The sequence below is a fragment of the Panthera leo genome, chromosome B3, assembly GCF_018350215.1.
Source record: "Panthera leo isolate Ple1 chromosome B3, P.leo_Ple1_pat1.1, whole genome shotgun sequence".
In the NCBI taxonomy this organism is placed as follows: Eukaryota; Metazoa; Chordata; class Mammalia; order Carnivora; family Felidae; genus Panthera; species Panthera leo.
The window spans coordinates 145,450,588-145,582,927 of NC_056684.1; the positions used below are offsets into that span (position 1 = coordinate 145,450,588).

The window sequence follows — 132,340 nt, forward strand, 5'->3', positions numbered from 1 at the left end:
GGAGCCAGGCCTGGGACAGGCCCCTGGGCTCTCGACCCCTCTCGGCCTGCATCTCCTACATATGACCTCAGATGGTCCGTGGGGTCTCCCCCCAACTTACCGGGTCCCGCAGCCCTGAGATCGAGGCCAGGCTGGACGGCCAGCCTCTCCCAGCCCCCCTCGGACCGGAGTCCAGTCTCACTCAGCCCTGCCCTTTCCAACGGGGGGGCGGTGGGCATGTGACCGTGCTTCTCTGGGTGCCTCCCCCGTTCCTGTCCCGTCAGGTGGGCGCGGTGGGGGGCTGGAGGGCTGTGGCATCCCCGGGCGCGAGGCGTGACGGTACTGCCGCGCTCTGGTCCTCGGGCTCCCTCTCGGCAGCCCCGTGCTGTCCTTCTCAGGCTCTAAATATAAAACCTGAGCCATACATGGTCGCGGAGAGCCTGGGCTGCCCCTGACTTTTGAGGCCAGTCCCCAGAGGCCACGGTCCGGGACGGCGTCACCACCGAGGGGCCGGAGGAGGGGGGCTTGCCGGGGGTGGCGAGGGCGGAGGCACAGCCCGTCCTCTTTAGGGGAAAGGTGTGTGTGAGGGGACATCCGGTGCTCCGTCCACATTGGTTGGCAAACGCAGGGCCGCGGAAGCCAGGGCCTGGCAGGCTGCTTCCCCGCAGGGAGGGCCCGCGATTGGGGGAGCACCGGGCATGACCCTCCAGTCAGCCCCTTCCCCGGCACACGCCTGAGGCCTGGAATTGCCCCGCTGTCCCTATCTGACCCTGTCCACTGGGCAGGGGAAGTGCCCCGGGACAAGATAAGGGAGCCCTGGAGACGCCACTTTTGTTGCATCATCACCGCTGGGTCAGTGGTATTCCTGCCGGTGTAGCCGCCTCGACAGGGTGGGCGGGGCGGGGGGGGGGGTGGCGCTGCTGTCAGCCCAGCCGCTGTGGCCAGGAGCGCCTGGCACGGAGGAAGCCCCGGGGGTGGTGGCAGCTCAGACGGGACGAGGGTCTGCCCGCAGCATCCCCCCCCCCCCGCCCCCGCAGGGCAAACCCGGCGGGCGGGTGGGGATACTGAGGCAGGGGACCCCCGCCCGCACCCGCCCTGGCCTCTCCAGCGGTGGGGCACCCGGGGGGCGGAGCTGGGCTCAGGACTCACGCCCCCCTCCCTCCGGCCCTGCAGTTCGGCAAGATGTCGGTGAAGGAGGGCGCGCAGCGCAAGTGGGCGGCGCTGAAAGAGAAGCTGGGGGCGCAGGACTCGGACCCCACGGAGGCCAACCTGGAGAGCGCCGACCCCGAGCTGTGCATCCGGCTGCTGCAGATGCCATCCGTGGTCAACTACTCGGGGCTGCGCAAGCGTCTGGAGAGCAGCGACGGCGGCTGGATGGTGCAGTTCCTGGAGCAGAGCGGCCTGGACCTGCTGCTCGAGGCCCTGGCGCGCCTGTCCGGCCGCGGGGTGGCCCGCATCGCCGACGCCCTCCTGCAGCTCACCTGCATCAGCTGCGTGCGCGCCGTCCTGAACTCGCAGCGGGGCATCGAGTACATCCTCAGCAACCAGGCCTACGTGCGCCAGCTCTCCCTGGGTGAGCCGCGGGCTGCCGGGAGGCCAGGCCGGCACAGACGGCCAGCCCCTTGGTAACTCTGCGTGAGGCCCCAGGCCCTGGAGGGCGGCAGGAGGGCTGGGGTCGCAGGAGAGAGCTCGGCTGGGCAGGCAGGGAGGGCTTCCCGGAGGAGGAACCGGGTTCGCATCGGCCCCAGGTCCGGGACGTCCAGGTGACCTTGGAGCCCTGGTCCTCCACCACCGGCCGCACCTGGCTGCCCGGTCTGTTCTGTGACCCTGCCCGGCCTTTCCGCCCAGCCCTGCGCTTGTTGGGGCCCCACCCTCTCCCCCCGGGCTCTGCCTACACCACTCCCACCACCCGCCACCCAGGTCCGGGCCCTGGCGGCTGGAGTCCCGCTTGCCTTCCACCTGGCTCCGAGCCCTTTGAGCCTAGCCGGAACCCCGGCCCTTGCCGATGGCCTCTTCCTCCACCTTCCCCCACGCCCCTGCCCCTGCCCATTCTGTGCCGTCTCCAACCACATGGGGCTTCACCTCCAGCTCAGGCTGCTCTCTGCCTTTGTGTGCCTGCTGATTCCTTAAGTTCTTTTTTTTTATTTTTTTTAATGTTTATTGATTTTTGACGGGGAGAGAGAGAGAGAGAGAGCGAGCGAGCATGGGTGGGGGAGGGGCAGAGACAGAGGGAGACACAGAATCTGAAGCAGGCTCCGGGCTCTGAGCTGTCAGCACAGAGCCGGACGCGGGGCTCGAACCCACGAACCGCGAGATCATGACCCGAGCTGAAGTCGGACGCTTCACCGACTGAGCCACCCAGGCGCCCCTGACTCCTTAAGTTCTGACTCCCGCTCCCCTCCTCCAGGAAGTCTCCCAAGGCTGCGCCCAGGGTTAGTCTTCCACCCTTGAGAGCAACCTCAGGTGGCCCTTAGTGAGCAGGGATCACTGTGTGTCCCTTGCCTGCCAGGCTGTGCTGCTCCGTGGCAGCACCCGGGCCCCACGATGCTTGGGGCTCCAGGAGGGGCCAGTGACGGGTGAGTCGACCCGTGGGGTGGGCGAGTGCCCGTGTGGGTGAACAAGCCACAGGCCACCTCGTTCCTGCCCTACCCAGCCTGGGCTTGGCTGTGCCCCCTGTGCCAGCTCGGGGGATAAGGTGGGAGGCAGGGGGCCACGAGGACGAGGGGGCATCCCAGGCTGTCAAGCACAGTCGGTACTGAGTTTGATGGAAGCATGGGCTCGGCCCAGGGCCATGTGCCAGCGTGGCCCTCGGCAGATCCAACAGGGACCCCTCTCAGAACTGAGGCCCAGTCCAAGTGGACCCCCGCCTGTGAGCCCGTGCCTGTGGGGTCTGCCTCTCTGGTCCCGGAGGCGGGTCTGGGCACCTGGGGAGGCCAGCCCGGGAGGTGGCCGGTGTGCCGGTGCAGGGCGCCCTCTGGTGTCCACCTGCGGAAGTGTGAGTTCAGCTCAGGCCCAGGTGGGGACCAGCCTCCAGGAGGGGAGAGGGGGAGCCGGGCCTGGGGTCCTGGGCCCCCGCTGAGACTCCCCCACAATCCCCCGCCCCTCGGCAGCTCTGGACACATCCAACGTGATGGTCAAGAAGCAGGTGTTTGAGCTGCTGGCTGCCTTGTGCATCTACTCGCCCGAAGGCCACATGCTGACCCTGGACGCCCTGGACCACTACAAGGTGAGCCTCGGGGGACCCTGGGGCCTCGGTGGGCCCGGGGCACGTGCTGACCCCTGCCTGCCCTGCAGACCGTGTGCAGCCAACAGTACCGCTTCAGCGTCATCATGAATGAGCTCTCGGACAGCGACAACGTGCCCTATGTCGTCACCCTGCTCAGTGTGATCAATGCCATCATCCTGGGCCCCGAGGACCTCCGCACCCGCACCCAGCTGCGCGGGGAGTTCACCGGTAACCGCCCGCAGCCCGCCCCAGGACCCCAGAGGAAGGCTCTGGGAAGCCGGCCCCCACCTGCCCCCCTCGGGGGACTCGGGGCCTCTCGGTGTTGACGCCCATCCCCAGCTCCGGTCCTACCAGTTGTGGGATGACCCCTTAGGGGGTGCGACCACGTGTCCCTCCAGAGTGTTCCTGGTGCCTTAGGAATGGCACCACCTTCCAGGGGGTGGGAATAAGCCCAGGGGGAGACCAGAGGAGAGGCATCAGAGGTGCAAGCGACCTGGGTCGGGGTGGGGGGGGCCGGTGGCAGCAGCCTCTGAGGCCTGCTGACTCCTCCTGTCCCTTCCCAGGGCTGCAGCTGCTGGACATTCTGACACGTCTGCGGTGAGTCCCCTGCACCGTCCCCCAAAGCCAGGCTCGCCTTCCCCTGGGCCCCACACAGCACCTCCAGAGGGGCAGGAGAGGGCTTCTGCCGCTGGACCCAGGCCGGTTGACAACGCAGTGCGCCACGCTGCGGGGTCTCCCTGCCTGGGGCCTTGGAGCTGCCCCTGGAGGCTAGGGTTGCCTCATGCAGTGCAGGACCCCTAGCTGAATAGGAGGGCTCCTTCCGTGTAAGTATATCCCAGATGTCGTATAGGATATACTTATGCCAAAGGTCACTGGTCGTTTATCTGAAATTCAAACTTATTTGGGTGCCGGGGAATCCACGTAGCAGAGAACCCCCATCCTGGGCCTTCTCAGGACCACTCTCCTGGGTGGGACCCCAGCCCCGGGGATGCCAGCTGGGGAGTGGGGAGCCAGGGGGAGGAGCCCGGGCCTGTGGCTCTGCTGCTGAGCTGGCCTCAGGCTGAGGTTTGGCCACATGCGAAGCGTGGGCCACTCTGAGGGTCGTCCGTGCGTCTGTCCAGGGTCGGGGGAGGCTGGGGGGTGGGGGGCAGCGGCCTCAGCCCATCCGGCCCCCTCGCCCCAGGGATCTGGAGGACGCCGACCTGCTGATCCAGTTGGAGGCCTTCGAGGAGGCTAAGGCCGAGGATGCGGAGGAGCTTCTGCGCATTTGCGGCGGCGTCGACATGAACAACCATCAGGAAGTCTTCACTTCTGTGTTCCACAAGGTGACGACCCCCGGGACTGTGGCCTGGGCGCCGGGGCTCGGACACGGCTGCCTTCCCGGCCCTGGTAGGCCCCACCCCCAGCGGAGCCGTGGGCCAGATGTGGAGATGCGAGGGAGCAGTGAGGGGTCAGGGGGCTGGAGAGGGGAGAGCCTGGCGCCTGGCGGTAGGTCCGGGCTGTCATAGGCACAGAGCCAGGGCCCCAGGACCCAGGAGGACAGCATCACAAAGGCCTGGGCTGCCCAGAGGGAGCTGGACTGTCCTGGGCCCCAGCTGGCTGGCTACCGCCAAATGGCCCGAGGGGCCCCAGGACCAGCAAGAGGCCAGGAGGCTGATCTCTGGTCCAGCTCAGGCCCTCCCTGTCTGGGACCTTCTGTCCTTCAAAGAACCCGTGGCTCTCATCCAGGCGCGAGCGTCCCCAGGGGGCATCCAGAAACATCCAGAGACATGAAGGTTGCCACAGTGGGGCAGAGGGCACTATTGGCTTCACGGGGGCCGGGACCAGCCCACAATGCACAAGGAAGCCCCCGCACAGAGAGCGGCCTCACCCCAAATGTCACCGGTGCGACGGTCAGGGAACCGTGAACCCAGCTCATCACCCGGGCCCTGCAAGCCGCAGAGTGCTGAGGGGGTGGACGTTCCCGGCAAGCTGAGGTGCTCCCGCTGACCCAGCCTCCGCCCCCCCCTGCCCCCCAGGTGAGCTGCTCCCCGGCGTCTGCCCAGCTGCTGTCCGTGCTGCAGGGCCTGCTGTACCTGGAGCCCACCCTGCCCTCCAGCCAGCTGCTCTGGGAGGCTCTGGAGAACCTGGTGAACCGGGCCGTGCTCCTGGCCAGTGACGGTGAGCAGGTGGGGCCCAGCGGGCACGGTGCCCACAGCCCTCACCCACCTCCCGCCCTGACCCCTCGCCCGATGCACGGCCAGCAGGGTCTCAGACCACTGCCGGAGGGTAGCCGCCCCCTGCCTGAGGGCAGTGGCCACGCCTGTCCCACCTCCCCCTACCCACCTCCTCTGGCCCTCGGCCCTGACCCCGGCACCCCCTCCCCAGTCCAGGAATGCACCCTGGAGGAGATGATGGAGCGGCTTCTGTCCGTCAAGGGGCGGCCACGCCCCAGCACCCTGACCAAGGCCCACAAGAGTGTCCAGGCTGACCTAGGCCAGGGTCGGAGGGGCAGCGTGCCCCAAAACAGCGGCGCCCCCAAGGCGGGGGTGGGGGGCCCGAGGCCCGAGGCGGACCTCAGCAGCCTGCACGCTGTCGAGGACCTGGTTGCTCCGCAGCTGAAGGCCCCAGCCCCCCCACCTGCACCTCCACTCCCTGGTCCCACCACGGGGCCCCCTCCCCCGCCCCCCCCACCTCCTCCTCCCCCCCCTCCCCCACTGCCAGGCCTGGGAGCCCCAGCGCCCCCACCCGCACCCCCACTCCCTGGCTCCACCGCCGGGCCCCCTCCTCCTCCCCCCCCTCCCCCACTGCCAGGCCTGGGGGCCCCACCCCCCCCACCCCCTCCACCACCCCCCCTGCCTGTCTCTGGCGGGGCCTTACCTCCTCCACCTCCACCGCTCCCGGGCACAGGGTGCCCGCCCCCACCCCCGCCGCCTGGCCTGGACGGGGGCCCCCCTCCACCCCCACCCCTGCCGGGTACCTCTGGCCCCTCTGCGGCGGGTGGCGTGGAGGAGGTCATCGTGGCCCACGTGGGCCCCAGCCTGGGCTCCTCCGCCTGGGTCCCAAGCCACCGGTGCGTGCACGCGCCCACTGTGCGCATGAAGAAACTCAACTGGCAGAAGCTGCCGTCCAATGTGGCCCAAGGTGAGCCCCCGCCCGGCTCTGATGCGGCGCGAGGTGAGGGCCCCCCAGGCTCCGTGAGTGGCTTCCTGCCCGAGCGGGGGGTGCCGGGCCCTGCTGGCCTGCGATACCGACTGGTAGTATATGTGCTCACACCTGGGCCCCTGTGTCTCCCCCGCCCCCCCCCCCCCCCCCCCACCAAGTGTGGGCCAGGGCCATTTGATCTCTGCTCTGGACTCAGCTCCTGGGAGGTCTGGGCAGGGCGGGGCGGGAGCGGGTCACAGGTCACCTGTGGAGGGCCTCTCTTCCCACGCGCACCCTCGCAAGCCGATGGGTGGCTCCGATGCCACAGCCCCACAGCGCCCAGGCCCCTGGGTGCCAATGCCCAGAGAAGGTCAAGGCCGGGGCCTCCTGCCAGCCGGGTCACGGGCACGTATGCGTCCGCATGCATACGGTGTGACAGCAACGGGGCGGCGGGGTGGGGGGGCCTCCCCTCCCCGCCCCGCCCCGCCCCTCCCCCTCCGTCCGTCAAGCCGCTGGGTAGGTGGGCGCGAACCCGACCGGGGGCCCCTCCTCCACAGAGCACAGTTCCATGTGGGCCTCGCTGAGCAGCCTGGGGGCCGAGGTCGTGGAGCCGGACTTCTCCAGCATCGAGCGGCTCTTCTGCTTCCCCGAGGCCAAGCCCAAGGAGCAAGTGGCAGCCCCGGCCAGGAAGGAGCCCAAGGAGGTGGGGCCGGGCTGGGGCTCAGCCAGGGGCCTCTGCTGCTCCCCGGGCACCAACACCAGGGCGGGGGTGTTTTCCAGATCACTTTCCTGGACTCCAAGAAGAGCCTGAACCTCAACATCTTCCTGAAGCAGTTTCGATGGTGAGCGGCACGGGCGGCACGGCCTCGCCCCTGCCCCGCCCCCTCGCCCGCACCTCCCGCTGGGCTCTGCGGCGCCCTCTGCAGGCCGCTCTGGGAACTGCACGTTCCGTCCTCGAGACCCAGACATCCGCGGGGAACCCCTCTGGTGGCTCCGGCTACGGAGCTCCCTGGGGTGCCTGAGCCAGACGGCCCCTGTCGCGAGCAGCCCCCTGGAAGGGGGAGGCGGAGGGTGCTCTGGCAGACAAGGAGTGTGGTAGTCGGCCCCAGGCCTCCTTACTGTGCAGCTGAGGCAGGTGGTTTGCCTTCTCTGTGCCCCGGGTGTGACCAGCGGAGATGTCACAGGCCGAGGGCAGTCCCCGACTGGCAGGGTCCCCAGGAGCCCACATGAGGCCCCTCTCCTCCCATCCCAACCACCCCCTCTCACCTGCAGCTCCAACGAGGACGTCACTGCGATGATCCGGGCTGGGGACACCACGAAATTTGACGTGGAGGTCCTCAAGCAACTCCTCAAGCTCCTCCCTGAGAAGCACGAGGTGAGTCAAGGAAAGAGACTTGCTAGTCCTGCCGGGGGCGGGGTGGGGGCAGCACGGGGGGGGGGGGGGGGGGGTGGAGGGCTCCCGGCTCGCAGAGTGTGCCGGATGGGAGGGGCGCCAGCGTGAGCGGCCCGGTGAGCGGGTCCACACAGGTGCAGGCAGGGCAGGGGGCTTCCTGGGAGGGCCGGGATCCGGAACCCCAGGAGTGGTCTCCTGTCTGCAGGTTGAAAACCTGCGCGCATTCTCGGAGGATCGGACCAAGCTGGCCAACGCCGACCAGTTCTACCTCCTCCTGCTGGGCATTCCCTGGTGAGCGAGTGGGGGAGGGGGAGAGGGGAGGGGAGAGGGGCTGTGCAGGCCGTTCCCTCAGGACTCCGTGAGGAGCGCCACACGGGTCACTCGTGCAGCCGCCCGCTCTGAGAGCCAGGGGTGCCCCGCAGGGAGGCGGCCGCCCTCCGGTGCAGCAGAGCTGGTCCAAAGTGCCATCCCTGGGCCCTGCCCCAGTCCTGCTGAGGCCCAGGAGCGCGTGTTGGAGCGCCAGGCCGTGGGACCCCTCCCCGAGCTCTGTGCCTCAGCCCCCGGCCGCTGCCCACCCGCAGGTGGGGGGCCCCGTCCCTGATCTCCCGCTCTGTCCCCAGCTACCAGCTGCGGGTGGAGTGCATGTTGCTGTGTGAGGGCACGGCCGTCGTGCTGGACGTGGTGCAGCCCAAGGCCCAGCTGGTGCTGGCCGCCTGCGACAGTGAGTGGGGGCGGGGCGCTCGGCACCAGGAGAGGGAGCGGTCGCCCGCCAGAGACGCACGCAGTCGTGCGCACAGACACAGGCACGCGTGCGTTTGCGGGTACACACGTATGTGTTTATGTATACACGCACGCACACGTGCAGAGGCACACACGTGTGCAGAGACTCGCCGCGTTCTCCAGATGAGGGATCAGCGGGAATACACCACAGCCACAGGGCAGAGACACGCGCGGTGGCCCCCCACTCCCTTCTTGGCCACGGGGCCAGAAGGGCCACCCTCCCCGACGCCCCAAGGGACAGTTAGCCGAGAACCAGGGAGGTCACAGCTACAACCTTCTAGAAGGTTCCTCTAGAACCTCATCCACAGAAGGGGGCAGGGGTCATCTGCCCCAGGGTCGTGAGGGTTCAGTGAGTGTCAACGCTGGCAGACCTGCTCCCCGAGTCCCGGAGGCCGTCCGCGCTGGGACTGCAGCCCGGGAGGGAGCGTGGGGGAGGGGACCGAGGGGTGCTGCCCCCACGCCGCAGCCTCAGACGCCTCGCAGCACCCGCCCCTCCCTCTGCCCTGGCGCCCTCCCGCAGGCCTGCTCACCAGCCACCAGCTGCCCGTCTTCTGCCAGCTGATCCTGAAGATAGGAAACTTCCTCAACTATGTAAGTGCGCCGCGCCCCCGGCCGCACCCCCAGCCCCAGGAGGCAGGACGCTCACTCCCCACCCCCGTAGGGCAGCCACACGGGGGACGCCGACGGCTTCAAGATCAGCACGCTGCTGAAGCTCACGGAGACCAAGTCCCAGCAGAGCCGCGTGACGCTGCTGCACCACGTGCTGGAGGTGTGCCCGCGGGGCGGCCCCTGGGGCCCGGGCATCCCCGGGGCCCGGGCGGGGCCACGGCGGCGCTCACCGGACACGTTCTGTTGCAGGAGGTGGAGAAAAACCACCCAGACCTCCTGCAGCTTCCGAGGGACCTGGAGCGGCCCTCCCAGGCAGCGGGGTACATGCCCCCCACCCGCCTCGCCCACGCCGGGACCCCCACCCCTGGTCCTGACCAGTAAGGCGGCCGGACCAGGCCGGGCCCCCAGATGCCCGTGGGACCCTCGCTTTCGGCCTGGGATAGGACCTCGGGTCCATCATGGCCTGATGGCCTGTCCCCAGATGATTTACGGGAGGAAGCTGAGGCCACGAAAGGGAGGGAGTGACCTGGTCGTGGGCATACCAGGGGCTAGTGTGACACCACCCTTCATAAGGTTGACCCTCACAGCAGCCCGTGAGCAAGGCCCATTGCACAGATGGCAAAAACCGAGGCCCGGGGAAGTGGGGCTGCATCCACGTGGGTCACTCGGCCCAGAGGGGCAGCCCTGGGGAGCGTGGCCCGGGCCTTCCAACACCAGGCACACGCTGCTATGGGAGGTCGTCAGGTCCCAGAGCTGCAGAACCTTTCTCGGAGGGTCACACTAGGAGGATGGGCCGAGGCTTTGGGGTCGCTGTCCTGACACATCCCCCCAGCACCGCTTGGCCCTTCCCAGAGCCCTGATGTGCTTCCAGAAGCCTGTGGGCGTACGCGGTGAGGGCCCCCAGTGACCCCGCGGGCGTGCAGGGTGAGGCCCCCACCGACTCCACGAGACTGGACCTCAGCTGTCACCTGACCCCAGCGCACTCTCGCGTACTTTTCAGGATCAACCTTGAGCTCATCCGCTCGGAGTCCAGCACCAACCTGAAGAAGCTTCTGGAAATGGAGAGGAAGGTGTCCTCCTGCATCCCTGAGGTGCAGGAGCAGTACGCCCAGCGCCTCCAGGCGAGCGGGGCTGGGCTCGGGGAGCAGTGGCCCGGTGGTGTCCAGGGGCGGGCCCCTCCAGCCAGTGGGCCAGTCAGTCCGGGAGGGTGGAACGGGCAGGGCCGGGTGAGTGTGGGGGAGGACGGGGCCAGGGCGAGGGGCCCCGCGGCAGGGCGGCGCTGCTGTCCCTGGTCCCGAGGCAGCTCCTTTCCCCGGGGGCCGCGGTACCCAGTTGTCTGGTCCCACTGAGAGACCACTGCCCGTGGGGGCCCGTGCCGGCAGCCATCACCCTCCCGGGCTGTGTCCCTGTGACGGCAGGTGCCCCCCCCGCAAGGTGTCCTCCCAGGGCCGTGACCGTGCGCCCACGCCCCCAGGCCAGCATCGAGGCCTCCCGGGCGCTGGACGAGGTGTTCCAGGCCATCGAGCAGAAGAAGCTGCAGCTGGCCAGCTACCTGTGTGAGGACGCTCAGCAGCTCTCCCTGGAAGACACGTTCAGCACCATGAAGACCTTCCGGAACCTCTTCCTCCGCGCCCTGAAGGTGGGCCCGCAGCCCCTTGCGGACCTCAGGCGGGACGGCTGCCGAGGGCTGGGGTCACGGGGCTCCGTGTCGGTCCCGCGCAGGACAACAAGGACCGGAAGGAGCAGGCGGCCAAGGCGGAGAGGAGGAAGCAGCAGCTGGCCGAGGAGGAGGCGTGCAGGCCGCGGGGCGAGGATGGGAAGCCCGGTGAGGCCAGGCGCCGGCCGGGGGCCCGGGGAGCCCCCGCGGGGCCGCGCCTGCATCTGGCCCACGCTCCTCCCTGCCCTGGAGACCCGGCGGCACCTCCCACGCCTCCAGGCTCCAGGTCCCCTGGGCGGGCTCGGGGGGCCCCACAAGCCGCGTCTCTGAGGGTCCCTGGGGCTTCTCAGTCAGGAGGGGAGTCGGGAAGCAGGAGGACGTGTGTGTCATCGATGCCCTGCTGGCCGACATCAGGAAGGGTTTCCAGCTGCGCAAGACGGCCCGTGGCCGAGGGGACGCGGAGGGGGGCAGCAAGGCGGCTGCCGGAGACCCCCTGAGGGACAAGGCGCCTGGTGAGACCCTCTCCCACCTCTTCATCGCCATTTCCCACCCTCCTCGCTGCCCGGAGCCTCCCCTCCTGCAGGAAGCCCTCATCTCCCTTGCCGTGGGAGGTGGGGCCAGAGGAGCGGCTCACCCTTCTGGTGCTGGGGTGTCTCTGCCACGACAGAGAGCTCCCCGCGGGTGTGACAGCCCCCAGGCGGGCGGGAGAGATGGGCCAGCGGGCCTTTGACATCCGTCCCTGGGGCTCAGGGGTGCTGAGGGGGGCGGGGCGGGGCGCTGCACTCCATTCTGCGTGGCTGCCACAGGGGCTGAGGGACAGGGGTGAAGTAGGCCCACACCCCGGGGCGGACAGTGGATGCCGAGGGCTGTTCTCTGGGAACCCCCACCTGGAGGCCGCCAGGGACGCCTCCTGGGGCAGCGGGTGCTGCGGAACGGGGACGTTCCGGTAGAAGCAGATACGGAGGGAGGCCCCCCGCTCCAGCACACCCTAAGTGGGGGCGCCATCGGGCTGGCCTGGGAGTTGGGCCCCACCCTCAGCTGCCCTGTCCTGTGTCCACAGTGGCCACCAGAGACCCTGCAGGAGACACCAGCCACCCCACCTCTGAGCCCCACGGCAGGGACCGCGTGGATGCCACGGCCCCCGGCCCGCAGCCCACTGCTGACCCATCGGAGGAGGAGGGGCCCGGGCCCCTGGAGAGGCGTTCTTCCTGGTACACCGACGCCAGCGATTTCCTGGCCGCAGAGGACCCCCAGGCCCCCCAGCCCTCTGCGGGGGCCTGGCCGGTGGTGCTGGGAGGGGCTCAGGCCCTAAAGCCTCTCAGGCTCTCTGGTGACAAGCCCCCCGGGGCCACGGGGTCGAGCCAAGATGCTGAAGACGCCGCAGGCCCTCGGGACGCCTGCCTGGCCGAGGCCGACAGCACCGTCCGCAGGCCGGAGGCTACAGGCACGCGTGGCCACGGTGCCACAGGCCCCGGCGTGGCTGGGGACGGGGACGGGGACGGGGACCAGGAGGACACAGCCCCGGATTCTGCACTGGACACGTCCTTGGACAGATCCTTCTCGGAGGACGCAGCGATGGATTCCTCAGGGTCTGGCACCCTCCCCAGGACCCGGGAGCGAGCCTCGAAGGGGACGGGCAAGCGAAGGAAGAAGCGCCCCTCGAGGAACCAGGAAGGTAACTTGGGGCTCCCCTCCCATCATCCTTTGTGCCCCGGAAGCAGGGCACCTGGGCGGGCAGGTCACACAGGGCCTGGGGGCACTGGCACGGGGTCAGAGCTCATCCGTCCCACGCCAGAGCCCTGAGTCTCTCTCTGCAGCGGGCGAGTGGCCCTCTTCCCCCCCCCACCCCCCCCCAGAGCGTCCCCACGGCCTGGGGGAAAGAGGCCACGGCCCCACCTTCCGCGGGCGGGAAGGGCGACTGTGGGGCCGCTGCCGAGTGGCCGTGCCCCTGGCCCACTGGCAACCACTTCTCGCGACCTCAGGCAGGGAGTAGCAGGTGGGGCCGTCAGCCAGGGGCCGCCTGAGGCCCGGCCGTGTTTGGCTCGGCATCCAGCTCCCAGCTCAGGGTGGGTCAGGAATAAGCCGTTGAGTGCGTTTCTCTTATTTGGAAGCAGAGGTTGCCCCTGACTCTGACGATAATAAAACAAAAAGACTCTGTGTGATTCAGTGAGGTACGTACCCCGCCTGGTGCCTGCACTAACGGTGAGCAGAGGCGGGGCCTGGGCCCTGCCGCTCCTGGACGCTAACCCGCTCCCTGCAGCCCCCCCGCCCCCGCCCCCCCCCCCAGGCCTGACAGCAAGCCCCCCTGCCTCCTCTGCCGCTGGTGGTGGGACCTGCCAGCCCTCCGCCTCGCCCCCCCTCTCGGGAAGGGCGGGAGCCATGCCTCGCTTAGCTGGTGTCCCCGCTGCGGCCGGGTGCGACCTCAGAGCTGTGCGCCCAGCAGAGGGGCCTCAAGAGGGCGGGGTGGACGAGACCAAGTCGGGTGCCCTCCGGGGAGCAGGGCCGCTGGGTCCCTGTCCCGACCAGCCTAGCTGACCATGGGGTTTACTGACTCCCAGCCTCCGGGTGAGACCCTCCACAGGGCACACCCCAGCCCTCCTCCGGCCCTGGTCTGGCCACACGTCCTCCTGGGGGGCAGTGAGTGACGGGCTCTCTCCAGGGAGCGGGCGGGCCTCCCCTCCCTGGCCAGGTCCTGGAGGCCATGAATGGGTCGATAGGCACCTCCTGGGTCGACAGCACCAGGACCCCCGGGTACGGGCAGGACCGTCCGTGTCTCTGATGTGGCCCAGCAGGCTCACAGACGCAGACGGACAGGCCTGGGGTCCCCGCTGCGCTCTGGACTGTGTCAGTGGGTGCCGGTCTTGTGTGCCACGATAGGGGGGGGCCGTCTGGTTCTCCCCACACCTGTAGCCTTGCTGGGGCCGGCTCAGCTCCCAGCTCTGGGGCTTAGGCCTCAGCTGGCGCCCAGAGGAAGCAAGGGCAGGAGTGAAGTCAGGGGCTCCCGTCTTTACGGTTTATCCTCACTGTCGGGGACAGCCTTCTGCCTGTCTCCTCCCAGGGTTACTTTCTGAGCTGGGCTGGCGTGTCCTTTACGAGCCGGGTCCGCCCCCGCTGCCGGCCCCAGGTGTAGGGGACAAGTGGGCCGTGTGGTCCGTGGGTTGGGGGCCTGCGGCCACATGTGCCCACTGCCCAGTGAAAGGCCAGGGTGCTCCCTCTGCTGCCACACAGCCCTCCACAGGTCCCCCCGTCCCCGGGGGGGGGGGGGGGGGGGGGCGGGGACAGGAGGCAGGAATCCCAGCCTCCTCATCTCCTCGAGATTTTATTTGCAAAAACGTCAACCCGACAGGAAGTTTGCAAGATCATAATGAACACCGCCCACCCTTCACCCCGAAATGGCAAAATCTTGCAAAAAATAGCAAAGTTATCAGCATTTGCTGCCAACTTTGAGCATTGCTCTCAACTTTATGAAACAATTTGAAAGTTCTAGACTTTCAAACGCTTGGCCCCTGAACCTGACCTCAGGGGTCTCCTGAGAGCAAGGCTCTTCTCCCCACCCCCCCACCCCCCCCAGGACGAGTCAGGGTCTGTCCTGTGCAGCCCCAGGCAGGTGTCCCCAGGCAGGCCTGTCACACTGTTCACAGTTATTTGGACTTTTTGGAAATGAGGTCCTACCCAGGACCAGGCATCCAGCCTCGGTCTGTCTTGTGTGGCTCTGGGATTGTGGTTGTGGAAGACACCTTCACTCCAGGTGTTTCCCCTTGCCCCCAGCCCACCTGGTTCCCGATGGTGTTTGGGCAGGAATTCTGCACACGGGACGTGGGTCCCCACGCCGACCCCCAGCACCCCAGGAGAGCTCGGGGCCATTTGCCCTGTGGTCAGTGACCTTCACATCAATTATCTGGTTAAGGTGGTGATTTTGAGAGACCCCTGCTGTGCGGTGCCAGGGGCGCCCCCTGCCCCTGGCCCTGTGTCCTGGCACCCCGCAGTGGGGCTGGGATAGAAACCATGCTCTGAATGACTTTTTTCTTAAGATTTTTTTTTTAACTTTTTAATGTTTATTTTTGAGAGAGAGAGAGAGAGCGTGAGCGACTGGGGGAGGGGCAGAGAGAGAGGGAGACCCAGAATCCGAAGCAGGCGCCCGGCTCCGAGCTGTCGGCACAGAGCCCGGTGTGGGGCTCGAACCCACGAGCTGTCAGAGCGTGACCTGAGCTGAAGTCGGGCCCTTAACCGGCTGAGCCGCCCGGGCGCCCCTTTCTTGAGATTATTTTTTTAATGTTTATTATTGAGCCAGAGAGAGAGAGAGAGCGCTCGCGTGCGTGCATGGGAGAGGAGCAGAGGGAGAGAGGGAGAGAGGATCCCAAGCAGGCTCTGAGCTGTCATAACAGATCATGACCTGAGCCCAAATCAACAGTCGGACTCCTGAGCCGCCCAGGCGCTCCACTTTGAATGACTTCCGACCTTTCTGCCCCGTCTTTCTCCAGCATGCTCCCCAAACCCAAGTCTGCTGCAGACGCTCGGGGGGCCTGGGACGGGCCTGGCTCTGGTGTGGCCGGGGTGGGGGGAGGGGAGTCGGGCAGGGTGCCACGAGAGGGCCCCTGGACCAGAGGGCTTTAGTGGGCCGGGGACCTTGCAGGGCCAGTTGGGGGGGCATGCAGGTGGCAGGAACTGTCCAGGTGGGGACAGCGTAAGGGAGCAGGAGGGACACCGCTGGGGAAGCGCCGGGAGAGACAGCGGTGCCGGGGATCGGTGAGGGCCGACCGTGTGCTACGGGCCCAGATCCGGCCTGGACGGGTGGGCAGGAGCCAGCTGGCTGGGGGGCATCCCAGCATCTTGCACCCGGAAGAGTCCTGCTGTGCAGGGGCGAGGGCCCAGGGTCAGAGCGGACCCAGAGACAGTAGGCCCACCGGGCAGTGGTGATGGGACAGCAGGAGCCTGGGGACCCCGACGCAGGTGCCTCGGCGCTGTCCCCGGCAGGTCTGCTCCTAATGATGCTTTCCTCTCGCCCCCCACAGGCCTCGGCCGTAAGCCCAAAGCCAAGTGAGCGTGCCCGCTGCCGGCCTCCACACAGCCGTGGGCCGCCGGACGTGCGGTTGAGCGGGGCTCCTCCGGGGCCAGGCTGGGACTGGGCCCCTGGGAAACCAAAACTCTGTGCCTTACCCTCCGGGGCCGTGGGCCTCCCGGAGCTTCCTGGGGCTGTTCTGGCCGAGACCCCAGCAGGCACCAGAGCCCAGCCCCCCGCACGCCCCAGCTCCCTCGTGGTCTGCTTGCCGAATGCCGATGCCCACGCCGGCGCCCGCATGCTCCCCAGCACCCGCCCGCAGGGGTGAGGGGCAGTGGCTGTGTCCCCAGGGCACCTTGAAGCTTGCGCCCTGCCCTCCGGCCACCTGGTGCCCAGATGCTTCTGGAGACAGGCCCTGGCGGACCTCTCCCTGCAGAGCCGTGGGAGCCCCCGCCCCCGCCCGCTGCCTCCTTACCGAGCCTCGGTCCCCCGCTCCCCGCTCTGCCCCCCCAACCTGCTTCGCCAGGCCGGAGCAGAGAGTGTTTTTTCACTGAAATAGGGTTGTTCATGCATTCCTGCTGTCCTGCGGTAGCTGAGTTGGGTACAGGTGGGTGGGAGGACCCTGGGGCCTCGGGTAGGGGCAGGCTGGCCAGCATTGCCACAGATACGCCATGGTGCCCCTACTCGGCAGACAGGATCCACACCGGGCACACCCAGCCCTGGGGGCGGGAGGGCATCTGTTCTCGCCGCCCCCGCCAAGCCCTCGCCACCCTGTCGACAGAGTGACCCAGCCTGCAGCCGCTGCTGCCTCCGGCGGGGTCGGGCACGCCCTCCAGCGGGGTCGGGCACGCCCCCCGCCGGCCGAGAGGAGACCAGGGCCCACCCCGGGAGGGCCAGCCTGCCCGCGCCCCCACACCCGCCCCAGGTGTGCCCTGCCACCCAGGCTGGCATCTGGAGAGCCTCAGACCAATAAACAATAAAGAGCAGAGCCAGCCCATCGAGGGCCACGTGGTTTCAAGAAGCTGCGGGAGAACGTGCAGGGGCTGGACGGTGCCCGGAGGGGTCTGCCCTCCAGCAGCTGTGATGCGCTGGGGGGAGGGGGGGGGTGGGCGGGCCGGCGTCCACAGGGCACCCAGAGTGGCCCGAGCAGATGGTAAACACCACTGAGGGCGGGTGAGGCGAGCAGGGCTCTTGGGGGCAGAATTCATGTACACATGGCTCACCCGCTGTGGGTGTGTAATTCAGTGACTTTTCAGCAGATGCACGAGACGTTCAAGCACCAAGATCCTATTCTAGAATATTCCACCATCCCCCAAAAGTTCTCTTAGCGCTCACTCCGCATCCCCCCTCTCCCAGCCCCCAAATCTGCTTTCTGTCTCGTGGATTTGCTTTCTGTGGACCATTCGTATGAACGGAATCCCAATACGTGGCCTTCTGTGACTGCTACGCTCCACATGGCGTGCTCTCGAGACTTCTCCGTGTCGTAGCGTGTGTTGGGACAACACCCCTTTTTCTGGCTGAGTAACACCCCGCCGTCTGGGGGGGCCTCGCCCTGCTCCCCCTTCGTGTGCACGACCCCGCGTTCCGGCGCGAAGCGTTTGCGCGTATCCGCACGCCTGTGTTTGCGCCTACGCGCGCGCTCGTTAGGCTGGGGCTACGTGTCCGACGTTTTAGGAAACTGCGGCCCGCCCTCTTCGCCCCTGCCGCATACTGTCTTCACCCCTGCCGTGCAGTCTTGCGCTCAAGGGTACAAGCGTCCTGCAGGCATCTGTGCTGTCTGCGTCCTGGACCACCGTGTATGATGTGGTTCCAGGGTGCCGTGTGGCCCCCGGATGATGGAAACCCCATGTGGCTGAGCCCGAGGTCACACGGTGAGGCCCCCGAGCTTGCTGACTTGTTCCTCCACCACCCTGGTGACAGGCCCACTGTGCACAGGCCACGGCAGAGGGGATGTGTTCTAATTCAGGCAGGGCCGTGTGACCGGCAGGGCCCCAGCTGTTGGGCCAGGACAGGGCTGTTTATAGAAAAGCCCAACCCCGCCCCCTCCCACCAGGCCCTCTGGCTATTTATAGACCGGGCTTGGGGGAGTCGGTGCCCCTGCCGGACAGGGTTTGGCCCTGCAGACCCCGTGTGAGCCCCCACGCTGTCCCCACTGAGCCCCAGTCTCCCCCAGGAAGGGCTCCAAGCTAGCACCCCCCTTCAGCAGAGAGAAACATCCCCATCTGATGAGACTCGCACATCCCCCTCCCCTCCGTGGCTCCTGTGGCCGTTGGGAAGGCTGGGCTCCTTCTGCAAATGCAAACAACCCTTCCTGCCTTCTGGGTCCCTTCTACTACAACCATGCCTTTCCGACTTTTCCGTGTCTACACAGCCAATTCCCCTCCCAGCCCCCACTCCCAGAAACACCCAAGCCCCCTGCCACAGCCCCTCCAGGCTGCCCGAGGCCTTGGGCCCCACCCTCAGCCTGCTCTGCCTGGCCTTCCAGAAGGCAGCCCGCCTGCCCCTGCGCTGCCAGCCGGGGCAGAGGGGGGCTGTCGCCCAGGGGGGCCAAGGACGGGAGGCCTGCCCCTCGCACCCCACTTGTACCTGCACCCTGGTGTTTGCCCCACAGCAACTCCGGGAGGAGGAACCGCCGGTGTCCCCGTGTGAGAGAAGAGGGTCTGGGCCGCGGAGGGATCCCAGCCAGGACCCCAGCAGGGGGTGGGCCGAGGAGGGGACAAACGAGGGGCAGGTTGGCAGTGCAGTCGTGAGCTGGGACTCTCTGTGAGTGACTGTGTGGCAGCCAGAGTCTGCTCTCTCTTCCTCCATGGGAGCTCTGGTCCCCCCGCCAGAATCCACGGAGCCCGGCGCTCCCTGAGCCCTGGCCACAGGTTAGTTGCTGGGCTCTGGGGGCCTCTGTACTGAGACTGCCCCCCCCCCCCCCCCCGCCGCCCCCAGAGGGAACAGGGTGAGAGGCTAACAGCGTGCTCCTGCCCCCCCCTCCCAGGGTGCATCCCTGGCCCCATCTCCCACTGGGGTGAGCCATGCCCAAACCCGAGTCCACTCAGGATGTGGCGCGTTCCCGGGAGGCCACGTAGGGCACCCAGCTGGGAGCGCGGGAGCCCAGCAATGGGATGCAAATCCCGTCTGGAAACCCAGTCCCTGCACAGGCTGGGCCAGGAAAGGTGTCTCGAGTGGAGCCTCTCGGAGACCCTGGCCGTGTGGGGGTTGGCCAGCATCCCTGGCTGTTTCTCGGCTGGCCAGGTGACCCTACCATCGCGGGTCCTGTGTCCCTGGACTCTCGGGCCCTGCGGACCAGAGGCAGCACAGCCCGAGTGGGGCCTGTCTGCCCCGTGCTGGACGCCAAGCCCCTGAGAGCATGCGTGGGTGTGCTGGGGGAGGGGACAGCCGCGCGCTCTCTCTTTGGCCACCAGAGTGCGCGCTTGGGTCCAGGGACCCAGGTTCACCTCAGGGCAGGTGCGCTGCAAGCCCCCAAGATGCAGCCCCCCCCCCAGGTGCGGTGTGAGGACACGGCTCCCCTTTTACAAGCCGCACCCCCACCCTGGAGAGGGCCCCCCAGAGTCGCTAAAGCCCTGAGGTCGGAGGCTGGTGGGGAGCCGGTGGGAGGGCTCCCCAGGCCCCGCTCGGAGCCGGGAGCGCAGATGTCCCCATCCGCCTTCCCGAGGGAGAAACCAGGACCGCGCAGCGCTCTCGCGGTCGTTGTGCCCCCACCTCCATGAGTAAGCGTCCGCGGCCCAACTCGGCTCCCCGGTGGTGGCTGGGCGGGCGGGGGGCGGGACCCGGCGGCCTGGAGGTCACCGAGAGGCGCCGCCGCCCCGGCCAGGCCCGCCCCCGGCCCGCCCCCTGCCCCGGGCCGGCTCCTTTTAATGGTGCGGCGGCCGGGCCCTCCCGTGGCCCAGCGCAGCCGAGGACCGCACCAGCATGTCGGGAACCCGAGCCTCCTCCAATGACCGGCCCCCCGGCTCGGGCGGCGTCAAGCGGGGGCGGCTGCAGCAGGAGGCGGCAGCCACCGGCTCCCGGGTGACCGTGGTGCTGGGCGCGCAGTGGGGGGACGAGGGCAAAGGCAAGGTGGTGGACCTGCTGGCCACGGACGCCGACATCATCAGCCGCTGCCAGGTGCGGGCCCCCCCCCCCCCCAGCACACCTCCCCCCCCACGCCCGGGGACCCTCTCCTCCCGCGCCCTGACCTGGCCACGCCTCCTAGATACCTTCCCTTCCTGGACACCCCGACCCTCGCACACGCACACACTCCCCCCCCCCCCGCCCCCTCCCCCAGGGACCGCCTCCCCCGCCCAGCCCCACCCCTTAAGGCCGGGGCCAGGGCAGAGCTATAAATACAAGTGCTGAGTTGGGGACACACGATCCTCATGGGGTGGGGTGGGGTGGCGCCCCCAGCTTCTGTCTGGTTTGAGACACCCTCCCTTCTCATCCCGTCTGGGTCTGGCACAGGGCCGGCCAGCGGGGTGGCCCTGGGGCATCAGCCAAGAGGAGGCAGAGGCAAGGGCGGGACAGGGGGCCAGGACCTGGAGGAAGAGGGACCAGGGGCAAGGAGGGTCCCGGCCAGACTCAGGGGGAAAGGGAGGGGCCACGGACGGCTGGCCAGGGTGACCCAGGGGCTGGCGGCGCCACCGGGAAGCCAGACACGGGCTCTGTCCCCAAGGGCCCCGGGTGGCCACTGCCAGCTATGGGCTCCCTCCGGGCCGCTCCCTCGGAGCCACTGCCCCTGTACCAGAGCGAGAGCCACGCTGCTGACCGGATAACTTAGAGCTCAGGGCACAGACGGGTGGGCTTTACGCTTCGTGCTTTGGCTCTGCTGCGGTTTGGAGCCATGCCCAGAAATGCTGCTCCATGTGGGGAGGGGACACCCCTGAGCTCCTCTGCCTGGTCCGTAGCCTTATCCCCTGGCCCCTGCCGGGAGGGCTCAGGCTGGGGCATGCCCCCGGGGAAAGGGTGAGCCCGACGCTTGGCTCTCGGCACACGCCAGCCGCTCTCTGTGCCCACTCCTGTGCCCTCCGGGCAGTGGGTTCCCGGAAGGTGCTTCCTGGGATCGTGAGAGGCCCCCACCCTCCGTGCCCTGAGCCTGGCCAGCGAACCCATTCCTGTCCCCCTGCTCCTGGGCACATGGCGCCACGGCCCTCCGTGTAACCTGCCGGCCCCAGTGAGCCTCACGCGTCTGTCTGTGGCCCGTCTCCCTCCTGAGGAGACTGGGGGCCTTTGTGGGCTCTCCTCGTCCTGGAAATGGTTCTGGAGTGGGGCCTCCCTGCTCTGCCACCTGGGTCAGCAGGCCAGGCCCTGCCCTCTCCCGTCCATCACTAGTAAGAGTCCCGGACGGGACCAGCCACGGGCAGAGCAGGCTGGCCCCCATCTGACTTCTCACACAGAGATCACCCGCGTCTCTGCCTGTAGGAGCCCCAGCGCCCCCACCCCACCCCCCTCCAGCCTCCTGACAAGCTGGGAAAGTGAGGCCCGGAGAAGTTGAGGAACGGGAATAAGCAGCACGCGTGGGCCCCCGCGTGTGCCACACACCCGTGGAGACGGCCCTGGCGTCCGGCTGCATGCTGAGGCACCAGCCTCTGCCCTGGGGAAGGCTGCCTCTCACTCAGGGTGCGAACGCATGAAGCCCAAAGTCACGGCCACCGGGTGCACAGAGCCACACGGAGCCGTGACCCCGGGAGCCAGGCAGCACGTGGGAGCGAGGGGCCCGGGGAAGCGGGCGGCGGGCACGTGCAGCGGGCAGAGCGGGCCGGGCCAGGAGTCCCGTCTGGGTGGCTGCCTGGAAGGGCTGAAGCCGGCCAGCCCCAGTGACCAGAAGGGTCACCTGGCCTGTCACTTGGGCCCGGGGCCGTCTTGCGGGGGGGCTGCTGACTGGCGCCACCCTGCCTCTGCTCGGCCGGGAAGCCCTCTGCGGCCCTCGTGGTCTGAGGCCGCCTGCACCCCCACCGCTGTCCTGTTTCTCTCCCACCCGTCGTGTGGGGCCCGTGGTCGGCGCCCCAGGACTCCCCCACGACCTTCCTTACTGTCCGGGGTCTCAGGCTTGGCTTCCTCCCGCGGCTGTTTTCCGTGCCACTTGAACGCTGAACAGACGCCTCGCGCCCGCCTCTGTGCCCTCCCAGCCTTCACGCCCCGGCCCCCGCAGTGCCTGGTCCGCGCCCAGCGTTCTGGGCTGGGGGTGCTGCTTTGGGTCCCCCGGGGCCTCCCTTTGCTCTTGGCGGGGCGGGCTCCCTCTGGACCGAGTGACAACAGCCCCGGGGGCCTCTGCTCTCTGTAGCAAGTTCACGTGTTCCCCCTGTGAGCTCTGCTGGCCCCTCCTACGAGCCCCCACACCTCCTCGAGACCTCCTCCGGGGTCCCTCTTTCAGCGTCCTTCCTGCTGCTTGATCCCACCCCCAGCCTGGACTCGGCCCCAGGCCCACAGAGCCAGGGGCTCCCGCTCAACCCTCCCTCCACCTCCCAAGTTACTTTGGTCAGAAGGCTGTGGGGCCCCCTGCCCAGGACCGCCAAGGTCAGGATTTAAAATTCCCTCCTTCCAGCTTCGGTGTAAACGGGGCTCCGTGTGTGACGTGCTCAGTACGAGCGAGGGTGCTGTGCTGGGTCTCTCGGTTTCCACTGGTCCGGCCAGTCACTTCCTGGGAAGGGCCGGGGGCCTCGAGCGGTGGTGGAAGGTCTGGTGTTGCACACGGTGGCCTCAGTGGTTGAGGGGCCACGCCCTGCGGCTTGTTGGTGCTCGGGGACCCCTCTCCCCGGGGGGGGTATCAGGAGACACCTCACCTCGAACCCCAGGCGGGCCAGGGCCCTCCCCAGGGACGGGGGCCGGGAGCGCCCGGGGTTGCTTCCAGAAGCGGGCCTCCCCTGCAAGTCTGCATCCTCTGACGGCACTGACCACCCAGCGGCGGCTCTGGAGGGCCACCCCCCCAGGTTACACAGCCCCCTCTGGCCCCGGCAGGTGAGGCCTGCCTACCCACCTGGAGCCCAGGACCTCCCTCCTCCCAGCCCCCACCCGGAGCCTCACTGAGCAGAGGGCGACTCTTTGTTCGGGTTGAATGAGTGAACGAGTGAAGGAGCTTGCCTGCGGCAGGCAGACAGAGACGGGGTGAAGCTGCGCACAGGAGGGTGAACCGGGTTTCTCCCCCACGGGCGGGGCTGCGGCCGCCAGCGTCTCCCCCTGAGGGCCGGCCCCTTGCCATGTGTCATGCAGGAGCCTGATAAAACCTGGCTCTGCAGCCCAGGACCCAGACCCACACCCAAGCGGACCCCAAGCACTCTGGGGGCAGGCCGGGAGGGGCCCCGCAGCCTCTGAGGAGCTGCCCCCACCCCCACCCGCCCCTGCTCACCTCCCTGCTCACTCCCTCCCTTTGTCCACTTGTCGGGCACCTGGACCAGGGCTGGGGACCGACAGGGGCGGAGCCCGTCCAGAGTGAGCCGGACTGGGAGGCAGGCTCTGGCTGCAGGGATGGGGGCGAGGCTGTGTGAGAAACACAATGAGGGACGTCGGCAGGGAGAAGAGGCCTGGGGCCCTCAATGCTGATGATGGCGGGGGCCGGGAGGAGGGGGCTGCATCGCAGGGCAGACGGCCAGGCTGGTGCCTCCCCAGGAACCGGGGCTGAGGGGTCACTGTGGCCAAACGAGCCGTCCAGAGCAGCGTGGGGACCCGGGTAGCTGGGGGTTCAGAGAGAACGGGAGGAGTGGTGGCTGAGCAGGTCGTAGGGGTCGGGCCCTGGCAGGTCAGAGGTCAGCGGGGTGCTGGGGCCAAGGGCTGGCGAAAGGGGGCAGGGATGGGGACGGATGCTGGACGGCAGCGGTACACGTGTGGGTGACAAGTCCCCCTCCATAGGGCGGCCACGCGGAGCCCCGTGGGTGTGGACTGTCGCGGCCAGGAGGGGTGCGGAGAGGCACCGGCGGCCGGGCAGGGGTGGTGTGGGAGAAGGAGCAGCCACAGCGCCGGGGGTGGGGGTGACGTCCCAGGAGCATCCTCTCCCCTTCACACTGCCCCCCCCCGTACGCTCCCAGCCCCCCCCCCCCCCGTTGCCTCCGAGGAGGTGACATCCCTGAACAGCAGATGGTCCCTCTGATCCGGCAGAGCCCGCCCCTCAGCGTTCCCAAGGCCCGGGGGCGCCAGACCAGACTTGGGCACCGGGGCCTGCTCTTCAAAGGGCACGGCTGCCCGCCCAGGGGAGCTGCAGAGGCAGGTCCGTCAGGCCCGGAAATGGCCCCCAGGGGGGCTCAGGGGGTCAGCGGGGGCCTCCTGGAGGGAGGGGCCGAGGGCGCCAGGAAAATGGCTCCCACGGGCTCTCTGTCCCCCAGGTTCGGGGGCCTGGTGGGGACCCGGTGCGGGCTCTCAGGGCTGCACAGCCTTGAGATGCCAAGGAGGGTGGCGGAGGGCACACGGGGCGGGGCCCGCTCTCTAGATGGGGCAGGAGAGGGGTCTGCGCTGTACGGCCCACGGCCGCCACTCGCACTCTAAGCCCAGGCGGCCCCGTGGAGAGGCTCCCTGCGGGGCCTGGGCCCCGCCTTTGCTGGGCTCCTGCAGGGATGGGAAGGTCAGATCTGGCCAGACTCCCTAGCGGGCCAGCCGTGGCCTTGGTTCTGCTCCTGTGTCCAGGAGTGAGAAAGCCCCCCTTTCTTAGATCTCTTCCTCCAGGGAGGCAGCTGGCAGGGGTGTCCAGGAGTGACCAGACAGGCTGGGCGGGGGCAGTGGGACCGGAGCTCTGCCCGACCTGAGGCTCGAGCACAGAGGGAGGACCCGGAGGCAGGCAGAGCCCCCTAAGGCCGCCCCGAGCCCTGCCTCTGTGCCCAGCTCCCACCTGACTGGCCAGCCCCCCAGGGGCACAAGGAAGGGTGAGGCCAGCTTCAGGCAGTGGAGTCGAGGTCTGGGAATCCCACCCCCCACCCCGGCCACCCTGAGGTTCGGAGTGGTCCTCGCTCACCCCCCCAGGGCAGAACCTGCCCCCTGGGACAGGGAGGCCGAGAGGGGCCGCCCAAGAGGCAGTCCCCACGGAGGCGGCCAGGCCGGCCACGTGTCCTCACTCGTCTCGCTGGACCCTAGACAAGCTCCTCCCTCCAAGCGGTTTTCCAAACCCGGCCGTAGTGTGTGGGGCTGCACCCTCAGCCCGACGGCCCCCTGGCCCACCCATCCTGGGGCCTGCGGACTACAGACGGCGCCTGGGCCACCACCTGAGGAGGGCAGGTGGGGTGTTCCTGCCCCGACCTCACCAGCGGCCTGCATGTGACCTGGGGGAGGACAGACCGGGGCAGCTCTGGGACAGTCCCCCTGGAGCTCTCAGAAACAGGCCCCGGGCGCGGCCTCCTGGGGCTAGCTTCTGCCCCCGGGAGAGGACTATGGCCTGACGCCTGGGCCCTGCAGCTGGCAGCAGTCACCTGACGCCCACTGGCCCACGACGGCCTGTGCCTGTTCCTAGGTACCCGTGTTTACCGCAAACAAAGGTGGGGGTGTGCGTGAGGAGCTTCTGTGTGTGTGTGTGTGTGTGTGTGTGTGTGTGTGTGTGTGTGTGTGTCCTGGGGCCAGCTGACCCTGGTGCTGGGCACGGGGAGAGTGGGGAGGGAGGGGGGGTGTCTGGGCCCAGCTGGGGCAGGCAGGAAGCGGCCACGGGGGGGCAGGCGTCTGCAGAGAGGCAGTGGGGCCTGCGTCCAGCCCAGCCTGGATCCTGCTGCGGTCACTTCTCTGGGGACCTCAGTGGCCCCATCTGCCAGTGGAGACCACACCCCCGGGCGCCCCTCCTGTGGCGGCAGTTGTGACGGGGCATGAACGTCCAGTGCGCGTAGACGTGTGCAGGGGCCTGTGTGAGGGGTCGGTGCCGAGGCCGGGGCAGAGCAAGGACGGCGTGTGCCTCTGGGGCCAAGCCCTCCGCCCCCGCGCCCCTCCCCCACCACCAGCCCGCCAGCATCTGCTGTCTTCATGCCCCTTCCCTGTCTCCTCTGGAGCAGCCCACCCGGGTCACCTCCCAGCACCGTGTCTGTCCTGAGCCCCCTGCGGCCTGGTGTTGTCCTCCTGCCCTTGCGCCTGGGACACCCCCCTGGGCTCCCAGGCCCCCACCGCCCCTTCACCCTTCTTGTCTGCTCCCCACAGGGCAGCCCATCCCTTTCCACCATCATTTGCCGGGAGCCTGCGGTCCGTTCCCACAGCCACCGGCCTTCAAGTCCCAGGGCAGCTCGGCCCCTGCCGGCCTCAGAGCACCTGGGGACACGGCCCGGTCCTGGGTCGTGGTGACCCCAGGGGTCTGTTAGAGAGGGTCCTCCACACCGTGTCCGGGCAGCAGCAGACCCAGAAAGACTGTCCACATGCACTAAATAAGCGGGGTGCTGGGGAGCCGGGGGGGCCCCACGTGGAACTGCTTTCTCGCAGGGCCGTGTGGGACAGTCGGTACAGCTCACAGGGGTGAGTGGGGGTGGAGGGCGCGTGGGAGTCCGGGAGATGCGCTAGGGCACTGATGCATGATGGGAGGCGCAGGAGGGAAAGCTTCTGGCCTGGGGGGTCTCCAGTGTCTGCCCCTCGCTGCCCCCAGGCTCCCGGCCGTGCCCCCCACCCCCCACCCTGGGCTGTGTGTGGAGGGACTGGAAGGAGCAGGTACTCTTGGTAGGCAGGTGGGGGGAGGGGGCTGCTGGCATCCAGACCCGCCTGGGGCGGGCAAGACCATGGCCCCCGCCCCCCCCCCCCTTCGCAAGGCTGGAGCACAGCGGGCCGGCAGGGAGAGGCCCGATGGATAAGCCTGTGTTTCTGTGGAGATTAGGGCAGGAAGGCGGGTAAGGCGGGGCACCGGCCAGCAGGCTTCCCGCCCCAGGGGCCGCCGGGGTGCCCACAGTGCCCTCTGCTGGTGGGAACAGGAGGCTGGGCCTCCCTCCTGGGGCTTGGCCTCCCCTGGCTTGGCCACCCACCCCAGCCAGTCCGAGCCCACCGTCACCTGGGTGTCCCCAGAACGGGGCTGGCCTCGGAATTGTTTTTTCCTTTTCATTCTTCGATGGGAGGCACAGGCCGAAAGGGCGGGAAGGGAGGGGCCCCTGCTAAGGGGGTGGGAGCAGTGGCCCTGCTGACCAATGACTGCACCTGTGCCTCACCCAGCCCCGGAGGTGGGCACCAGGGTCCGCCACCGCAGAGCTCGACTGTGGGGGCCTGTCTGGGTTTGCGCTTCCTGGGAGGGTTGGCCCCTCATTCCCGCATCAGAGGAGGGACCCCCAGAGAGGGTCACAGGTGGGGCGGAGTTATAAGCACCTCTGGGCGACCTCTGCCAAGCCAGCTGGCAGGCCCTCCCAGGGAAGGGCCAAGCCCTGAGGCTCCCGCACATTCAGCCGGGTCTCTGTTCCCAGGGCGGAAACAACGCGGGCCACACGGTGGTGGTGGACGGCAGGGAGTACGACTTCCACCTGCTGCCCAGCGGCATCATCAACACCAAGGCCGTGTCCTTCATCGGTGAGTGTCCGCCGTGCCCAGCCGCCAGCCTGGGGTCCCGAGTGTGCCGGCAAGATGGGCCCGGGGTGCCACGTGGGGCTGGGCCAGACGGAGAGGGGGTGACGGGAGGCCCGTCCGGGCCGCAGGGACCAGCACGTTTGCGACTGTGGGCGTGAACGTGAGCGTCTGCACGCCTGCACGTGTGTGAGTGTGAGAGCAAGTGTGCCGTGTGGATGGGGACGTGCACGTGTGCAGGCAAGCGTGTGTGCGCGTTCGTGGAGGCCCAGCCTCCTCACCACCCGTTCCCCACAGCACGGCTCGCCCTCAGGGCCGGGACCTTCGCGGCCCTTCCAGGACTGTGGGGTCTCCCGCTCTGTGTCTCTTTGTCTCTGTGTGCCTCTCTTTCTCTCCCCGCCCTCCCGGCCACTGGGCTGGACTGCCTGTCCTGCCCTCAGCTCTTAGCCTGAGCCCCCCTGCCCCGGCCAGGCCCCCCGGGACGCCCTCCCACGGTGTCCAGGACTTTTCCTCCGGCTCCTTCCATGACTTAGCAGGACCTCACTGGTGACGTATCCGCCCCTCCCCGGTTGGGAAGTGAAGTCTGCAGCTGCGTGTGAGCCCAGTGAGGGCACAGTGTCGGGGAAAAGAAGGAACGTGTGGGCTGAGGGGCTGTGTGTGGTCAGGCGAGGCTGGGCAGAGGAGAGGGCTGCAGGACTGCCGACTCGGGTGCCCTGCAGGGGCCGAGGACAGCCCGGGGACAACCCGCAGGCTGAGGCCCTGCTGCAGCCAGGCCCCGGGCCCCACTTGGCGGGAAGCAAGGCCAAGGAGGCACTGCTTCATCGGAGGAGCTCTGCCTGCCGCAGAGGAGCTGGGGCGGGCGGGGGCCAGCAGCCGGAGCCCAGGCTGGGTGGTCACCGGGCAGCACGGCAGGGCTCAGCCCAGCCACCGGCGTGCTTCGGCAGGGGCAGAACGTGCCAGAGCTCACACAGCTGCCCCTCAGCTTGCGACATTGCCTGGGCCCCTGCCACGCGGTCATCTCAGGACGCCGTGGCATTTAGGTGACCTTTTGTACCGGGCACGGACCGCATAGTCTCGGAGCCACTCCCATCTGGACCTGTGTCCCGTCTCCCTTGGCCGAGCCCGTGCCACCGCCAGCCCTGGCGGGGACCGGGGCAGGAGGGGTTCCTCATGGGAAGGCAGCAGGTGCCCCAGCCCCACTGCCTCTGGTCTAAGAGGAAAGGGCTTGCGTTTCACGTCGGACCCCACACCAACGCGCCATGTGACCTGGGGCCAGCCACCTTCCTACTCTGGGCCTCGGTCCCTGCCCGTGTAAAGCATGTATGTGGATCCCACTCCAGCGTCGTATGGCTAGGGAAGGCTCGGCTCCCCGGAGGCCCCGGTCGGGTCCGGGCACGGTTGGGGCTGCATTTCTCCCGCTTTTCCGCTGCTCAAATCAACCCTGGCAGCTTTACTGAAGTGTAATCTACGTGCTGTGAAATTCACCACAGTTGCGCAGCCCACCACAACTCAGCCCTAGGACGCTGTCATCACTCCAAGAGGCTCCCTCACGCCCCTGGCTGGAGCCCTGCCCCCGCCACAGCCACCACTAAACGCTGTCCGTCCCTGTAAACGCTCCGTGCTGGCTTTTGTCTTGCTCGGGCCCTGTTGTCTCTACCGTGATAAATACGTAGAACGTAAGCTTCCCCTCTTGGCCACCTTCAGGCACAGGGCTCAGCGCACGAAGCACGTGTACACTGTAGCGCACCCACCGCCATGGTCCGTTTCCAGAACTTTCCATCTTCCCAGCCTGAGGCTCTGTCCCCATTAAACATTCACCCCCAGCCCCTGGCACCCCCTTTTACTTTCTGTCTCTGCGAATCTGACTCCTCTGGGGACGTCGTGTGAGTGGCCACACTGTGTGGGTCCTTTGGGGACTGGGCTGTTGCACTCGGCGTCGTGTCCCCGCGGTCCGCGTGCGTAGCAGGTCCGAACGTCCTCCCTTCGTACGGCTGCGCAGGCTCCCAGCGCGGCCAGAGCCCGGCTTCGCGAACACGGCCGCTGGGAGCGTGAGCGCGCACGCTTGATGACGCTCTCACCCCACTTGCCGTGAGCGCGCACGCTTGATGACGCTCTCACCGAATTCGCCAGGGTCTGCCATTCAATCCAGTCTCCTGTCGTGTGTTGCAGGCAATGGGGTGGTCGTCCACTTACCCGGCTTGTTTGAAGAAGCAGAAAAGAATGAGAAGAAAGGTGGGTCCGCGTCCCCACGCGCTCACCCTGGCCCGGCTCTGGGGTGGGGGGCTCCCCGACCCGGCCGGGCCCCCACCCGCCTCCTGCTGGCCTTGCACCTGCAGAAAGCCGGACTTCGCTCCAGGACGCACAGAGCAGGGCGGCCTAAGGCCCCAAATTGGCTGTGGGCCCCAGTGTTTGTAAGGTGCTTTCACGACACGGGGGACAGGTGGCCCTGGAGCGTCACATCCAGGAAGTCAGGGAAGGGCCCTGGGACCTGGAGTTTGCTGGAGCCCCCCAGCCAGGACTGGGGACCGCTGGGCCCGCCACGCCTGCAGGCAAGGATGTGGTTTCCGGAGGCAGGAGGCAGAGAGGGGCTAGAGCGAGGCCACCGGCCAGGTGTCTGGGCAACTGCGCCCCGTGACTGTTGTCTAGAGGCCGCAGCCCTGAGACCCTGATGGGGTCCGAGGAGGAAGCGTGCCTCGGCCTCAGGGCTCGAGTTCAGGGCAGGAGCCAGAAGAGTCAACGGGAACCTGACCCTGGGCCGTGAGCAGCAAGAAGTGACAGGACGGAGGCCCCGCAGGGAGATGTGGGGGGCGTCCCGGGTGGGGCGGGAGATTCCGGGGCCCTCGGCGGGGAGAGAGGCCAGGAGGGGAGGGCACACCCTTGGTGACCTCTGTGGACTCGCCCTGGGAGGGAGCTGGGCCAGCTGCCCCTGAGGGCTGACCGCCTGCCCGGTGGCCGCAGGTCTGAAGGACTGGGAGAAAAGGCTCATCATCTCTGACCGCGCCCACCTGGGTAAGCTCCACCCACCTGCCACGTGAGCGATGACGCGGCCGCGGCCCTCCTCCCCGGGACGCTGGGCCCCGTAGCTCCACGGGGCCTTCTCGAAAACTTGAAGGTGGGCAGTGGGTGGGGGTCACTGTTCCCATTGACAGATGGGGAAGCTGAGGCCCGAGGGACTCACGGTGACGCGTGAGTCTGGGCGGCGGCCAGATCCTAGTATGTCCCCTTTCAAACTGGACCACCTGTCCCGGGCGGCTGGGCTTGCGCAGGCGAGGCCCTTAACCCTGTGTCTGTCTCCCCCTGGGGACCCTGGCCTGGCCGGGCAGTGTTTGACTTTCACCAGGCGGTGGACGGGCTGCAGGAAGTACAGCGACAGGCGCAGGAGGGGAAGAAGTGAGTGTCTCCGGGGGGCTTTCGAGTCTGGGGGCCCTGGGGTGTGCGGAGAGGGGGCCGAGGTCCACTGGAAGCCACCGGGACCGCTGGTGCCCCGGCCCCGCCACACACACACACACACACACACACACACACACACACACGGGCCACCACTTCACAGCGGCGCCCAAACCCTCGCCCCACCAGCACCAACGGCTGTCTCCCTGGCCTCCAAAGATCCTCGCGAGAGTGTGCCAGCGGCTGGCTCTCAAAGTCAGGACGGGGTGAGGCAGTGGCCGTCCTGCCTCGTCACGTGGCATGCTCACTTGCCGCACGTGTGCACGCAGGTACGCGCACGCCTACCGCGCGCGCTCACACGCAGGTACAGCAGGTGGCAGTGCTGAGCGTCCCGTCGGCCGAGCCCGGGGCGGACACGCAGGGCAGCAGCCTCAGTGCCCCGCAAGAGGGAAGCCGGGGCCGAACGCAGACAGGATGTCTTAGAGCCAAGGCCTGGGACGAGGGGAGGGCTAGGGCTGGCCCGGGACCACCTCCCAGGGCCCCAGCCCCTCCCCACACCCCCATCCTGGAGAGGCGGCCCCAGACTCCAGGTGCTACTGCTGGGAAGCGCCCCTGCCAGCTCTACCCTTTTTGTAGGGGTGCAAACCGGGGTCTAGGGGTGCCGGCCCGGGGCCCTGAGCGTCCGGGCTTCTCCGGGGCCCCCAGCAGCCTGCGGGGCCGGGCTCCCTGTGTTCACGGCCGCCCCATCTTCCAGTATCGGCACCACCAGGAAGGGGATCGGACCTGCCTACTCCTCCAAAGCGGCCCGCACGGGCCTCCGCATCTGTGACCTCCTGTCGGACTTTGATGAATTTTCCGCCAGGTACCCAGCCGTCCGCAGCCCAAGGGGGGGACCGTGGCTAGTGAGGAGGGGCGCGGACACCCAGGCGGGGCGAGGGGTCGCAGTCACTGTCACCCCTGCAGATTCAAGAACCTGGCTCACCAGCACCGGTCCATGTTCCCCACCCTGGAAGTGGATGTTGAAGGTCAACTCAAAAGGCTCAAGGTAGAGCAGGGACCCCTGGCACGGCGGGCAGCCTGCCAGAGGCGCGACGCCCTGTCTGACGTTCACGGAACGCTCGCAGGGCACGCCGTCACAGGGCATTCTTATGGGGCGGCTGGCCTTCTTAGGGACCTCGGGCCAGCCAGGTCAGGAGGGTCCCCTCGGGAGGCCGGGGGATGCTTGGGCCCCTCGCTTTCCCACAGGGCAAGTTTCCCAGGATGCACTGGAGAAAGAGGCTGTCCCCGTCCTATTTGGGGCATGAGGTATAGGGGGCCTTGCTGACTCACAGAGGGGCAGCATGGGGTCAGGGACAGGACGAGGAGAGCACAGAGCCCTTCCAGAAGTTTCCAAGGCTGGGATCTTGGCTCCTTCCAGTCCTTGCTGGAGGCTGTGAATGAGGACAGGGACAAACCGATGAGGATGCCAGTCACGTTGGATTAGGGCCCACCACAGTGACCTCAACGTAATCTCCTCTTTAGAGGCCTGTTTCCAAACGCAGTCACATTCCGAGGGGCCGGGGGCCAGGACTCGGACAGATTAACTGGGGGGACACAGTTCAGCCCATGACAGCAGGAAGAGGCTTGTGAGAGTCACAGATAAGACTCAGGTGGGGCCAGGGGCTGTTCCAGATCTGGGGACAGGTTGGCAGGTCAGGACCCTCGCGGGAAAGGAATGTACTGGAAGGATCAGGCTGTCAGACGGGGCTGGAGCTGGACGGACGTGGCCTGGTCCCCTGCAGCCTCCCTCTGCCTCCCCCCACAGGGCTTTGCTGAGCGGATCCGACCCATGGTCCGAGACGGCGTCTACTTTATGTACGAGGCACTCCACGGCACCCCCAAAAAGATCCTCGTGGAAGGTGCCAACGCAGCCCTCCTTGACATTGATTTCGGTAGGTCCCCAGCCCAGCTGCTCCCCGCGGACCTCCTTTCGTGCCTGCTGGGGACCAGGCTGGCCACTGACGGGACGGGGCGGGGCTCCCCTTGAGGATGATCACGCTGCACCCCCCGCCCCAGTCTTCCTGCTTCAGCTGGGAGGGGGGAAGAGGGAGAGACGATCTAGAAGGAAGGGAGAGTGTCCGGAGCTGGGCCCAGGGCTCCCCGCAAGGCTGGGTACAGCCGGTGCTTCCGGCCGTGTGGGCCCTTGTACATCCTGTCCCGACCCCGTGGCCGCACCCGAGCCAAGGCCACCTGGTACAGCAGGGGAGGCCCCCCACCATCCAAGCTGGGAGCAGCCTTCTTCCTCTGTTCACCCCCAGACTCCTACTTGAGCCACAGCGGCCTGACTCACAGTGCCCTTGCAGGCAGCTCCCCCAGGTTGGTCCCTGAGACCACTGGCCCTGGAGACCCCGCCAAGGGGACTTAGGGGAGGCCGAACCGCCCGCTGTCCTCTGCCAAGAGGCAGCCCCGGGCCGGGGTGATCTGCAGGGGCGGTGGACACCCCCCGTCCGGTTCTGTCTTGCAGGGACCTACCCTTTTGTGACATCATCCAACTGCACCGTGGGCGGCGTGTGCACGGGCCTGGGCATCCCGCCACAGAACATAGGCGAGGTCTACGGCGTGGTGAAGGCCTACACCACACGCGTGGGCATCGGCGCCTTCCCCACCGAGCAGATCAACGTGAGTCCCCAGCCCCCGCGGGGCCTCAGCAGGGGGACACAGAGGCGGTGCGGGGCGCTCCGCGGCGGGGCGGGCAGGGATGTGCAGGGCAAGGGCAGAGGCAGGCAGAGACGAGCGCACAGAAGGTTGCACGCTATAGCGGCCTCGCACCGCGGAAGCTCGTGTCCCCGGGACACACTGCAAGCGCGCGGGGGGCCTCAGCCCCCTCAGGGCGCCCCGTGTGGTGCAGCTCAGGGACCGTCAGGAAAACACTGGCCTTTTCTCAGCATGGCCCTGTGCCCTTGGCAGCGAGGGCACAGGCTCTTGTCCCGAGCAGGTGCGTGTGAAGACCGGCGTGGGGAGGGAAGGCTGCCACGTCCAGGAGCAGCCAGGGCTCTCACGGGGCCGGGGGAGCAGGGACAGGGATGGGGATCTTGCCCAGAAATAAACCTTGCCCCTGGCGCAAAGCTATAGGGCCAGCTCCCCCTCTGTCCTCGCGGGCCATCGGGGGGGACAAGAGGCTGCCATGCTCCCCACCCGTGTGTTCAGGAGGCATTGAGAACACAACCCCACTGGTCGGCAAGGCCCGATCGGGGAGCCTTAGCTGCAGACACACCTGCCGGGGATGTGAGAACGTGGGAACAACGGGAGAAGCCAGGTGTGAGGAAGGGTTTGTCAGGGGGTGTAATTTCAAGCATTCCCCTGAGGGAAGAGGGAGGGGAGGAGGGAGAGAGGAGGAGGGAGAAAGGGGAGGAAGAAGAGGAGGGAGAGAGATGGGAGAGGAGGAGGGAGAGGAGGGGAGAGAGGAGGGAGAGGAAGGAGGGGGGAGGAGGGAGGAGAAGGGAAAGAGAAGGAGGGAGAGGGAAGAGAGAGAGAGGAAGAGGGAGAGGAGAGGGAGAGGAGGGAGAAAGGAGAGGGAGAGGAGGGAGAAAGGAGAGGGAGAGGAGGGAGAAAGGAGAGGGAGAGGAGGGAGAGGAAGGAGGGGAAGGAGGAGGGAAAGAGAAGGAGGGAGAGGGAGGAGGGAGAGAGGAAGAGGGAGAGGAGAGGGAGAGGAGGGAAGAAGGAGGGAGAAGAGGGGGAGGAGGAGGGAGAGAGGAGGAGAGAGGAAGAAGAGGAGGGAGAGAGATGGGAGAGGAGGAGGGAGAGAGGAGGGGAGAGAGAAGGGAGAGAGGAGGGAGAGGAAGGAGGGGAAGGAGGAGGGAAAGAGAAGGAGGGAGAGGGAGAGAGAGAAAGAGGGAGAGAAGAGGGAGAGGAGGGAGAAGAGGGAGAGGAGGAGGGAGAAGGAAGAAGAGGAGGGGAGAAGAGGGGAGGAGGCGGCAGCAGAGAGAGGTGTTGAGCACAGAGGCAGCCAAGTGCGGGCTCCCTTTAGTGGCGCCATGGACCCGCTCTGTTCTCACGCAGGAAATCGGGGACCTGCTACAGAGCCGTGGCCACGAGTGGGGGGTGACCACGGGCAGGAAGAGGCGCTGTGGCTGGTTGGACCTGATGATTCTGCGATACGCGCACATGGTCAACGGCTTTACCGCGTGAGCAGCCCTTCCCGCCTGTTTGTTGCCACAGGGTCTCCCCTTCCCCACGGTGAGGCCGCAGTGGGGGTGACAGGGAGGTCCCCCTGGGAGGCCCCCCTCCCCGAGCACGTCAGAGCCGGCTGAGCACGTGCGCAGCAGGTTACGCCGGCGCACAGGGGCGCACGCGGCCGTCCTCACGGGCACAGTAGGGGCCGGCCTGGGCCTGGCTGGACCCGAGTCAGCGCCTCCGTTAGGTCTGTAGGTTTGGGTCGGGCCGTGGGAGGGGGCCACCGTCCCCAAGTAGGACCTAGTGCCAAAGTGGCTGCGCTCTGCGCGCCGAGGGCTGAGACACAGAAGCGTGGAAGACGGGGTGTCCGCGCCGGGCACAGAGGCCACCACGGACTCACAAGCACGGGGAGACCCACTGCGAGCCTTCTCGGCCCGGTCCGTGAGGGAGGGAGGAGGGAAACACGGAGGAAACAGGATGGAGCCCGGGGCCCGGGGCCCGGGGCCCGTGCCGGAAAGAGCTGGCACCCGGGGAGGCCGCCAGTCCCTGGGGTCATGGGGCAGCTGCCCGCAGAGGAGCACTTAGGCGGAGCCATGACGGAGGGCAAATAGGGCAAGAGCCGCCAGGACGGGGTCCCGGTGGGGGGGCCCTCGAGGTGAGCAGAGCGAGGACGGGCACAAGCCCCACTCCCTAGCCTGTCTGCACCGCGTTTTCCTGGGACCCCCTCATCTTTGTAGAGAAGCAAGGGGCACGGACGAACGGAACAGCTTCTCCAGCGTGCCTCGGTCTGTTGGCTTTTGGACAGGCTGGCCTTAACAAAGCTGGACATCCTGGATGCCCTGGACGAGGTCAAAGTCGGTGTGTCGTACAAGCTGAACGGGAAGAGGATCCCCTATTTCCCAGGTACCGGAAAGACCCGAGGTGGGAAGAGGCTGGAGCAGGGGAGGGTCTGCACGTCAAACGTGCAGAGCGAGCGCCTGTCTCCGGAGCCGGCCAGTCCTGGGCGGGCAGCTGCCAGTCACAGGTTCTCACCCCTGGGGAGGCCTGGCCCCAGGAGAGGGTTGACAGGTGGGAGCCATCCCCGCTGGCCCCAGCCCCCGGGGACACTGAGGCACTGGCTGCCGAGGCCCAGCTCCCGGGAGCACCGGAAGCTCCCGAGCGGCCCGTGTGGCCGACTCTGTGCAAACACGAAGCGGACTATTCTACCCAGGAAAACACGGTTTTCAGTCAGACCGTTTAACACCTGATGGGTTTCTGCTTCCGTGCATCCGTTCTTTTAAAAATCTTTTAAAAAGTACAAAGGCTCATGTTTTCTTGGATCTGTCACTTACGCACCTGGCCGCGCCCCTGCCAGCGACTTCCCGCCTTCAGCTGGGGGTGGGGGGAGTGGCCCTCCCTCGCCCGTGCGCGCGCGCAGACCCGCCACCCACCAGTGCCGCTTGGCTGCGGGGGCTGCGGGTGTCCTCTCGGCCTGTGTGCCCTGGCCCTACTGGTCTCCGACCTTTGAGAGGGCACAGCAGGAGTGTGGTGTGAGTCCAGGGATCCAGGGCCCAGGGGAGCATGTGAAGGAGGACCCTTGCAGTAGACGGCGTGTTCCAGCGCCTTCCGTCAATAAGGGGTGGTCGGCATCTACTGTGAGCCACGTGCCAGGAACCACACAGCTAGAGCGGGGCCCTCGCCCCGGGAACGGGACCCAAGAGTTTTTCAGGAACCCTTCATGCCTCAGGACCCTTAGAATTTCCGAGTGGGGTCCGTGAAGTTCCTTAGCTGAGTCACCAGTGTACGTTCTATCAGAGCACTTAGCAAACCCACGTCTGGGTGGATGTGTCCCCCCTGGTCTGGAAGGGTTACAGCCAGTGCCCTAAAACCACCCTGCAACTCTGAGAACAAACAGGGCTGCCTGCCTTCCTCGCGGCTCAGCCCCACGGCAAGCAGGCCCCTGAATGGGCAGCCTGAGACACCAGCATCTTCGGGACATGGGTCAGCCCCTACCCTTTGTTTCCCCAGCTAACCAGGAGATACTGCAGAAGGTCGAGGTCGAATATGAAACACTGCCTGGGTGGAAGGCGGACACCACGGGCGCCAGGAAGTGGGAGGACCTCCCCCCGCAGGCCCAGAACTACATCCGGTTCGTGGAGAATCACGTCGGAGTGGCAGGTGGGTGCCCGAGCCCCGGCCACCACCCCGCCCTCTCCCTGCCCCAAAACCCTGGGGCTGAGCGACCCTTTTCCCTTTCAGTGAAATGGGTTGGTGTCGGCAAATCAAGAGATTCCATGATCCAGCTGTTTTAGACAAGCAGAGCTGACCCCGGCAGGCCGCAGCGTCCCATCCGGCATCATCAGCCACAAAATCAGCGCCGTAAACTAAGAGTTAGGGAAACAATTTTCTGTACTTTTATATTTCTCTCCAAGCCTTCAGCTCAACCACTGATGTCTACAGTGACTCAAACATCTGACAGCCAGGGCTGTGGACAGTTGTTGTTTGTTTTTTTTTTAAATCCTGCTATTTAAAATGAGCCCAAGTACTCAAAACAGAGAACTTTTATGGCACGTTAATTGTCACATGGCTGTATGGCCGGTTGGAGCTCAGCAATAAACAAATCTAGTAGCCACTGAATGGTAGTGGTCGGTACATGTCTTGTTCTGTCTCTTCGTTTTGACTTTTAAACTCTAAAAGGTGCTGCTAATGCTTTGCTGTGACGACAGCCTGGGGGGGGGGCGGGGCGCAAGTCTCCGATATCATGAAGCCAAGCTGTTTGCTTGCTTAGACGGCAAACTGGAGGGAGCCCGTGTAGGAGAGCCTGCAGCCATTCGATGTTTCGCTAACGGGGGCAGTTAAAGGAGCATCCCCTTGGTCTGGGAGCCCTCCCTGCCCGGGCGGAGGGAGGCTACCAGCAGGCCCCTCTTCATGTCACTTGCAACCACCTGCCCCCATCCCTCGAAACGTCAGTGGAATAAGTCGCTTTTTAAGTTGATTTGTTTTGAGACAGTGCGAGTGACCAGGGGAGGGGCAGAGAAAGAGAGAGAATCCCAGGCAGGTTCCGACATGGGGCTCGATTCCACAGACCGTGAGATCGTGACCTGAGCCGAAATCACGAGTCAGACGCTTAACTGACTGCGTTGCCCAGGCGCCCCGAGTAAGTCACTTCCTCACTGGCCAGAGCGGGAACCAGCTCACTGTGGTCTCCGTTGGAGGCTGAGTAGCGTCCTCAAACAACTCTCCAGAATTGGGGGTAAATTCAGGAAAATAACCGCCCTTTCAATATCACTTTGGAGAGAAGGAATTCAGTGGGGAGACCCATCATCGGTCAGGGTCAAATCCTGGCTCTGCCACACTGGCACTGTCATCTGGGCTCACCGAAATGGGCCAAGTGCCCATGGTGCTTGCTTCCCAGGGACCACACTGGTCCAGGAAGGGGCCGCGGGCTGCAGTGTGGCTGGCTCGCCCCTCAGAGATGCTAACCGTGTGGCGGCATCTTCAGTGCGCCCGTTCTGAGACTCCTGCGGTTTCAGGCACGCTCGCAGACCGCTCCACACGGTGTCCAGAGCAGTGTCCAGTGATCTGAAAGAAAGCCAGGAAAACGGGTTCCGACCAGCTTCCCTGGGCCTCCAGTCCCCAAGCAGCACAGCCGCTTGAAGGCAGAGGTGAGGAACACAGCAGAAACTGCTCTTTGAGTTTCCTGAGAATCATCTCCTTCCATGATGCAGCAAGAAGGACCAAAGAAGAGCCCGGAGGCAGGGGTGGGTTCTTCGGGGAAGTGGAGCCACCCTCTCAGCCACGCTGGACCCCGCACTCCTCCCTGCCCCCTGGGAGCACGCTTCTCCACGTGAGGTGACCGTCCGGCAGCATTTTGCCGCAACAGAGAAATGCATGCCCTTGTCAGTCAAGCGGAGTAGACATTTTTCAGAAGAGAAATCATTTCATTCTACACGAAAAGCTCCAAGCCTGGCTTCGGAAGGTTAACCAGCAATTTATAATAGCTGCAAAAATGTTTTCAAATCTCCGTCTTGTAGTGGCTGCTAAATCCTTCGCTTGGACACAAACCGTTGTTGGTTTTCTTTCATCTCTGGCCAAAATCTCAAAGAGGCAGCCTCAGGCAACGTCCTCGGGTGTCTGTGGAGTTTTACAGGCTGAAAAGACCAACTTCCAGGGGCAGTGGTCCTTTCCTGGCACTGACTTCCTCACTCTCACGGCCCAGGGGCAGGAGGCTCTGAGGGATGGGTTGGTACTCACAGCCCCCTTTTTCCAGCATCAGGTGTTTTGAGGGCCTGAGTAATTATAAGGTGCTCTACTTTGCACCAATGACACAGCCCCAGAGTGGAGGAGGGGGCTCACAGTGGCCTCAGCTCGATACGGGAGTAAAAGACAAATCGGTAACTGATCGTGACTGATGTGCTCTTCCAAGCACTTTGAAAAGCTGCCGACTCTCTAACCTGCCACCCAGCCATTCCATGCCTGCTGACCACAATAAATGAAGAATGTTCAGAAAAAGCCTTACAGAAGGATATCCAGAGAAGCCACCTTTGTCACAGCCCAGACCTGGCATCAGCCCAGGTGGCCGTGGACGGGTAAACAGACTGGCCCGTCCACACACGGGATACAACAGTAACAAAGACGGTCTCAAAGGCAGCGTGCTGAGGAGCCCGACACAAACGCACCCACGCACCGGCATCTGCAGAACGAGTCTGCACGTGTCAGGTTCTAGGACTGCAACACTACCCACGGGGACAGAAAGCGGGGCCGTGGTCTCTCCAGGTCCCCCGGGCACTCGGGTTTGTTGTGACGGATGGAACTGGGCATCTATCATCTGGGTGTTCCATGCAACTTCCCCCTAAGTAAATAAATTAGCCTCCAACCTAAGTTACTGAGAGTAATACAACCACACTACCCAGCTTCGGACAGCTGAGATGACAACTCACAATCTTGAGGCCCTGAGGCAGCCCTGATTAGACACTTGAATGAGTACAATTCCTGCCCGCCTGTCCTCTCTGGCAGGTATGCTGCCCTCCTCATGGGAAAACAGAAAGCGTGTTCCTTCCTCAACGCAATTCTGGAACATCCATTTCCAGAATGTCAACTAAAGTCCTAAAGGTGGGGTGGTGAGAGAATTGGAAAGCAGGGAGCTAAGACTCTCCAGGAGCCGAAGCATCGGTCCTCTGGCTCAAGCCTCTTTTATTTTTGCCAATTGTCTGGTAACAGCAGGCACGTCCAACATAGTACTTGGCATCTTGACAGGTCCGGCACCTGCAGTGTGTTCCACACTGGGTCCTGAGTACATCTGGCGCCAGAGAAAATGTTCTTATCCCAGGCCTGGCGCCCGTATGATGTCCTCTGGAGAGAACGAGCAGTCCCGGCGGCCTTCCGTGCTGGGGATGAAACGGCTCTCGGTTTCTTGCTGCTCCGTCCCTTTCCTTCGGGACATGCTCACAGTGCTTCCGGCTTCTCGTTCTCCAACATCCAACTTTAAGCTTATGCCATTCAGCAAAGGCTTCACATGAGCCCTGCTCCTGGCCAGCTGGGTTTCCTGGGGCATTCTGACCTCGGCAGGGCAGGTGTGCTTACCTTTGCCTCCACGGCCCCCCATGATTCCCCTGTCGTGACATCTGCCCCACCGGGGAGGCACCCGGCTGGTTGTACTCAACGGCACTCCAAGAGCCTAGTGCAGAGCGTGGCATGTGTTATAAGCTGGGCTGCATCGCCCCAAAATTCCTATGTCCGATTCCCGGTCCCTCGAAAGGTGACTGTGTTGGAGACGAGGTCTTCAGGGAAGTAATTTTTCCCCAGCATTGAGATATAACTGACATATGACACATTCTTCACCCCATGTGGCCGTTGCGGTTGCTCCGGTGAGAACACTGAAGATGGACATCACAGTACCGTTGGCTCGTCACCACGCTGCAGGGCAGACCCACCTCTGACCCACAGCTTCCGCCCCCCACCCCCCACCCCCCACCCCCACCCCCCACCCCCAAGCATGGCAACCACCATCGCTCTGTTTCTGGTAGTTTGAGGACTTTAGGCTCCTCGTATTAGTGAGATCATAGGGTATGTGTCTTTCCCTGTGCGCAGTACCCTCCGGGCCATGCGCGGTACTGCAGGTGTCCTTCTCATCTTCTTCATCCACTCGTCTGTGAGGTCGCACAGGCTGCAGCCAGGTCGCGGAAGTAGCGAACAGGGGTGCGCGCGTCTCGCCCCCGCAGTGACCACAGGTCCTCACGGACTCAGGAGTGGGGGCTGCTGGACCTCCAGGTGCTGGAGGCAGCGGTGGCAGTGCCGGCCCCGCGACGGGAGCCAGGACGCGGTAGCCCACCCAGGGCGGAGGCCACCCCGCCTCGCGGACCCGCAGCCTTGCCGGTGGCAGCGCGTCACCCCGTCAGGGGGTGCCGCCGGCAGGTGCACACGCGGCCTCCTGGGCCTCCGCGACACGCCCTTAGCCACGCTAGACAGCTCCTGTGTCTTCAGAGGACCCGAAGCAGCTTTAAACCCGAACACAAAGACTCTAGAAAACGGTCCAACACTCGCAAGATTAAAGCCAGCGCCCCGGAGTTCCCGCGTTTCAAGCACCACAGTCCCAGCGGCTCACACTACCCCTCTTCCGCGCTCGCGTGCCGACGGCCGGAAGTGGCGTCAGCTGCTCCGGGAACGCGGAGGGCGGCGATTTCCTTGCGTCCAGGGAGTCCGTACGCCACTGGCCACTTCCGTGAGGACTAGGCATTGCTCCCACTTAAAAGTTAGGACGACGTGAATCGTCCTCCAACTTTGATGACTTCAACAAGGAAATATAACCACTCTCAACAGTTGTGTTGGGACGACCACCCAGAAGACACCCGAGACACGCCACCCCTTCCGCGCGGCCACGCCGAGGCCGGACCCCAGAGCACCCTCCGCCTATCCTGCGGCGCGCCTCACACAAGACCCGCCCCTGCCCCAGTACCGACCACAACCTACGCTCGACCTATCACGCGCTGTGTCCACTCTAGCCCCGCCCCCGCCCTCTCCCCCGGCCTATCCCGCGCCACGCTCGAGCCCCGCCCCCGACCTCGCCCCCGACCTATCCTGCGGCGGGCTCGAGCCCCGCCCCCGCCCTCACCCCCGGCATTTCGCGCGCAGCTGGGTCCCGCCCCCGCCCTCGCCCCGAGCCTATCCCGCGCCGTTCCGCTTTCGAGCCCCGCCCCGCCCATGCCTCTATCCTATCCCGCGCCGCGCTGCGTTGGCGCGCGGCTGTGACGACACGGGTCGCGGCTAGGCGCGCGGCTGAGCTGCGCAGCCCCGGGCCCGCGGCCATGCCCAAGCGGGGCTGTACTTTCGCGGACGCGGCCCCGCTGCAGCTGAAGGTCCGCGTTGGCCAGAGGGAGCTGAGCCGCGGCGTATGCGCCGAGCGGTACTCGCGGGAGATCTTCGGTGAGTGCCGGGTGGGCTTCCCGCACGCGGGAGCCTGGGAGGTGGTCTCTGCAGGCCGCGCCCCCCGGGAGCTGCGAGACTGCGGGACCAGCAGTCCAGCCGGCCTTTGGGAGCGGTGAGCGGGGCATGAAGGGTCGCACGCTCACCTGCGCCGACCCCAGGCCGCAGGAGGCGTGCCTGCCCCTCCCTCCCTGCCTCCCCTAACGGGCGGCCTGCGGGCGGTGCTGCCTCGGGGCTCTGTCCTCCCGGGAGACCCCGGGTTGGGCCAGTAACTAACCCCGGCCGGGTTAACCCCCGCGTCTCTCGGGCCCAGCGGGAGGTGGGGAGGTGCCCTGACCCGGGTGGGGTAAGCAGGCGTGAGTGCGCATCCTAACCCGAGAGCTGTCTGTGGAGCGCGCCGCCCCTGCCCTCGGCCGCGCGGGAGACCCCGCGGAGCTTCCCGGCCCAGTGTGGGGAGGACTCTCCGGGGGTGATTTGGGCGGGCACCGGTCGCTGCAGGACCAGCTGCAGGGGTGTCCGAGGGCTCGTGCGGGGTGGGTGGGAGCTAGGTAGGCGGAGAGGAAGGGGAAAGGAATTCCAGGCAGAGGGACACACGTGCAAAGGCCAGGAAGCAGGAGCGTGCTGGAATCCAGGTCCCGGTGAGGTGTGAGGCGAGCTGTAGGCCTTCTTATCTGGCTTCCTCCTGCATGGTTCTTGGTGCATTGACACGATGGCTCTTCAGTTTGGGGCGGTTAATACCCTGAGGCCGCTCCAGAGTGGAGCTCACCTCACCTAGTGGTGGGGGCTCAGAGATTATACCCTTAGAGCAGTGAGGGTTTGCAACCAAGCAGAGCCGCTGTGCCTGAGGGATGTGGGGGAGAGCCCACCTGGGAGACGTGGTTCCTGTCCTCCTACCACCACCCCAGCCACCACCCTGCTGTCAGCAGTCGTTCTGCCGTTTCCTTTGTGCACACTCGGGTGGCGAACGAAACTGCTTTCTGAGGCCAAGTCAGTCTGGCTTACTCTCTCCCTCGACCCCCCGGGGCCTTCCATAATTAAGGACCAGGCGCCCAGTTTGAATTCATGTGCAGCAAATTCCAGCTGAGACTGTCGCCCTGACCTCTACCTTGAATGAACCACAAGCCTTAGAAAACCGGTCACCTCCTGACACTCCCCCTTTCCCCAGGATAAGGCGAGGCAGGGGCTGTAGGAGGAGGAGCTGGGTGTGGCAGGGGTCATCTGAGTTACCTGGCAATTGTCCTCCCATCAGTACCACGTAGAGCCAACAGCTTCCAGCATCTCCACCCTGGCTCTGTTGGGACAAGGCAGAAAACCTCAGATAAGGCGTTTTGGGGGCTGGAGGTGGGCGTCTGCTCTCGTGCAAGCCCCTGGATGACCGATGTGCGGCCTGAGGCAAAGCCACTGCTGCGGAGCTGACCACCTACTTTGGCTCCAGGGGCGGGGTTTCCAGGGCCCACGGAGGTCTGGGAAGTCCTGGGGCGCCTGTGTCAGAGCTGCCGGCGGCTCCACGGTAGGTGGAGGGGGGCACACTGGCCAGGGCTGTGAATTAGTGACCTGAGGGGCAGGGCTTCCTCTGTGCCATATACCGCCGGCTCGCGGGGTGCTTGCGGGGTCTGGAGGGGAGAAACCGCGGTGATGCGAGGCCACACGTCAGGAGAGCCATGTGGAAGATCAGGAGAGGGAGCCTGGGTAGGGCTGCATGGTCCAGGACCTTCCTGGAGGAGGTGGCCCCGGAGCTCGGGTAAGGAAGGGCCAGCAGTGAGCAGCATGGGCCGGGGGCGACCGGATGACAGGACACAGAGGAGGCCTGGCCACAGCCGGCTCGGAGGACAGGGTGTCCGGGCCAGGGTTTCCACGCCACAGGGGTGTGGACGCTGGGACTGATTTGTCTTCCCCAGAGAAAACCAAGCAGCTCCTTTTTCGAGGGGCCCAGGCCTATATGGACCACTTGTGGGAGGAAGGCTGTGCCATCGTTGACCTGCCAGAGTCCCCGAAGCCTGGCCCCACAGAGGCCCTTGGGACCCCCCGTGGGCAGATGCTGATCGGACCGGATGGCCGACTGACCAGGAGCCGAGCCCAGGCCTCCGAAGCTGGTGAGTGAGGCCAGCAGCTGGCACTTCCGGCCCCGCGCGGAGGATGGATGTGGAGGTGTGTTGTCCTTCATTCCTGATGCCGTCTGCCGGGGAGCTCTTCCGTTCCTGGGCAGGTGGGAGCTGGGGAGCCCAGAAGGCTCCTGACGTCAGGAGGCTCTGCCCTCCCCCAACCCCTGACATCCAAGCCCTGGGTTTTGAAGCAGCCTCTGGCTGGGGGGTCAGGAGAGGAGTGGAAACCCTCTTGGCGTCCTGCCTGCTTTCCGTCTGGGCGGGAGCAGCTCAGACCACCACCCTCATTGCGGGGCAGATACCACAGTCCTTGTCCCGCCCCCCCGCCCCCAGGCCCGGAGCACAGCCTTTGCTAAGCAGTGGTGCACGGGCCACGCTTTGGGACACCGGGGCTAGTATCACGAGACGAAGGCCACGAGAGTTCTGATACGAGCCACCAGGGGGAGAACTGCTCCTTCCCGCTCTGACTTGGAGATGGCAGAACGGACGGGGACGGGGACGGGGTCGCGGAAGCCGGCCTCTCACGTGCCCCTGGGCTCCTGGGGTCTTCCGAGTGAGCGAGGGTCCGTGGGCCGTGCTTTCTTGTAGGTGGTCAGGAGGACCCCTGGTAGGGGGCAGGTCAGGTGCAGGGAGTCAGGTCAGCCCTCTGTCCACGGGTCGGGGAGGCGGGGCCCCGCAGCCGCTGCAGGGCTGACGGCGGCGTCTCTTCCTCACAGACCCGTCCGGGGCAGCGACCAGGGCCTGCTCCTCGTGCGTGCGAGCCGTGGACGGGAAGGCGGCGTGTGGCCAGTGTGAGCGCGCCCTGTGTGGGCGGTGCGTGCGAATCTGCTGCAGCTGCGGGGCTGTGGCCTGCGCGCTGTGCACCCTTGTGGAGTAAGTGACCGACCGCGGGGGCGCCGAGCAGGTGCCAGGGGCCGGAGCGTCCCGGTCCAGCTGGGGGGGCGGGCAGCGGGAGGGGCCCCGCGTGGCCTTGCTTCTCGGGATGCCGCGGTGCCCACGGATGCCTCACCACTTTCACCTTTTTCTGAAGACTGATCTTTTCCCGAGGAAACCCAGGTCACGTCGGCCGCCAGTCCCGCCCTTTGCTCTGGGTCTGCTGTCTCAGTCACTTCGTGATTTGATCTTTCGAGGTCTGGTGTCGGGACTGTCGGCGTGGTTTTTCCCGGCAGGGTGCTCGCCGTCGGTGGAGGCGGGTGGGGGCGGGCGCAGGTCCGTTCGCGGGTCTGCGCGTGGCTGGTTGCGGGCTGCCGGAGCCCCAGCGGAACGTTTGCTCCGTGCGCTACTTGAGCGTGCGTCTGCCTCCGCTCGCTGGATCCCGTGCGGGCTTGGGCAGCGCTGGGTCCCAGTCCCACCCCCGCGCCACTGTTGGCTGGCCGGGCGGGGGTGAACGGGGCCCTGTAAGAAAGACGAGGCCCCCGCACAGACCCGGAGCCGGTCGTATCTTCCTCCAACCAGCTTAGTCCCGACAGTCTTTAGAACCAACCACGGGAAGCAGACACCCAGCTCTGGTGGGCCCGCCGGCGAGCCCTGGCGAGCCCTGGAGAGCGGGGGCAGGGGTGCGGCCCGGAGTGAGGGTGGGGGACTGGGAGCTCTGTGCCGTCCAGTTTGGGCACATTGTGCACGTGGTATGTCTTTGTTTTTGCCGGTTTCTTCTCTTCGTATTCACGGGCAGACCGAGGGGGGCCAGGCCCTTCCGGTGTCCCCCCCCCCTTACCTCCTCACCTGCGGGGGGGGCTGAGCACAGAAGGGCAGGCGAGGGAGAGAGAGAGTTGCCGGGAGCCCTCCTCCCTGCAGCCCCGTGTGCAGGAACCTTCTTCCTGCCCGACAGCATCATCCTGGCCTTTACTTCCTGCTCTTCCCCCCACCCCCACCCCGCCCCTTACCTACAGAAGTCACCTGTGATGGGGGCGGCCACACGCCCATCTCTGAGCCCGAACGGGGTGGGTTCCTGCCCCATTGTACAAGTGACTTGCCCCGGGTCACAAGGCCAAAGCGGCATCCCCAGGTTTAGAAGCCAGGCCGTGGCCTCGTAGCCCCTCCCCTTCAGGTGCCCCCCCTCCCCTGCAGGTGCCCTGCTCCCCTGAAGGTGCCCCCCCCCCCACAGGTGTCCCCTCCCCCCAAGGTGGGTTCTGTGCCAAGGCTCTGCTCTCACTAAAATGCAGCCCGGTGGGCCACGCATGGCCACCTTGGGGCCCACGGCTCCTGGCTGTCCCGTGGGCCACGGGCTCACCGTCCTCCCCGCCAGCGGCTGGGCAGCTCCGACTTCTTGCATCTCCGTCGAAAACGGGTTTCCTTGGGCGTTCTGTAACGTGCTGCCAATTCCTTGTCCTTTTGGCGTCTCTCCTGATGACTTTCCCCTGCGATTCATTGAGCCACTGTGGTCCAGTAAACCCTGCCTGGAGACTGGGAGATCTCTGGGGTGGGGCGGGGGCCGCAGATGGGCCCGTCAGCAGTTCTCACGCCCCGTTGGCCGGAGGTCCGAGGTCGGGCGTCGGCGGGACTGCCTCTTCCTGAGGCTCAGGAAGGCCGGTTCCAGGCCCCCTCTGGGCCCCCCACCCCCCCCGGTGGCTGTGGGCGCACTTCGGGGTTCCCCTGTGGCCTCACGTGGTCTTCCTCCGGGGATGCCGGCCGTGCGGGGTGAGGGACCTCGTGTTAAGTACTTCTGTAGGCGGCTCACGGCCCTGTGTCCAGATGAGGTCGAGGGACTCGGGGGGGTCAGCCTGGGGACTCAGCTCGGCCCCTCAAAACGGTTCTCCTCTCTTCCCCGTGATGCTGCAGCTGTGGTGACGTTCAGGAGACGGTGCTCTGTGGCAGCTGTGCCACGTTCGAGGCCTGAGGGCCGGGAGCGGACGACAGCCTTCCTGGACGGCCGCGCCGGTGGCGACGCCGAGGGACCCTGGGGGGCGGGGGTGTCTATTTTATATTTTGTACTGAGAGCGGAAGCGAATAAACCCCTTTGTATTTGGACCAGAGGCCTCGCTGAACAGTTCTGGGGTGTGGCCTTCTGGAGACCTCTGTGCCTGCTCCCCCATCTTGTACGTGGGAAACGGGCGTCCAGGGTCTGCGGTTTCCAGCCCTTGCAGCCAGCAGTGGTGAGAGAGGACAGACTCTACAGTTCGTGGCCACGGTGCCAGAGTGGCTCAGCGTTGGTGTCCCAGACTGTCCCTCACGTGTCCCCATCTGGGTGCCCGCGTGGTCGCGGCTCCCGGTGACCTGACAGTCCCTGCTGTCTGGGAGTGACGGCCGGGCAGTCCTCACGTCGGGGGCAGCCGATAGGAGCGGCGGGGCGGCTGGACCGGCAGGCCGTGGGTCTCCGTCACCTGGAGCCTCCACCCTGGTCCCCACACGCGAGGCTCCCCTGCCGTCAGACTCCGCATCCTAGACGGAGCCTAGGGGGTGGACGGGGGTGGGGAGGGTGGGCAGGGGACGGCGGGGTGGCGGGCTGGAGCCGGGCCCGGGGTGTGGTTCGCTGTGTCGGGGCATCATAGAAGCCGCTGAAGCGGAGACAGGGAGGCCGCCTGGAGGGGGGTTGCAGGCGCCCGGGGCCTTCCCGAACCCATACTCTTCCAAGGCCTTCCGGCTCAGGGGCCTGGGGCTCTGGCTAACCGGCAGGCTGCGCCCTGAGCAGCAGACACGGCCATCCTCGCTCCACCTGGGACCTCCTCGCGTCCAGCTTCCTGCTGGGGCTGCAGGCCGTGACCCCAGTAAGCAGGACATCGCGCTGGTCATTTGGGGAATGCAGATCAAAACCACCTCACGCCTGTCGGGACGGCCGTTATCAAGACAAAAAGCAAGTGTTGGCGAGGATGTGGAGACAATGGGTCCCCGTGCACCGTACGGGAGCGTAAGGTGGCGTGGCCGTTGCGGAAACGGCCCGCGGCCCCTCGGAAAGTCAGAGTCAGCCGCCGTGTGGTGAGCAGCCCCACTGCTGGGTGACGGCAAAAGAAGTGAAGGAAGGAACCTGCAGGCGCCGGCACGTCCCCCTGCTCCCCACGGCACGGCCCACGGGATCCAGAGGGAGGCCACCCGCGTGCTCCCCGACCGTTGGGCGGATGGACACTGCAGCCCGTCCGCGTGACAGGGTCCTTGGAGGCGGGGGGGGTGTCCTGCCCCTGCCGCGGCGTGGACAGACCGTGAGGACACGGTGCTCAGTGACGTCAGCCGGCCCTGAGAGGGCAGATCGCTTACGACCCCTCTCGTGCCGTCCGTACACACAGTGGGATGGGGGCCCCAGGGGCCGTCGGGGGGAAGGGGTGTCCGTGTTTCATGGGGGCGGAGTTTCAGTTGTGAAGATGGGTGGGGGGTGGTGGGTGCACGACGCCGTGGGCCCACGTGGTGCCATTGACGGTGCTCCAGAGTGGTGACAAGTGTGTGTGCTACCACTAGGAAGACCATAAAGCCTTGGTTGGCGAGCATAATTCGTTCTGGAAACATGCTTGTTATCCAAAGCACTTGCATCGCAAAGCGAATTTCCCCAAAAGAAATACCGGAAACTCAGATGACTCGTCGTACAACCCAAATATATTCATATAAAAATGGTTACGGTGCTGTAATACGACATAAGAAAATGCAGATTACAAAGCTAAATTAACCTGCCCTTTGAAAACCCTCCTGGCTGGTGTGAGGGGCACAAGAGAGGAGGGTTGCTGTGTAGGATGACTTTTATCACTGACGGAATCACTGCTCTCTGTTGGCTCCATGGAATCTTTCCTTTCGTGCAACTTCAACAAGGAACCTGTCCGATGACCTAGAATGAAGCAAAGCATTCCCGAGCTCCCTCTTGGATGGAAAAGCAAAGGGCGGTCCAGAGGCGCTTTGAAGTCACAAAAATACACAAGTGCCAGTTGTGGGCACCTTCCAACGTCCTGAAAAATCACTGATTTCTTCCAAACACCGCGGCCTGAGACCGAGCGTCTGAGCATGGGAGATGATCACCCACAGTCCCACAGCGAGTGAGCGAGAGAGAGAGAGAACTATTGGCTAGTTGTGATCATGTGACATCTGGCGGCACGTACGGCTCATATCGCAGGACGCCGCTCGTGTGTCAAGTTAAAATTTATCAGAGGGACGCCTGCGTGGCTCAGGTGGTTGAGTGTCCGACTTTGGCTCAGGTCATGATCTCACGGCTCGTGAGTTTGGGCCCCGCGTCGGGCTCTGTGCTGACAGCTCGGAGCCTGGAGCCTGGTTGGGGTTCTGCGTCTCCCTCTCTCTCTCTCTGCCCCTCCCCTGCTTGTGCTCTCTGTCTCAAAAGTAAATAAACATTAAATTTTTTTTTTTAATTTATCAGAAATGTTTGCTCGTCTTGTGTTAGACACCGAATGAGCTTCTTGCAGTCCAAGGTGTTTCTGTGTTTACAATGTCCAAGCCCTCGACTGCCGAAAGCAGAAGTCACAGCAGGTTTGTGGACGTGGCACGGGACGGCCGCACAGGGCTGGGAGACACCGCCCTGTCCCCATGCCAGGGGTGCTCTGGCAGCACTGAAGGCGGACCGGCAAGTTGTCGGTGTGCGCGGCCCATGTGCACATCGGTCCTTGAGCAGCCGGGCCGTGGCACGACGTGCCACTTGGTATCGTGGGCTGGATCCGCGGCGGAAAGGGAACGTTAAAGAAAACTGGAAAAACAAGCCACTGACGGAGATAAAATGGATGTTAACACGAGTCCTTTAATCCAAAATAAGGTGGGGAAAGACGGAGGAGGGAACACAGGAAAAGGGCAAGAGGGTTTGTAAGCCCAGCCCGCTGACAGCGGTCTGTGTGTGAGCACTGGGCAGGCCTCAGTCAAGGCCAGACGTGGTCAGGTTGTCCAGCACACGACCGGGCAGCAAGACGCCGGCCTGCCGCCTGCAGACACTCCCTCTGAGCGTAAAGACGGGGAAGCGAAAGGAGCAAGAGAGATGCCGTGTCTGAGCACGCATCCCTGCTGGCAGCTCCTGGAGGGCCGCCCCCCCTGCCCCGCCCAAGTCTGCAGGGCAGGCCGTGGAGGCAGACCCCAGGTCGCCAGCCGCTGCCAGCCAGGCCTGCGGCCGACTTAGCTCGTTCCACACGGTGGCCAGGACGTGGGCCATCGAGGTACGGGGTACTGGTTTCCATCCCGTCCCTCGCCAGCCACCCAGCAGTGGCAAGAGCAGCTGTGGGGACACGGGACACGAGAGGGCATCGTGCCTCCTGCCCTCCGTCCTAGGTGTCCGTCCCCGCGTGTCCCCCACTCCCCCCCTGCCCCCGCAAGTTCAGGATGTCCGTTCATCCCTCGGCCCCACCCACCCAGGATGCTATGTCCATGCCCGTGACCTTGAAGCCCCTCCTGGGACCAGAGGCACCCACAGCGCCCGTGGGGAGGGCGGGCCCGCCTGATGACCACGCTGTACTGATTCCAGGCGCTTCCTGCGCTCCCCACCACGGCCGTCACCTGCGGCCATGCGGTCACTGCACCGCTGGCTCAGGGTTTGAGGAGAACAGAAGGGCGTCCCTGTATTTTCTGGTTTCTACGACGGAGAGTTTTTTCCTTGTGTTAAGATCTATGTAAAATTTAACCATCTTAAGCATTAAGTGTGCAGTTCAGTGGTAGGAAATACGCTCGCGTTGTTGTGGGCCCTCACCACCACCTGTCCTGTAAATCTCCCCCCGCCCCCAGCCCCGGGCACCCCCTTCTACTTTGTCCCTGTGAATCTGACTCCTCTGGGGACCTCGTGTGAGTGGCCACACTGTGTGGGTCCTTTCGGGGACTGGGCTGTTGTGCTCGGCGACACGTCCTCGAGGCCCGTCCGTGCTGTGGCAGGAGCCAAGATGCCCTTAAGGCTGAGTAATACTCCTGTGCACGGACAGACCACGCTTCGCTTCCCCGTGTCCACAGACGGACACTCGGGTTCCGTGACGGTCTGGCTACTGCACATGATGCAGTGAACACGGGTGAAAGTACCTGTGTTCAGTCCTTTCGGGGACGGACCCGGAGGCGGGGTTGCCGGGCCCGATCTCTTGAGCCGCCGTGCTGTTCTCAGCAGCCCCGTCCTCGTACATCCCCACCAGCAGCGCCCCGGACTCTGGTCTGACGCACGTGTCCATACGCACACCAGCTGCATGTCTCTTACCGCTTAGGACGTGATGTCTGGTGTGTGTGTGGGTCCCCAGACAAGCCGTTGCGTTGTGCCCCGCGGCCTGCGCAGACGGAGGTGGTGAGGCATTACTGGGGGCTGCTCCAGACGTGCCCCCGGCAGAAGGGGACGGCCGCCCCGCCGGGGTCACCGTGGACTCCGGACAGGGAGGTGCTCTCTCCCCCTTCGCCAGGCCCACGCACCAGGACCTACACGTGTCCCGGCGGCCCGGCCACACCCGCAGGCTTGAATCCACGGGAGATGAGGCCGAGGACCCCAGGCGTCCGGCAGCCCTGCCCTGTTCCGTTCCTTGCCGGGCAGCCGGCTCCTCGGCTGGGAGCTGGCGGCCACCGGGGGCCGCCCGCGCCCCTCGACCCGGGGATCCCAGATGTGCTGTGAGGGGGTGAAGCGGCTGGGGATGTGGATTCCCTGCCCCGGAGGTCCCGCAGGGAGGGGGAGCCGGGGCGGGGGCGGCGGGGAGGAGGCTGGGTGCTCCCCACACACACGTGGGCCAGCCCACACGCTCTGCCGCCCGCCACCCACCAGAACAAGCCACAAAGTTGAAAAGCAGTGTTTATTGAAGAATTTGGAGGGAAAGTCTCATAATAGTAAAAATAGTAAAGTTGAATGTAAAAAGCGCCCCCGTGCAGCGCGGAGTCCGGCCCGGAGGCACAGAGGGCGCGCTGAAGGCCCCTCCAGAGGGCGTGGGGCGTGTGGCGGGACAGTGAAGCTTCTCGACAGAAGAGTGCTACCTGGGGACACCGTTGAGGTGCCCCAGAGGGAAAAGAGGGCGGGAGGGAGGGGCTCTCTTGTCACTAAGATGAAAAAACCCCAAATGCATGTGATAGCGTATTACACAGCAACAGATCGCAACCTCGTTCTCAGCCTCCGGCTGAGCCCTGCCTGCCCCTGCCCCTGCCCCTGCCCCTGCCCCCACCCCGGCCCCACTCAAGAGCAGCTCCCCGCCAGGACGCCGAGGGAACCGGGCCAGCGCGTCACCGCCGGGCGCTTCTGGGGTCCCGGGGGCTGGGCCGAGACAGGTGGCAGCCAGGGACCGCTGGCTGGAGGGACGGAGGGGCCGGGGACAGAGCCCTCCCGGGCCCCCAATTGCACGTGGCTGCAGAAGTCCTCGACCATTTCCTACGTGAATCTAATTGTTCTGAAGGCCAAGGCCACGTCTGGAGAGCTAGACGAAATAAATTAGAAAGACCCGCAGGACCCCTTCCCTCCCAGGCGGGCCGCCCCTCCCGCAGCACGAAGGCCTTCCCACCGCGCTCCGAGGCGGCTCCCCTCGGACACAACACGAACTAGGGATCGGATTGTCCGCGAGGCTTCCTCCCCGTCCCCTGAAGCCGGCGTCGGGAGTCCGCTGCTGGCCTCCTCAGGCCGTGCCGCTGGCGGAGTAGGAGAACTGTGGGAAGTGGGGCCTCCGCTCGCTGTCCTCGCCCTCCACGCTGTCGCCTGTGGGCGGGTGGGCGGCACGCTCAGACCCCAGGGCCGGGATCGCGGCCACCATGCGCTGGGGAAAAGGACCCTCTTGATGCCAGGAACAGGGACGGTGCCCTCCCGCCCCCATCGCCACCCTCCAGAGGGACCTGTCCGGTGAACCCTGTGGGCCTCTCTGCCAGGGGCAGCCTCTAACTTCTTCGGTTTGAAGAGAAGGGAGAAAACAGACTTGGGGGTTGGCGGGGGGTGGGGCATCCCTCACCTTGGTCGGGGGGCGTGATGGTGATCATCTGGGCCGTGAACTCCTCATCAAAATACCTGGTGTCCGTCTCTGAGGTGACCTGGGGCTTGAAGGGCGGACTGAGCTGCGGGGGGCAAGGGGAGGGGAGGCAAGTTACAGACCCCGTTCTGCACTGCCCCCCAGGGGCCGCCCCCAGGAAGGGTTTCGTGTCTCCAGGCAGCGCGAGACCGAGGACGGGGCTGCAGCAAGGAGCCACGGGGGAGGGCGGTGGCCCGGGCCCTGCGGACCTGCCTCCCCCACAAGGGCAGGCCGGGCCCTGTTCACAGCAGGCCCCGGCAGGTGACCAGTTCTGCGGGACCCTAGTACCCCCAGGTGGAAGGAGACAAGTCCGGTTTTCTTCTCTTTTTGTAGCTTTCTTCGGACGCGGGAAGGGGGTGAACAAGGACACCATGGAACACCGGTGGGCTCCCAGCCCCAGAGCCCCATCCCCAGGGGCCACACCCACCCCTTCCTGACCATGGCCATGGGGCCCAGCTGCCCGCGGCCCCACTCTGATCGTTCCTGATAGAGGGACAATCCCGGCCCCCCCATCGCTGGAGCCCCCTGGGCCAGCGGGTAGTATTCCCGCGCAGTGGTCCAAAGAGCCCACCGCAGCCCTGGGAGGGAACCCAGGGCGCAGCCAGGCAGCGCCACGTGCCCGTGCCAGCCCCAGCCAGGTGCCCCGGGGCACAAAGTGAACTTGACCTGCCCCCAAACCCAGAGGGCTCCCAGGACCCTCCCTGCCCAACTTCCCACCAGGAGCTGAGGCCAGGCCTTCCTGCGCACGTCCCTGCTGGGGCCTTGCCCTCCAGGCTTCCCACCTGAGCGCGGGGCCTGGCTGGCCTCACGTGCGCTCCAGGCCACAGTGCAGCTGGCTAAGTCGGGCTGCAGAGAGGCCTCCCCGAGACAGAGGACGCACAGGTAACTGTAGGGGGTGTGCGTGTGGGAGGAGGGCCCTGCAGGCCAGCACCCACCCCCCCAGGACACCGGGGCTGGCCCTCATGAGCTAGCAGGGTCCCTGCTCGTGGCAGGGCGTGTGGCCTGTGACGGGCCTACAGGGGAGGGTGCGATGGAAACCAGCGGGAAGTGTGTTCGGAGACAGGGCGCCCAGCACGCCCTAGCATGGCCTTCTTGAGCCTGCCGGGCCACCCCGCCGGCCTGGGCCAGGGCCCGGCGCTCCCAAGTCCCTGGGGGCGGGGGACAGAGGGATGTGTGCAGGAAGCAGTTGCCTGGCTCCCGGGAGACCTCCCATGTGCCACACGGGCCTGTGTTTCCCCCCAGTTTGCATGCTCAGAGGGTGGGTAGGGCTCTCCCTGCAGCAGGAGAGTCTGAGGTCAGATAACTGGGGGCACTGGCAGAGCAAAGGCCAGCCTTTAGCGGCGGGGCTGGAAAAGGCCTGGTGCCCCCACCTGACGGGGCACCGTGTTCCAGGAGTCCGTGCACACGGCTCCTTCCAGGGGACCAGGAGGGGGACCTGAACAGTGTTCAGGAGGAAATCCCGCGGCGCAGACCCTGCGAGCCTGGGGAGGGGGCGCGGGGATGGGGGCCGTGCGCCAGGCCCCCACACACCTTCTTCTCGTACACGTCCTGCCACACGATGCTGGCGAAAAAGCGGTGCTGCATGATCTCCTTGGCGTCCTCGGCGCCCCCTCCCAGCCTGCGGAGGAGACCGGTCAGTGCCTCACGCTGCCCGCTGGCACGGGGCCCCTCCTCCTGCTGGGTGAGGCTGGGATGCCTGACTGTACTGGACACTGGGGTCCCTGGGGGTCGGGGGACAGTACAGGAGGGTCGGCGTGATCCTGGGAGGGGTGGGGGGGGGGGGGCACAGCGAGTGGGACGGCCTGGTCCCGGGTGGTGGGGGATGGTGGGGGGTGGGGCAGCACGGTCTCAAGGGAGCAGGGAGATCGTGTGAGGGGGACAGCTCGATCCCGGGGGTGGGCTGGGGGGACAGTGCCAGCTGACGGCGCAGCCCCGGGGCGGTGGGGCCGGAGGAAGAGGGAGGTGCAGCACACCGGGTGGGGTCTTCCTGAGCACGTGTGGAGGCTGCGCGGTCCGGGCGCAGGTGCCCGTCCGGCCCCGGCCAGCCCCGGTGGAGGACGCTGCAGGTCAGCCACGTGGCCCGGGGGGCGCCCAGCTGCTCCTAGGGGAAGCAGGGGGATGGGGCGGCTCGCCGGCACCCTGCCGGCCCGGGGCCGGGGGCTCACCTCTGCTTAGGGTCCTTCTTGAGCAGCCCCGACAGCAGGGACTTGGCCTCGGGGCTGAGCGTGCGCGGGAAGCGGAGCTCCTCCATGAGGATGAGCTCGAAGAGCTTCTCGTGGTCCTGGTTGTAGAAGGGCAGGCGGCCGCACAGCATCTCGTACATGACCACGCCCAGCCCCCACCAGTCGACCGCGCGGCCGTAGTCGTTGTCCTCCAGCACCTGGGGGGCGCAGGGCACAGGGTCACGGGCCGCCCAGGGGTCCTGGGTCACCGGGGCGCGGGGGGCGGGCGCGGCGGGTGCGCACCTCGGGGGCCAGGTACTCGGGCGTCCCACAGAAGGTCTTCATGGTGGCACCGTCCTTGATGCCCTCCTTGCACAGGCCGAAGTCGGTGATCTTGATGTGCCCGTCCTTGTCCAGCATGAGGTTCTCCAGCTGCGGGGCGGCCTCCGGGTCAGCGCCAGCCCTGCCCCCACCGCGGCCCCGCCTGCTCACACCCACCCACCTTGAGGTCACGGTAGACCACGTTCTTCTCGGAGTGCAGGTAGTCCAGGGCGGACACGATCTCGGCGCCGTAGAAGCGCGCACGGTCCTCGGGGAAGACCCGCTCCCGGGACAGGTGGAAGAAGAGCTGGGGGACGAGGGCCGCAGTCAGGGTCCCAGAGCGAGACCGCAGTGCTCGGGGCCGGGGGCGGGGGGCACCGTCCACGGGGCAAGACCCCGACACACGGAGGGGGGTGGGGGGGGGTGCTGGGACTGGGGGGAGGCAGGGCACCGTCCCTGTGCCGGGGAAGGTGGCCCAAGGCTCACGGAAGGCCGGCCTACCTCGCCCCCGTTGGCATACTCCATGACGAAGCAGAGACGGTCGTGGGTCTGGAAGGAGTACTTCAGGGCCTACGGGGAAGGCAGAGCTGGTACCGTGGCCCTGCGGGACCCCTGACGCCCACCAGCCGTGCTTGAAGAAGGCGCGGGCTCCGGGTCGGATCTCGGGCAGGGTAGGGGCCAGCAGGTTCCGGTGCACATGTGGAGGCCTCCCTACAGGGCCGTGGGGCTCCAGGCCACGAACATGGGAAGCAGGACGGTGGCGGAGAGGCTCCTCCCCACCACCCTGGCACCCCCTTCCTGCCTTGCTTATTTTGTTTTAATTTTTTTAATGCTTTTTAATTTATTTTTGAGACAGAGAGAGACAGAGCATGAGCAGGGGAGGGGCAGAGAGAGGGAGACACAGAAGCCGAAACAGGCTCCAGGCTCCGAGCCATCAGCACAGAGCCCTATGCAGGGCTCGAACCCACAAACCATGATATCATGACCTGAGCCAAAGTCAGACGCCAAACTGAGCCACCCAGGCGCCCCTCCTGCCTTGCTTTAAAAGGAAAGGCCTGGAGGACCAAGTCTTCCCCACGAGGGACAGACCCTGGGTCTCACCCGGCGGCCAGGGATGAGCCCCGTTCACAGGAAACACAGGCCAGGAGACCAGCTCCAGACCTTGTGCCACGAGGCCACTGTCCCCAACTCTCCAGGTCCCAAGCCCTATCCCGTGGGGAGCCCGCAGGAGGGGAGCCAGTGTGCGTGGCCTGAGTTCCGTCACCTGTGACAAGGGGCATGCAGAGTAGGGGGAGGGCAGTGCACAAAGCCTGGGGAAGGGGAAGAGCGGCAAGCGAGACGAGGTAAGACCCCCACAGGGGCCGGCCGGTCACGCCTCACAAGGAAACGTTTGAAGGAGCACGAACTGGAGGGAAGGGGCTTCTCTGCTTTGCCGCCGCTTTGGGTCAGGCAGCGCCTGGGCTGGGGACGCCGTGCTGGGCGGAGGGTGACCGGGCCTGGGGGGGTCCCCAGAAGAGCCCGAGTGGTGCCTGGCCCGGTCCCGACCCCCCAGGCGAACGGCAGCCTGTCCGTCCACTGCACTGCTGACCAGCTCGCCCACACCTTCCTGGGTGGCTCGGCCAGGAAACAACTTCTAGTTCATTCTTGATGCTCTCTAAGAGCTTCCATACACCCTTCCTGGGCCAAGAACCTCCCCGGGGACAGAGACCCTCCTGACCGGAGCCTCAAAGGGGAAACAGCTAGAAGGTTGTGTGCAGGAGGGTCAGCATGTGGGGGGGGGGGGGGCCTCCCGGGGCCTCAGGCAGAGCAGAGGGAAGACAGGGTCACCCACCCTGTTGTGCACAGCAGGGGCGGCAAACAGCACCTCCCCCCCCGCCCCCACGGGCCTGAATCCTGAAGCACAGAAGCCCGGGGTCTGTGGGGAGAAAGGTACGAGGGTCCCTCAGGCCGGGGGCGGGGGACTCCACGCAGACAGCTCGCGCCTCCGGGGCTCACCGTAAGGAAAGGGTGCCGAGAGTTCTGGAGAACGCGGTTCTCCGTGAGCGTGTGGGCCACCTCATCCTGGAAGACAGGGCCAGGTGAGCCGCCCGCCCGCCGCCCGCCCCCAGGCCACCCGGCCCTGCGCCCTACCTTGGCCACGATGACCTCCTTCTTGAGGATCTTCATGGCGTAGTAGCGACCCGTGGCCTTCTCCTTCACCAGGATCACCTTCCCGAACGTGCCTTTCCCCAGCAGCTTCAGGTACTCAAACTCGTTCATGGTCTGCGGGGCGGCGGGCCGGTGCCCGGGGTCAGGGGCCGCACGGGGGCCCGGCCCTCCGGGGGTCCTGCGTCCCTGCCCCTCACCGCCCCCCGCCGTGCTGCCCGTGGGGGGGGGGGGGGGTGCCTCACCACGCGGTGCTTGGGCTTGGCCAGGGACACCTCCATCTCCTCGGCCCCCGAGTTGTCGCTGGGCGAGCCCGACCGGAAGTCCATCATTTCCTCCTCCTGCCTCTTGAGCCCGTCGGCCACCGTCTGGATGGCGGTGGTCCACTCCTCCCTGCAGGGCGGCCGGGTGAGGCCCCGTGCTCCAGGCCCAGATGCTGGGGGACACCGAGGCCTGGCCCCCCGCAGGCTGGCGCATCCACCCCACCAGGGGCCCCCCCCGCCCCCGCGTGTCCGTCCCGCACCGCTCCTCGGGGGTCTCCACGTGGAAGGTACGCTCGATGACCGTGGTCCACTGCAGGCAGCGGATGATGAAGGTGTTGGGCCTGGGCCGCTCCGTCTTCATCAGCTGACACTCTGGGGGCGGGGCTGGCACGTGAGTGTCCCTCTGCACACCCCCCGCCCCACACAGCCCCCCTGCCCCCCCCCCCCCCCCCCGCACCGGGTCCTGGGAAGTCCCGTCCCATCCCCGCTCCATGCTCTGGCTTCCCCGACCGCAAAACGGAGCCGGGACCCCTGTCCCAGCCCAGACGCCGCGCTCCCGCCGGGAGACGCGCCCCTGCGGGGCGGGCTGAGGCTGGGTCTCCTCAGCCCCGGGCCGTCTCCCCTGGCCGTTTGGTCGCCGAGCCCGTGTGGTGCGCCAGGACACCACTTGACTGGACAGAGGGTGGGGAGTATGTCCCCGGGAGGGCAGGCAGCTGGCCTCGGAGCAGGAACCTCCCGCCGTTTCCCAGCCGTGACTGCCGGCCCCCTGCCCCTCCAAGCGGGGCCAACCCCAGGGCGGAGGCCGGTGCCCACTCACCCTTCAGGGGCCGCCTGTCCCGGCGGATGACCCTCCCTGGAGGCTGCTCGGACCGTACCCAGCCACCGGACAGTGGCGACACCCCACCACCACCCCCCGGAGGGATCCCGGACGCACACCGGGAGCACCCAGACCTACACCTGGGGCACGCGCACACCGGGAGCAGAGGGGCTGTGGGGATGCACCAAGCCCCCAGAGGGGTGGGAACCAGTAGGGGGTGCCGAGAAATCCCAGGCCATGCCAGCTCCGTCTGTGGGAGTGGAGACGGGTTTCGGGGCCCGTGAAGGGGCTTCCGACATGCCGGTGCCTGTGCCCCGGCGGCCTCGAGGGCCCCTGGTTGGGCTCAGCAGAATGTAAGCAAGAGGTGAACCAGGGCCGGGTGCCAGGAGGGGCTTGGGGCCAGCCTCGTGGGGACGGTGGCCTGTGTTGACACAGGGGTGGGGGCTGGAAAATCCCGTGGCGGTCTCCTCGGTGCTGACGCCCACCCCCCACTCGCCCCTCGGAGACCACCGGTCTCCCCAGCCCCGGAACCCCTCCCCAAGGATAAGCCCCTGTCCCGTGCGGCTCTGCTCCTTGGCTGGCGCTCCAGCTGGACCGCGGCCCGGTTTCGAGGCCCCGGTACCTCCCGCTCTGCTCAGGCAGCCCTCTGGAGGGTGCCCACCTCCCGTGCGCCTCTGCAGAGTCCCCCTCAATCCCCCCACGCTCCGCCTGTACAGAACATTCCTTGGGGCCCCTCATGCCCCTGCCAGCACGGTGGCACCCGGCCCCACCCCAGCCAGGCCTCCTTCCTGAAGCCCCACCTGGCCCCAAACAAGGAGGCGCTGGGGGCAGCCCAGAGGCACTGCAGTAAGGTCCCCTGCATGGCCACCAGGCCGCAGGGGACAGCGGCGCCTGCCTCCCTGGTCTCCCTTCACCCCAGGGCTCCTACTCTCGCAGCCGCTTTGTGGAGCCTGAGGATGGAGAGGCGGGACTCGCCGGACCCAGGTCGTGGTAAAGCCCCCCCTGGGAGACCCCCAGGCTGGAGGACGGAAAGGCAGCGACTGCCCGACAGAAGCCCTGGGGGTGGGGTGTGCTGGCCACGCCCCTTGTCCCTGCGGCACAGGGCCGGGCACCCCGGAAGGTGGGCAGGACAGCCAAGGTGCCAGGACACCCCCTCCCCGCCGCCATACCCACAGGCACGGAAGCCACGAGTCCCTCCCCATCAGCCTGTGCTTCCTCCTCCTGAGACCCCAGACCAGAACCTGCACCAGGCGACGTGGGGCAGCCCCAGGCTCCCAGGCTGAATGAAGACAGAGCCGGCCAGAGACGGGGTATATGAAGAAGCCCGGGGGAGGGGGGCAGACCCCTCGGTGGGCACTGCACTCAGTACCCCTGATGGCGTCCCAAGAGGAACCCAGGAGGTCGGCCGGTTGATGAGCCCATCCCTCATTTCCCAGCCCCCCACCCGGCCTGGGTCCTGGGTTGGCCCCAAGGCAGAGCCAGGTTCCAGGGTGGAAACAGAGACCCCACAGGAAGGCCTGCCTGGCTCAGCAGCCCCTCTCCAGGCCCAGGTCTCCCCCTCACAGGTGCGGGATGAGGCCTCGGCCACACGGTTCGAAGAGGTCCCAGTTCGTCCAGCTCTGCCAGACGCCGCGGCCGGCTGTGCTGTGCCTGCCGACCCCACCCCTGCTGAGGGTGGAAGGAAACCACTGCGGGGCCCAGGCCTCTGAGGGCTCTTTCTAGGGGTGACAGAGGCTCCCGGAAGCTAAGGGTCCCCACCCAGAGGCTTTGTGGAGAGACCCTGGTGAGCGCCAGCTGGCCTCCAGCCAGCCGGCTGTCCCGGGCGGGGCTCTGTCCCCCAGAGCCAGAGTGCCCCAAACAGGTCTGGGGTCTCCAGCCTTGGGCCGCCGCACGAAGACCTCCCGGCAGCCGGAAGCATCCACTAACCAGTTCCCAAGGTGATGCAAAGCCAGCACCGCCCAGCCTGGCCCCTGGCAGCTGCTGGTCCCAAACGCAGAGGCCCAGGGGACCCGAGCCTGGGGGCTGCTGGGCACTGTCCCGCCCTCCCCGGTTCCACCCCAGGGTGGCCGCGGGCACACTCACGCGCCACAGAGAAGTTGTTGAGCGGGGACTCTCTCTGCTCCACGTCCTGTGGCCGCTCCTTGTAGCCGATGAAGGTGCCGTCGTTCTTGAGGAGGAAGTACCGGGGCCGCCAGGTCTTGATGTATTCCCCTGCGGACGTGTGCTCGGTGAGGGCCGAGGCCGCTGGGCCCCGTCCCCAGGCCCCCCCGGAGCCCCGTCCCTGTGGCAGGCTCGCAGCTGGTTGTGCCAGAACAGGTGCACCCGGGACGCCGTGACTCGGGGACATGACCGAGAGCCGGCCCCCATGTCGGAAAGGGGACCTGGACGTGGGGGAAGGGGCACAGCTAACGAGAGGCCGGCCCGATCCAGGGGGCCTTTCTGGAGGAGGCGCTGCCAGGCCAGGAGGTCCCCAGCACACACAGCTACAGCCACCCACCAGCGCTTCAGGGCTAAGAGCTCCCCCCACCCGCTCGGTCCCGCCAGGTGTCGGCCACACTGTTACTGCCATCACAACGGCAAGTGGACCGCCCGCCAGAGCCGGCCCCTCCCTGGCCCACGGGAAGGAGCCTGGCACCCAGCATTCAGGGGACAGCAAGTGGGACCAAGGGCCCTTATGCAGCACGGCCCCCGCAGCCCCTCACCGCCCACGTGACCACGTGCCCTGCCCAGGGGCCCAGAGCACAGTCTTGGGCACCACGGGGAAGCCGGACCCAGGAGGCGTCCGTGCGGTCCGCAGGCTGAGACCCGCCACCCTCGACCGCGTCCCACCCGTGGGCCACCCAGGTGCTCGGGGAAGTTTCCCCCCAAGCTTTGCCACATCAGCCATAAGCAGGCAACCGCACTTAAGAGCCAAAGCAGATGTCCTCTGTGCCATTCTAGCGACTGTCATTTTTCATTCTGACACCCAGAAAAAAGAGCGTTTCATTTACATTTTGCCGAGCAAGGAGTTTGAACGACGATAGAAAACTTACTAATTAGACAATGGCTTTGTCAGAAGGGCCACTAGGCAGCAGGTGGGGAGGGGGCTGGGGTCCCCAAGCTCTGGGCCCCAGGGGAGGGGGACGGGCAAAGGCCCCACCCAGGACCCGGCAGCTCCCAGTGTGCTCCTCCCCCATCCCCGCTGCCCAGCCGCCTCCGCAGGCCAGGGGCCTCCGGGTGTGACCCAGCCCTCACTCCGCTGCACACGACGGGGAGGGGGGGCGGGGGGGGGGTGTCACCTCCAGGCCCGCCCCCACCGTCAGGGCGAGGACCCCCGTGAGGGCCAGCGGCCCGCCCTCTGCCCCAACCGCATCCGGTTCTGCGGAGCCCCCGCCTGGGGCCGTGGAAGGCTGGGGTCGGCCCCCTTCGGACCCGCTGCGTCCGACCGACCGGCCGCCGGGGACCCCGCCCGCCCACGCGGCTCTGCCGGGCCTCCCGCCGGGGCAGCGGGTGGGCATGAGCAGACGGGGCGCCGGGGGCTGTGCGCAGCCCCCCACCCGCGCCGTCCCGGGCCGCTCGCTCCCACCCGCCTGCGTGCCAGGCTGGAGCTGTCGGCCCCTGATGGAGTGTCGCTCATCCCGCCAGCTGCCGCTCCCCGGGACGCTAACTGAGCGGGGAGAGTGATGAGCGCCTCGCCCGCGCAGCCCCGAAAATCCATCTTGATTCACCAACTGCTGCCAGCCCCCACCGCGCCCGGCCCCGCACCCTGTGCACGCGGTCGGCACGTGCACACCTGCTCGGCAGCGCCCACACGCCAGGCTGGGCCTCAGTTTCCCCACCGGGCCGCAGGATTCCCGGAACAGGGGGTGCCACCGGGACTCACCCCGGCCACCTGACCCTGCACCTGGTCCACTCCGGGCCCAGGAAGGTTCTACAATCCAGCACTGGGGCGCGGGGCGGGGGGGTGGGGGGGGGCGGCAAGGGAGCGGCCCTGGCGGGGAAGAGGCTGAGGGACAGGCCCCCAGTCTGCATGAGCCCTGGGCGGGGGCCCAGGAGAACAGGCAGTGGTTCCACCGGACCCTCCAGCAGCCCCCTGACCCAGGGCGCTGAGGGGGGGGCCACGGTCGGCCCCCAGCTGCTCCCCTGCCGCGCCCCACGTGGCTGAGCCCTAGAGCCACAGGACACATGGGTGGGACGGGAGGGCCAGGGAAGGCGGCTTCGCTTGGCCCCTCGCCTGGGCAGCCCTGCCCACAGAGCCCTTGGGGAGGCAGGGGAGGCTGGGGCCAAGGCTCTGAGACACACGGACCCTTCTCTGCCCGGCCGCGTGCAGCCAGGCGGTCACCTGGGGGCCGAGGCAGTGCTGACTTCGTCCTGGGCTGTGGCCTGCATCCGGGTGAGTTCAGCCCACACAGGATTCGGGCCAGACGACCGGCCCAGGCGGATGGGGGGCCGGAGCCCTGCTCACTCCCGAGGAGGCTGGGGTGACACAGGATGTAACGAAGGGGGAACACAGCCACCCCCGTCCTCAGCCACAGGACTAGGGCCACGGGGGCTGGGGTGGGGACAGACACTCGCCGGCTGCTGCTGGCGGTGGGAACCTAGGAGCCTTCACTCCGGGCACAGGCACGGGCGGGTGACGAACAGGGAGGCCTGAGTCTGCCCTTCAGGTCACTGCTCCCTAAATGGGGGTCCCCACCACTGCCCCGGGGACAAATGCCGGCCCACAGCCAGGGTGACCTCCGGGAAGCCGTGCAGCGCACCGCTGGTCCTCGCCACTCACGGCCACAGCCCGGGTCTCCCGGAGGGGCTCCCCACCCACCCACCCCACTGCAGGCAGACACGTGACCAAGGCCCACGTGGGGCGTCCTCAGGGTCCCCTCCGCACAGCTGGGCAGCCTGGCCATGAGGGCCCCCACCCCTGCAGCCAGGAAACAGGAGCCATGGCAAAATTGGGAGGCAGGTGGGACGGGCAGGGTTCTCTCAGAAGCCCAGCTCTGGGCTGGGGTGGGGGAGAGACCCACACTGGCCCTCAGAGACCCCGCCCCGCCTGCCACCAGAGAAGGGGACCCATGCTCCCCCCAGCCCTTCACTCGCGGCCGGTCCACCCCCAGGGAGGGCCCTAGGCGTCCTGGCTGGGGTGGTGGGGGGAGGGGGACACGCAGTCTCAGCCAGGCTCCCCCACCTCCTCCTGTGCCTCTAAGGGACCCTCAGCTCCTGGCACCGGCCGCCGTGGTGTCCCCGTGCGTCCTCCACTAGGAGGGCCCTTCTAATAGCCCTGCTCATCTTGGGGCCGGCTCATCTCCAGGAAGATGCCGGAAGATCCTGACCTCCTGTAGCCCAAGTCACCCCACCGGGGCCATACCGCCAGGAGCTGGAGACGAGGTGGGTAGAGGCTGAGGGCCTGTCCCCTCCGTGCTTCCCAGCCGTGGGTCCTGAGCCACGTCACGATCGGGGCGCCCCAGGCAGCGGACCTGGGGGCTGGGACCCACGCTGTGGGCACGCGGGGAGTCACGGCGCAGCCCGGGCCTGGCGCCCCAGAGCTCCCCCCGCCCCACCGTGCTGCCAGGCCCCGGCCCGCTCAGCCACCACGCCCGAGCCCCGCGAACCTTCCCTCCAAGCCTCCGGTTCTCGGGGAAACTGCCGGATAAACACTTTGCTGCGGGGGCGGCGGCGGCTGGCAGGGCGCCAGGCGGCACCGGGCTGCTTCTCCACAGCAAAGCGAGCCCCAGCAGGCCCGGGGAGCGGGCGCCAGCTGACAGCGGCGACCGTGCGGTCCCCTGCCGCCAGCACATCCATCGCAGGCCGACAGCTGCCGGGCGTCCATTTACCTTCTCCAGCACAGTGAGCAAACAGCCCTGCTGACGGCGGCCCATCCGTCGCCGCCCACCAGGAAGGGGGCAGGCAGCGGGCGGGCACCCGGCGTGGGTCATCTAGCGGGGGGGGCGGGGGGGACGGGGGGGGGGCCGGCCTGCCAGGCCTCTGCCTGTGCACAAGCTGCGGTCCCCGCGTCCCTGTCCCACCAGCAGGATGCTAGGCCACAGGCTGACCCTGAGGGTCCGGGAGCCCCCAGGAAGGAGCGCCAGGGCCGGGCAGTGTCACACCCTCGCTCAGGCGGGGCCGCGGGGCACCGACCTGCTTCCTGAGACTGAGCCTTGCCCAGCATTCACGGGGTCCGGCCAGGGGCACGGCTGAATGAGAGGAGGCATCCGCCCCCCGCCCAGCAGAGGGGTGACACGTGGAGGGCAGACGCCCCCCCCCCCCATGGCCCCTGAGCCTCGCCGGGCCCTCCCCCACGATCCCACCCAGCCCTCCCAGAAGGCCCACCTGGCAGGCAGGGAGGGCAGGGAGTGATGTGCCCGCTAGCTCCCAGGGCCCCCGAGGCCCGAGGAAGGTCACAGACGGTGAACGGAGACCCCGGTCCTGCGGCCCAGGCTAGGCTCGCTGCATGACACCTGCCGACCTCCCCACAGGTCTCTGGTTCTGCCATCAAGCAGGCAGGTCCCAAAGTCACGGCCCAGTGCACACAGGTCGACGCAGAACACGGGGGACGGTGCCGGGGGCTGCTCGGGCCCTGCCTGCCGCGTCAATACAGCGCCCGGGACGGCGCCCCTCACCGACCAGCACATCCCACCCCACCCCAGGTGCAGCCGCCTGCCGACCATCTCAGCCCAGACGTCATCGTCCTTGCAAACCCCACCTCCTCCTTGGGCACCGAGCACCCACCCCCACGCAGGCCAGAGGGGCCGCCCCTTAGTCCCAGCTTGCCCGCCACACGTCCCAGCTCCCCCTGGGACGTCTCCACGTGGCTTAGTCCCCACGACCCCTGCCCTGGTCCGGGGGCCCCCTGCCCACACCCACTGTCTCGCTTCTGGTCTCCTGTCCCAGGCAGCCCAGAGACCCTGGCCCAGAGACCCCTGGGTGCTTATTCAGCGCCCCCAGATAAGGCCACAGCCCCACTGCCCAGGCGCCATCTGCCATGGCCCTGCTCACTCCCGGCTCCAGCCTGGGGCTGCGTGGGCTTCCCCACCGCCTATTCTCAGTCTCCCTCCACGAGCCGGCGGCTGGTCACCTGCCTCACCTGCCCGCTCCGTCCGACGTGCGCCTGGCCTCACCACAGTGGGGTTCGGGGAGGCTGGGCTTCAGACACCTGGTTGGGTGAGGGTGAGGGGGCAGCCACAGCCCCGCCTCCATGAACAAGCATCCCAGGGGGCTGGACGGTCCAGGGGGCAGCCCCCCACCCATCAGTCCACCAGCTTCACTCCTATCTGCTGGCACCTTGGGTCGCAGGCCTGGGGAGAGAGGCCTGCGGTCTTGGGGCCCACCTGGGGATCTGTGGACCCGAATCCAGAGCCCGGAGATCTAGGTCAAGCACCCGGGGTTATCAGAAGGAACCCCTCCCAAACCCGGCCGTCGACTGCAACACCCCCGAAATACGGGTCTAGTATTTCTTATGGTTAAAGAAACACACCTGAAGGCAGGAGAGAGGAGGCGAGGGCTCGGCCAGGCAGGGCTCCCGGGTCTGGCCCGTGGCTCACCCGACCGGCCCACCCCAGCCTGGAACCCCAGGAACCTCTGCCGGCCTGTCCGGGGCCAGATCTGGCCGGGGGGCCGCCAAGCAGGGACCGGGCACGTCGAGTGGGCAGGAACAGTGGGCATGTGCCCACCGTGGGGTGGCCCTGGGGAGCAGGCACGGAGCCACAGCCACGGGCTCCAGTTACGGGAGGGCCCGCGGGGAGGGCGCTGGCCCCGAGCCCGGCTGGGTGTGCCTGGGCAGGAGGGACGCCAGCGGTGGCCGGGCCAGCTCCCACCCCGCGCCAGCCCACAGCACTTCTAGGAACCCGGCCTGATGCAACCGAGCCTGGCCTCTGCGGAGAGCCGCTGGCCGGTGGGGGTCTGGGCAGGGGGCTCGGGACCCTCTCCCCTGCACAACGTGCTACCCAGGGCCGGCTGGAGGGAGCAGAGCCTACCCTGTGGCCCCTCACCCCTCCCCGGCTCGTGACTCCCACGTCCTCCGCCCCTGCCCGGCGCCTGGCTCACCATGGGACAGCCATCCGCTGGGGCCACCAGCAAGGGCCAAGGGACCCAGGGCCAGGAGGGCAGTGACCCCTCACCCCCCATGCATCGCCCCAGCTTCCTCTTCTGCTGTTTGTTCTACAGGGAGAACCCAACACGCTCACAAAACAGGAAACAGCCCCACCGATGGCGGCCACGGCCACGGCCACACGCCAGGCCCAGCGGCCCTGGAGCACACCTCGGGGCCCTCCCTCCTAGGCACCTGCCCTCGCCCCCAGGCCCGGCCACCCTGCCCTGACCTGTCCCAGGGGCAGTTCCGGACCCTCACAGACACAAGGCATTGCGCGGTCGGCCTCGCGGACCAAGGGGCTGCTGGGACGGAAGCCATAGCCACATCGGTGTGACCTGTACAGGAACTGGGGCCGCCCTTCACCTGACGGACAGGGAAACTGAGGCCCAGGAGGCCCAGGGCGGCCCTGCCCTCTAGCCCGAGGCACAGGGTAAGGGGAGTGACACCCACCGTTGGCGGTCCTGCTGAGCCCCTTGCCCTGGTGGCACCCGTGTGCAGGCAACAGTACGGGGCCTTCACAGGAAACCCGAGGTCTGCGCTCAGAAGTGCGTTCAGCAGGCCCACAGGCCGGTCCCCTGGTGTCTGCCTAGCAAAGCCGCTGCCTCCTTCAAAGGGGAGCCCCCCAGGGGCACCCCAGGACCAGCGATGGGGTAGGGGACTGTGTCAGCAAGGGGAAACCATGGTCTCCTCATCAGAGCCACACGTGAGACACGGGGAACGGCCATGGCCACGGTGGGAGACAGGACCTAGTTGCCACCGAGGGAGAGGAGGTGGGAGAAACCACCGGCCCAGGAGCCCACCTCCACCAGGACGCCTCGGACCACCTCGGCCTGGAAACAGGGCCGGATCCCTGCTGGGAAAGGGCTCAGGGCTGGGGCACAGCAGGGCGGGAGACGGGCAGGGACCAGACCTGCTAAGCTCCGCGAACTCGGGGCCCCGGCCGGCACCATCCCTGGGGGCGAGAGGGCAGGGAGACACGACCGCACCCCGTGCGCTGGGCACATGTGCTCGCAGACCTCAGGGCCGGCTCTCCTCATCCCACCCCTCCACCCCCGGGGGCCAGGCTGTGCTCCGCTGAGGACTGCCGAGCACGCTTCTGGGCCAGACCCTCCTGGCCAGGAGCCGGCCTGTGTGAGCAGAAGGGTCCCCAGGGCCGCCCACCCCGGCCCAGAGCCCCCTCCTGCCTCCGTGGCCCAGCTCCTCACTGCCTTCCTCCCCTCTCCTGGTCCAGCTGGCCTGCCTGTGGGTCAGGGACACCCAGGAAAACAACCACAAGCCTGGCCGGGTAGACAGAGCCCACAGCTTGGGCTCCAAGAGTGAGGCCACCGGGCAGGGATGTCCCAAAACAGCTGCACAGACAGGCCGTGGCCTCAGCACAGAGCGGTCTGAAGACAAAACCAGAGGCCACAGGCCAAGCTCAGCCAGACCTACATCCTGGAGCAGGCCTCGTTTTCAAAAACCGTCAGCCTTTAAGAATCAAGAGAGTGCACAAGTTTTTGAGCGGTGCTCAGCCCAGCTCCAGCCATCAGCGCTGGGGGCTCGTGGGCTCAGCTGCCCACTGCTTGGGGGCTCCACCTAGAGCTGGGGTGTCTGCTTATCTCTCGGGCTGTCCGCACGTCCAGATGTCCAGCTCTCGGTCGGGAAGCCACCCGTTTCTGGGGCCGCCCGTCTGCCCACCATCCCTGCCGGCCCAGCCTGCCTCCCAGCCACCCTCTGAGCCGTCAGCAGCTTGAACTCAGTCTCCCGGGGACGGGCTCCCCACTGGACACACTGGGACCCTGAGGCCTGGAGGGCTCGCCTGGACCCCAGAACAGGTCAGCGCAGGGCTGGAACTCAAACCCGGGCATCCCCACGCAGGCTGGACTCCCCACTGTCCTCTGTGGCTTCTCTGCCCAGAGTACACAGTATGAGGACACCCAGGAAACAGCCCAGAGGTCACTCCCCCCAGCAGGATGCCCACCTCCCGGAGGGAGCACGGACCCTCTCTCCCAGTGAGGCTGCTGAGGCTGGCTGTGCCCAGACTGGGGGCCCCCTAGAGTCCACCAGGCCGTTCCCTGCCACCGTTCCCGTCACATACGTGAGAAACCGAGGGCCGAAGAGCTCAACAGATCTGCCCCTGGAGAGGGACACAGCGACAAAGCAGCCGGGTCAGATCCAAACCCAGCCTTCCGGACGGCCACCCCCCCCCCCCACCCCGGCCCGATACCGCAGCCTCCCGCCCCTTCAGAAGGCACGTGCCCTGAGGGGCAACCTGAAATTCACCCAGGGGTCAGAGAGGCGCCCCTGCTCCAGCCCGGCTGGGGGACGTCCCAGCAACAGGGCCAGGAGCATCTTAATCTAACAGTCAGTCAACAACTGTTCGCTGCTGGTTCAGGTAGGGGACCGTGTTCCCGTGCTGCGGCCAGGCGCGGAGGAAAGAAAGGCCCGGGGCCGGTGAAGGGTGAAGGACGGGGCTGTCAGGTGAGGCAGACGGAGCCCGGCCTGGTGACGGGGCTCCAGGCACAGGACACAGGGAGCAGGCCGGGGATGGCAGCAGGTGAGCACTGGGGGCGGGGACGGAGAAGGCAGGCGCGTGCGGGGGGTTCTTGGGAGAAGCCAGGCGGAAGGGCTCCCCACGGACCACGGGGCCCGGGGGCCTCCTGGCCTCCGTCTCGAGGCCCAGGGTGCCGTCCTCCCCGCAGCCACCGAAGCCAGCCCTGACCGCACACGGCTGACCACATCCTGGACCCTGTGCTTCGAGCCCCTCCGCGGCCCCTGACCCCCGTTCTCTGCTGCTCCAGGCCCCGCTGCTTCCCAGCCTGCTCTCCTGGGGGCTCCCGCGCATCCCACGAAACCCAGCCTGCGGCCGGGCGCCTTAGCATACCTCCCCGTCTGCTCCCCGTGGCCGAGGCTCCCCCTGCCAACAGCCTGTGGGATCCTGGGGCGGGGAGGGGGAACCCTCACGCCATCGGCCGGCCGGAGGGCACCCGTGAGGGGAGGCTAACCAGCTAGCGGGGCTCACCAAAGCCTTGGGAGGGAACAAGTCTAGAGGAAGAGGAAGGGGGCGGCTGCTAATCCCCGCCCTGGGGCAGGAGGGAGTGACTCCCCGGGGGACACCTAAACATGAAGCCTGTCCACGCCCCACGCCCCACCCCCGAGTCCCAGAGGGCTGCGGGGCAGGGGGCTGCGGGCGAGGGGCCAAGGCCACACGTCCCGTCACACCGGGACCCGCCAAGCCCCTCCCTGGGCGCAGGGCCCTGAGCACGCGGACAGCAGAGGCGGGACGGGCGCTGGGCTCGGACGGCTCACGGGCCCAGCCCAAACACACCGGGGCCGGGCCCCTGGTTGGTGCGGAGCCCCCCATCCCCCACCCCCACCCCACCCCACAGCCCAGGCCTGAGGCGGGCACTGGGCCAGGCCAAGTAACACTGCCCTGCCCTCAGGAGCCCTCGGGCAGCGCCCCGGGCCGCCAGCGAGCCAGGCCTTGGACGGGCCCCAGTGTCCTCACTGCCTTCCAGGAAAGCAGGGAGGGAGGCGGCGGTGCCTCTCCCGCCTGAGGGACCCAGCCAGGCAGCCACCGTGCTGGCCGGCCCACACGGGCTCCACGCCACCCGAGGGACCCCTGCCCCAGGCCCAGCCCCCGAGGGCACTGACCTCTCTTGTGCAGCCAACCCTCCTTCACGATGGCCACGTCGTTCATGGTGCCCTGATCCGGTAGGGCCGGGCCAGCCGGGGCGCCGCTCACCGTCCCCTCTCAGCAGGGTCTCCCCGAGCCCAGCCAGTGCACCCAGCCTCTGGAAGAGTCAAAGGGAAGTGTGTGAGGTTGTGTCCGGCCCGGGCCCACTCCTCCAACCCCACAGTGAGGCCAGGGAGCCCGCCGCACCTAGGGTCCCAGTCGGGGCCCACCCTCCCATGTGGCCTGCCCCCCGTCATGGCCTTCTGAGCCACTGCCGCATCCCCCCCCGCCACCCCCCCGGCGCATGGTTCTGCCACGACACCAGACAGGCGCCCAGTCCCCTGGGGCCGGGCCTCCCCTCCGCCTGGGCTGCAATCCCCCTGGTACCTGAGCCCAGGCCCTCGGAGCTTGATGCCCCGGCCTCACCCCGGCCCCCAAAAGGCACTCCTGGCATATTCCAGCCTCCCGAAGCTGCCAACACAGCAGAGGCCGCCTCCTCCAGGCAGGCCCTCTGACTGCTCTGCTCTAAGCTGCTTGGCCTCCCCAAGCCCCTGGCGAGGGCGCCCCTGTTCCCACCCATAGGGCCCCCCGGGCTCCTCCTTCTTGCCCCAGCCTAGGAGAGAAAAGAAATTCAAGTGTGAAGAAAGTAGGGCCAGGAGACCAGGCGGCTGGCGCAAATGAGAACCCAGAGCCCTCCGAGGCGACATAAGAAAAACCTCCCCTCAAGAAACCCCAGGCCCTCCTAAACCACAGCACCCCTGCTGGTCTGAATCTGGTTCATTCATTCGGCCAACATGTACTAGGCATCCCTGGTTTTGCCAGGCTCGGCGCTGGGGACAAAGAGAGGTTCAGATGGGTCCTGTCTGTGAGAAGCACCCAGTCCAGGGTGGTTACAGACCCATAATTACAGCATTCAGGAGGTAACAGACGGGGGTGCCTGCACAAACGCAGAGGCCCTGGCGCCCGCAGTGGCCACCAGCAGCCTTCTCTTGGACATACTTCGGCCACTGAACCCGAGCGACCATCCCCATCACTCCCGGCTGGACGAGCTCCTAGGCATCCCTCAAAACCCAGCTCACACATCAATCTGAGCATCCTGGGAAAGAGCAGTCTTCCCATGAGCAGTCCTGGGCTAGCCCTCCAGAGGGCAGGCCCAGAGACACTCCTCTCTGGGACCCCCAGGCCAGGAAGACCCCTGAGGACCTCCGGAATGGAGCCCAGCATGGGTTCACCTACAGCTGCATAGACATTCTCCCTCGACCTTACTGGCCTCCTGAGGCAGGGGACTGGGACCCAGAGAAGGTTGCCTGGCACTGACAGTCTCAGGCTAAATTTAGAAGAACTGGAAGACCCCCCTGCCTGCGTCTAATGCCAGGCCAGGGAAGACACACGGTGCCCAACGTGCGCAACAGGGCACCGGCAGCGACAGGAAGCAAGACTGAAGATACCCCCAAGGACAGGGTTCTGAGCCCCTGCACAGCACTCCTGACGGTGGGGGGGGCGGGGACCCCTCTGGTGACACAAGTGGGTGTGGCCTGGAGGCAGAGGGCTGGACCCAAAGACCTCTGGATGTCCCCCGCCCCCACCCTGGCCTAATCAGGGCCTGCTGCTGACAGAGTCAGACAGCTGTCGAGCCCCGTGTGTAAAAATATATCTGTGCACACACAGGGGCTGTGCATCTGCACGGAAACGTACACACCAAGCCGGCGCCTGGGCTGTCTCCGGGTGCAGGGCCGTTCCCCACCGGGCCGTGAGCGCCTTTACCGTAAAAGTGTGTCACTGCTGGTATTATTTAAGTCACAACTAACCAAAACATTGCCGTGCTCTTAAAGGGCCCCCTCACTCTCTCTCCAAACACCGGTCTATGAACCAAACGTTCAGTTGGGGGAGGCAGAACCAAGCCCCACGGGTGCACCCCGCCCTGCACTCGGGCCAGGGGCTCAGAGCAGTCAAGGCTAGCGGGGAGCCGGGCTGCGGGGCCCTGTGGTGACCTGCCCACCAGGTCGGTCCTCAGGAACCCGGCCTGCTCACCGACCACTTCACCAGCTACCCCACCTTCCCCCAATCTGGGGGCCCAGCCCCAGGCGCCCACCGGGGCCCCGGCCAGGGAGGGTGGGCAGCACCTCCAAAGCCCACCCAGGTCAGAAAGCAGCTGCGGGGCCCAGGAGGGCCGGCCCGGGCACCTCGCCATCGCGTACAACTTTTCGTCTCGGGGCAAACGAGGTCTCCTTCCCAAGGCCCACCCACAAACTTGAACGAGGGCTGGAGCGAGCCTTTCCGAGCGGCCCCTGAGGACCTCCTGGGCACCGCGGCCGGCCGGCCGGCCGGCCTCGCCTCCCCTCCCCGCGCGCCGGCCCCGGCCCCGGCCGCTTCCCCAAGGTCATGAGGGAGGCCGGGGCCGCGGCCCGCACCCCCGCCGCCGCCGCCGGCCGGGCCCGCGCCCTCCCCGCCCAGGCCGCGCTCGGCCACTTCCTGCTCCGCTCCTCCACCCCGGCCGCGCGCGGCCCGCGCCCCGGGCCCCGCCGGCCGGGAACAAAGCGCCGGGCCGCGGGAGGAAATCCGGGCCCCGGCGGCGGGCGGCGCGCGCGCGCGCGGGGCGGGGGGCGGGGGGACTCACCGGGCGCCGCGTCCGGGCCGAGCGCGGGCCTAGCCGGGCCGGGGCCTCCGGCGCCCGCCGCTCGGCATCCCCGCGCGCGCGCCGGGCGGGGCCGGGCTGGAGGCGGCGGCGGGCGGGCGCTGCTGGGCGGGCCTCGTGCGCCGCCGGGCCCGGAGCTCGTGGCGGCCGCCGGCTCGCGTCCTCCGGCTGCGCTGCTGCGCTGGCTGCGCTGGGCCGGCCGCCCGCCCGCCGCGCTCGGTCCCGCCGCCGCCGCCGCCGCCGCCGCCGCCGCCGCCGCCGGCCCGCCCTCTCCCCGCCCCGCGCCGCCCCGCCCGGCCGCCCGCCCACATCCGCCTCCGCCGCCCGGGGCGCCCCCGGCGCGGCCGGGGCGAGGGCGCGGCGCCGGGAGCGCGCGGCGCGGGGCGGGCCGCCCGCCGTCCCCCGGCCGCGTGCTCCCCGGCCTCGGTTTCCCGGCGAGTCCGGCGCGCCCTCGCTTCCCGGCCCGGTTCCACCCCGAGCGCGCGGGGAGGGCCGGTCCGGGACGAACCCCGCGCTTCTGCCTCCGTGGCGTGGGGGCGGGGCAGGTTAGTGTCCCTTTCAAAACGTGCCCCCAGCCCCACCCCCACCCCCACCCCTGGTGGGCAGCTCCGAGCTGGGGGCCGGGGAGGGAGCAGCCCGGGTGACCCTAAAAGGCGTGATCCGAGGAGCCTGGCAAGCTAGCGGTCCCCTGCAGGTGGGGGCGGGGCGCTGCTTGCGGGAGGCTGGTGGGGGTCAGCTTTGAGGGGTCCTGGAGGGCAGGCTGGAAGGCAGACAGGAGAGGGAAGGCTAGGGAGACGGGGGTCATCGATCCCTGTGCCGAAGGACTCCCTTGGCCCCGGGCAGGGCCCTCCATTTCTGGAGAGGGGGCTCACTAGGGCCTTGACCGGAATGCAGACAGACACTGACCGCTTGGCTACAAAAGCAGGCGGGAGACTTCCCAGGGCCACAGAGGGAGACCACGGCGCCAGGGACCTGTGGAGGGGCATCCACCTGGCGGGAGCCGCCTGCCCTGAGCCGGACACAGACACCCAGAGTGGGGGGCTGGGTGGGGGTCAGACTCCAGAGAAGGGCTGTCACAGCAGAGCGGCCCCGGGCCCTCCCTGCTGTCCCAATCAATGGGTCCTAGGCTCCCACAGTCCACTGGGGACTCCCCCCACCCCCGACCCCGCCCACCTGCAGATTCCTGGGATACTGCAGAGGACTTCCAACCCCTGACCCCTCCCTGGGCCCTGTGCTCAGCTAGAGCCACAAGTTTCTCCAACAGCTGCCCCTCCCCCCATCCCGAGGTCTCCAAGTTGATAGGAATCCTTTGGCAAAAGGGAGACTCTAGTGAGCTACCCTCCTGGAGTTGGTATGTATTTTGTGGGGGAGGGGGGCATTTTTGTTCTTCATCCAGGGTCAGGGTTCAGCCTGGGAGGTTTTACCTGGGTCAGAGGCAGGTGCAGCCCAGCCGAACGTCCAGCAAAGCGTCTACACCCAAAACGGGGGGCTCCTGCCGGACTTCTTGGGGCTGAGGCAGAGACTTATACTCCTCAGGGAAGGACTGTCCCTGATCAGGGGATACTCGAACCTCGGGGAGATGACTGCCGGACCCTGGCCTCTCCCCGCTGCCCCTGTGCCCCTCTCCCCAACCCAGCCCAGCACTCCGGCTCTCACTGAAAACCCCCAGGTGGGGCCTTGCCTCCAGGGGGCCGAGTGAGAGGCCTGGACCAGTCTTCCATGCTTCTGGGACCCTGGGACCCGACAGCTGTCCTGAGGGTCACCCCCGGATGTCCCCCGTCTGTCCATCCCGTACCTTGCAAACCTTCCCTCTGGGCCCCTGGGCCCCTCTGGGACTGTGCCACCTGCCCACTGCTCTCCCAGGAAGGGGGTCCGCGCCCACCCCCATCTTGGGCTGGCAGTGCTACGGAGAAGGCCGAGGACAAGAAGAGAGCGGGGTGGGTGGGGTCAGGCAGCCCCTGGGGGTCTGGGAGGGCGCCCTCTCGTGGAAGATGTGGTGGCTCCCCAAGCCTGTCTGGAGCCCGATGGCCATTTGAGTAAAGGCGTCTCGGCCGGGAGGCTGCGTCCCGGTGGTCCAAAAGCCGCTGCCGTATTGGCCCCCGGCCCATCTCCAGGAGGCCTCCCTCCCTGCTCTGCACGGAGCTCTGGGGCCCGCCGAGGGCCCGAGACCTGTGTGAGCCCCAAGCAAGCCCCACTCGGGCAGCACCCAGTCCCGGCTGCAGGCGGGGCCCTCCCCCGGAGGAAGGCGGAGCTGCTGCCCCCAAGAAGCCCCCTGTGCGGCCCAGTTAGATGAAGACCCAGTCCTGTCAGCCAGCCCTGGCCCGTGCTGGGGCCCCTGGGGAGCCCCTCGCCAGATGTTCCCCACAAAAACTGCTGTGGCAGCCCCGAGGACGAGGACGGTGGCTGCCTGCCGCCTTCGGAGCTCAGGGGCCTCGGGCCCCGTCACCTTCTGCTGCCGCCAGCCATCCGGCAGGACTCGCGCCCCGGCTGCCCGGTCTCAGCAGCAGCTGTAGGGCGGGGCCTGAGGGTGGCTCCCAGGCCAGGTGGCCGCCCGGCCAGCTGCATCCAGGGGTCTCCGCCTGCCGTGGCCTCCTGTCATCCCTGTGCACGAGACGTCTCCTCTCCAGGCTGGAGAGGGGATCCGAGGGCTGGGGTGGCCAGCGGGGGCAGCCTCTCCTGGGAGTGGGGGGTGGGACAGGAGGACCTGAGTCAGACCTTCCCACCCAAGAGGTACGGGGGAGGGGGCCTGCGCTCCCTCACAGAGGGGACACCCCGTCTTCCGTGGCTCATCCCTACCTGGGCTGGCCTCCCCGGCTCCCATAGGCAGTGTCCCAACCTGCTTCGGCCTCTCTCTACACCCACAGCCTCTGTCAGGGCCCCAAGGAGCGCTTTGTCCCTACAGCCTGGCAGGGCAGGGCAGGGCACCCTGCCGGCCCCGGGGCCTCCCTCGGGCCTGGCTGGGGAGCTGTCCGCAGCAGGACGGCCAGCCCTGCCTCCGTGGCCTCAGGGGCCAGACCTGGGGAAGCAACGCGGGACAGGTAGGCGCCACGGAGCACTCGGGATTCGGTTGGACATTCCTCAAAGCCACCGCATGCGTTCAAGAGACATTTACTGAACCCCCTGTGTCGGGCCCAGCCAACTTCCTGGCCTCGTGAGGTAGTGTGGTCACATGACATGGGGAGCACTCTGGAAAAGGCTAAGGCCCAGAAAGGAGAAGATGGCCTGGGGGAGCTCTTAGCCGGGGTGCTCAGGGGAGACCACTCTAGAGGGGGGGGGGGAGGGGCGGGGGTTAGGCAGAGACAAGTGGGGGAGGAGCTGGGGAAGAAGGGCTCTGGGAGGGGAGGTCTTGCTGTGGGCCTGGCGGGTAGGTGAGACTCCACACTGCAGATGACAGTGTTAAGGCTCAAGGAGGTGAATGGCTGTGCCCGAGGTTGGCGGGGGGCAGGCGGTAGGCTGTAAGCCCAAGACCCCAGGGGCAGTCCTGTCCGGGTTCTCTCTGACCTGCCTTGAATTCCCTTCCTCCTGGGGGGGCCTGGGCTGGGGGTGCCAGGAGGAGGGGGGCGTGCTTGAGGAGGGGCCCCCAGAGTGGATGGAGCTTGGGAGCCAGGGGCAGTCTCCGTGGCTGAGTACAGGGTGAGCTCAGGGTTCCAAGGTTTCCAAGGGTTCCAAAGGGTTGCAAGGGTTCCAAACCTTGCCCGGTTTGGGGAATAAAAATAAAAATCCAGTCAGATTTGAGTTGCAAATGAATAAGGAATAAGTGTTTAGTATAGAAATGTGGCTCCTGGGTGGCTCAGTCGGTTGAGCGTCCGACTTCGGCTCAGGTCATGATCTCACGGTTCGTGGGTTTGAGCCCCACATCATCGGGCTCTGTGCTGACAGCTCGGGGCCCGGAGCCTGCTGTGGATTCTGTGTCTCCCTCTGTCAAGGCCGCTTCCCCGCTCATGCTCTCTCTCTGTCTCAAAAATAAATAACACATTAAATTTTTTTAAAAATAAATAAAAATGTGGCTTTCCTGGGGCGCCTGGGTAGGTTAAGCGTCTGACTCTTGATCTCAGCTCAGGTCATGATCTCACAGTTTGTGAGTTCCAGCCCCGAGTTGGGCTCAGCACTGATGGCACACAGCCTGCTTGGGTTCTCTCTCTCCTTCTCTCTGCCCCTCCCCTGCTTGCGTGTCTCTCTCAACTTAAAAATAAATAAACTTGAAAAAAAAATGTGGCCTTCCTTCCCACAGGCTTTAGATACCAGCTGTGCTGGCCTAGTCCTCAGGTCTCCAACCTAAGGACTTGAATAGGACCCCCCTGGGGGCTACTCACTCGCATCTCACAGGCCTCTGGCGACTGGCGCTGGAGGTCCCTTCCTTTGTAGTCCAGCCCCTCCCCAGCAGCCCGCCGCCCCCCCCCCCCACCCCATCAGGCCCCTGGTTGAGACTCCTCCTCCCCAGCCCCACCTCCACTCCTGGGCAGCCGGGCAGTGCCGGTGGGAATTCAGGAGACTGTTCGGTTCAAATCCTGGTTCAGGGACTTAATGCCTGCTGTGTGGCCCTGGGCCCCTTACCTAAAAACCTCCCCCATCAAGCGGGTGTAATAATATGAGTGCCCAAGTAACGGGTTCCTGTGAAGGTGAGCCAAGCAGTGGTCAGTGCCTCAACCCTGCTCAATTAAGGACAGCCCCTTTAGACCATTGCCCCAGGGAGACTCCCAGCCAACAGTACCCCCACCCCCGCCCCTGGGGCCCCAACTGCTCCAAAATCATCGCTTTCTATTTCTTTTTAACTTATTTTTAATTTGTATTTATTTTTGAGACAGAGCGCGTGCATGGGGGAGGAGGAGGGGCAGAGAGCGAGGGAGACACAGAATCCCAAGCAGGCTCCAGGCTCCTAGCAGACAGCTCTAACGCGGGGCTCGAACTCACAAGTTGTGAGATCATGACCTGAGCCAAAGTCGGAGGCTTTAACCCACCAAGCCTCCCAGGCGCCCGCATCGCTCTGTTGCACTCAGGCTACTTCCGTCTCCCAGCAGCCCCTCCGGCTCTTGCACCGGGCCCCCAGGATGCCAACTCCTCCCCTCCACAGGGTCTCCCCGTCCCTAAACACTTTTCCTCTGGACTCTGGGGCGCCTGGGCCTCCCTCTCTCCGACGAGGCGTTTGTGGCCCTATCCACCGTGTCTGCGGAGGCGCGCCCTGTCCGTGAGGCTCTGGGACACCCAGCTCGGGACTCCGGGCCCCCAGCACGGGTTGTACCGAGCTCCGCTGAGCGGGTGGGACCCCCCCGCCTCCCCCCGCCCACCCCCGTCTCCCCCCGCCCACCCCCCCCCCCCGTCCCAGACTCCGCGGTCAACAAGGTTCTGCTTGAGTGTTTGGAAGAGGGTACCAGCCAAATTCACTGCAACCTCAGAAAGAGGCTTTCCACGAAGAAGGGGTGTCATCTTTTCAAAATTTACGACCCCCTCCGCGTGTCCCCTGCTTCGTCCCAGGGCCAGCGCCCCGCGAGGTGCGCCCTCGGGTGACAGCCCCACGCGGGGCCGGAGGGGATCCGGTCTTCGGAAGGGGTTCCTCAGCCGAGGGGCGCAGTGGGGACCCCACCGTGGGGGGGGGGGAGAGGATTGGGGACACGGAGGCGTAGGCGGCAAATATCGCGAGAGAGCCCCCTCCCCCGCCGCGCCCCTCATCCCCTCCCACCCCGGTGCCCCAGCTGGCGGCGCGCCGGGGGCCCGGCTGGGCGAGGCGGGGCGGGCCGGGAAGGGGCGGCGAGGGTGACCTCAGCGGTTCCGCCGCTCCGGGAAGTCGCCTCGGCCCGCCCCCTCCAGCCCCCGCCCCGAGTTTCGCTCTCTCCGGGGCGGGGCGACGGCGGCCGCTGCCTGGCCGGCCAAGTTGGAGCGCGCCCCGCCCGGCGCCCTCCCCGCCGGGGCACGCCGCCCGGAGCCCCGCGCACCGGGGCCGCACCGGGGAGGGCGCGCGGCGCGGGCGGCGGCCGGAGAGCGGCGCGGGGCGGCGGAGGTGAGCGCGGGGGGCGGGCGCCGGCTCCGCCCGCCCCGCCCGCCGGCCCGCTCCCCACGGCCGCGCTGCCATAAATGGGGCCCGCGGCGGCGGCGGCGGCGGCGGCGGCGGCGGCGGAGGGCCGGGCGGCGGGCGGGGACGTGGGCGTCGGGGGACGCGGCGCCCCGCGGAGAAGTTCGGGGGCGGCCCGGCCGGGACGCGCGCAGGTTCGCGCCCCGAGACCCGCCCCGCGGCCGGCGGCTTCTGTTTTACTCGCGGGCGAGCCGGTCCCGCCCGGGGCAGGTGCGGGGGCGCGCGGGGGCGCCCCGTCTGCGCCCACGGAGGCCGGCGGCCGCATGGAGTTCCCGGAGCACGGCGCGCGGCTGCTGGGCCGCCTGCGGCAGCAGCGGGAGCAGGGCTTCCTGTGCGACTGCACCGTGCTGGTGGGCGCCGCGCGCTTCCCGGCCCACCGCGCCGTGCTGGCCGCCTGCAGCGTCTACTTCCATCTCTTCTACAGGGACCGGCCCGCGGGCGGCCGCGACGCCGTGCGGCTCAACGGCGACGTGGTCACGGCGCCCGCCTTCGGCCGCCTGCTGGACTTCATGTACGGGGGCCGCCTGGACCTGCGCAGCCTGCCGGTGGAGGACGTGCTGGCCGCCGCCAGCTACCTGCACATGTACGACGTCGTCAAGGTCTGCAAGGGCAGGCTGAGGGACAGGGGCCGCGCGCTGCCCCGGGGGCCCCCCGCCGCCCGGGCAGAGCCGCTCGGGCCGCCGCCGCGCACCCAGCCCGCCCGGGCCCCGGAGAAGGCCGGGCCGCCCCGCTCCGGGCTCCGCGCGCCCCCCCCGCGAGCCCCGGGGCCCCCTCCCTGGCAGGCCCCAGGAGACGCCGAGCGGGCCCTGGACCTGTCGCTGAAGCCGGGCCGCAGGCGGGAGCCAGCGCACGCACCGCGTGTCCTTCACACAGCCCCCCGCGTCCAGACGCAACAAGGCGCGCAGCCACCAGTGCGGGACTCGCGGGACTCGCCGTCGGAACGGGACGGCGGCGCCCACGGCCCCCCGCAGCCACCCTGCGCCCCTGCAGCCGAGCCGTCGGCGGGAGGCCGGGAGCCGGAGCCGGAGCCGGAGCCGGAGCCGGACGCGGAGCTGGGGGCCCGCGGGGACGAGCTGGGCCCCGGCGCGCGCCCGTGCGTGTGCCCGCTGTGCGGCAAGCTGTTCCCCGGGGCCCACGTGCTGCAGCTGCACCTGAGCGCCCACTTCCGGGAGCGGGACGGCGGCCGGGCGCGCCTCTCGCCCGACGGCACGGTGCCCACCTGCCCGCTCTGCGGGAAGACCTTCTCGTGCACGTACACGCTGAAGAGGCACGAGCGGACCCACTCGGGCGAGAAGCCCTACACGTGCGCGCAGTGCGGCAAGAGCTTCCAGTACTCGCACAACCTGAGCCGCCACGCGGTGGTGCACACGCGCGAGAAGCCGCACGCCTGCCGCTGGTGCGAGCGCCGCTTCACGCAGTCGGGGGACCTCTACCGCCACGTCCGAAAATTCCACTGTGGGCTGGTCAAGTCCCTGCTGGTGTGACTCGTGTTTGTGCGGCGCGAGGGGGTGGGGGTGGGCTGGAAAAGGGAGGGGAGGGACCTCCCGGCTGGGACACTGGGATGGAGCTGCGACGGGGTTGGGGGGAGCCCCGGGGGTCAGAGCTCCCCGCGGTGGAAGACCACTGCTGCCCCTGGCGGGGACCTCAGACTGGGGGTGACTCAGGGTGGCTTGGGCAGCCCTCTTCCACGCCCGGCCCCTGCTCCCTTCCTCCGACTCCCGTCTGCCCCCAGCCCGTGCCCTGATCTTAAACACTGTCTTGCCCTCCTTTCCCCTCCAGCCAGTGTCTCCTTTGCCCCGACCTCCGGCCCAGGCTCCTTGGCTCCAGGAGGCACGTGTGTCCCCCTCCAAGGGCTTTCCTGACACCCGCACTGGCGCGCTGGCAGAGCGTGTCCCAAAGCGCGTCAGAAGCTGTCAGCGTGTCCCAAAAAGGGCACTTGGACGGAACAGGCCGCCCCGGCGGGTGGCAGTGGGAGCTTCTTCGGGAGGCCCCGGGCACAGGGAGCGCGGGCAGGGGAAATCAGGGTTCTGCAGAACCTGCCAGAAGCTGAGTGGCTCCGGGGTTCCAGGTGCCGGGGTGGGAGGTGGGTCCCCCAGAGCTCGTGATCCCGACCACACGGGAACTCCGGCGGAGGGAGGGAATCGGAACTTGGAAAGGATTCTCTTTAGACGCAGAAGGAGCCTCCCTGAGGCTGCCAGCTGTCTTCCCGTGGGCGATGGGCCGTGCTCTTCCCTGCCTGAGCACAGGGTCCAGGGTGCCTCTGCGCATCCCTCGGGTGGGGCCGGGAAGGGCCTGGGAAGGGAGCCGCCCACCGGCGTGGCCGCAGGTTGCCCCCGGGCTGCTGTGGGCCTCGCCCTGAGGTCACTGCCTGCTCAGGGTCTCCCTGGAGCTGCCGGTCATTTCCAGAGCCGTGATCTGGGGGCCCGAAGCTGCTCTCTCTGATCGGGGGCAATGTTTGCAGGCCTTCCGTTCCCTCCAGTGGGGCCTGGGCGAAAGTTCCATCGGACAGAGAGGGCACGGGGTGGGGGGGCAAGCCCCTGATGGGCTGGGGTCACAGCCCCCACTGTCGTCCACGGCTCCTAGAATGGGCAGACCTCTGAGTGTGCGTTTGGAGGGGTCACCACCCCGCCTAGCCCGCCTACTCACTCAGCAAATCTTGCTGCCGGAATGTCCTCGCTGACGGCAAGGAGAGAGGCCAGAGGGAGGCCTGCCACAGCTCCCGGGGGCCCTGCAGGTGGCAGACCCCCGGGACTCCAGGTTCCCACTGACTGGAGGCACTGAGGACAGAGTCCAGCCAAGTTTAAGTTATTCTCCCGTCTCCTGGCAACACTTGATGTCCTATTTATTCATCTGTCTGGTCTGGAGTGACATGACCGGTGACCTTCACAGCAGGTGGACCGAAGGGGCCGTCTCCCCCCACAGGCTCCCGGCTCTCCTGGTGTGTGTGCCGCCCACCGTGCGGTGCGGGGGGGCCCCCTCCCCATTGGTGCTTGGGGTTCAGAGGCCCTGGACTGGCTGCAGACTGAGAGAGAGCTGGGGGAAGGGGAAGGGGACCCCCTGCTTGTGGGTATCCCGGAAGGGCTGGTGGTACCTCACACTCAATGTCCTGTACCGAGTCAGGGTTCCGTGTGTGTGTGTGTGTGTGTGTGTGTGTGTCTGTGTCCCCAAGCCACGCCCACAGCCCAGTGGGCAGCAGGGAGAATGGGTTCTCCCCAGGGGTTTCCACGGGGAAGAAACTGACTTTCCTCCCCTGAGTTCTCAACACTGGATTCATCGTCTTCTGCAAACAGTTACTGTGAAGTTAATGTAAAGAGAGGTGGTGAGTTTATTTGTTAACCAACGCGGTTCCGACGAAATCTCTATATATTTAACGCCCTGATTGTGCGGGAACGTGTATTAGAGGCGCGAGCAGGTGCACTTCGAGGGGAGCCTGCCGGGTGGGGTCCTCGCAGGCTGGTCCAGCCTCCTCCTCACGGCCTCGTGCTGCTCTGCCCCTGGGGTGACGGCTCCCGGTGACCCAGAGGACAGTTGTTTGTGCTTAGCGTTTGGCGGGAGGTTTCCTTTGCAGGCACCCGCCTGCCACGACAGTCTGGAAACCGGCGCTGTCTTCCTGTGTTCACATGATCGTCTTGATGATGACCGTGGTAATAAAGTCCGCCCCAGGCGGAGATGGGCAGGATTATTCCTGGGGACCGGGGTGTGCGCGTCTCCGGGTGTGTGTGTGAGGTGTGGGCGCTGCTGGTCTGGGTGGGGGGGGGGGGTAGGGAGGGCCCCGGTGGGCAGCGGCCACTCTGGGGGGCCCTGTCTCAGGTGGCATCACCTGCTGTGCCCCGTGGGGGGCGTGGGCCAGGGCAGGGCTGTGGATGGGTCGCCTCCACTGCTCTGAGTGAGGGGAACAGGATGCAGCCTGGGACCCGGTCAGAGGCCTCAAACTTCTTCGGGGGGAGGGGGTGTCAAAGGGGGCCCCTGCTGGGCAGCCACAGGCCCTGGAGCTTGGATCTGAAGCTCCTCCCGACGCTCTGGTCTTGGGTCTTCCCGTCCACCCGCCTTTCAGAGGCCACCCCAACTCCCGTGTGCCCCCCCACATGCCCTTTGCCCTCTGTCCTCCCACCGTAACTCGGGTGCCTCCCACCTCCCTCAGGGTGGGGCTGGGCCCTCAGAGGCCTGGATCTGGGCAGTGCTGGTGGGCCTGGCCCCAGGGGTGGAGGGGGCTGGGGGAGCTCTGGAGCCCTGAGCCAGATCAGAGCTGGCAGGTGGGCTCGGGTGGGTGCCCCAGCCCTTGCCCGGCCCTCGCGTGGGAGCAGGAAGCTGGAGGCTCTCAGCACGTCCCTGGGCCCGGGGCAGAGGAGCACACGGCCTCACGTGCGGGCCAAGCCTCGCTCTGGCCAAAGTGTCCTTCAGGAAGAGCGGAAGCAGACAGACCCAGGGGCAGGGCAGGGACCAAGGGGTCCCCAGAGGTGGTGCTCAGCTGAGCTGGTGCTGAAAAGCCTGCTGTGTTTGTGGCTAGACTTTGAGGCCCGGCCCGCCCCGGTCCCAACCGCAGCTGGTCGCCTCTCGGAGGTGGTGCCTGGTGCCTCCCCTCCCCCATGCAGCCTGCCTCCCACTGAGCCTTCCTCCTGGACCGGAGCCACTGTCCTGCAGGGGGACCCTGTCATGTTCCCAGTTGGGCCCGTGACTCAGCGGCCCTCTCAGCACCAGGGAGGAGGCTGTTGCCATGCTAACCAGGCAGGGGAGGAGGGTGGGGGAGGGGCCGACCAGGGCCCAGGCTTCCAGGGTCCTTCCCGCCGGCCCAGCGCTGCCAAGCTGTGTCCACACCCAGCCCGCTGCCCGGTCTGTCACCCAGGCTGCCAGCTCCGTTCCTCGCAGGCTGGAGCCACCCGGCCTGACCCACTGGCTGGATGGTAAACCGAGGCACGTGGAAGGGTCTGGCGCCTCCACCTCCAGCTCCTCCTCCATCGTCACCTCCAGCAGATCCCCACAGAAACGGACCCCTGAAGTCTGGACCAACTTCCAAGCGGAGGGCGCAGTGCTGGCCATCTGCACGCTGGCGACCTGTAGCAGACGGGGGCGAGCTCCGGTCCCTGTCCCTCCTTTCCCTGCAGCCCTCACTTCCAGGCTGTTCCCCGGGTCCCGCCGCACCCCCTCTGTCCGTACTTGGGGCAGAACGGGTCTGTGCATCTCCCGACCACCCCACCTGACCTCCCCCACGGCAGCAGGGAAGGCAGCCCTCTGCCTGTCAGAGTCCTTCCGGGCAGGGCCACCGGCCCTCATCCTTGTCCCCAGGGCTCTTCTGCCCGGCTGCTCAGTGCACAATGGGAACAAGGGCGGGGCGCACAGCTTTGGAGGGGAAAAGGGGGTCAGGCCCGGCAGGCGCACGGACAGCGGCCACCAAGTGCGGGCCGCCTCCCTGGGGCGGTGCCCAGGTCAGAAGGCACCCAGGACAGAGGGCACCGCAGAGCCGGCCGAGCTGTGCCGGGTTGCAGGTGACAGCAGTTTGCAGTTTAGGACCGGCGCTGTGGGCCCCGAGCCTTGTCACGGAGCCACCCGCCCCCGGCCCTCACTCTCCCTGCTGCGTGCCCCTGCAGCTGTCCCTGGCGGAGCCCCCAGGCCGTGGGAGGAGGATGGGGACAGCCGTCTGGGGCCTGGGGCGGCTCCAGGCTGCGGGCCTGGTTGCTGATCTGCTCCGGGCCCGAGGCGGGCAGGCGGGCAGGAGGCAGCTCCGGGAGCAGACCAGCCGAGCTCACGGCGCCCAGGCGCCCACCCAGCCCAGCCCCAGCCTTGCTGGCAGCTGGCCCTGCAGAGACGTCAGTGGATCTGGGGCATCCCCGGAAATCTCGGGGGGGGGGGGGCAGGGACTCACCTCCCTGATCGGGACCAGATGACGTTTCCAGCAATTTGAACAAAAGCCTGTGTGCAGAGACCCAGCCGTGCCTTCCTGTCGCTGGCTTGTCCGCCGCTGCATGGCGAGCTCAGGCCACCCGAACACAGCAGTGCTCACCCGGCGGTTCCGAGGGCACTCATTTATCTCCTCGGAGTTCTGGGGGCTGGAAGTGTGAGATCAGCTGTCACAGGGCCGGTGGCTCTCGAGGCCTCTGCCCTGGGCGTGTAGGTGCGTCCTCTCCCCGTGCCCTCACGAGGCCACCCCTCTGTGCGTGCCTGTGTCCTGATGGCCTCTTCGAAGGGCATCGGTACAATTGCTCTGGGGTCACCCCGGGAACCTCGTTGTAACCTGAACGCCTTTGTAAAGAGCCCATTTCCAAATACCGCCACCTTCTGAGGGGCCAGGCGTTCGGGTTTTTGGAGAGGCATTTTGGAGCGACGCGATTCAACCCCTAGCCAGCAGTGTTCCAGAAGAGTGCGGAGGCCCCGTCTGAGCGAGCCGCTGCCGTGCTCCCGTAGGTTTGCCGAGGTCCCATTCTGTCCTCCGATGTGCCGGGCACCCCATGGGCTCTGACCCCACCCTGCCCACGGGCCGTGGGGCACAGCTGCCTGCCTCTGCTCGGCGTTCAGGGCCTCAGCTCGGGGAGGACCCCGCCCTGCCCACAGCCTCCACACCTGAGCCTCACCCCGCGCCGGCTGCGGCCCAGGGCTCGGCCCCTCGGCCGCAGCCGGCTGTCCTCCAGACTCTGTCCCCTGCAGAGTGTCGGGTACACCCAGTTTCTTCCATCTGCCCCCCAGCCGGGGCCAGGAAGGGAGGCGGGGGCGTCTGTGCCCCCGCCCCGCCTCTCCCAAGACCCCACCCTCTCTCTGCTGGGCTCCGCACCCGAGGTCCCTGTGTTCACAGGGGGCTCTAGCTCCACACGCCGCTCCGTCTCCGCGGCCCGTCTCCGAGGCCAAGGCTTTCGGCGTCCAACGGCCTGTGGCCAAACGCATCCAGCACCCTTCGCTGCGCTCGGCGGCCTCTTCCCCTGCCCCCGCGCCCCGACTTGCCCAACAGCAGCGCCCCCTCTGGAACCTCGAGTCCAGATCCCCCAGCACAGCACCAGCCGCGTCCCCGTCCGACCAAGCAGCTTCTGCGACACGGAACACTGCCGTGGCCACCTCCTCACCGTCTGCCCCCCGCCTTCCTTCAGCTCCCCGGTCCTCACCGGGAGCCTCTGCCTGTCTCCTTCTGTCCTGGTCCTTGGCAGGCCCAGATGCACGCAGCCCTCCCCTCACTGCACAGCCCGCAGAGGGGAGGCTCAGGAGGGCTGCTGACCCCGTTCCGACAGCGTCCTGAACGGGCTGCAGGGGGGCCTGGGGGGCTCAGTCGGTTGAGCGTCCGACTCTTCAACTCGGCTCAGGTCATGATCTCACGGGTCGTGGGGTCGAGCCCCACGTGGGGCTCTGTGAGCCTGCTTGGGATTCTGTCTCTCACTCTCTGCCCCTCCGCCACCCATGTTCTCTCTCTCTCCCTCTCTCAAAATAAATAAATTAACATTAAAAAAAAAAAAAAAAAGGGACTGCAGAACCAGTGGCTCCCAGGGGCCAGTGAGGCCCGGCTTGGCTGGGCCAAGCCCCCACCACAGAGGACGAGACATTCTGGACAAGAGCATCCGCGTTTCAGAAGACGACTTGAAGGCGCCGGGGGGCGAGGCAGGCGGCAGCACGCGGACAGGTGTCCACACGAGAAGCGCCCGGTGCGGCCGGGAGGTGTGTGCGGCAGCGGGCCGGGCGGACATTTCTCGAAAGAACTTAGCACGTTCGCGGAAGGGTGCTCAGCGCCACTCATCACGGGGCGGGGGTGTCGATGAAAACCACAGCGAGATCCCAGAACGCCTGTCCGCAGCCCGAAGGCGACACCAGCCCCGGGGAGGCGGGGGGCGGGGGGACAGCCGGCCCCTCGGCAGGGGAGGGCCAGCCCCTCAGGAGGTCAGCCGTGCACCTGCCACTTGACCCGGCGCTTCTGCCTTGGGGACCATCCAGCGGGAATGAAACACGTGTCCCCCAGAGGGACCTTCCTCAAGTGTTCGCAGCACCAAAGGCCAGAAGCCACCCGAAAGCCCATCCCCCACAGACCGGGCAGACCACTTGCACGGTCCTCTCCCCGAGGGACAGCTCGTAGCAATGAGGAGGGGTGGCTGGCAGGCCACCACGGCGTGGGCCAGTGTCCCTGTTCTGAGGGAGAGAAGGCGGGCAGGAAGGGCGCCTGCCCTACAGTCTCCTTGGCGTGAGTTTCTAGAGCAAAGTCACGTCCAGCAGAGCAGTCAGACTTTAGCCTCCGTGGGGGGGACGAGCATCGGCCGGGGGCACCTGCGAGCTTTTCTGGGGTGATGGGCCGTTCTTGAGTTTTACAGGGCGGAGTGCTATGTAGCTGTCAGAGTGGGGAAGATTTACAGTGAAGACTGGCGCATTCTGAAGCATGCACGTTTAAAAAAATGATAAAAATAGTTGCGAAAGGGCAAGAACAGAGGCGTAGAAGCAGCTAGAAAGCGGGAAGAGGGCAGCTGTTGAGACGGATGACACAGGCAGGGGGATTACTGTACCTCAAACACTTGCATGCGCGAGGCGCCCCGGGGGCTCGGCTCGTTAAGGCTCCGACTTCAGCTCAAGTCACGATCTCAGGGTTCATGGGTTCAAGCCCTGCATCGGTCTGTGTGCTGACGGCTCAGAGCCCGGAGCCTGCTTCGGATTCTGTGTGTGTGTGTGTGTGTGTGTGTGTGTGTGTCTCTCTGCCCCCTCCCTGCTCACGCTCTGTCTCTGTCTCTGTCTCTCAAAAAATAAATACTCTCTTAAAAAACTTGCCTTAACAAAATGCTTAGAAACACTAGGGGCGCCTGGGTGGCCCAGTCGGTTAAGTGTCCGACTTCAGCTCAGGTCATGATCGCATGGTTCCCGGGTTCAAGCCCCCCCGTGGGGCTCTGTGCCGACGGCTCGGAGTCTGGAGCCTGCCTCGGATTCTGTGCCTCCCTCTCTCCGTCCCTCCCCAACTCATGCCCTTGTCCTTCTCTCAAAAATAAACATTTAAAAAAGTTCAAACCAAACCAAATGCTTAGAGACACCGTTTGGCATCAGACTGGCGATGACGACGGCTCCGTCACCTTGGTCCCTGGTGGGGCTGCGGGGCAGGGGCGCTGTGACAGACGCCTGGCAGGCGCGAAGTCGGCTAACACCTGATTCCGGGCCGAGTTCGGAGCTGCTGCCCACATCACGGCGACGCGAGCGCTTCGACCCCGGAGTTCTGGGGATCTGTCTTCAGATAAGCTCGGACGTGTGCAGAACGGCGTGCGAGGCCGGGTGGCGGAGCCCTGTTCCACCCGGCCGGGCATCGCCGAAGGCTGGAGCACCGTCGGCAGGGGACCCGCCAAGCCGCGGTATTAAACGGGACACCACGGCCGCAAAGGTGCCTGCGTGGCACCGCACGGCCTCCAGAAGCCCCCACCGAGTGGGAGTCACAGAGCACACGGGTGGCAGCGTGCCACCCTCCCGCCACGGAGAGCGGAACTTGTAAGCACGTGAACATGCGTTTGCACAGTTAACAAGATATTCTTGGAAAGATGTTGAAGAGAATAATCGGTAACTCGGGAATTCTGGTCCCTCATGGGGAGGGGACTTGGTCCCTGCAGGACGGGGAGAAGTGGGGAGACCTGGCTTTATTTTGGATCGGGTTACTGGGCATTAGTTGCCAACCTACGTGAATTAGGTTCCACCTGAAACCCCGCCCTTTACCCCTCACCCCTCCCTCCTCTGCTCCTGCTCAGGGACGGCTTAATTCTGTGTGCGGGTTCCTTCCTTCCTTCCCTAAGTGTTGCGTTTTCATCTTCATTCTGGCATTAAAACGGACACAGTGGACCTGCTCCCTCTGGCTCGGGCCCCCTCCCACCCCGTTTGTCCCTGCCTTTGGGCTCCCACTAGGACTCGTTTCTTGGGGATTCTCCAATGTTCCCGTAAATGCGGATATTCTTTGTCCCCAGTGTCACCCAAAAAAGCTGCTGCACCATTCTGCAGCAGGGTAGCTGCTCATTCCTGCCTTTTCGGTTTGGGTTTTTTTCCTTTACTATTTTTGCTTATTCGTGTTTCAGGTGAACTCTAGAACCGGTTCCTCTAGTTCAGAGGGAAAAGCTGTTTACTCCGCAATCCCCGCCAATACAGCCCCTTCCCCACGACTCCCCCCACACCGCTCGCGAAACCAGCCACCTCCACGCTGCCTTCCCGTCACGTGGCCTCCGTCTCAACAGCATCTTGCTCCGCTAACCACTCCCCGCTTCACTCGCTGCTCTCCCAGGTCCTTTCTACCCCACTGGCTTCGTCCACCTCCGTCTCCGCACACGCCGGCACTCGGCCCCCCGCCGGGCTTCTCCACCAGCGCCCGTTCCTTAGGGAGCCTCGCCCTTTCCGTTTCGACAGATGCCATCTCCTGTTGGTGCCCCCTGAGCGGGCATTGCCTGCCGCCAGCTCCCCTCTGCGTCCAGTCACAGATGCGACGCCTACACACGCCTCCTGAGTGCCTTCCAGGAGCGCGGGATGAAGCCCGGATCCCCCCACAAACCGGTTCTCTCCCAGCTGCCCCCCTTCCAGCAAATGAGAGCCCCGATGAGCTCCTCCTTCAAGCTGGGAGCTCCTTCTTCTTACTCCCCAGGTTCCACAGAAAGTTCTGGGCTCCTGTCTGCACAACCTATCTTGGGCCTGTCCGCCCCCACTGGCAACACCCTAGTCCAAATCACAATCGTGGTCCACGGATACCGCGGCGGTCTTCCGAGGCACCCCCGAGATCAGGTGCGGGTGTGGAATCCCCGCGGGTGTGCGCTCCTCGTCCCGCCCGCAAGGAGATCCTGCCCCTTCTTTCCCTCCGACCTCGCCTCCCAGCACCCTGTCCTGGGCCTTTTCTAAGGTTTGGGGTCACCAGCCGCGGACCCCGTCCCACAGCGCGCTGTGTGCTTTCCTGCCCAGCCTGGTGAGGGGCGGCCGGAGGTCTGGGGCCCCCGCCAGAGGCCCGGGGGCACCGGGGGGTCCGGGGAGTCTGGCGGCCGAGGGTCCGGGGTCCGAGAGGCCGGGACTCCAGCTCCTCGCCCCTCCGGTCCCAGGTTACACGCCTCCTCCTCACTCTATTCCCACCGGCCGCCGGTCTTTGATGCCGCCCGGGGAGGTTCTCGAGGGGACAATCGTCACGCCCCGCCCTCCCCGAGCTGGCGGGTGGCGAGGAGAGCGGCCGAGGGGCGCGGGGCGCAGAGCCACCGACACGGACGGCTCGACCCTCGACCCGCAGCCCCCAGCCCGCCCGGAAGTGGCGGCCGGACCGCGCATGCTCGCCCCGCCTCCCGCGCGCTCCCCCGTCACGTGGGACGGCGCGCCTGCGCTCCCGGAAGGCCCCCGGGAAACGCGAGCCGCGGGGCCTCGGGTTCCGCCCGGCGGCGCCGCGCGGGGCTGAGTCCGCCGACGGGTGCGCTCGCGGAGGACGGGGCGCGCGGGGACGACGCCGGACGCGTGGGCAGGGGGACGGGGACCCCGCGTCGTCCTCGCTGCGCCGGCGGGACCTGGCCGAGGGGCCCCGGGCGCCTGGGGAGAGACGCAGAGCGCGCACCCGCGCGCGGCTACCGGCTGGCCGTGTTCGGGCCTCAGCCCCTGCCGAGCCCTCCGGCTTCTCCCGTGCGGCCGCAGCCCTGCAGACGGGTGGCCGCCGCGGGGCCTGGGCCTTGCTGGCGCTGGGTGGGAGGGCCAGGGGTGCTCAGGGTCCGATCCTCCGCGCTGCCCAAGGCAGCCTGCCTTTCCTGCCGAGCGCCTGCAAACCTCTCGGTGGGGACTCTCCGCGGCCCGGCTGGGCCCGGCTTTGGGAGGACGATCCTGGTCTTGCCCCTGGCCGGGCCCCGGCCGGGCGGGACGACGCGCACGCAGCCGGGTGGCGTGCAGATCAGGTGGAGGAAAGGTTTGGAGCCAGCCGTGGAATGGAGAATTCCCACCCCGTGTGCAGAGGCCGAGATCCGGAGCTCTGCTACCCTGGAGGGCGCTAGTGCAGGTGCCGTCCTCGCCGGACAGCTGGTTTGCTGCAAATCTGGGAGTCCTCAGAGGCTTTCCCCAAGCCTACCTCCGACAGTGCGCCACCTTCCACAGATGACTTCGGAATAAACTCCATCCCCACCCCCGCCTCTGCCTCCAGGCGGTCTGTGTGCCTCTCTTTTCTCCCAGCCTTTGTAAAAGCAAGCTTAATTTACTGCGGAAACTTCCTGAAGTTTAAACGGACGCCACTCATTTGCTTAAAAGCTTTGCTAACCTGGGGCGCCTGAGTGGCCTAGTGGGTTAAACATCCGACTTCGGCTCAGGTCGTGATCTCACAGTTTGTGGGTTCAAGCCCCACGTCAGGACCCTGCTTTAGATTCCGTGTCTCCCTCTCTCTCTCTCTCTCTCTCTGCCCTCCCCCCGCTTGTTCTCTTCTCTCTCTCAAAAATAAATTGGGGGAAAAAAAAAAAAAAGCTTTCTTAACCTTAGCTTGGATGGAGGGATGGTCGGATGAATGGATCACTGCTGTATGAATTGATGCATTTTTGGCTTCAAGTAACAGAAATACTGACAACTGCAGTCATTTGAACCACTGGGGCTTTGTTTTTCTCCCATAACGGGAAGCCTGGAGGCAGGAAGGCTTCTGTGAGTTCAGCAGCCCACAGGTGAACTATCTCTGTAATCCTGTTGGCCTTTTCCTCATGGTCACAGAGGGTTGCCATAGCTCCATGTTCCGGGCGGGAGGAAGGCGGAAAAGGATAGCGACAGAGATGTCTGTCTCTTTTATCATGGAAACAGTTCCCAGATGCTCCCCGGTAGGCTTCTGGCTACGGCACTGGCCAGAACTGTGTCACATGACAATACTCCTGCAGCACAGTTGGGGACTGTTCATAGTAAAAGAGAAGAGAGTGGGGTTAGTGGCTGGGGGGGGGGGGGGGACATCTGTCACCGTGGCTGTCCAGTGTCTTTGATGGCTCCCACATTGTGAGTCCCGTCTTCCTTCCCGCTCAGAATTCGGAGCTCCCCCTTCCCCCGGGGTATGCATCCCCTTGTCCCCTTGCCACTAGGGGCAGATGTCCGACTTGGCGTTTGTGGGTGGGGGGGCTGCTTCCTGCTGCTGCTGGACCCCGCAGTTCTGGCAGTTCTGGGCTCAGTGGAGGCAGCAGATCCCTTACGCAGACCGGCTCTGGCGGTGGGTCCGTGCTCTGTTCTTGGAAGCTTAGCCTGATCCTCAAGCCACCTTACGGCTCCTTCTAAATCCGTACCTGCTTAACAAGTGGGTTCTGGGGCCTGCACCCGTGTCCCCTCAAACGTGATGTTGAAGTCCTAATCCCCAGGACCTGTGAATGTGACTTCATTTGGAAACGGTCTTCACAGACGTAATCAGCTGAGAAGAGGTGATCAGGGTGGGCCTTAATCCAACATGACCCGTGTGTCTGCAGGAAGAGGGACACTTGGATGCAGACACAGGAGGGGAGAGGTGGACTCGAGTGGTGCAGCTGTGAGCCCCGGAGGGCCAGGACTGACGGCCACACCAGCAGCTAGGAGGGTGGCGGGGAGGCTCCGGAGGGAGCACCGTCCTGCCGACTCCTGGATTCCGGACCCGGCCTCCAGAAAGTGAGAGGGGAAACTTCTGCTGTTCTAGGCCCCCCAGTGTGTGGTCTCTAGTTCCGGCAGCCCAGCGAACTCCCGCAGCAACCAAGAACCCAGCGGCCCCTCAAACCACAGTGTCACGGGCAGGAGTGGGGGAAGGGAATGGTGGGGCGGGTGGACGGGTAACCAAGTGCCAGGGGGTGGAGTTTGCTTAGTGATGAGGCTCCCGCACCCTTAACTCCCAGTGATTGGCCCAGAGTTTTCTGCCTGTGCTTTCAAAGGAGCAACAGAACTCCCCTACCTGGCAGCTGCCCTCAGGCACCCTCCCCCCACTGTCCTGCCTACCTGTGCAAAGGGGCGGGGAGGAGGGGAGGCCGGGGGGAGTCCTTGGCCTCACGGGAGCACCGTGTTCACAGCGGGATGGGTGGATTCCACCGCCCAGCCCCCTGGGAGCCAGGTGACGGAGGGCTCCACTCCAAGAAAGAGGGTCTGAAACACCTGTGGGCTGGGAATCCCACCCCCCAGCCTTCCTGGAGGGACCCTCGTCCTTGGTCCCCGGGGGCTGGATTCACCCTCCCTGAGTTGGGCTGCACACTCTCCCCGGGGGGCTTCCCTGTGGGAGGCACGGGTGCTGAGAGGTGCCCAGTGTCGTGGCTTGGAGGGGGAGGGCCTCTCAGAGGAAGACCTGGGTGAGGGGGCGTTTAGGGTGTTTACAGAGGGGCGGGGAGGGCGTGGGGCTCCCGCCGTCAGGTCAGGGGCAGGGGTGCTGATGCTGGCTGAGCGGCAGCTTAGGGGCCTACCCCCATCAGCCCTTCCCGGGCCCTGGGCGGTGGGGGGACCCCAGAAGTGCCTGCACATAGTCACGTTTTTTTGAAAATGTGTAACAGTTGTACAGAAGATAAAACATAAAATATGAGCACATGAAGGTATAGAAATATATGAAAGTGTGATGTGCGTGCACATGTGCATATATGTACACATGTATATACACATACACACGCACATACACACGCGTCGGCCGCCAAAACAGCGCTATAGACTGTGTCTCTGTGCGTGTCTGCGTCCCAATCTCCTTTTCTTTTTTTTTTTTTTTTTTTGTTAGAAATTTCTTTATTATTACCTATTCTTATTAAGCACCAGCTTAATAACACAGAAAATTTCAAATCACCCTTCGACAACCCATTCTTCTCCCCACCACCCTAATTCTTGATAAAGAGCTCTTCAAGTGAAGACATGCTCTCTTCTCTCTTCCGTATAAAACTTTATCAAATAAAGGCAAAGAACTGTGTACATCTTGCTGTAAAATGCTGCCCGTGGCTGTGGGAAGTGTCTGCCCAGGCTCCTTTTACTGTCCAGGTCCTGAAAGACTCTTGTTCATGAACTGTCTCTTCACAAAGCAAGTCCACCACTTGCTAGGTTTATCATTCTGAGGGTCAAAAACTTTCTCACAAAGTCTCAGTCCAGTCTCTTGTCTCAGCTGCTGTAAGTAGGCCCTCATCACCTCATCTTCCTGTTTGTTTGCAGGTTTGGCATAAATTGCATTAAGTGGAAAACCAGGCTCTCCAGGAATGGGAAAATTAGTGATTCCCAGGGTATACATTTCTTTCTCACCTTGGCTTTTGGAATTGCACTTTTGGAGTTTCTTCAGACACTCAGAAATATAGAGAGTTATATATATCAAGGTTCTATCAGCTTCATTCTTAATCTCATAGTTTTTGAAGAAAACATTGGCCTTGAAGTAATAGATGGCTTCATCCACAATATCTGTGTCTTTTGTCTCTCTAGGGGCGGGTCCTTTGAACTGACTTCTGATAGGCAACAGTGCCATGTTTCCAATGAGTTTGGTATCAGGGTCCATGAGAGAAGAGTGGTAAGCCGGCATCTTGGCGGCACCCGGTTTCAAGCTAGACCAGGAGGTTGGGGTTCAATCTCCTTTTCTTTTAAGGACACCAGTCACACTGGGTCAGGGCCCACCCTGATGACCTCATCTCAACTTGATCACCTTTGTGAAGACCCTATTTCCAAGTGAGATCACAGCCTAAGGTGCTGGGGACTAAGGCTTCCACAGTAAAAAAAAAATTAAGTTTCTGTATCTATTTTGAGAGAGAGAGAGAGAGAATGCAAGCGTGGGGGAGGGGGGGCAGAGAGGGAGGGGCCCAGAGAGGGGGAGGGGCAGAGAGAGGGAGAGAATCCCAAGCAGCTTCTGCGCCGTCAGCACAGAGCCCGACCTGGGGCTGGATTCCACGAGCGGCAAGATCGGGACCTGAGCCGAAATCAGGAGTCAGACGCTTACGGGACTGAGCCACCCAGGTGCCCTCCCAACAATAAATTTTTAAACTCCAGGAGCACACGATTCAGCTCATGCCTATAACTATGTGTACACTAGGTATATGTGTGACTGTCTGTGAATAGATATGTAAATACAGATCCGTATGTGTGTAAGCTTTTCATTTATTTTCTCCTTGAAGAGGAGGAGCTCCCAAGTGTGTATTTCAGGCCTGACGAACCTGCAGTTGCCCGTGTCTGGACCCCAGGGGGCGCTAAACCCTGGAGCGCTGCAGGTGTGGGGATTTGGCTGTGGGGGGCGCGCCAGGGCAGGGATGGGGGTGGGGGGCAAGGACTGCCCCAAACGTCTTCCCGCCCCCTCCCAGGCTCCTGCCAGTGGCTCCCACTCCCTGTGGGAACCCAGCTGGCCAGGGAGCCAGAGGATGTGTCGTTCTGAGCCGGTGGCCTGGGGGCGGGGGTTGGGGGAGAACAGACCAGTACAGCTCACACCTTGCGGCTCGGCGTCCACACCTGTCCTTCACTTGCGTGTAACCCTCATACCCAAGAAGAAAGAAATGAAGTCACAGAGGAAAGTCAGCGTGGCCATACTTCCAACCCAGCTCTGTCCTGTGGTGGCAGCCACTACTAATCCTCTTTGTAGGAAGCAGAGGGAAGGAGAGGGTCCGAACAAACCAAAAAAGGCCGGGTTCAGTGAACCTTAGAAACGCGTCGCCGCTACCACACTCACCCTAGCATTGGCTGAGCGCTGGACTAGGGCACGAATGGAAGTGCCCACACTGCCCGGCCCATGCTGGACCCTCCTGCACCCTGAGCCAAGAGGGCACAAGACCCGGGAGAAGGAGGTAAAGGCTCATCCCAGAGGCAGCCCCCACCGCGCTCCTTCCCAGTCCCAGGTGCTGAGCGAATGAGCGGACCGCACCCCTGCCACAACTTAGGCCCCTTGAGTCACAGGTATGGCCAGCGATGAGGGATTAGCAGAGGATGATGGTGCTTACACTGGCTATGAGATGAGTATTTTTAACGAACCAGGTTATTCTGAGGCCTGACCGTGTGGACTCTGCCTGAGCCTGAGAGGTAATCACAGGGGGGACAGGTGGGGCTGGACAGAGCACCAGGGGTTTACCCCTGAATGAGCCGAGATGCTTCCAAACGACAGGTACCGGTGGATGGCGGGATGGCTTGAGAACGGATGGCGGATGGGTGGTGGGTGACTGGATGGGTCAAGATCGGATGGACAGATGGGCGGACAAGGAAAGGACGGATCCGTGGATAGACGTTTGGGGCTGGACGCACAGACAGGTGATCAGCGGTGGCGCGTGGACAGCGGCTCGGGTGTGGATGCATAGAAGATGATTGGACGGACGGGGGATCAGCAGGGATGTGGCCTGAGAACTGCAGATGGTTTGGAAACGGATCACGTCCTGCAGTGGATTGCTTTGCCATGACGTCTGCCCTGCCGACCCTGTGCCTGTGGCAGCGACAACCTGACCCAGTGCCCCGTTGTGTGTGCTCAGAATGCAGGAGTGGGGAAGCATTTTTCCTGGCCGAGGTCGGGGGCAGTGGCCGATGTGGGGCAGAGGTGTGGAGGCACAGGTGGGAACGGGGTGCAGGTATGCTCTGGGGCATGGTCTGGGGGCTGCTGGAGAAGCTCACCTGGGGACTCCAGATGATGCTAGAAGGCCCCAGGGCCCTTCTGGGTGTGATTAACAGCAGGCAGCAGATTCCTGTGGCCCCACATGCAAATGGGAAAGTAAATACTGGGGACGCCAGATGCTGACGGGGGTGAGGTGGTGGCAGTGATGGCCTGGCTGGCTGGGGCAGAGGCTGGAGAGGATCCAGACAGGGCTCGCTGGCGCCCGGGAGGGCAGCCAGTCTGGAGCTGAAGGAGGGAGGGTAGAGGGGACAGGGAGAGCACAGGTCTGTGGCCATTGTAGAGACTGACTTTCTTTCACCTTGAGTGAGTGGGAACCCCTGGGGGGTTGGATCCCCCGAGCGACGGGGTCAGACTTGGATTCTGACGGCATCTTCCTGGCTGCCGCGTGTCGAGCACACACGCAAAAGCCGAAGGATCCGGAAGGTCGGGCGGTGCCGCAACTGTGCAAGAGAGTAGTGCAGGGGGAGGGCTGGGGGGAGGCTGGGAGGACTGGGGTCCCGCTGAGGCGGGGGGACCTTGGTCCTTATGCTCAGGCTGGGGGGGGGGGGCACTGCCCCTGGGACGGTGGACCACAGCTCGCTCAGCCGGGCCCCCGGGGGAAATCGAGCACTTTAAAGTTCCCAGATGAGGGCTCGAGGGGGAAAGGTTTGGTCCATCTGGGAAGCTCTGCGGGCTGGGACGTGGGGGAGGGGTGGGGGACAGGGGTCCCACAGAGGCGAGCCCCGGACTCTTGCTCTGCAGCAGCTTGAAACCAGGTGTCTGCATGGAAAGGCCCTCTTCCTCCTGGAGTTCAGGGGTGCTGGGCCTCCCGGATGTTCTTAGCAAACTGGGGCACCCAGCCCTGGGGGCTCTTTGCATGCGGAGGAAGGGGGCTTTGGGCATCGAGGGGCGCTCGGTATCCCGAGGGACCCTCTCAGCATCCCAAGGGTCCTCAGCATAGGGGGTCTCCGCACGGGGCGGGGGCTCTCAGCATCCGCTCAGCGTGGGGGGGAGCGCTCAGCACCCTGGGGACCTCTCTGGAGGCCTCGTCCCCGCGATCAGCGCGCCACCTGGCGGCCCTGCGCCGCCAAGCACCCCGCGCAGGACCCTCCTCTCTTGGGGCCGCGCCGGGGGCTCCTCGGGGCAGACCCCCCGCGCACCCCGAGCGCGGGGCTGCGGGAAGGTGCCGCCCCTGAGTGCAGCCGGAGCGGGTGGAATCTGGGGTCCCGCCGGGGGGTGGGGAGCGAAGACCTGGGAGACCCTCCCGGAGCGCGCGCGGGCCAGGGGGTGTGTGCGGGGCGGGGTCGCGGCGGCGGCCCTGGGGGACCCGGGGGAGCGGCGGAGGGGAGCGAGGGCTGGTCGCGGGGGCTCCCAGGAGAAGGGGGGACGCACGGGGGCCGCGTGCGGAGAGGAGGGGGCGAGGACCAGGTAAGCGGGAAAGGCCTCGCTGGCGGCCGGGTGTGGAGGGAGGGGCGGCGTGGCAGGTGCCCAGGGCCGGGATCTGCCGGACGGGGAGGGCTGGGGGGCGCCGGGAGGGGGACCCCAGGTCTGGTACCGGGGTCGGAGAACACGGGGGTGGGGGTGGGGGGCTGGAGAGGTAGCCGCGGTCCCTGCGGGGACGGGGCGGAGGGCAGGCAGCGTTCAGGTGGGGACCCAGCAGAGGTCTCTGGGCAGTTTGGGGCCAGCATGGTGGGGGGAAGGGCTGGAGGCGCTCCTGTACCCCCAGGACTGACGGGGGGGGGGTCCCTCAAGGAAGACGCCGGTGCCCACACTCAGCCTGCCCTCTGCCCCTTCCTCTGCTCCATCTGCTGGATTCTCTCCCAAACAGTCCCTGCAGCCTCTCCCCAAAAGCGGCTCCATCTGGGGTCTCCGGAGGGTGTTCTCTGTGGCCACCCAGCCTACGTGCCCCAGGCACTGTCCAGGGTGCCCTCAGGTGCTGTCAGAGTCGTCCTGGGGAAAATGGCCTGCATCTTCCCTGGGGGACCCCCCACGAGGTGGCCGGCGGCAGAGGGGCAGCCGGTAACACGGCTCACTGGTCCCCAGAGGTTTGGGGCCCCGGGGCCTCTGTGAGTGGGGGACGTGGCTGGTTTGGCGGGGGAGGGCAGGCAAGCGGAGAGCCTCCCCATGGCCTCACCCGGACTGTCTCCGGGTCCTTCCTGGCCTTGGCTGGATAACGTGTTTGTGTTTGTTTGAAAGATTATTTAAGCTTACTTCCCGTGTGTGTTTTAAACTTACAAGAATGACAATGTGTTAAAAATCATGGTGGGTCTTTACGGAACATGTTTTCCTTGAGGTGTGCGGGAGCCCAAATCTTAAGTGTGCGGTGAGATGACGTCGCAGGTGTGGAGCTCCCCCCCCGCCCCCCCCCCAGCCTCTGACCTTCACTCACACGTCAGCTCTGCCTGGCTTTCGGCTTCAGCTTTCTCTCAATGGGTAATGTGTCCCTGGGGTTCGTCCCGTGTCCTACGGACAGGCCACCGCCCACCCTCCTGGCCTTTGGCATGTGGGCCGTTTCCGGTTTGGGGTGGTTAGCAGTAAAGCCACTCTGTTTTGTCTATTTCTGGTGGATATAAGCAGGCCCTGATTGTGTTTCTCCTTCACTTTTTTCGAAGTATAATTTGCATCTAATGAAGGCGCAGATCGTTTCCTGCCAGATATTTGTAAGATATTGTTTATATGCAAAGCCTCTTACCTGCTTTTTGTTGTTTTTAAAAACTTAAAAAATTGAGATATAACTCACATACCATAGGGGCGCCTGGGTGGCTCAGTCAGTTAAGCGTCCGACTGCGGCTCAGGTCATGATCTCACACTTGGTGAGTTCGAGCCCCGCGTCAGGCTCTGTGCTGGCAGCTCGGAGCCTGGAGCCTGTTTCGGATTCCGCGTCTCTGTCTCTTCGCTGCCCCTTCCCTGCTTGTGCTCTGTCTCTCTCTCTCAAAAAAAAACTAAACATTAAAAAATTAAAAAAAAAATTTTTTTAACGTTTATTTATTTTTGAGACAGAGAGAGACAGAGCATGAACGGGGGAGGGGCAGAGAGAGAGGGAGACACACAGAATCGGAAGCAGGCTCCAGGCCTCCGAGCCCCATCAGCCCAGAGCCCGACGCGGGGCTCGAACTCACGGACCGCGAGATCGTGACCTGAGCTGAAGTCAGACGCTTAACCGACTGAGCCACCCAGGCGCCCCAACATTAAAAAATTTTAATAGTAATTCACAGACCGTAAGACTCACCCCTTTAAAATCTACAGTTCGGTGGCTTTTAGTATTATTCCCAGAGCTGTGCAGACGCCGTCCGTCACTGGGTCCCAGTCGTGGCCCACACCCCTCAAAGACCCCCGTCCCCGTGAGCAGTGCCTCCCCTCTCCACACTGGCAACCGCCGCTCAGCTTTCTGTCCCCATGGATTCGCCTGTTCCGGAAGCTCCACGGAAACGAGTCACTCAACGTACGGCCTTTTGTGACCGGCTGCTTCCGCCTGGCGGAACGATTCGGGGTCACCCGCGTGGCGGCCCGTGGCGCTACCGCACTCCTTATTCGGACGGAGCGTTTCCCGCGGGACGGACAGACCGCACTTCGTGTTTCCGGTCGTCTGCGGATGGACATTTGGGCCGTTTCTCTTACGAACAGCGCTGCCGGGGGGACGCGCGTCCACGTTTTGCGTGGACGTGCGTTTTTCATTCTCTCGATGAATCATCCGGAAGCCGGATTTCTGGCTCACGTGGTGGCTCCGTTTAAACTGCTGGGGAAGAGTCGGGCTGTAGCCGGAATGCCTACGTCATTTCCACTCCCAGCGGCAGGGCGCGAGGGTCCCGGTCTCTCCGTGTCCTCGCCAACACTTGTTAGTGGGCGTCTCTTGGCTGATAGCCGTTCTGGTAGGAGGGGAGTGGTATCTTCTTTCTTATTTTTTAAGGTTGTTTTTTTTTTTTTTTTTTTTTTTTTTTTTTTGACACAGAGAGAGAGAGAGAGGGAGTGTGGAAGGGGCAGAGAGAGGGAGAGAGAGAATCCCGAGCAGGCTCCGCACCGTCAGCCCGGAGCCCGATGCAGGGGCGGGAGCCCACGACCCCTGAGATCATGACCTGAGCCGAGATCGAGCCAGATGCCCACCGCCCGAGCCCGCCGGGCGCCCCCCTCCCCCCCACATACACACACCGCTGAAAGACCCCTGAGGCGCTAACTGACCGCTTCCCTCGCTCAGCTCTCGCTCAGCCCTGTTCTGTAAGGCTGCATGGCTTTCTTCGTTTCGGTCCCGGCCTTCCTTGGGGGCCCCTTCAAGTGTTTTCTATTTCTGCGTCACTGTGGCGAAGGGAACAGAGAGGGTGCGGAGGGGGCCTTCCCTAGCGCCTGGAGTCTGGGTAGGAAGACGAGACCATGGCCGGGCCACCTGCAGGCCAGGCCCGGGTGCCTCAGGGTTTCCTTCAGCTGCCCGCCGGCCGTCGCCTCCACACGCGGCCACGCACACGGGCTGGGAAGGTGAAGTGGGACAAATGCGTGCCGGCGGGCCACAGTGGAGGGGCTGCAGGGACAAACAGCAGGGCAGAGACAGGGTGGGGCCGGCAGGTGCTCCTGGGGGAAGAGACCGTCAAGCCGGACAAAGGGGAGGGGGCAGCAGCCGATAGCGTGTGCAAAAGCCCGAGTCCCGGAGGGGGTGGCCCCCAGCTTGAGGCTGGTGATGGGGTCGGAGGGGAGAGGCTGGGTCAGCGGGCCTCCTGCAGGCACAGGCTGGCCGCTGGGCCCTGGGGGCCCCAGGGAGCCCGCTTGTGCTGGGCGGGGACAGGAGCCACATCACAGGTCAGGAAAAAGGGGTGAAGGAGGCCAGGCCCCACTGCCATGTGCCGGCCTGGGTCCCGAGACCCGAGGGAATGGCTGCTGTCCTCTGCACTGGTCTCCGGGGAGGTGGCTCTGACCCCGGAGAAGGGGAGGCCGCGGGCCTCCGGAGAAGGCGGGTTTCCCCTCCTCCGCCCCAGCGACTCCCCCTCTTCCCAAAGCGGCCTCCACTCCCACAAGCGGGGCCTGTCCAGACCCTGGTGTTCCCACTGTACCTGCAGCCTTCAGCCCACCCTACCCGGAGCGGGGACTCCCCGACCTGTGGGCACTCCTGGTCAGCGGACCCTGAGACGAGGAGAAAATGAACGGTGAGAAGGGAGTGGATGAGTGAGAGGCGGTGGGTGGCAGCCACGGTGTGCACAGGAGGCCTCTCCACCGGCAGGCTGTGGGACAGAGCTAGGAGCCAGCCCCCCCAGGCGCAGGGGCCACGGGGCGCCAGCTTCTCCTCACCCCGTCTTCCAGGGCTCATCAGCTATGAGACTTCCATCCACCAAGTTCTTAATTTCAGTTATTTTATTTTTAATTCTAGAATTTCCATCTCATTTTTTTCAGAGCTTCCAGGCCTCTGGTAGAATTCTCCATCCTGTCATTTATTTCTTGAATGTTTTAATCACAGCTATTTAAAAATCCGTGTCTGATAGCACCAATATCTGGTCACCTGTGAATCTGTTTCTTGCATTCTCTGTCTCTCTCTCTCTCTCTCTTTCTCTCCCTCTCTCTCTCTCTCTTTCTTTTTTATTTGTCTTTTGTTCCAGTTCCCTGGCATGCCTGGTCATTTCTGAGTGAATGTTAGACATTGTGTAGGAAAGCTGTCCGAGGTGGAGACAATGTTTTTAAATTTTTTTTAATGTTTATTTATTTACTTTTGAGAGAGAGAGAGAGAGAGAGAGAGATGAGCAGGGGAGGGGCAGAGAGAGAGGGAGACACAGAATCTGAAGCAGGTTCCAGGCTCTGAGCTCTTAGCACAGAGCCCGGCCCGGGGCTCAAACCCACAAACGTGAGATCATGACCTGAGCCGAAGTCGGACGCTCAACCGACTGAGCCCCCCGGGCGCCCCTGGGGACAATGTTTGTTCCTAGTTGGCTACAGCCTCGCGTCCGGAGGCCTCGTCCGGAAGGCCAGCGCTCCAGCCTCCGTCTGCAGGGTCAGCAGACCGCTAGCCATTCTGCCTGGCATTTAGCTGCCGCTCTCTCGCCTCGCTTCCTAGCCCCCCACCCCAACTAGCCTAGAAACGATCACATACCTTGAGGGGAAAGGAGGAGCAGCAGGATGGGTGTAGTTCGGTTTCCCCAGGCCTGTGGGAACACTGGAAGCCTTGAGCTGCATCCTGCGTGGCCTCCAGGCCCATTACCAGCCACAAACGAGCACATTTCCCCAGCGGGAAGGGGCTGATGGTGAGGGCTCCCCTCAGTGTGAATCCCTCTGGAAGGACCTCCACCCCTCAGGTCCTGGCTTCCTCAGGGCTCACTGCTAGCTGCGATCTGCTATGTGCTTTTCAGTCGAACGTTCAGAGTTGTTTTTGGTGCAGGGTTTTGTCTGATATTTGCTATCCTTCATAGCTCGAAGCAGAGGTTTTTGCTTTGTGCTGAGACTTTACTTTTGGGTGCACGGAGTCTTGTGAATGTGATTAAAAATTAAGTGGTCTAATAAACCATAGCGAGTGCTGTAGATTTGGTGGGTACATGATAAGATTCATCTACCGGATGCTGTGATGTAAGTGTTAGAGTTATATACCTTTGTGTGCATTTTAATTGTATAACAGAATAATGAAAGAAAGAAGGTTGCATTTATTTTAGTAAGAAACATACATTAAGAAAGAAAACAGGGACGCCTGGGTGGCTCAGTCGGTTAAGCGTCGGACTTCGGCTCAGGTCATGATCTCACCGTCCGTGAGTTCGAGCCCCGCGTCAGGCTCTGTGCTGACAGCTGGGAGCCCGGAGCCTGTTTCAGATCCTGTGTCTCCCTCTCTCTCTGCCCCTCCCCCGCTCACGCTGTCTCTGTCTCTCTTAAAAATAAACATTTAAAAAATTAAGAAAGAAGACATACCAAGATAGAGCATTTTCTTTTCTTTTCCTCCTCATAAAATTTGACCTGAGAGAAAAACCTTGAATCAAGACCGTCTGATTTTCCTGGCACGTGGCTTCTGGTGGGAACCTTACGCTCAGCTCGGCGCTAGTGCAATTCCGGAACAGTCTGCGAGCCGCAGTGTATCGACCACAAAGGAAGCAGCGAGCACATGCACGCCTTGTTCCCACGCTTGGGAGCTGGCTCTTTGGGTTCTGCCCTCCTCTGGGAGGCTGCAACCACTTATCTGTATTGGAAGAACTCGGATTTCTGCCTCATTTGAATTGGGTCCAGCTTGAGGCCACAAAACCTTGCTACATTTTCAGCACTCCCCTCTTTGAGCCACGGAAGCAGGAGAAACAGTCGGTGCAGCGTACGGGTCTGGTATGCCACGAACACGGAAGGGCCGTGTGACATGTGTTGAAGTTGTAAAGCAAGGTCCCTGATTTGGGGCAATGGACAGGGGTCAGAGTGGGTGCCGGGCTCCAGGCCCTGGCTGCGGGGTGGGACTCACAGGTAGGTCACGCCTAAAATAATATCTGTAAATGCTGTGGTAACACATTTTAAAAATATGTTGACTTTCAGTAAAATTTTAAAACTGTACAAAGAGCCTATGTGCATGAGTCAAAATACACAAAGGACATGAATGTAGAGTGTCAAAATAAATAGAAATATATAAAAATAAAATACAAATCTGAGACATAAAACAAAAAATTCCATCATGCGACTCAAAATAAAAAGCATCTTGGTTAATAAAAAGTGATATTTCAATATCTCAAGAAGTCTTTGATTAGAGCTATAGCAGAAGGCTTTTCTGCCACCCTTCAGTGAAAGGCCAGGTTCAGTCTTACTGACTGTAGATGGGATGTACTTTAGGCCATCAGCCTCCACCCCCACCTACACGGGCCCCCCCTCCCCCCTGTGCACCTGCCCCCCCATGCACCTGCACCTGGCCCCCCCACGCACCTGCTCCCCCACGCACCTGCCCCCCCATGCACCTGCTCCCCCTGCGCACCTGCGCCCCCCCACCCACCTGCCCCTCCCCCAACCCCCATGCACCAGCACCTGCCACAGCCGGGAGAGACTGAGGCCGTGAGCTGTGGAAGGTGAGCAAAACACCCCCTCCTGTCTGAGGGCCACCCTGAGAGAAGACCCCGTGGGTGGGGGATAACTCCCACAGCCCTTCATCACCTGCCTTGTCCACCAGGGGGGCCGCAGGGGTGTGGGCAGGTGTGACGAGCCTGGCGCTCAGCAGAGATGGGTTCTATGTTCTGGCTGAGTGTGCAAGAGACCTTCTGGCTCCTCACCGTCCTTCTCTGCCCCATAGCGGTGGGGACATGGATGTGGGGGGACGGGGCACAGGGGGCAAGAGAGTAGGAGGAGGGCCAGTATGGGTGGGGGAGGGGCTTGGATATGTGGGGGAAGCACGGGGCGGGGGCGGAAACGTGGAGGGCAGTGGGGTGCTGTCTTCCCTGCTCGTGGGCCCTTGTGCAGGGATCACTTCCAGGAGGGTGCAGGCAGATGCTAACTCCCTGAGGAGGGAAGCTCAGAGAGGATCTGAGGGGGCGCGGGCTCGCAGCCACTCCCCCCCCCCCATGCCTTAGCCCTCAGGTTCACCCGTCCTGGGGCTCATGCCAGGTCTGCCCCAGCCCAGTGCCCTGCTGCTCCCAAGCCAGGCCCTGGAAGGACGGATGCCCCGGTCCCAGAGACGACGGCATCCTCCTCCTGTGCCTGGGTCTCAGCTGGAGCGAATAACTGAGCGCAGACTCAGTGCTGCTTGGGGGGAGGTGGTGTTTGTGGGCTCTGCCCTCCTGCTGCCTGCAGATAATGACCCTGGCCATCAGGCTGAGTCTCGGGGACGGGTCTCCAGGAAGCCAGCGAGCCTGAGAGAGCGGCCGGGGGCTCTCCATGCCTCTGAAGGGGAGCGAGGCCACCGTCTCCAGTCCCTGAGCACGGCCCCTGCCCCAGCTGCCCGGACAAGCCCCCCAGAGGGCTCCCGAGCTGCAGGCTGGTGGGATTAGGGCCTGCAGACAAACAACGGTTCCTCTCCGGGGCTGGACAGGCCCACGCAGACACAACAGATGTCACCTGGCCTGGCCTCCAGGAAGTCCTGGCGCCTGGCTGCAGCTGGTCCCTGGCTTCTGGTCACCGGCAGGGCTGTGCGAGGCCCAGACTGACCGCTGGGAAGGGAAGGACGTGTGCGGTCCCTTCGCCGGCTGTGTGAGGGACACCCCGGCGTCACAAGTTGTGTGCCAGCCCCGAAGGTGCCTTCTGCTCGCTGCACTATGCCCAGTGCTCAGACTCGAAGCTTTTAATGCCGTGACACCAGCGACTGAATGCAAAAGTCCCAAGGCAAGGGGACAGTAAGAGTTCCCAGCTGAGTCCAATGGCTTCAAAGGGCCACAGGACCCTGGGGCTGGGGACAGACAACCCCCGTTTTCTCTCTCTGACTGGTCCCCTGTCTCCACTCCACCCCTGGAGGGGTCTGCAAACTCCATCTAAAGCGGTAGGCACCAAATCAGGCCCTGCCTGGCCCTGAAGCCGTGTGTCCCTGGCCCAAGCCCACCTGACCCGCTGGACGCTCCCTAGACCTGACACATTCCTCAGGGGGACTCTCGCCCCGTTCCTCTCCCCTCCCTAAGAGATACAGCAAATTTTGTCATCCTTAATACGGCTTCCTGGTTTAAAACATTTCAAGCAGAGCCAAGGGCAGATGGTGGGATCAAGGTCTCCCCGCCCCCAGTTCCCATATGCAGAGGCCACCATGGAGACCGCACAGTGTGGGGGAGTCGGAGGGGCTGTGAGTTCACTTTGAATATCACGGAGATATCCCTGCGCCAGCCCAGGACGCTGCCACATTGTGCCTGAGGCTGCAGACGGTCCAGCTTCACTCTGGGGCGCCCTTGCGTGGACCCACGTTCAGGCTGTTTCTAGCTTTGCCCTTAGGAGCAGGGCAGCGATGGAAATCAGGCCGTGCACGGTCACCCATGTGGACGTTCCCACAGGACGGATCCCAGGAAGGACACGGGCTGGCGGGACACAAGCCTTTATAAGGCTGACAGGCACTCCCCACCCCAAACTGCAAACTCCCTTTCTGGGGTAAGCGGGTGCCTGTCTCTCTGCCCGTCCCCTCCTGACCCTTTTCCAAACTGCCTAGCTTCCCCAGGGGGAAAGTACTATCTCTGGGCGGCGTGTACCCTCACTTCTCTGATTACGGGTGGACATCAGCATCTTTCCGCAGACAGCCATTCCTGCTTCCTTTGGCAAACGCCCAGACCGCCTGACCCGCTTCTAGGAGGTTGCGGCCTGGGCCTTACTAACTCATGAGAGTGCTTCCTTGGCGGGGAGGGGGTCAGCCCAGTGGTGGGCATGTGAGTTACAAAGTCGTCCCCAGTTTGTCACACATCCTTGACTTAAAAGGCTATTTCGGGGCACCTGAGTGGCTCAGTCGGTTAAGCGTCCTACTTCAGCTCAGGTCATGATCTCACAGCTCATGGGTTCGAGCCCCGCGCTGGGCTCTGTGCTGACAGCCCAGAGCCTGGAGCCTGCTTCGGATTCTCTCTCTCTCTGTCCCTTTAAAATGAATAAATATCAAAAAAAATTTTTTAAAGGCTATTTCTATGCAAAATGTCACAATTTGTAATTTAATTAGAGTGATAAACTCTTTTCTTAACTGGTTTCTGCTTTTGTATCACGTTGAGAAAAGCCTTCCTCATCTTGAGACTATTGAAGTCTCCTGTTTTCTTGGAATGCTTTTGTGGTTGTGATTTTTTTGCAGTCATGATTCTGGGCCAGAAGAAATTTATTGTGGAGGTAGGAGTCCGATATTTTGTTTTGTTTTGGTTGTTTGCAGATGGCTGCCAGTTGTCCCAAACCCTTAATTAAATAATGCCCTTTTCCTCGTGGCTTTTGAATGCCAAATAATCGCATGCTGAATGATGACAGAAACCTCTGATCTGTGTGTGTGGTGAACTGCCCATAACAAAACGTTCCGGTTGGTTCTCTGATGGTCTGCCCTCCGGGAGGACTATAGCCTTCTGTTCCAGAACTTTCCAGAACCTTCTGCTTAGTCATCTTTCTTTCTTTTTTATTGTGGTGAAGTACATATAACATAAAATTTACCGTTTTAACCATTTTTAAGGCTACCTTCCGGGGGCATCAGTACATTCGCGTCTTTGTGAAGCTATCACCACCACCTATTTCCTGAACCGTTTTCATTTTCCCAAACTGAAATTCTGCACCCCTTAAACACCCCTCCCCCTCCCCAGCACCCACAATCCTGCTTTCCTTCCCTGTGGTCTGAGCCCTCCAGGGACCTCATGGACGTGGACTCCCAGTGTTTGTCCTTTTGTGACTGGCTTATGTCGCTCAGTGTCCTCTTGAAGCTGGAGCCAGGCCTTCCTTTTTAAGGCCAAGTAATACTCCGCGGGCTCAGCCATTCGGCCATCAGAGGACGTTTGAGTGCTGCCACCTTTTGGCTACTGTGAGTAACGCTGCTGTGAGTGGAGACTTAACACGGCTGTTCGGGTGTTTGCTCAGAAGGGGAAATCCTGGATCATACAAACATTCTGGATTTAAGGTTTCGAGGCCATAATGTTTCCCACAGCAGCTACACCATTTCACATTCCCCCCAAGAGTGCACAGGGTTCCAATTCCTTCACGTCCTGGTCAGCACTCATTTTATCTGTCTGCCGATCTTTTCCGATAGTAGCTTCAACCAGAGGTGGCGTCTCGTGAGTTGTGACGTGCCCTGCCCTGCCCTGCGACTAACGACGCTGAGCACCTTCTTTGGGGACACGTCTGTTCAGCACTTCCAGGCTATTATTCTTGCATCTTTATTCCCTACCTGGACTTTAGAACTGGTTGATGTAGCTTTAAAACAACATCTTGTGGCTGCTTTTGCTGAGTTGTATTCGATGTACAGATCAGTTTGGGTGGGACTGTGGCCCCGCTCACCCTGCTTGCTTTCTCCGCTCTCCTCTGGGTTCCTGGCTCCGTGTACCTCATTCTTTCCACCCCCTCCCTGTGGCTCCAAGTACTCCCATACCTGATGGTGCCTAAAACCACCCTCTAGCTCAGTCCTCAACTCCCAAATGCTGCCGCACAGCTCACCTGCTTGTCCTCTAGGCTCTGCACCCCTGTGTCACTCTCTCAAGGGCTGACCCCTGCACGTCTGGTCCCAGGCTGGCCAGGTGACCGCTGGGAACCACCCTTGCCTCCCCCCTCCCTCACCTTGGAGGAAGTCAGGATCCTGGGAGGAGACAGACACAAAGAGAGAAAAGGACTTTTATGAAGGGCCATTTCCCAAGGTGTGTACAAGGGGCAGGTGAAGCTCTGGGTAGGGGCTCCTCCCAGAGCCCTGAGAGGGAAGGAAAAGCGACCCTGGGCAGGGGCTGGGGCCTCAGGGAGAGAGCAGGTCTGTGCCCAGCAAGGAGCTGGGGAAATTCCCCAACCTCTGGGCCGGGGGCCAAACTCACCCGGAAGCCAGAGGGCGTGGGGGATGGGGCCACTGATGTAGTCCGGAGCCCAGGGCGGGAAGCGGCGGGAGGACGGCAGGTCTGGGGGGCAAACCGGAATACCCTGTCCAACCTCTTTCCTCTCCTCCTTCCCCACCTTCTCCAGCCCAGGGCCTCTGGTTCGATTCCCCACCCACTCCTTTCGGCACCCAGAGTTCTCTAACACCCTGATCTGGGCAGGTCTCGGCTGGCATCAAACCCTCGTGCGGCGCCACGTTGTCCTTGGGATGAAGTCCAAACTCCTTGCCCACCCACATGCGGGTCCCTCCCCTGGCCTGCTCCCCCTCACCCCGGACCTCTCCCCTCCGGTGCTCCCCGCAGGGGTCCTGTGCCGCGGGCCGCCCGCCCCCTCCTAGCCCCGCCCACTGCGGTGGGTTTCCACCCTGTGTGCCCCTCCTCTCGCTCCCACGCCCAGGTCAGGGCCTGGTGACCAAGAGGGCGGCAGACGGCACAGGTGCAGGGCGGGTGGGCGCCGTCGCGACAGTGAACGCCCAGCGGCTGCGGCCGTCCCACAGCCCAGGCCGCCCAGCGCAGCGCCCCCACGGCGTCGCCCCGGCCTTCGGCGGCTCACCTTCGTTCAAGGCCCTCCCCGCACCTGCAAGGCAGGCTGCCGGCAGGGCCGTCCCCCCGCGAGGCGTCTCCCACGCTGCCCCCGCCCTCCCCCGTCTCCCAGCTCCCGGGCCACGACGCCTCTGCGGTAACGCCCAGCACCGAGCCAGCGGCCCGTGGGCCCCGACCCCGGGAGCGGTGAGCACCTCGCGAGCGCCCGGACGCACCCGTCCCTCGGCCCCCAGCCGACGCCCACGACCCCCGCCCCCAGCCCAGCCCGGAGAGCCCCGCGCCTGGGCGCCGGGGGCGCGGGCGGGCCTCGGGGACTCCCTCCCCCTCCCCCCAGGCTCCACCCGCATTTGGGCGGGCGGGGCTAAAGGTTAGGGGCCGGGAGGGCTCCCGGAGCGCGGTGAAGCGTTAAGCCGCGGGCCCAGGGCCAGGACTGCGGGCTGCTCCGGGCCCCAGGGTCCGCCGGGCACGCGGGGGCAGGTCCCCCAGCCGAGGCCGGGGCGGGGCGGACACTGGGAGGGGAGGGCGTCTGCGGGCGGGGTGGGCGGGCGCGGGGGGCCGGGACGCAGACGGAGACGGGAGGGGTCTGCGGGGGGCGCGGAGACGCGGAGGGGAGCGCGCGAGGGGCGAGGGCGGCGTTCACCTGGCACCGGGGCCCGCCCTAACCTGGATTTCCGGGGGCGGGGCGGGGGCGGGGCGGGGCCCGGGCGCGGGGCGGGAGGGGGCGGGGCCCGGGCGCGGGGCGGGGCGCGCGCCCGCAGACGTCAGGGACCCGCGCGCCAGGCCGCGGGGCCGCCGCTCCGCCCGTGGGCTCGGCCGGGGCTGCCGCGAGCGTGCGGGCCGCGCCGGGCATGTCCTAGGCGGCGGCCCCGCCCAGCGCTCGGCCGGCAGGTGCGGGCGGGAGGGCCGGGGCCGCGCCGGGGCCGAGCCGCAGGTAAGCCCGGGGCCTCCCTGCGCCCGCACCTGCGCCTGCGGCGCCGCGCGGGGATGGAAGGGGGCGGGGGGCCGGGGGGCAGGTCCCCTCCGGGCGGGACAAAGGCGTGGGGACGGCGGCCGCGGGCACACCTGGCCGGGCCGGTCCCCGCCGCCGCGGAGGCGGCCCAGGGCTGCGCCAGGCCGGGAGCGGCGCCTGGCGCGCGTCTACGCGGCCTGGAGAGGGGCGCGCAGGCCTGGGCGCCGGGGTCCCCGCCCAGGCACCGGCTCGGCCATGGCCGCCCCGGAGAGCGCTGATTCAGAAGGCGCCTGTCCCTCCCCCTCCGGGCCCGGCCGCCGCCCGGCCTGGTCTCTCCTCCCGCGGTCCCTCCCTCCTCCTCGTTTCCCGTGTCGCCGCCGTCTCTCCGCGGTCCCTGCCTCCTCTCCCGGCCTGTCCCCGGCCTCCGTTCCGTCTGCTCCTTCCAGCCGCCCGCCCGCCCCAGCCCCTGCCGCTCCCGGCCCCTGCCCCCATCCTTTCCCATTCGCAGTCCCGGCCGGCTCCCGGCCCCTGCCCCCATCCTTTCCCGTTCCCAGCCCCGGCCGCTCCCAGCCCCTGCCCCCGGGCGGCTCCACCTTCCTCCTCACCTCCTGGCGGGTGGCTTTTCTGGCTGGGGCGGCCGGGGGACAAGTTTGGGGTGTTTATTATTCTCCCTCCTAGCAACGGTGGCCAGCCCAGCCCCGAACCAGCCGCAGGCTGTTTGGGAACATCCAAACGCAGGCTCCCCTGGCCTGAGCCCTTTCAGGATGGGCTGGTGGTGGCAGGGTTGGGTGGGCTCTGGAACAGCCGCAAAACCAGGCTCTGGGGGCCTGGCCTCCCTTTGCTGTTAAGTCGAGGCTGTGGCCTCCTCTGGGTGGGGTCGCTGCCTTTTGGAGACCTTAGCAGGTGATGCAAGAGTGTGGGATGTGGGGGCTGGGAAGGGCAATGATGGGGCGGGGGCTTTGCCAGAGAAAGCCTTGTCCCCTCCCCCAGCTGCCCTCATGAGGGAGGCCTCCACAGGTCCCCACCCCCTTGGCCTCTGTCTCCTGCCCCTCTGGCTGGACTCTCAGGGAGCGCCCGAGGCCCCGGGGAGGGGGTTCTGGCAGACTGGAGCTGCCTTCTGGGCTGGATTTTCCCACGGCTTCCCACCTGCTTGCCTCAGGCGTCATGAGGGTATGCGTTGGGACACATGGCCACTCGGGCCTTCCCGGACTGGCATGTGCTGGTACTGGCCTTGCTCACTGTCTGCCCAGAAGGGAGCTGAGACCTGGGCCTCTGGGTGCGGGTAGCAAAGGGACAGGGCCTGGGGACCCCCTCTGCTTCCGCCAGGGTGGCGGCACCTTCCTCTCTCTTCCCGGTCGCCTCCCCCTAGTCTGCCTAACCTCTCGTCCGTGCTGTGTCCTGTGAGTCACATCGCGGCCTTGGGACCTCCAGGGCTGGCCACACAGGCGCCAACCGGGCCCGTGCTCTGCTCTAACTGGAAATCCTTCATGACTTCTGGACAAGACTACAACACTTGGGTTTTGCGCTGAGCCCCCCAGAGGTGAAGCGTGTCCTGGAGCCAGCTTTTGGCTCCAGCCGCAGGCCTTACGACCCCATGTCTCTGCACGGGTTGTCCCTCTGCCTGGGACGTGCACATCCACCTCCTGGTGTTACATGTCAGCTTTCCGGGGCGCCTTCCCAGACACCCTCCCCCCCCTCCCCCTGCCCATCCTTCCTCTGGGACGCTCACACTTCCTCAGAGCCTTTCAGCCTTGCTGCGGCCTGCCCAGCTGGAGAGCCCCCGATGCAGGGCACAGCTGCTCACAGTCCAGGACAGCGCTCGGCACACGGTGGCCCTCATGATGCGACTTGCCCCAGTGTGTGTGTGTGTGTGTGTGTGTGTGTGTGTGTGTGTGTGCGCGCGCGCTTCAGCAGTGTCTGTGCAGAGAAAAGGGGCCAGAGCGCTCGTAGGCGGTGCTCCACGTGTGGTGTGGCCCATGTGCACACGTGTGTCCCATGAGCGTGTGTGTGTTTGGGGCCCAAGTGCCTATGCTGCCGTGATGGCGCAGCTCGGCTCTGGGGCTCCGCGCGAGCGGGCTCTGTGTGACAGCGTGTGCATGCTGGCTGCATGGGGGCCTCCGGCTGCCCCAGGGCCTGGTCTCCGGGTGACACTGGCCCTTGTTGCCACTCAGGTTGTCCCCACTGTGCCCGTCCACCTGCCTTCGCTTCCCTGCTCATCTTGACCATACCAGCCCCTCACACCCATCCTCCACCGATGCCCCCAGGACCTTGGGCACCAAAGCACCCCCCTCCTGGGCACTGGAGGGGTCACCTGATTCCTTGGCCACCTGGCGCTGGCCTGCGTGGAGGCCTCTGCCCCCAAAGTGTTCGGTCTCCTCGAGGTGATAGGTGTATTGACGGCTCAGGACTCTTGTCTTCAGCTGTCTCCCCCCGGGCCCTCCTGCCCTCAGCCGGGGAAGCTGATCCCCTGGTTCAGAGCGCGTGCCCTGGAGCGGGGGTGCAGGGAGGGACGCCTGCCCTAATGACTCCTTCCCCTCAGGGCCAGACGGGCCTTGCCTTCGCCAAGATGAGCGTCACCTCCTGGTTCCTGGTGAGCAGCGGTGGCACCCGCCACCGGCTCCCGCGAGAGCTCATCTTCGTGGGGCGTGATGAGTGTGAGCTTATGCTGCAGGTGAGTCGGGGCGCCCGAGGGGCGGGGCCGAGGGGCGGGGCCGGGGGCGGGTCCGGAGGGCACCACACACATCGCTGGGAGCAGCAGGGCCTGAGTGTGTGCACAGGGCCGGTTCCTGCGCCTGCGCATTGGAGCTTTCTGACCGGAAGTTGCTTAGGCTTCTATCAGGCTCTCAAGGTGTCAGGGACCCCACCTTTGGAAGGTGCCGCAGAGTGGACATGTCCATATTCTTGTCCGGGGGCCCCACCTGGGCCATGAGCCGAGTGGGGAGCCGCGGGGCCAGCTCTGAGCATGAGAGCTGTCCAGGGCAGCCCGTTGAGGCACCCTGGGGTGGGGAAGGGGCCTTTCTGGGATAGAAGAGGCCGGTGGAGTCAGGGTACCGGGCACTTGACAGTGAGGAATTTCTCGGGCCCTGGGTTTCAGAGTCCGAGTTTGGCTTCTGTGGGGCTCACGCATCTGGCTATTTGGGAACGAGGAGGGAAGGGAGGTGGACGACCCTGTAGGGTTCACCCTAGTTCGGGGGTCCTTTTCCCTGCCCTCATGGGTGCGACGGAGTCAGGCTCCCCACGGCCCCGGCCCCTTGTGGCCCATGGGCCCCTGCCCCCCAGCCCCTCAAGCCCCATGCCACCCGCTGTGGGACTCTCGGAAGGAGAGGTGTCCTGGGTGTGGTGCACTGCCCGCACGGCCCTGGTTCCTTGTGCAAACCTGGCTGCTGCTACCCGTTCCCCAGGACGCGTGGGCACGCGGGGCTCCCAGCCACGTGCACATTCACGTGGGCAGCACATGTGTGTCTCCCTCTCCCGAGGGCAGAGCCCATCCCGGTCTGGACACCCGGGCTTCTCCCCAAGGTCCTCTGACTTGCCTGACCGCAGACCAGCAAAGTTCCCACATCGTGTCTGGTTGCTGGGCCTCTTAAGCGTCTTTAATCCGGAACAGTCCGTCTCCATATTTCTCTTCACGCCTGTGGATGCCGGAGGGACCGAGTCGGTGACTCTGTACAGGGTGGGCACGTGTCTTCTGTAAAGCCCTGGGTGTCTGTTGGGGGCCTTCCGGGCCGCACGTCCCCACGGCAGCCACTCCGCTTTGCCGGGATCCGGATGCGGCAGCCTGGCGGTGGTGATCCAGCTGACGCGGCTGGACCCGGAGGACGTTCCTTATGGGCATTGAAGCATCAATCTCGTATGGTTCCCACAGGTCACGAAGGGGTCTTGACCTTTAAAAACTGCCTACAAGTATAAAGAGCACTCGCGGCACTGGGTCCCCACGAGGCAGGCAGCAGCTGTGGGTGCGTCCGGGCCTCCGGGATGGCCCGCGTGGGTCTGGACGTGGCTGCTGCTCCCCCTGGGTGGTATCGTGGGATGTGACCCCTGCTCTCTGTCATGGGAGGCAGATCCGAACGTGTGCTGGCTTCGGGGTCACCGCGTTTGTCCCTGACCCCTGGCAAGGTGCTGTGTGCCTGTGTAGTGTGTGGATGGTTCTGCCGGTCTCCCTAGGGTGGCCAGGAGGGCCTCTTGGAGGAGGCAGTGCCTGACAGGGGGCCTCTGTGGGCGTTCTTTCTGCCCACTGCCTGGCTCTGTCCCCCCTGCATCGGACCCTCACTCTGCTTGCTTCTCTCCCCAGGTGTTGGTGGAGAGGCTTCTGGGTCACGGGGAGGGGGTCAGGCTAATCGCAGGGTTTGGGGTCCAGTGCCTAGTTCTGGTGAGTCCGTGGTGGAGCCCTGAGCAGGCCAGGAGCAGTGAGGGCTTCTCAGCCATTCGTGGGGGCCGGCCCCCGGCCTGGCTGTTCCTGTGTTTCTCCCCTGGCTGTCCTCTGGCACATGGGGAAACTGAGGCTCCAGGAGCTCACGCAGGCATAGAGGGGGTGTGGGGATGCCGTCCGCCCCTGCAGCCTCCCTCTCTGCCCGGACCCTGAGCATGCTGGGATGGCCACAGCTTGTACCTCCCTGGGGTCCTGTCCACACCCATGCTCAGATGATTCACGTGGTGTCCCGATGTGTCCCGCCCCCAGCCTTGAGCCCCCTGTGTTCATAGCCTGCTTGGACATCACAGAGGCAGCCCAAGCTGTGTGCTACTGAGCAAACCCACCATCCTCCCCTCCACCGGGGTCCCAGCCAGGGTCCCCGTCCGTGGTCCAGGGACCAGCCCTGACCTTCCCTCTCTCACCTGTGCTTTGGGCCACCGCAGGTGCCACTGCCACTTCACCCAGGTTCAGGGACAGGCACACCGGGCCCAGCCTCACCCTACACCTGCCCTGGCTGTCCGGGACCTCTCCTCGGGTGCCCTCACCTGCTTATCCTCACCAGCCAGCCCCTCCTCACCCGCTCCCTGCCTCATGCTCCCGGAGGGCCCGGGCTTTCCCTCTGCACTGTCCTCGTCTTCGTTCCCACATTTGTGGCTCAACAGTTGTGATGGAGCACCGTCCTGTCCTGGCGCTGGGACGGCCACGCAGAGACCCTGCCCGCCCCTCCCCCCCCCCCCCCCCCCCCCCCCCCCCCCCCCGCCCCGCCCGGGTCAGCGCTCCAGGGGTGGGGCCGGCCACACACATGTAAGCCGGACCAGGTGAGTCCCCAGGGGAGAGGCCCAAAAGAGGTGGCCCTGGGGACAGGATGGGGACCATGGAGCTGAACACCCAGGAGGAGGAGAGGCGTGGAGGGCTGGCAGGGGTGCCAGGCCGCTGGGGCCGCTGTACGGGGCAGAGGGAGGAGGCCGGGGAGCACGGGGCTGTCCGGGAGGCTTGTGCCACAGACCAGGCAGGAGGGGCTGTGGCTTGGCCCTCGGGGGCAGAGGACGTGGGGAGAGAGCGTTCCGGAGGCAGAGACGGCCACCTGGCCACGTGCCACCCCGTGTCCTCCAGCAGCCCCGCGGGCGGCTCGCCACCGTGTCCATGCCATGCAAGCCTGGCCCAGAGCTGGTGCCCCTCCAGGGTGTGTTAAGTAACACAGACGTGAGTGTGGACGCGGGCCCAGGTCAGGCTGCCGAGGCTCCTGCCCCCAGGGGGGCCGGGCACACTCGTGGGGGCCTGTGCGGGTGCACCCGTGGACGTAACAGGCACGCGCGTGCCCGTGGATAGGTGTCGTCTCCGCTTCCGCCCAGTTTGTCCGGTCAGAGCCTGTTGGGATTTGTCCGCTCAGATCCTTCCTCGGAAACCACAGCCCCGGGCGGGCGGACAGGCTGAGGCCGTCCGCTGTGGGCGCTTGTGGGCTAGCAGGAGGGCGTGTCCGGAGCCCTGGGGTTTGGCCGCTGCCAGGGTCAGCCTGGCCGGGCGGGGCTCCTTCCCGTGCGGGAGTCAGACACAGAGTCTGGAAGCACGTCTTTATTTCTTGTAAAGTAAGTGTCGCTAGACCTTTTCCCAAAGCTCGAAACGTTTGGAGCTTCTCAGGGCCGTTTTGCTAGTGCATGCCGAGGCTGCTTTCCACGGGGCGGCTGGGGGGGTCAAGGGGCTGCCTCCCCCTCCCATGGTGGACGCCCAGCCTCTGAGCACCTGAGCGTGGTGGAATTGGGGTCTGCTTCGGGCTTGGGGTGTCAGGGCTGGGAGGGAGGCTTCCGGAGGTCCCTCTCCGCCTGCTCCCCATTGGTCCTGGTGCCAGAGCCCTGGCTGGGAGTGGAGGGCGGGCCTGGGGACTGGATGGGGCAGCCCTGGCCGTGGGTGCAGATGAGGGCACTGTGGCAAGCAAGGAGCCAGAGGTCTGGCCGGGGCAGGGCAGGGAGAGGAAGGTTCAGAGAGGCCTCCGGGGCCTTCGGCTCACGGGACAAGACCAGCCTTTCCTCTCCGGCTGGTCGGGAGCCCCGGGAAGTTTCTGCAGAAGAAAGACGGCAGGACCGATGGGGGCTGAGAGGATAGGAGGAAGGTGGCTGTGGAGGGGACGGGTTGGGGAGGAAGGCCAGTGGGTGCCTGGGGGCAAGAGGGTATGGCGGGAACAGGTAGGGCGGGAACAGGTGGACCCTCAGCTGGTGGCGTTCCTGGGGGAGGCTGTGGGGCCGTGGGCAGGGAGGGAGGAGTCAGGTTTGGGCTTGAGCCGCCCAGAAGGTAGCCAGGGACGTGTCTAGGAGTGGGGGTGTGAGGCTTGGGGAGGGAAGAGAGTTGTTCAGGCTTCAGCCCAGAAGCCCCTCCAGCGGGGTTATTCCTTGGCAAAGGGGGTCTCCAACCCTGAGGGACAGCATGCCCTTGCTGCTGCCTCGGGCCAGCCCCGTGTGGCACCAGCTCCTGGGATGGAGCTGGCAAGAGCCCCGTGGCATGCCCCTTCCCAGGGCTCTTCCCCGGGCCTGCAGCTGCCCCCCGCCAAAATCTGCTACCTGGCTGCAAAGAGGGCGAGGCCCGGCTCCAGGCTCACCTTCCACAGGCGGGGGTTTCCTTTGGCACCCAAAGTGTCGGGCAGGGCTGAGGCGGGCGGCTGGCCTGTCCTGGAGCCCTGGGCCGAGCTTGGGAGAGGGTGCGGGTGGAGGCAAGCCCCCAGACCCACAGCAGCACTAGCCCTCTCCGCCATCAGGCTGGGCTCTCGGCACTGTGACAGCAGACTCGCAAGGGACGGTTACTCGGCCCGAGGTGAGGCGGGCTGAGCACTCAGGTCCCCCAGAGAGCTGCTGTCCTTGTCAACCCCACCTGCAGCCAGGGGCCTGAGGCCCAGGTGAGGGAGCGCCAGTGTCCCCCAGCAAGCCCCGTGCCAGGTGGGGGAGGCCCAGGCCAGGGCCAGTGGGGGGCTGCCGTGGAGGGTCACTAGGGCCGGCTGTGGGGGTGGGTGAGTGCTGGGCGGGCCTGCGTCGGGGACCAGCAGGAGAGTCTGATGGAGGAGGTGGTGCCCAGCATCCAGGGAGGAGGCTGCGGCCAGGGTGGCCAGGACCTGGCTGGCGTGGGTGCCCACTTTGGATGAGGGATCCAGGATGGGGGCAGAGGTGAGGCCTGGGGGGTGAGGCGTGGGTTTCAAGGTGAGACTCACCCGGTCAGAGGCCCGCTGCTCTGGGAGGCAGATGTGTTGGCACCGGGAGCCTCAGCAGTCTCGGTCCTGGGGGCTGACCAGGGCACATGCTCGCAGCAGGGCTGACCCCTGCCTCCCTGGCCCCCTCGGCAGTGCTGGGACGGCCCCACAGGCTGCTCTGCCCTCTGGATCGCCCCTGCAGCCCTGCTTCCTTCCAGAGGACCGGAGGCCTGTGGCCTGCGCCCCCTCCCCTCCTAATGCCTCTCCCCCCAGGCCCCCCACTGCAGCAGCAGCCTTGTGGGTCTGGCCGCATGGGGCCTCTGATGGGCAGGCAGGGCTGGAGGCTGCTGCTGGGGCCCCGCCCACCCACTATGGTCTGTTCTCCAGAGCATTCGGCCCATCTGCCGAGCAGAGTGACCTGGGCAGGGCAGAGCGGGGCCGGAACCCGTGTCCACCCCCACCCGCACCTTGCTGTGCCCTTGGGTCTCTGGGTGAGGCAGGAGGCCCTGCCCTAGGGGCTTCTAGTCTGTGGGAGGTACTGGGCCCTAGCCTGGTGGTGCCAGAGGGGCTGAGCAGGTGGAGAGTGTCGGAGAGGAAGTGGGCTCTGTGGGTCCGGCTGTCTCGGGGAGGGAAGGTCTGGGCACTCACCTGTGAGAGCTGACGACCCTCGAGTGGCGTAGTCACACGGGCACTCGGGTCCTGGGCCAGGGGCCATCCCGGGCCCTTGCAGATAGGTCCGGGTGTCTTGTGGAGGCACTGCCCGGCAGGTGCACGGGGCCATATATTGCCATCCAGGTGGGTCTGGACACCTCCTAGGTTGGCCGGTTCTGCTGGCCTCTCCGGGGGCTGGTCCCAGGCCTGGGTCTCCTCAGGTGGCGAGAGAGGGATGCAGGGGCCGCCTGGCCGCCCGGGGCCTCCAGCAGGGTGGGGGTGGGGTGGGCAGTGGCCGTGTGCCTTGTGCCAGGACCGCCGGCCTCGTGGCTGGGGGAGGGGTTGGGTGACCATCCTCGGAGGGGTCCTGAGGGGGTGGCGACCAGGGAAAGGTTAGAAGCGCTCGGTGTGGGAGCACTGATGTACGTGTGCACCTGTGTGGCCGGGTGTGAGCCCCGTGTGTGAGGGCACATAGACGCACCGTGTCTGTGTGTGACCGTCATTGGCAGAGGCTGCGCGGGCCCCTGTGGGGCTGACTGGGAGTGGGGGGAGGCCTCTCCCTGAGCCCCCCCGCCCGTCCATCCTCTCTGTGGGCTCTGCCTGCCCCCAACTGCCCTTGGGGGTGAACAGCAGCATGTGCCAGATGACCAGGGGGTTCCCAGCCCTCCCCCCGGCTGAGCAGGGGCAGCCTCGGGGATGGGGGGAGGGCCCCGGGGGTGGGGGGCAGCAGGGGGCGGGAGGACCCGGCCTTGGCACCTCGCCAATTCCCTGTGGCCCGCTCCCGTGGCTGGCACAGCTAGTGGAGTCAGGCCGGGTGGGCTTTCTGGGACACACGCACTCAAGATGGGGGCGTGGGTGGGGCCTCGGGGGCTCCCAGGCCCAGGTGGCTGGTGTTGGTCTGGTGGTGGTGGGGGGGGGTGGTGGTTGGAGAGGATGGGGCTCCCACTGGGGGTTCCTCTGCCTCCGCGGCCCACACCTAACCGGGAAGGTGGGCTGAGGGCAGTCTGTGTGTCCCCAGTCCCGCAGCGTGGACAAGCAGCATGCCGTCATCAACTACGACCAGGACAGGGACGAACACTGGGTGAAGGACTTGGGCAGCCTGAACGGGGTGAGTGCTAGGGGCCTCTGAGCTGCCCCGCCCCTCCCCCTTCACGACCCCTCCCTCGGAGCTGCCCGCCCCTCCCCCTTCACGACTCCTCCCTCTGAGCTGACCACCCCTCCCCCTTCACGACCCCTCCCTCTGAGCTGCCCACCCCTCCCCCTTCACAACTCCTCCCTCTGAGCTGACCACCCCTCCCCCTTCACGACCCCTCCCTCTGAGCTGCCCTCACCCCTCCCCCTTCACGACCCCTCCCTCTGAGCTGCCCTCACCCCTCCCCCTTCACGACCCCTCCCTCTGAGCTGACCACCCCTCCCCCTTCACGACCCCTCCCTCTGAGCTGCCCGCCCCTCCCCCTTCACGACTCCTCCCTCTGAGCTGACCACCCCTCCCCCTTCACAACTCCTCCCTCTGAGCTGCCCGCCCCGCCCCCTTCACGACCCCTCCCTCTGAGCTGCCCTCACCCCTCCCCCTTCATGACCCCTCCCTCTGAGCTGCCCCCTCCCCTCCCCCTTCATGACCCCTCCCTCTGAGCTGCCCCCTCCCCTCCCCCTTCACGACCCCTCCCTCTGTGCTGGCTCCGCCCTTCTTCATGACCCTTTCTTCTGTGCTGGCCCTTCCCTCTTCAGGACCCCTCTGTCAGTGCTGCCCCCCCACCTCTTCATGACCCCTCCTCCTGTGTTGGCTCCACCCCCTCTGACTGCTGGCCCCACCCTCTTCAGGACCCCTACCTCTGCTGGCCCCACCCTCCCTTTGTGATGATCACCCCCTCTTATGACCCCTCCTCCTGGTGGCAGCACCCCTCTTACCCACCCCGCCCCCCATCATGGCCTATCCCTCAGCCTTGGCTCTTCGTGACCTCCCCCTGTGTTGGCTCCGCCCCTCTCCCCTGGCCTCACCCCACCACCCTCAGCCCACCCCCCCTGCCACCCCTTGTGGTCACTTCCCCTCGGTGACCACATCCCTCTGCTCTGTTCCCACCTGGCCTCCTCCTGAAACTCCTGCTCCTGTGGGGAGGAAGCCACCCGCAGGTGCCGTGGCCCCTTGGCCTCCTCCCCTGGGCAGGGCCGTTCTGGAGAAAGGAGCCCTAGTGTGGGCAGTGGAGGCCACCTGCAGGCTGGAAGTGGGTCTGCTCAGGTGTCCGCTGGGACACCCTGTCCCGGGGGCCACGTGGCCTCTCGTGAGCAGGGCGCAGCAGGGAGGGGTCCGGTGAAGGCTCTGTCCAGGGTCCAGTGTCCGTCTGGGTCCAGTGTCCGTCTGGGTGTGTTGTTTCTGCCTGCCCCAGGGGCCTCTCACCCTGTCCCTCCGGCTCGTGCAGCCTGCCCTCCACCCTGAGTCAGGGGTCCCCAGTAGCCTCCGGCTGGCGAGTGCTGGGCACCCCGGACCGCCTCCCACCCAGCACTTCCGTCCAGGGCTCTCGGGCCCCCGAACCCCTCCTCTCTTGGCCCTACCGGATGGGGCTGCAAGGGGGGAGAGCGCTCCCTCCGCCCGTGTGGGCCGCACCGAGACGCCGACCCCCGGACCATGCGGTGCTGAGAGGGTCCCTGGGGCCGCTGGCCTGGCTGGTGCTCCCCCATCCTCAGAGGCCTGGGATGTCTGTGTAGCTGGGGTCAGCTCTTGCCTGCCCGCGTGACACCGAGCGCAGCCAAGGACACGGGCGGGCAGGGCGTGTCTGCAGAGCCTCCCGGCTGCCCCCCTGCCAGCCCTGCGTCCTCCGCTCCCTGCTCGGGCCGAGGACTCCTCCTCCGCAAACAAAGTGTGCGCATGGAGCCCTCTCGGGCCTGCTCTGCCCGCCTCCGCCCTGTACCACGTCCTCCAGGCCTCGTGTTGCTCCTACCAGACTCTGGCCCCCACGTCTGTTGTCCCTCTGTCACCCAGGGGCCCTCAGGGTGTGCGGGGCTCTCCCACCCGTCTGGCCACAGCGCGGTATCCGGCGACCAGACAATTAGAAGTCCCTGGGTGGGGGAAGAGGGTTCCGGGGAGCGGGTGGCTTTGCACAACCAGACCAGCCTCGCCACGTGGCCACTGCCAAGGACACTGTGGGGCTACCTGAGGGTCCTGGGAGTCTAGGTGACGCCGGTCCTTCAGCGGCTGCCTGTCCTGGGGTCCCTTCAGGGTTGAGGCTGGGTGCACATGTGTCACAGGCACGCAGGTCGTTGGTGCAGCGTGGGCACGGGCCTGGTGCACAAGCGGCTGTTGGGGGGCAGCACGCTGCCTGGCCCAGAGCAGTGCGGAAGGAGTGGACTCCTGAGTTGTTGTCCTGCTTGCTGCCGACCGGGCCCCGCCACCTGCTTCCTCTGCAGACGTTCGTGAATGATGTGCGCATCCCGGACCAGAAGTACGTCACGCTGAAGCTCCATGACGTCATCCGGTTCGGCTATGATATCCTTTCCGGGCCGTGCCCCCTCCTTCTGGCCCAGGTCGCCCTAGGTTGTCCTGGCCCAGGTTGTCCTGGCGGTGGTAGGGGCCCCAGTGGGCACAGCTGCTCCGTGCTCACGGCCCACGGCCATTAGCCTGGGCTCCGGCCTGACCTGTACCCGCTCTTCCCCAGACGGAGGCCCCAGTCTCAGGGAACTGCTTCCCACCTCCTGGTCTGAGCTGACACAGGGCTCCAGGAACCAGTGCGCCGACCTGGGACCCAGGGGCGAGCCGGGGGCTGCCCAGGCGTGGCGTTCTGTGCTCAGAGCATGTGTGACTGAGGGCTGGGCCTCCGCCCTGAGCAGCCTGGTTGCTCTGGGGACCCGCACGCAGCTGGAGCTCACCCTGTCTTCTCCTCTGCCCACCGCAGCCTGCACTTGTGTGGGCATACCCCCCAGGGGGTATGGACACAGCCCCTGGCTGAGCCCTCCCCTCCCCACCTCTAGAACATAGGGAGGCCAGGGCCGAGGGGTGGTCTGGGATGGGAGCCAGGAGCTAACTGTGTGGCCTGGCTCCTGGGCGCATCACCTGCCCGCCCTGCCCTTTGTGGGGGGCGTGTAGAGGGCATGTTCGTGGCCCTAGTGGTGGGCGGGGAGAGGGGTGTGCTGGGTTCCGGAACGGGCTGTGTCCTGCGTCTCTGAGTTGGGCAGCCTGGCACGCAGGCCGTTGGTGCAGCGTGGGCACGGGCCTGGTGCACAAGCGGCTGTTGGGGGGCAGCACACGCCTCTCCTCTGGGCCGTCTGCTCCCCCGCTGCCCTGCGCCCTTATCCTGGCTCCTCTGCTCTGGGTTTGCCTTAACTCGCTGCCACATTCCAACATGTACGTGCTGGAGCGTGTGCAGCACCGGGTCCCCGAGGAGGCGCTCAGGGTCAGTGCCGGCGCGCAGCCCAGGGGCTCCCCCCGCGAGGCCCCTGCGCCCCACAGCCCTCCCGGGCCAGCACCCTCAGCCTCTTGGCTCCCGTGGCCTGGTGCTGGTGCCGGTGCCATGAGTCAGCCCAGCCTGGTGGGGCCTGTCCTGCCAGACTGGCCAGTCTAGCGGGTGGGGAAGACGGTCACTCCCCCGAGGCTGATGCAGCCGCGGGTGCTGGGCACGGAGAAGGGGCTGCTGTGTGCCTGTACCAGCTGGGGGGGTGGGGGCGCCGAGAGGCATCCTGGGTACCGAGGAGGACCCCGAGCGGTCTACCGCAGGTGGTGGCCAGGAACAGGCAGGAGCGGTCAGTATTTGGGGACAGCCCTGTAGGGGGTCCTGGGGTACTCTCGGTCAGGGCTTGAGGGGCCCGGGTGGGGGGGCCCTGGCAGGACGGCCACGTCCTCTCCCCTTGCTCGTTTGTGTGGGAGTCTTGGAGCCCTGACTTGGGGGACCCTGTCCATAGCTTTACCCAGGAGCTCCGTGTGGGGGAGACTAGCCCTAGCCCCATCTTTGGAGTGAGCTGTGGGCAGCACCGGGCCTGTGGGCAGCCTGCCTGGAGTCACCGGCCAGCGTGAGGCCGACTTCTACAACCGCAGGCCTCGACCAGGGGAGCCCGGCACGCACACACGCACTCACACAGACGTACACAGACGCACGCGTGCAAACCAACATTCACGTGCACGGTCTCTTGGGGTAGACCGCTGCTCCCCACCTCCCGTGCCCTGGGGCCCATCCCTCCCCTCTCTCTGGTGGGTCCTGGGCGGGGCGTCACCTCTGATGATTGCCGCCCGCCCCTGCCTCCCCCACCCCCTTCCCGAAGCTTCCTGGTCTCGAGGACCCCCCCAGGCTTGGGCAAGGACCCCCGGTTTCCACCTCAGGCTGTCAACTCCATGGGGGTCGGTAAGGAGAGCTCGTGTGTGGGGCCAGTTCCTGCCCCCTCTGGACTGAGAGGAAGGCAGGCTGCCCTGGGCGTCTCCAGAGCTGGACCCCACCCTCACCCCCTCCCCCCCTCATCCCCGCCTCGCTGCCCGCAGCACGAGAAGTACACTAGCCAGCTGCAGGTGAGCGTCAAGAGCCCGGCACCCAGGAAGGGCGAGGCACTGCCCCAGCACACCCCCTACTGCGAGTCCTCGAGCCCCAGGCCGGAGAGGGCGGACCGGAGGCCGGGAGCAGGTAGGGCAGCCCCAAGGCGCACAGGCCGGCCCCCCCACGGGTCTGCCCCATCCAGATGACTCTCTCCTACCAGCACGGACCCTTGCCCCGTCTCCCAGCCTCCTGGGCCCCCTTTGTGGCCTGAGTCACTTCCAGAGCCTCGGAGAGACTGTCCCTGGGTATGGACTCCTGTCCTCCTGACCTTCTGGCAGGCAGGCCCTGGGGAGCCCGGGGCTGGGCTGGAGGGGGTGCCTGCCCCTCAGGGAGGCCCGGGCGGGGCTGGGGGAAGCCAGTGTCCTGGACTCCCTGCGACCGTCCCCCACTGTGGATGCAGAACAGGGCTCAGAGCGGTCACGTTGAAGCAGTTAAGGCAGGGTCCTGGGCAGCCGCAGGTCTGAGACGGGAGCTGATGCTGGGACCCCTCCAGAGGCCAGTGTCTCCCCCGGCTCCGGGTCTCCCTCCTTGTCTGTGTCGGTGCCACAGTGACTCGGGGTGGGACTGTCCTCCCTCTGCAGAGGCAGCAGCCTACCGGACCCCTCTGTACGGACAGCCCTCCTGGTGGGGCGAGGATGAGGGCGACAGTCCGTGTGAGGACCGGCGCCCAGAGGAGCCCGACCCAGGTGGGTCCCCAGAACCCCCGGAGGTGCCTGCGCCGGGGGAGACGGCGGTCTTGGCAGACACGGGTGGGGTGAGGGTGCTACCCTGCAGCCCCAAGGACGTGTTTTCTCCCCCCACCGACGTAGAGCGGCCCAAGGAGCCGTCGCAGCAGGACAGGGAGCTGGCCGGGACAATGGCCGGCTTCCGGGCTGCAGCGGAGCCTCCCAGCTACGCGTTCAGGCGGGAGCCCAGTTACTTCGAGATCCCCACGAAGGAGGCCCCGCCGCCACGGCCCCCCGAGGCGCCGGTGCAGGAGGCCCCCACCAAGGACGTGGAGCCCGGCGTGGCCGGTGCAGCCCCCGTGGTACAGAGCCACGCCTCCTTCACTATCGAGTTTGACGACGGCAGCCCCGGCAAGGTTAAGATCAAGGACCACGTCACCAAGTTCTCCCTGCGCCAGAGGAGGCCGCCCGGCAGGGAGGCCACGCCTGCGGAGGCCGTCTCTGCGGAGACCAAGGTGGCCGACTGGCTGGTGCACAATGACCCCAGCCTGCTGTGCCGGGCCGGCCCCGGTGACGACCGCCACAGCACCAAGAGTGACCTGCCCGTGCACACCCGCACCCTCAAGGGTGAGTGCCGACCGGCTGGCCCACCACGGGCCCCGGGACTGCCCCGCGGCCCCCTCGCCTCCCTGGGGGCGCCCCGGTCAGGTTGGTTGATGTCCCGTGTGCAGGCGATTGTTCTGGACTCGCCTCGCACTCGGGGCCATCCAGCGCGTTTCGGCTGCCCGTCTCGGCCGTGTGGGGCGGGGTGTGGGGCGCTGTGTCCCCGAGCACCTGTGACAGCTGGGGATCCCCCACTCCCAGGCCACAAGCACGAGGACGGCACACAGAGCGACTCGGAGGACCCCACGGCCAAGGCGGCGGCGGCCGGGGTCCCCGCGGAGGGCGGCGGGGCGCAGGTGCGGCTGCAGAGGCAGCTGAAGCGGGACCCCCAGGAACTGCTGCACAACCAGCAGGCCTTTGTCATCGAGTTCTTCGACCAGGACGCGCCCCGCAAGAAGCGCTCCCAGTCTTTCACGCACACCCCTGCCGGGGACCCCAAGGCCGACAAGCGCCGAGGCCCCGGGCCGGCCGACAGGGACCGCCCCGGCGCCCCGGCCCCGGCCCCGGCGCGGGGGACGGGCGGCAGCTCGGGGCCACAGCGGGCCAGCTCGCTCAAGCGGGAGAGGACAGAGGAGCGGCTGGGGGGGTCCTCGCCCGCCCCCCGGGCCTCCCCGCGGCCCTTTGGCAGTGTGGGGCGCCGTTCCCGTCTGGCCCAGGACTTCATGGCTCAGTGCCCGTGGGACGGCCCCCCTGCCGCCCGGCCCGGCCCTGACAAGGCATCCCCGGAGTCGCCTGCCCCTGAGACCCCCCGTGGGGCCAGCCCCGTGGCCCCTGCGACCCCGCCGCCACCCCCCGCTGACCCCCAGCTGACCAAGGCTCGGAAGCAGGACGAGGACGACAGCCTGAGCGACGCGGGGACTTACACCATAGAGACGGACGTGCAGGATCCGGAGGTGGAGGAGGCCCGCCAGATGATCGACCAGGTCTGCGTGGCAGGGGCGTGGGGGCCCGGCCGGGAGGGGGGCGCGGTCGGTGGGTTGGCGCTGACCCGGGCGTGGCCGTCCCTCCCGGCAGGTCTTTGGGGTACTTGAGTCTCCCGAGCTCTCCAGGGTGTCCTCGGCCACCTTTCGTCCGGTCATCCGAGGGGACAGAGACGCGGCCGGTGACGGGGTGGCCCAGCGCATGGCCCTCCTGCAGGAGTTTGCCTCCCGGCCAGTGGGCATAGACCCCCAAGGGGGGCTCCAGGTATGTGGGACACACACTGCTCCGGGGAGGGGCCGGGCGAGGGAGGACGGCAGCCAGGCCGGCGCCCCGCCCTCGGGTCCTGTACGCACTCGAGGGTTGTGGCCTGGCCTGCGCGGCGTTCCAGCCCCTCTGCAAGGCCGCGTGGAACCTTCCGTGAGTGGCGTGCCCACCTGGCGGCTGGGTGGGGGCCCCTGTGTGGAGGGCTCAAGGGCAGGCCCTGGGGCTCTGAGTCGGGTGGGGCCCCTGGGTACTCCTGTGCCCACGGGCGGGGCTGGCCTGAGTCACAGCTGCTGACCTCCGGGCCGCCAAACTGGGCTCGGACCAGGTAGTTACGTTGGCAGTTGCGTGGGGCTCCCGCAAGCCCAGGGGAGCGCGAGGGGTCGCCTGGCTGCCTCTGACGGAGGGGTGTGCCGCAGTGCAGGGATGGCGCGTTTGGGCCAGGTGTGGGGGGAGCTGCCCCGCTGCCCCCGCCCCTCCTTGCCGTAGACACGGCTTGCCCTTCGCTCCGCAGGGCCTCACGGTGCCGGGCTCCCCCGGGGGTCAGAAGTGGGTGTCCCGCTGGGCCAGCCTGGCTGATAGCTACTCAGACCCAGGCCTGGCAGGTAAGTGGTTCCGGCCCGGCAGAGGGGTGGGGGACTGAGGGGGAGGGGGAGGGGGAGGGGGGAAGGGGTGGCCTCAGGCCCTCGTGCTGGACACTCGGGTGCGCGTGCGCGCCGGCTCTCTGGAGGAAGGCCGGGCTTCCGGCCTGCCTGAGGGCCTACAGGCCTGTGGCCGCTCCAACCAGGTCGCCCCTGTCTTTGCAGAAGAGGGCCCTGGGCGCAGAGCCGGGGAGCTCGAGGGGGCTCTGCCCGTGCGCCAGCGACGGCTACTCCCACAGCTGCCCGGCGACAGGGCAGACAGCCCTGGGGGCCTTGAGGCCACCAGGAGGAGCGGCCCCGGGCCTCCGGAGCCGGGCAGTGAGCAGGCCAGCTGCCTCTTGGGCCAGGAGGACTTGGAGCCCGACAGCCTCAGCGATGCCAGTGGGTCAGATGGTGGGCGGGGCTCCGAGCTGGGCGGGGCCCCGCGTGAGGAGAGACGCAGGAGCCCCCAGGAGGGACCGGCGTGGACGAAGGGCCGGCGCTCGCCAAGGGCCCCCGGGGAGCCAGCCCCCACCTCTTTCTTCATTGGGGACCAGAACGGGGAGGCGGCCTTCCCTAGGAAACCGTCTGTGGCTCCGGGGGAGGCGGAGGGCCCAGGACGGGTGGCCCAGGCCAGCCCCCCGGTGAGGGACGGCGTCTACGTGAGCACCAGCGGGAGGATGGTCATCCAGCTGCGGACAGGGCGGTCCCCGGAGCCCGAGGGCTCTGCCCCGGCCTTGGTGCGGCAGGAGAGCTTCAGCAAGGAGCCGGCCACTGGCCCCCCGGCGCCTGGCCAGCTTCCACACATCTCCAGCCACCCCCTCCTGCAGGACCTGGCTGCGGCCCGGGCCTCACGCACGGACCTCCACCCTCAGGACACCCACCTGATTCTGAAGGAGACGGAGACGGCCCTGGCAGCCCTGGAGGCCCGACTGCTCTCCAAGCCCACGGATGAGACCGAGGGCCAGATGGGCAGTGCCCCCGGGCCGCCGGACGACTCCCTGTCCGGGGACTCTGACGTGGACACGGCTAGCACTGTGAGCTTGCTCAGCGGTAAGAACGGGCCCAGCCCGACCGGCACCCAGCCCACGGGGCTGCAGAAGGACAAGCCGCCGTCCCCGCCGGCGACACAGGACCCGGGGACCGTCTCCTTGAACAGCGCCTGGGACCGGCTGTCAGAGAAGCGTCGCCCGCCGGGCCCTACCGACGCGAGGCGCGTGGCTGCGCGGCGTGGCCCTGGGCCCCGGGTGCCCTCGGACTGGCCTGATGAAGAACGAGGCTCGGGCCCGGCCCACCCGCCTGGCACGGACACGGTCACCTGTGACCACGAGCCCCCCGCGGCCAGCGGGGCAGGGCGGCCAGGGCCTCGCCGGAAGCCTGCGGCCCCACCGCCGTCTCCAGCCACCCGGGAGGAGCCGGGCCGAGGCCCCACGGGCTCCCAGAAGGCACAGCAGGTGCTGACCCGCTCCAACAGCCTGTCCACCCCCCGGCCCACGCGGGCCTCCCGGCTGAGGCGGGCCCGGCTGGGGGATGCCTCGGACACGGAGGCTGCAGACGGGGAACGGGGACCCCCAGCCAACCTGGAGCCGGTGGGCCGGCCGGCTGCCGAGCAGGCCAAGAAGTTGTCACGCCTGGACATCCTGGCCATGCCGCGGAAGCGGGCCGGGTCCTTCACGGGGCCCGGCGACTCGGAGGCGGCCCCCGCCCGGGCCGGCTTCTCCGGCCGCAGCGTCGAGCTGTACTGCGCTGGCCGCAAGCCCGTCATGGCCGAGGCGCGGGCCGCTGCCAGGAAGGCCGCCAGTTCCACCACGGTGCCCCGCCAGCCCTTCAGCAGGGCCCGCCCGGGCAGCGCCCGATACTCCTCGCCCAGTGAGTGCCGGGGGCAGCCAGCCTGGGCGGTGGGTTCCTGTGCTGGCCTGGCGCAGGGCTGCGGGGTCCCGGTTCCAGCCCGCGGGGACCCCCCGCTCCTGCAAGCAGGCGTGTCTCCACAGGCACGCGCAAGTGCCCCGGGAGGCCCAGGCCGCAGGGGGGCGGGGCTCTCGCTGACCCCAGGGGGGGACCCACGTGGCTGCGGACAGCGGGCCGGGCTGCACACTCTTCCCTGGCGCTCTGGGCTGGCATCCGGCTCACGAGGTACAGGCAGAGGCCCGAGCCGTGCCCTGGGGCCCGGGGAGGGTGTCTTCCCTGGACGCCCACAAAGCCCGCGGTGGGGGAGGGCCGTGTCTGTCTCCCACGCACCCCTGGGCAGAGGCCCCGGGCCGCCCGCGGTCTGTGCACACGCACGGCGAGGACAGATGGGGCCGTGGCGGCTGGCGCCGGTCTCCTGCCCCGGGGGTGGCCCGATGTCTTGCCCGCTGGGGAGCCCGTCCCCCGAGCGAACTGAAGGGTGGGCTCTCTGGCCTGTGCCTCCCGCAGCTGCAGAAGCAGGGCGCCCCTGCTTTCTGGTCCTGGGCGGGGGCCATGGGGGCCTCCACCCCCGCTGGGGGCAAGGGGTGCCGAGGTCCGGGCTCCACTGGAGGACGAAGCAGGGGCAGTGTGGTCCGGGGTCGGGGACCCACTGCCCGTCCTCGTGTTTCCCTCTGAGTGTGTTTGCCGCCGCTGTGAGGAGTCAGGTCTGAGACCAGGGAGGGGCTGGGGCTGATCCACGTGGAGAGTTTCGCCCTGATTTGGGGTCTCTGTGGGTCCCATTTCCTGCCGCTAAGGGCGCTGACCTCCCCACGGGACGCGCGGCTGCCCGGGGCCGATCAGCTCCAGCCGTGGAGGCGCCGGGCTGCCCGCCCCGCTGTCGGCTTCTCGGCCGGCGGTGGCCTGTCCCGCGGTGCCGGGCCCTCGCCCAGAGGGGCCTGGGCTGCCGCAGCGTGCTGAGTGCTGCTCTGTTCTGTTCTTGCTCCCGGAACGAATGCACGCGCCCAGGCACACGCCGGCGGCAGCAGGGCTCAGACTGCACGTCCACGTCCGAGGAGGAGTACGGCTCCCCCAAACACGCACGCGCCCGCACCTCGGCAGCCACGCAGACCCCACGGGCCGGCAGCTCCGGCCGGACCCGACCCCGGGTCCCCGGCCTCCGGGACACGGACGACGAGGAGGAGGATCCCGACCCCTACGGTTTTATTGTGCAGACGGCAGAGATCGCGGAGATTGCCAGGTGAGCCGTCCATCCAGAGGGCGCCCCCGCCCTGGCAGGGCAGGGCAGGGCAGACCTGGGCTTCGGGTTCTCTTCCCAGACGGGCTCCGTGGACGCTTGTCGGACGGATGGTTCGCGTGTGGACGGGTGGGCGGGTGTGGGACCTCCGGGCTGAGGAAGGACTCTGCTGTGGTTGTTAAAGATGAACTCTCTTGTGTGGTCATTTGCTGGGTCACCTCCGGCCGGGTGCTGGGAAGGACAGTGCAGACGTGGGGTGGGGGGTGCTGGGGAGCGGCCGTTGGCTGAGCACTGCAGGGCTCACGGCAGGGCAGGAGCCTGGGCCTGGGCTAATGGTGAGTGTTCGGTGCTGAGGATGCTAAGCTTGAGCCCGTGAGGCTCCTAGAAAGAGGTGACCAGAGGCAGGTGGTTCCCCGGAGAACAGCCCGTGTGGGCGTGGAGACACAGGGCTGGTGACGGAGGCCGTGGAGACTCGAGGTGGAGCAGAGAGGACCTGCCAGGCATGGAGAGAAGGGGACCAGGAACCGAGCTCCCAAGACACTGGGGGAGGGGGCGGTGCCTGTGCGCTGGGGTGGTGAGTGAGGGTTCTGGAAGGAGACACTTCACCCGGAGGAGGGAGGTGAGCAGGGTGCAGAGGAGAGAGGACGGGGAGTGGAGGGCCCCTGGGGGCTTTGGAGGCCTCTGCTTCCAGAGTGAGCAAGCTTGAGCATCTGATATGCTGGGGGCCAGAGAGAGGAGACGGGTCTGGGGCAGGGGGCCGTGGGCACTGAGTCGGGCCTGCAGGGCGGGGGGAGTCGGGGACTGAGGCAGGGACATGCAGTGCGGGGGGGGGGGGGTGTCGGGCCCTGAGGTAGGGGCATGCGGGGTTGGGGGGGCCACAGGCACTGAGGCAGGGGCACGTGGGGCGGGGGGGGGGAGTCGGGCACTGAGGCAGGGGCACGTGGAGTGGGAGGTGGCCGCAGGCACTGAGGCAGGGGCACGTGGGGTGGGGGGGGGGGAGTCGGGCACTGAGGCAGGGGCACGTGGGGCAGGGTGGAGGGTTGGGCACTGAGGCAGGGGCACGTGGGGCGGGGGGGGGGGAGTCGGGCACTGAGTTGGGCATGCGGGGCGGGGGGGCGTCGGGCACTGAGGCAGGGACACACAGCGCGGGGGGGAGGGGGTCGGGCCCTGAGGCAGGGGCATGCGGGGTGGGGGGGGCCGCAGGCACTGAGGCAGGGGCACGTGGGGTGGGGGGTGGAGTCGGGCACTGAGGCAGGGGCACAGGCTGGTTTGGTGCTGTTGTGAATTTGAGGGGCTTCTTCTGTGTTTTCTGGACGTAGGGAGGGTGGGGGTGGGGCCCAGTGGGGGAGCCTCATCTTGAGGGGACCTAGGTCAGCCTTGCCGGGGAGGGAGGGGCCGGCCAGGATGGTTACCTCCAGCTGACTAGCATTTCTGGGGGCTGGGCTCCGGTGGCCCCGCCAGGCAGGGGCTGCGGTACCGGTACCGCTGGGAGTGGATGGGCCCTGGGGGCCGGCTGGGAGGTGCCCTGGGTGGTGCTGAGACTGCCGAGGGCAGAGACCTGGTCCTCGGTGGCCTTGGAAGCTCTGTCCCCGTCCCTGGGGCGACCGCAGGCGTTGACGGGAGGAAGCTGGGCGGGGTGGGCCTCGTGCCCCTGCGGTGAGGGGGGATGGTGGCGGACAGTGACAAGGGGCTCCAGTGCCTCAAGCCTGGGCCGGGGGCTCCCGTGGCACAGGATCTGCTGGCTGTGGAACCCGATGAGCTTCGGGGACAGGGAACAGAGGCT

General features: G+C 66.1%; 9 protein-coding genes across 19 annotated transcripts in view; 5 read left to right on the forward strand and 4 right to left on the reverse strand.

Moving 5' to 3' along the window:
• INF2 (inverted formin 2) overlaps positions 1-16,763 on the forward strand; it is a 27,116-nt gene extending 10,353 nt beyond the window's left edge. For 2 of the 5 annotated variants that reach the window (XM_042944448.1, XM_042944449.1), the window contains exons 2-23: positions 1,153-1,552; positions 3,090-3,205; positions 3,274-3,433; positions 3,769-3,802; positions 4,389-4,530; positions 5,224-5,365; positions 5,573-6,328; positions 6,886-7,031; positions 7,109-7,170; positions 7,601-7,703; positions 7,927-8,012; positions 8,342-8,442; positions 9,022-9,092; positions 9,163-9,270; positions 9,360-9,430; positions 10,111-10,231; positions 10,585-10,749; positions 10,833-10,935; positions 11,118-11,279; positions 11,828-12,442; positions 12,882-12,938; positions 15,780-16,763. In XM_042944448.1, the coding sequence (XP_042800382.1) occupies positions 1,162-1,552; positions 3,090-3,205; positions 3,274-3,433; positions 3,769-3,802; positions 4,389-4,530; positions 5,224-5,365; positions 5,573-6,328; positions 6,886-7,031; positions 7,109-7,170; positions 7,601-7,703; positions 7,927-8,012; positions 8,342-8,442; positions 9,022-9,092; positions 9,163-9,270; positions 9,360-9,430; positions 10,111-10,231; positions 10,585-10,749; positions 10,833-10,935; positions 11,118-11,279; positions 11,828-12,442; positions 12,882-12,937 (3,711 nt within the window). In that variant the 5' untranslated portion in view covers positions 1,153-1,161 and the 3' untranslated portion in view covers position 12,938; positions 15,780-16,763. Of the gene's footprint in view, positions 1-861; positions 870-914; positions 980-1,152; positions 1,553-3,089; positions 3,206-3,273; positions 3,434-3,768; positions 3,803-4,388; positions 4,531-5,223; positions 5,366-5,572; positions 6,329-6,885; positions 7,032-7,108; positions 7,171-7,600; positions 7,704-7,926; positions 8,013-8,341; positions 8,443-9,021; positions 9,093-9,162; positions 9,271-9,359; positions 9,431-10,110; positions 10,232-10,584; positions 10,750-10,832; positions 10,936-11,117; positions 11,280-11,827; positions 12,443-12,881; positions 12,939-15,779 lie in introns of those variants that run through there. The other 3 variants (XM_042944451.1, XM_042944450.1, XM_042944447.1) reach the window with 3 other exon arrangements.
• Positions 16,764-19,644: 2,881 nt separating this feature from the next.
• On the forward strand, positions 19,645-37,351 carry ADSS1 (adenylosuccinate synthase 1). 2 transcript variants are annotated; one of them, XM_042944452.1, is made up of 13 exons: positions 19,645-19,882; positions 27,085-27,187; positions 29,351-29,413; positions 30,140-30,190; positions 30,505-30,571; positions 31,323-31,430; positions 31,532-31,613; positions 32,373-32,499; positions 33,072-33,226; positions 34,607-34,731; positions 35,526-35,623; positions 36,728-36,877; positions 36,959-37,351. In XM_042944452.1, the coding sequence occupies exons 1-13, from the start codon at positions 19,688-19,690 to the stop codon at positions 37,009-37,011; spliced, it is 1,377 nt and encodes a 458-aa protein (XP_042800386.1). In that variant the 5' UTR covers positions 19,645-19,687; the 3' UTR covers positions 37,012-37,351. The 2 variants fall into 2 exon arrangements, with proteins under 2 accessions (XP_042800386.1, XP_042800388.1); XM_042944454.1 differs by lacking the exons at positions 19,645-19,882; positions 27,085-27,187; positions 29,351-29,413; positions 30,140-30,190; positions 30,505-30,571 and adding an exon at positions 31,140-31,158.
• A 4,602-nt stretch (positions 37,352-41,953) lies between these two features.
• Positions 41,954-47,599, forward strand: SIVA1 (SIVA1 apoptosis inducing factor). Of its 2 annotated transcripts, XM_042940728.1 has the most exons (4): positions 41,954-42,121; positions 44,020-44,214; positions 44,940-45,096; positions 47,002-47,190. In XM_042940728.1, exons 1-4 carry the CDS (start codon positions 42,004-42,006, stop codon positions 47,057-47,059), a joined length of 528 nt encoding a protein of 175 aa, XP_042796662.1. In that variant the 5' UTR covers positions 41,954-42,003; the 3' UTR covers positions 47,060-47,190. The 2 variants fall into 2 exon arrangements, with proteins under 2 accessions (XP_042796662.1, XP_042796661.1); XM_042940727.1 differs by lacking the exon at positions 44,940-45,096 and having other exon boundaries at positions 47,002-47,599.
• A 4,267-nt stretch (positions 47,600-51,866) lies between these two features.
• Positions 51,867-73,184, reverse strand: AKT1 (AKT serine/threonine kinase 1). Its single transcript, XM_042944455.1, has 14 exons — positions 73,118-73,184; positions 70,479-70,618; positions 60,866-60,994; positions 58,227-58,338; positions 57,949-58,096; positions 57,689-57,820; positions 57,554-57,619; positions 56,060-56,128; positions 55,740-55,865; positions 55,541-55,669; positions 55,241-55,455; positions 54,606-54,693; positions 53,019-53,121; positions 51,867-52,771 (listed from the first exon to the last, which is right to left on the reverse strand). Exons 2-14 carry the CDS (start codon positions 70,522-70,524, stop codon positions 52,692-52,694), a joined length of 1,443 nt encoding a protein of 480 aa, XP_042800389.1. The 5' UTR covers positions 70,525-70,618; positions 73,118-73,184; the 3' UTR covers positions 51,867-52,691.
• Positions 73,185-79,462: 6,278 nt separating this feature from the next.
• On the forward strand, positions 79,463-82,536 carry ZBTB42 (zinc finger and BTB domain containing 42). The gene has a single exon (XM_042944456.1). The coding sequence runs from the start codon at positions 79,466-79,468 to the stop codon at positions 80,684-80,686; it is 1,221 nt and encodes a 406-aa protein (XP_042800390.1). The 5' UTR covers positions 79,463-79,465; the 3' UTR covers positions 80,687-82,536.
• A 150-nt stretch (positions 82,537-82,686) lies between these two features.
• LOC122223190 lies at positions 82,687-86,476 on the reverse strand. Its single transcript, XM_042944457.1, has 2 exons — positions 85,063-86,476; positions 82,687-84,254 (listed from the first exon to the last, which is right to left on the reverse strand). The coding sequence occupies exons 1-2, from the start codon at positions 85,162-85,164 to the stop codon at positions 83,706-83,708; spliced, it is 651 nt and encodes a 216-aa protein (XP_042800391.1). The 5' UTR covers positions 85,165-86,476; the 3' UTR covers positions 82,687-83,705.
• A 7,329-nt stretch (positions 86,477-93,805) lies between these two features.
• LOC122221471 (actin-related protein 2/3 complex subunit 3) lies at positions 93,806-94,614 on the reverse strand. The gene has a single exon (XM_042940729.1). It carries the CDS (start codon positions 94,588-94,590, stop codon positions 94,054-94,056), a length of 537 nt encoding a protein of 178 aa, XP_042796663.1. The 5' UTR covers positions 94,591-94,614; the 3' UTR covers positions 93,806-94,053.
• Positions 94,615-109,721: 15,107 nt separating this feature from the next.
• CEP170B (centrosomal protein 170B) overlaps positions 109,722-132,340 on the forward strand; it is a 26,804-nt gene continuing 4,185 nt past the window's right edge. For 3 of the 5 annotated variants that reach the window (XR_006204113.1, XR_006204114.1, XM_042944458.1), the window contains exons 1-13: positions 109,722-109,775; positions 113,078-113,209; positions 119,791-119,880; positions 122,175-122,253; positions 123,099-123,157; positions 124,234-124,372; positions 124,867-124,971; positions 125,095-125,577; positions 125,815-126,536; positions 126,628-126,798; positions 127,310-127,400; positions 127,602-129,284; positions 130,329-130,560. Coding sequence is in view for 3 of the 5 variants with exons in the window: in XM_042944458.1 (XP_042800392.1) it covers positions 113,105-113,209; positions 119,791-119,880; positions 122,175-122,253; positions 123,099-123,157; positions 124,234-124,372; positions 124,867-124,971; positions 125,095-125,577; positions 125,815-126,536; positions 126,628-126,798; positions 127,310-127,400; positions 127,602-129,284; positions 130,329-130,560 (3,959 nt within the window). In the remaining 2 variants the exon portion in view is untranslated. Of the gene's footprint in view, positions 109,776-110,454; positions 110,521-113,077; positions 113,210-119,790; positions 119,881-120,813; positions 120,903-122,174; positions 122,254-123,098; positions 123,158-124,233; positions 124,373-124,866; positions 124,972-125,094; positions 125,578-125,814; positions 126,537-126,627; positions 126,799-127,309; positions 127,401-127,601; positions 129,285-130,328; positions 130,561-132,340 lie in introns of those variants that run through there. The other 2 variants (XM_042944459.1, XM_042944460.1) reach the window with 2 other exon arrangements.
• Positions 117,925-119,466, reverse strand: LOC122223193 (formin-like protein 18). Its single transcript, XM_042944461.1, has 3 exons — positions 119,254-119,466; positions 118,770-119,139; positions 117,925-118,215 (listed from the first exon to the last, which is right to left on the reverse strand). Exons 1-3 carry the CDS (start codon positions 119,406-119,408, stop codon positions 118,147-118,149), a joined length of 594 nt encoding a protein of 197 aa, XP_042800395.1. The 5' UTR covers positions 119,409-119,466; the 3' UTR covers positions 117,925-118,146.

Bases quoted from the DNA above. Each gene is read 5' to 3' on its own strand.
- ADSS1 (XM_042944452.1), top strand. From the start codon at position 19,688: ATGTCGGGAACCCGAGCCTCCTCCAATGACCGGCCCCCCGGCTCGGGC. The intron at 34,732-35,525 runs GTGAGCAGCCCT...GCTTTTGGACAG, and splicing joins ATGGTCAACGGCTTTACCGC to GCTGGCCTTAACAAAGCTGG. The intron at 36,878-36,958 runs GTGGGTGCCCGA...TTTCCCTTTCAG, and splicing joins GAATCACGTCGGAGTGGCAG to TGAAATGGGTTGGTGTCGGC.
- SIVA1 (XM_042940727.1), top strand. From the start codon at position 42,004: ATGCCCAAGCGGGGCTGTACTTTCGCGGACGCGGCCCCGCTGCAGCTG. The intron at 42,122-44,019 runs GTGAGTGCCGGG...TGTCTTCCCCAG, and splicing joins GTACTCGCGGGAGATCTTCG to AGAAAACCAAGCAGCTCCTT. The intron at 44,215-47,001 runs GTGAGTGAGGCC...GTGATGCTGCAG, and splicing joins AGCCCAGGCCTCCGAAGCTG to CTGTGGTGACGTTCAGGAGA.
- AKT1 (XM_042944455.1), bottom strand. From the start codon at position 70,524: ATGAACGACGTGGCCATCGTGAAGGAGGGTTGGCTGCACAAGAGAG. The intron at 53,122-54,605 runs GTGTGTGGGGGC...TGCCCCCCGCAG, and splicing joins AGGACGTGTACGAGAAGAAG to CTCAGTCCGCCCTTCAAGCC. The intron at 52,772-53,018 runs GTGAGGGATGCC...ACCCGCCCACAG, and splicing joins CATCACGCCCCCCGACCAAG to GCGACAGCGTGGAGGGCGAG.
- ZBTB42 (XM_042944456.1), top strand. From the start codon at position 79,466: ATGGAGTTCCCGGAGCACGGCGCGCGGCTGCTGGGCCGCCTGCGGCAG.
- LOC122223190 (XM_042944457.1), bottom strand. From the start codon at position 85,164: ATGCAGCGGCGGACAAGCCAGCGACAGGAAGGCACGGCTGGGTCTCTG. The intron at 84,255-85,062 runs GTGAGTCCCTGC...CGTCTGCTACAG, and splicing joins ATCTGGTCCCGATCAGGGAG to GTCGCCAGCGTGCAGATGGC.
- LOC122221471 (XM_042940729.1), bottom strand. From the start codon at position 94,590: ATGCCGGCTTACCACTCTTCTCTCATGGACCCTGATACCAAACTCATT.
- LOC122223193 (XM_042944461.1), bottom strand. From the start codon at position 119,408: ATGCTGCTGTTCACCCCCAAGGGCAGTTGGGGGCAGGCAGAGCCCACA. The intron at 119,140-119,253 runs GTGCGTCTATGT...CCACCCCCTCAG, and splicing joins GACGGTCACACACAGACACG to GACCCCTCCGAGGATGGTCA. The intron at 118,216-118,769 runs GTGAGTGCCCAG...TGCCCTGGTCAG, and splicing joins AGGGTCGTCAGCTCTCACAG to CCCCCAGGACCGAGACTGCT.